This window comes from Candoia aspera, chromosome 16 (genome assembly GCF_035149785.1).
Source record: "Candoia aspera isolate rCanAsp1 chromosome 16, rCanAsp1.hap2, whole genome shotgun sequence".
NCBI lineage: Eukaryota > Metazoa > Chordata > Lepidosauria > Squamata > Boidae > Candoia > Candoia aspera.
The window spans coordinates 5,282,369-5,398,356 of NC_086168.1; the positions used below are offsets into that span (position 1 = coordinate 5,282,369).

At 46.0% G+C, this 115,988-nt stretch overlaps 3 protein-coding genes across 6 annotated transcripts; 1 reads left to right on the forward strand and 2 right to left on the reverse strand.

Moving 5' to 3' along the window:
• Window positions 1-2,589: 2,589 nt before the first annotated feature.
• On the reverse strand, window positions 2,590-67,885 carry AK8 (adenylate kinase 8). The gene is made up of 13 exons (XM_063316190.1): window positions 67,787-67,885; window positions 62,977-63,061; window positions 56,774-56,823; window positions 55,171-55,284; window positions 50,098-50,166; window positions 45,017-45,098; window positions 44,225-44,296; window positions 42,696-42,896; window positions 40,514-40,645; window positions 36,970-37,059; window positions 27,279-27,420; window positions 4,926-5,006; window positions 2,590-3,362 (listed from the first exon to the last, which is right to left on the reverse strand). The coding sequence occupies exons 1-13, from the start codon at window positions 67,868-67,870 to the stop codon at window positions 3,116-3,118; spliced, it is 1,449 nt and encodes a 482-aa protein (XP_063172260.1). The 5' UTR covers window positions 67,871-67,885; the 3' UTR covers window positions 2,590-3,115.
• Window positions 67,886-70,192: 2,307 nt separating this feature from the next.
• On the forward strand, window positions 70,193-78,665 carry SPACA9 (sperm acrosome associated 9). Its single transcript, XM_063316127.1, has 3 exons — window positions 70,193-70,340; window positions 76,761-76,963; window positions 78,068-78,665. The coding sequence occupies exons 1-3, from the start codon at window positions 70,197-70,199 to the stop codon at window positions 78,462-78,464; spliced, it is 744 nt and encodes a 247-aa protein (XP_063172197.1). The 5' UTR covers window positions 70,193-70,196; the 3' UTR covers window positions 78,465-78,665.
• Window positions 78,666-82,061: 3,396 nt separating this feature from the next.
• On the reverse strand, window positions 82,062-114,981 carry TSC1 (TSC complex subunit 1). Of its 4 annotated transcripts, none has more exons than XM_063316423.1 (24): window positions 114,890-114,981; window positions 109,492-109,560; window positions 108,903-108,935; window positions 107,057-107,250; window positions 106,149-106,252; window positions 104,827-104,979; window positions 103,529-103,673; window positions 102,724-102,878; window positions 101,543-101,616; window positions 101,207-101,385; window positions 100,378-100,493; window positions 98,927-99,047; window positions 98,391-98,443; window positions 97,754-97,820; window positions 97,245-97,349; window positions 95,723-96,293; window positions 94,806-94,849; window positions 92,362-92,528; window positions 91,586-91,768; window positions 89,451-89,561; window positions 87,833-87,955; window positions 86,919-87,106; window positions 86,410-86,571; window positions 82,062-85,607 (listed from the first exon to the last, which is right to left on the reverse strand). In XM_063316423.1, the coding sequence occupies exons 4-24, from the start codon at window positions 107,160-107,162 to the stop codon at window positions 85,085-85,087; spliced, it is 3,450 nt and encodes a 1,149-aa protein (XP_063172493.1). In that variant the 5' UTR covers window positions 107,163-107,250; window positions 108,903-108,935; window positions 109,492-109,560; window positions 114,890-114,981; the 3' UTR covers window positions 82,062-85,084. The 4 variants fall into 4 exon arrangements, with proteins under 4 accessions (XP_063172493.1, XP_063172495.1, XP_063172494.1 ...); XM_063316425.1 differs by lacking the exon at window positions 114,890-114,981 and adding an exon at window positions 109,779-109,906; XM_063316424.1 differs by lacking the exon at window positions 108,903-108,935.
• Between the last annotated feature and the right edge of the window lie 1,007 nt (window positions 114,982-115,988).

Here is a 115,988-nt window from a genome sequence, read left to right on the forward strand (position 1 = left end):
TGCTGTTTCAAGGCCAACGCAGAAAAAAATTGCGACCCCTGGAGACCCCCACTCCAATCCCCCCTCATTCCCAATGCCCACGGGGAGGTCTGCTTGTGTGCTCTGCCCTTCCAGTTCTCCAAAAATTGGAAATTCCACCTTTGAGGAAGAGGGAAGCGTGAGGGCCAAGTGCGTATGCCAGTCTGTTGCCCCTTCTTGTTTATCCTGCTGATCTCCTTGCCCAATGCTTATTTGGCTGGAATCAGATGCTAATCAAATCCATCCCAGGTCCCAAATTGGTTTGGAAAGGTCGTTGTCCAATTATAAAAACCTAATTCCTTTTCTTGCCTGCTGAACCTTTTCTAACGTTAACGGGGACCTTCTTACTATGCAAACTGGATGCAAAGGCCTTGCTCGTTTCCTAGTAATTAAATGAATGTCAATTGTTTTAGCGCTTTCCGAGGGAGAGTCCTACAAGACTATTAGCATGGTCTTCTAACCCAGACGGCCTACACTTCAGGCTCAGCGGATGCCTTTGGGGGGGTCAACCATTGACCCGAAACCCTCTGGGTGGACACACCGGCTGCATTTCAATGAGACTGGGTTGTTTGGCTCGGTTTCCGTGCAGTCGGCTGAGCGGAACTAATATTGTGGGCGCATATAGATGAAAGAAGGGGGGGGAGCAGGGCTTTACGGCTAAATTAATTAAGCAGATGTACCTGTCTAATTAAAAAACCGTTGTCCTCCCTTGTACCCTCGCTTGCACACCGCAAACAGTATTTAAATGCGTGGCCGAGCCGTTTTGCCTATCAATATTTAGTAGGATGGCTCTGATGCAGGTGATATTAGCAAGATGTACTCCTTATTTATTATTAATGGCCAGCCTTCCAATTTACGCACGGGAGTGTATCTTTACAACCATCTGGGGGTAGGGGGAAGAGAAAACAGATGCTCACGTTACAAACCCTTCAGGACTGAGCTGAGGGGCCCTTTTTCAGGGGATACACTGATGTCATGCACCAAAGTCATGAGGAAGCGCCTTAGGGGGACGTCCGCTGAGGGATTCCTGAGTGCGTGGGTCAGCCTTCCCAGGTAGACCAGACAGGAAACGCAACCAGGTGAGCTAATTCTACTTTATTGTAAGGCTACGTTAACAGAATCCTGCAAATCTGAAAGGACAATTCTCCCCCCATCTCCTTTACAGCCAAAAAACTAGGGAGGGTCCCTTCTGAGCCTCTTTCTCCACCCATTATGCAGCTGGGGGCTGTGCCCTCCTTTATCTGACTGTTCCCTAGGCATAGGCTGACCACACGTCCCATTTTGAACGGGACAGTCCCGTTTTTTTAATATTTCTAGACCGACCTGTTGTTTTAATATAAATGTCCATTTTGTCCTGTTTTCTTAAAAACCTTACTTAACGTAAAAGCACAGCCAGAGGAGGAGTGGCTGGTCGGGGACAACCGTTCACTAGACTCTCCAGCCCAGCCTTGCCTCTTGCAAACGAAGCAATCCGACAATTCCCAACCTGAGAAAACCGGAGAAGTTCCTGCCTGCCGATCCAGCCCGTCGCCCAGCCCTGCCCCGTTTTGCCATCCCAATGTCCCGTTTTTGTCTCAGGGAAATACGGTCAGCCTACCTAGGCAGCATTTCTTTGCCCGGTCTCTCAAGGTCTTTCTCACATACCATGACATTGTGAATGGAAAGGCAGCCCACTGTTAGGCAGGCAGAGACCCGCTGGGCCTCCTTGTCGGAAATGTGCAACAGTGTGCATAGAAACTGACTGCATGGGAAGCCTGTAGCTCTACTTCATTGAGCAAGGCTATAGCAAAGAATCTTGCAAGTCAATCTGTGTTTTCTCTTCCCTCCCTCTTACATCCAGGGAGTTGGGGAGAGCCAGTGTGAGTCTCTTTCTAATGTTCCCCACCTCCCTGGGCTTAAGCCCTGCTTCCACACCTGTTATTGTCTTGATGGCTTCTCCAAGGTCATCTCCATTGTCAACCTTCTACCAAGAACTCAACTCACAGACCTCTGCACTTCAGTTCTAGGAGATTTAGACCATCTACTGGGAATTGAAATCATGGACCTCTGCATTTCAGTTCTGCTGTTTGAATTTTAAGCTCTGCTCTAAGAGCTTAAAGGACGGTGGACTGTATATACCATTTTGATAGTAGGAGAGATGGATAAACCACAGGTTGGATCGACGAGAGGAATAAGGCCAGACCTGAAGGCAGAACCAAGACAGTTCTTGGTCAGGGGAAGATTTTTTTTTGTTTTTTTGTTCTTCCCCCAACCAAGAAGCTCATATAACATCACACTCAACTGTGCTGGCTTATCAGAAAAATATTTTTCGGATTAGGGAGGTGATTCTTGAGTCCACGTTCCTTTGGCCAGAACTGTGGTTCTAGGAATGAGCTAAAAATGCACCACCTGAATTCCCAGGGCTGCATGCAATCCCTCAGAGAACTCTAAAAAACAATCCCCAAATGAAAATTTCCAACGAGATAGGAGGCAAAGCTATGAAAACCCTTGAATGGGAATTCATCCCATCGACTTTCCTTTTTTCCTGGTGCAATTTAGCAGGCGCCACTAAGAATTTAGCTGAAAGGCTGGAACAGTTCAAAAAGCTTTTAATAGTGTTATCTGCACAGTTTAAACCAAACAAAGGAATCGGGTGGAAGGGAATCAGATTTTCAGCAATCACAGGGGAGGGCAAAGTAGAAGTTAACAGTTTCCTCCCACCCAAACAGTTTGGGCTCATCCAAATTTCTGCCTACATAACAATCCAAATATTAACTTTTAAAATTTCCCTTGGGAAGAACAAAGGGATAAACAGATCATAAATTATTTGGGGAAAGGGACACATCATCTGCCCTTCAAAAGGTGTACCTCTCCTCCAAATATCATTTTTTAAGCAGGATCACATGAGGGTTTCGTGAAAAGGAGCTAGCTGGTCTTTTCACACAGGAAGGGAAAGAAAATCAACTTTCTATTTGCAAAGTTTTGAGAACTTCCCGCTATTTTTATGGCTTTGCTTGACTTCCCTACTTAGGAAAGCTCAAGTTACTCATTTTTTTTTCTTTCAGCTGTTCTTAGATGGAGAGTTTGCTTCAGCTTCCTTACTAGGGAGGCTGAGATACTACAGGTTCCAGATCTCTTTGACTGGGAGCGTATTGATCACATAACTCTCTATGTACTCAAAGACCGTCTGGGGGTCTTGATCGCCGTTGATAAAAATCGCGTCTTCGAAGGATTCTTCCAGGCCTTTGGAAAGCCGGAAATACATTTCCACTTTGCTCTTGATGGTTTCCTCCATATCTTTTGGATTAATCAGGAGACGGTCGTTGACCTCCCTGGTAATGGCAGGCTTATACAGGGAGTGATACCTGGAGAAGAAGTGCCGACAGCAGAAAACTCAGGAAGGAGGAAGATGTGACACGAGTGCCCAGCAGAGCCCGTGTCATGCATAAGCTTTAAACAAATCATTTCATACACAACCCCAAAACCACTTCCTTAGGCAGACCTCTGCTCTACCATTCTTAACTATTATACTCTTTTAAAGATTCTACATTTTTTCCCCCAAGGCCATTGAAAGGGTCTTCTGCAAGCTCTTGTTTTATGTTATGGACAGTTTAGCTAAATAACAGGGGTGCTCCCAGCCTGAGCATCAGGAAAGCTGCAATCTTCTCACCAAGGGGAAGATGGAACATTCCGTTCCAAGGGTCTTTCTACATCTCCAATGGGTTTTTAGGAAGACGTCAGGCAGAAAACGATGTTCTAAGCAAGGAATCACCAAGGAGGAAACCACGCTCCCACCAAAACTGGCCAGGCGAGCTACTACATATGAACATGCAGCAGACCCCATGCTCACTTGCACTGATGATGGGGAGTTGGGTAATGAAACGTCTGCAAGCGAACAACCAAGCTCAGAGAGCACCAAGGACTCCATGATGTCATGTCTTTTCACTGGAAAGAGGGCTGTCTTCCAGAACCAGGGGACTGATTGATTGATTGATTGATTGATTGATTGATTGATTCCCTTCACTCTCTCCAAGGATGGCTGCTCAAAACAGATCCACTAATATATTCTGGCGCTGAGAACTTTTTCCACCTGGATCAACCAATATTGACCTACTCTTTCTGGTTACCTTCTGCTTAGAGGGAGCAGTTAGATAACTCTAGAGCCTGTCTGAAATGCTGAAGGAAACACAAGAGAGGCTCCTGTCATCAAGACTACAGTGTTCTTTTGTTGAGGTCTGGAAAAACCAGTAATGTGGGTGATGACCAAGCACTGAAGAAACCTTTTCCCCTAATCCTGACATTTATTTGGAGTTGGCGATCTCCTCCCAGTTAGAACCTACCAGATGAGCGCAGACCACAACTTCTATCAATCCCCAACCAACTGGTCACCCTGCCTGGGAATTCCTGGTGTCCCCATAGGCCTGGAAGATACCAGGTTGAGAAAGGTTAGTCTAAAACAGTGTTTCTCAACCTTAGCAACTTTAAGATGTGTAGACGTCAACTCCCAGAATTCCCCAGCCAGCTAGCTGGCTGGAGAATTCTGGGAGTTGACGTCCACACATCTTAAAGTTGCTAAGGTTGAGAAAAACTGATCCAAAAAGTTGTGCGACTTGACTCCTGGAATTTGCAGCCTCAAGGAATGATGGTGTTACCTTCAGTGGCTTTAAAAAGGAATTGGCCAGCCATTTATGCCAGAAGAATGGCTTATCATCAGCTAATAACTGTTACAGTTCAGAGGAAGCTCCGTGCATGAATACAGCAAGGATAAAAGAAGGGGTGACTGTTTCCAGCCTGTGGGCTCCAATGATGCTGACCCTGTTGGTGTTTCCTCCTGCTTTCCACCCAAATGTTGCCGCTCCCCATCTTACAAATTGTCGTTCTTCCATGCACACCCTCACACACTAGCAATATCAAGCAATACCACTAACCTTTCACCGCTGATCGGATCCAACATGTGGTAGGAAAGGCGCTCCAGAATAATTTCAGCTGAGACGGTCAGGAAAAAAACCCTGTGATGGAGATGCAGAACAGTTTCAGTCATCAACTCTGGAGCAAGCCGAGGTTGCTTCCAAGGACAACCCAGTTCTTCAGAGTCATTTTGCTACATAAATGTTGTTGAAAGCAGGTTTAGACCAGGCCCAGCTCAGCTTTTCATTCATTCCGCCCTGCTCTACTCTGGTGGAAGACCATCAAAAACTACTGCTTCATACAGACCTACTAGGAGCATCTCTCCAGCAGTTTCAGCATCTCTCCATCTTCTGTGGTCTGGACCTCTTCATTTTCGGCACTCAGAGACATGGTGCATCAGTGAGATCTCTCTAGGGCTGGCTCTGGATTTTATTGTCAGTTTGATTACTCTAGCCATCACTTTAACGTCCCCGTGGCTGGGTTGGCATGAAATGTTTAACCCAGTACTTCTCAACCTTGGCAGCTTTAAGATAGGTAGACTTTTTTTTTTTTGGCAGTGATCAATCAGAAACAGAATCCTGGAGCCCCGTCTGTAAACCGATTCTGGGAGTTGAAGTCCGCCTATCGTAAAGTTGCCAAGGTTGAGAAACGCTGGTTTAACCCAATGACTGAATAAACCCATTGTCCGAGTCTATACACATGGAACCCTAAACTAAGCATATGAATGAGTCAAGTCATTAAAAAAACACTCAGCAAGATCAACTCTAACCAAGTTTCTTCCATTCTGCCTGTTCAAGAGCGTCTGAATGGAGCGGGGGAGTTTTAAGACAGCAACAGAGTTGGTTAAAAAGGATTTTCTTGAGGCAGGTTTGAGAAGAAGAGGTAAGAGTGGTACTGTTGTAGGGACCAAGTATTGCAAGCAACGTTAGGAGAAAGGTGCATGCAGATATCAACAGAGAGCTAAGGAAAGGCAAGATCTAATATTGCAAAAGAGAAATCTGTTATACGGTGGTAGAGTTCACACAATATATTCAACCAGACCTAGGTCCTAGCAGTCATATTCACGTCACATCCTAACCACAGGGTTAAAGTCTTGTGCAAAACAGTTTATGGGTTGGATCGTGTGAATCCAGCCATGTGGGTTTATCTGGCCAACAGGTCGTGCTTGTTGTAAGAATGCAGACAGTGCTCTGATTGTTTTTGAACTCGTGCCCAATTCATGGGAATCAATTTATATTTGGAGCGGGAGGGGGAGGAGACAGGGGGGAGCTATCTCGGAATGTGAGCTGTCTTCCCACTCCATTTTCTCTGCTTCGCTTTTATTCTGTGGTTTTTATTTTTTACTCTGGCGCTATGCCTCTCAGACTGGTTAGCATAAGCAATAGACATTCACCAAAGGAAACATTTTACATCTGCTGGAGAGGATCCAGCCAGATGAAAGAGGGAGGTTTTTTTTTACTGTGCCAAGCATATAAGAGACGACGATGCGCCTTTGTAGAACTTAAAGTTACGAAAATCATCCTGTTTGCTCTTCAAATGTTTACAGATAATGACTTCCATTCCCATTGCAGGTGTTGGTTTTTGTTTTTTTTTTAAAAAAAACCAAAACGAAACAGTAACAGCCTGGCATGAAAACGCTGAGGAATCCAATGATTTCTAAAGACAGGAGGAGAATATACACTCTCCAACTGTCTTTTATCCCTTACACTCCAAACATTTTGTTTCTGCTTTGTTTCTGTTGCCCAACAACTATAAGGAAACACGATTGTCAGAATGAATAACTTGTGACGATGTGTCTGGAGATGGATATTCTAGCAGAGGCAGAGAAAGGGAAGGAAAGGGGGGAGATGCCTGCTTATACAGCCCTGATAATTGATACTCTTTCCCCATTATATCTCCAAATAAACAAAACAAAACACAAAAAGTGGAAAAGGCATATCAAGCAGGCTTGTCGGGAATGTGAGAAAAGGGGAGGGGGGAAATGTAGCAGAAAACAGTGAGGGAAGAGCTTGAAAACACGCTCTCCGCTTTGCAAAGCCACCAACAAAACGCATCTTGGACGCGTCTTGTCAGAAACCTCCTTTTTTTCTTCCAGTATGTTTATATTTTGGTGTCTGTCTTATTATCCAGTGTGGTGTCAGCATTCAAGGCAAGCAGGTGGAGAGATGTCGCACAACAGCAAAGGGGTATTCCATACTCTGTCTGAAATGACAAGGACCAGATTGTCTTCTCTCCCGGCACCACCCACCACCAGATGAAAGCACGCCAAGGGAAAAACAACAGGTCACCCTCCTTTCTGTTTCCAAGGCAGATCATGTTTGTGAAGGGGGTTGCAAATTTGGTGATGAACTGGGCCTCTTGGGGGAATAGCTTTGGTTTATTTTAAAGATGTTCCTCACCGTTCTTTAGAGGAGAAGACGGTAGAGAGGAACGAGAATCAGAATTTTAAACACGCCAGCAGGGTACTCTGGTTGCAGAAGAAGACATTGTGTCCTTACTCATGACACATTGTCCTGGAAAGCCAAAATGAAAAAAAAATGGGGCAATCACTGGGGAAGAGAAAGAGAGACAGAGGGAGCAAGGAAGAGCAGGAACATGTTGGTGGTCAACAACATGTATGAGCTAATTGGTTTTTTTAAAAACTAGGTAAATAACAAAGAATAGTCAACCACGACATCAGGCTCAGGTGACAAGCCGGTTGGCCAGTTCCTGCCGCAACCAACGGATCAACGTTTGATTGATCCAAAAAGCAGACCCTGCACTCACGGGAAAACGCTAGGAAGGAAAAAAAGCTCAGTCACCAGGCTGCAACCAGAATGAAATCCGATCTCAACCGACTGCCTCTGATCCTTGTAGGCTCCCAAGGCCCATCACCCAACCCAACGTGACTTCAGTTGAGAGCATGGATCAAGGAGAACGTCAACTTTTTAAGTATGCAGCTCTTCAGTTTTACCTGCACCTAATTTATTGTTTTATACGCATAACCGATCCCAGTTTTAGCAGACTCTGGGTGTCTGCTACATACAGGAAATAACAAGAAGAAGAAGCAGCAATGATAGATATTTAAATTATCCAAAGCCTAAGCATTGTAGATGCCCATAAAACTAAACTAGTAATCTCATGGCTGAACGCACCCCATTATAAGATCTGGAATTGTCCAGAAATAAAGAGGTGACAGTTTCAGATGGCTTAATGTTGGGAACAAGGGACACAAACATATAGTCACAATGTAAAAAACAATAAATCTGAGCTGGGGATTACATCTCAAGGCCTCTTAATCTCTACACCAAAATGGTGGCAGATCCAGATGCACATGGTCCCAGCAATTTGCAAGAGAGAATGGTGTAGGATCAAAACCATGAAAATCCAGTCAAGGGAACTAAGTTAGGCACAGCTATCTAACAAAATGAAGGTGAAGAAAACAGGAATTTGGAAACAGGACCTTGGATAGCGCCTTGTAGGCCCCACTGGTGAACATTTGTCCATTTGTGGCTTTATTTGCACAGCATGCTCAGTTGTAAACTTGGTTTAAGAGCAGCCCTGTTCACATAGCATGGTAAACCAAAACAATCAACCCATATTGTGACTTAGTGTGATCTCTCCAACTTGGGTGAAGGGGTCTCAAAAATGAAGTTCCAGCTACACAAAAGAAGGTCACCTCTACGTTAATGGGATCTGAACTGGCAGTGATCGATCAGGAAGAGAATCCTGGAGTCAAGTTTGTAAACTAGTGTTTCCCAAAGCTGGCTAAATTACCCAAATTTGGGTAAAAGTGGTTTGTCTTTGGGGAAAGACACATGAACCCATCAAGCTGACTTAAAGTGTTTTACCTACGTTGGGTAAAAAGGACTTTCCAATAAGCGGTTTTGGGTAACAAGGGAAAAGGTTTAGGAGGCATTGCTGTAAACTGTTGTTTAAAAAAAGAAAAGAAAAATGGGGTTATACTAAAGAGGATTCATTTCATACAGGGCAGATTAGTTCACTTCACCTGCCGGCTGGAAAAACACCAAGGGTCTTCTTCCCATTTGGGAACTAAGAGCAAACTGGAGAACATGATTTGAAGCAGAAGTCCAAGTCTCTTCCAGAAACTATTGCCCATCTAGCAAAACTTGTCAAAAAGGGGTCTCAGGAGGAGGATTTTCAAGTAAAGGGAGTGTAGTTGGCATTCACACAAGATGTGTATCCTCATTTTTGAATAAATATATTTTTTGAACTTGCAGTCATTCAGTTCACTTAATGAACATGACAAAGTGATTCCACTTTGAAGGACTGACATCCAGAAAACCATCAGATCATTCCTGGAAAGGTCAGGTCATCACCATGCTCCAGAAGAGAACTTTGTTCTAAAAGTTTTGGGAATAACAGGTTTTCTAGAGAGCTACCCTGAATCACAAACATACAGGCTGGGTTCTCATGAACCCCCAAAGAAGAAAGAAACCCTGAGTTAAAAATAAGCAAGCATAGCATGTTAATCAAATGCAATGGCTGGGTTAACTGAGCTGGTTAAGTGTGTTGTGTGAATCCAGCCAAACAGAACCAGACAGGAGTTCCAAGCAAAAGCAAATCACTGGCAAAGGGATTTGAACTAGCAGCTAACAATAGAGCCAAGATTGTAGGGAGATCATATTAGGAGGCAGCTGATATGTTGTGGAGATACTCTGCGTATGGACCTAACATCTTGATGTTGTTGTTTATTCGTTCAGTCGCTTCCGACTCTTCGTGACTTCGTGGACCAGCCCACGCCAGAGCTTCCTGTTGGTCGTCAACACCCCCAGCTCCCCCAGGGACGAGTCCGTCACTTCTAGAATATCATCCATCCACCTTGCCCTTGGTCGGCCCCTCTTCCTTTTGCCTTCCACTCTCCCTAGCATCAGCATCTTCTCCAGGGTGTCCTGTCTTCTCATTATGTGGCCAAAGTATTTCAGTTTTGCCTTTAAGTCTGGCTTTATTTCCTGGAGTACGGACTGGTTTGATCTTCTTGCAGTCCAAGGCACTCTCAGAATTTTCCTCCAACACCACAGTTCAAAAGCATCGATCTTCCTTCTCTCAGCCTTCCTTATGGTCCAGCTCTCACAGCCATATGTTACTACGGGGAACACCATTGCTTTAACCATGCGGACCTTTGTTGTCAGTGTGATGTCTCTGCTCTTAACTATTTTATTGAGATTGGTCATTGCTCTTATACACATATATACACAGAGAGAGAGTCTTTCCCTAGATCCGTTCGTTGAAGCTAGATCACCCTCTCTTGGGGATGTGGATATATTATTGTGGATTCCTGGGCTTAGAAAGGGGGTTCAAAGACCCCAAAGCTTCTGATACTTAGTGAATGAGGGTCAGCTCTGGGGATTAAAGGAAGATTTGTCATAGCAGCCTCTAATGCCCCAAGACACCCTAGTTGACGTACCTGGCAGTGGCAATAACTGCATTTCCCAAAATGCCTTGCCACATTCCCTAACCTGGTACTCATGGGGGGCATTATGGGAAGAGGCAGCAAATTGATATGATAGCTCGAAGCAGCCTCAGAGTTCTGGAAACTGGAAAGAGGTGGAACAAGCAGTGAGCAGCCCTGATTCCAGGAATGTTAAAAGCCACTTTCCACTCACTGCTTCTTTTCTTTTTTTACAAGAAGATGACAATGCATATTTTACAACGAATGGCAATGCAATAGAAAAGCCATTCGTCGGATGCTCCCTTTGCTTAAAAACACAAAACAAAACTTTGGTTTCCATGGACCTGTTTCCCACTCGTAACTCTTCTGCTCCACGTTCTTTGCAAGAGAGGCCAACCCTGGTGTAAAATCTAATGTGTAAATTGATCATTCTGTAGCTTCTCTCGGCTGGGCTTAAGCTTTCTTCAGAGGCACATCTGGTTGGAACAGATCTCCTGGTCTTAACTCCTTGACGGCCAAGTGATACTTCCTGCAGAACATCCATGGGTCTGAGAAGAAGATTCAAGAGAGAGAGTTGGGTTCTAGTCTTTCTCCTTGGAATACCAGCACTTGGTTGGTATCCCAAGACAGTGGGCAGCTTCTTTTAGCCCCCAGAATTATGCTGCTTAACTCCCCCCTTATTTTTGCCCTAAATATAAGCCTTTGGGATGTTTTTAAGCCCCCTGGCCCAGTGAAGGGAAGTGTCAAAGAGAAGGAAAGCTCACAAGATTTCAAAAACTGGGAGGAAAGAGTGATGGTGGGTCTGGTTAAGGTGGCGCCAACCTGTCCAAAAGTGGGGTGACCAATCTGTTTTTTCTGGGAAGTGGCTTGATCTAAAGAGAAAATAAAATCTGCACCTTGGTAGCAACCAGGACAATGAGGTTTCCCCCAAGCTCAGCCAGGTTAGCCAAAAACCTAGCAACACCACATCCTGGTTTTAATTTGGTTAGTTTTTTTGTAGCTTCGTGCACTCTCTCCTTTAGACCTTTACGGTGCACGGTATTGTGTCAACACAGCGAAAGCTTCAACTCCGTCGTCAGGTTAACGGCGTTTTTGACCTCAGCCAATATATTTAGCAGGGGCCGAAGTACCACAACAGCTACATCCTGGAAGATTGGTGTTCTTTCTAAAATGGAGTCTAACTTCAGCACGACGTGATGGGAAAGGTGGGAAGTGTTGCAAGGCTAGTCACCAACACCCAAAGCGCAAGGCCACAGAGGACACAGGCAGGAAGAGTGGATGAGCCTAAACAGGAAGGAAAGAGACCTGGTGGTCCCCAAATGAAGAAGGATTGGGATTTTTCAAATCTTCCACCACCACCACCCTTGCTTGATCCGAGAAAACTTGGAAGCTTATCCCCAGTAGGAACATCACCAACACAAGCCAAGGGGGAAGCTCTCCCCCCTTATTCCAGATTCACGCAGAGCAAATATTTTAAGGGCCTTGAAAGGCCTCTGCTGAGAATACCTTTCCAGGCATTGCTTGTGACCCCGTCTCTCTCCTCCTTTTTTCAACTTGGCGAGCTAGCTCCACCAGCTTCGGAGACGGGCGTCACACTGCCCTCTCTCATTTTTATTCACGGCTCGCTCTCCTCACACTCGTTTGTTATTCCATCATTGGCAAACTCACCTGGGAGGTTGTTCTGATGGCACTTCAGGGGCACGGAAGAAGGAAGCCACAGCTGGAGCTGTTTCGGAGGCTGTTTAGTCCCCTCCTCCCCAAAACCCCCCTTCCTTCCACTGCAAGTTTCATCACAGGCGCAGCCTTGGAGAGGCTCAACCCCACGTGGCTGGAGAGACCAAGAAGCAGAACTTGATGGAGCCCTCTTGCTTTGATGGGCTAGCCCAAGGCATCGCGCTGTTCCCAATGGCCAGGCCGTGACGACGGAAAATGGGATGTTGGGATCCTTGGGGGCCACAGAAGGCCTACCCAGCCATATTGAAAATGGGTGGCGTTGCTGCAAAGGACGGGAGATACACCTGTCTCTCTTTGTGTGGGTGTGCCCAAAGCTTCCCTTTGCTTTGCTTTTCCAGCAGAAAGGGGAAATGGATGGCTCCACCATGAAGCTCAACAAACTTCTTGTCCCAGGTGGCAGATCGGGAAGGGTAGGAGGATGAGCTTAAGGCACATCCTGCTCCAGGTCACAGCGGGGCTGGGCTCACCTAACATTCACACAATATGTGATACTCCAATAAATAAACTCTATCCTGGCTTAATGCGGTGGCCTGGAGCTAAGTGGATGGCTGGGTTTCCAGAATCACAAACTATCCAGCTGCATTTCAGCAGAGAGTAGCATGTTGGGTGAAGCTAGTCCCTGTGTCATGTCTTGGGGGGAAAACTCCCCTTGCACATGAAGAAGTAAGAGAACAACCAACTCTTGATCACCTTTGCTATTTATAAGCCATGTTTGTGGACTGTTTTGGTTTTCCTCTAAAGGAAGAATTCCTGTATGCAAAATATTTGGTCTTTGCACTGATTGTCAATCGGTTTCTGGGTCCAATTCGACATCAGGGCTGATGTGACCCTACATGGCTTGGCTCCTGTGTACCTTTAGGACGATTTCTTCTGACTTTTATCCCAAGGCTTCCCATTCCTCGGAAGGTGGAAAGGATGGTGGGCTGGAGCTGGTTCTCCCTGGTGGTTTATGAGCTCCTCAACTTGCTAGCCTTTTGTAAGGGTGTTAAGACCATCCTGCCCCATAAGGACTTGACTTATAATGTCAGTTCTGGACTTCGATACAATACAATTGTATTAGACCGTAGATTTACTGACTGTATGTTTTGTTGACCTTCTTTGATCGTTTGGGGATTGTTTCATAAGCTGAAACAAGATGTTCCCGGGCTCAAATCCACTTTCCAGAAAGAGAAACCAAAACAAGCATCCAGGTTGGGCCCTTATATATCATATATCATATATCATATATCATATATCATATATCATATATCATATATCATATATCATATATCATATATCATATATCATATATCATATATCATATATCAGCCAGAGATGGAGGAACTGTTGACAGGCAGCTTTACCTCCAAATCTGGAAGAACTTCCATGAGTACATTGTAGCTGTTTTACCCAACTTGCTGAACTGTGGTTGAATTTACCCATTTTTCTGATACAGAAGCCTAAAGCCACCAAACCTAGAATGCCAAGCCAAAAGCTAATCATGGCTAGCATTGTCAACCTCAGCATGTTGTATATATGGACCCATCCAAATCTTGATCTGCGTAAACTTAGCCAGGGCCTGCCCAAGATAAATTGTTCCTCTCTACCCTGAGACTTTCCCTTTTGCTGGAACTGTCTTGTTCTTAATTGTTGTCAACTACTCCAGAATATATTTTCAGCTAAAGAACTGCTTCAGACACATTTTGCCACTTCCACCCAGTCAGCCTGGGTAAAAGTGGCCTATTAGATGGCTCAAATAAACTGGACACTGTACAGGTTTTATTTCCTTGAACCTTCTCTAGGAAGGCAGAGGAACTGCAAGAAAAAATGGAATGTAATCCTATCTGTCATTCTGAAACAAAAGCAGTCCTGTGCTGCACCCCTAACAATCGGGTACAGAAACTTTCATAAGGGCAAGATCTATGTCCTTGAATAATACATTTTTTAGAGGAAAAAAAGACACACCAAAATCCAGGGAGGGGAAAAAAGAATCAATGATATGTCATTTTACATGCATGTCAGAAGTAACCAGTTTCTTAATAGAGAATAAATTCCCACTATTTAAATACTGTCAAATTGAACCTTTCCAGTTTAATAGGGTTCGCTTCTGGGGAAACGCAAAATAAATCTGATTAAATATTTATATTTCAGAGTATTAATTAAGAGGATGGAGGGAAACAGAGACTCGTGCGGGCTGGTGGAGGGGCGGCACGAAACAGTCCATCAAGAGAACCCCAATATGTTCAGCGTGTCCCCTGGAAGCTAGGAAAGAAATTCCACAATCAAGTGTGTAAATGTTCCAAAAAAGGATACTGAATATTTTATGAATATTTGTCATAAGACAGAAATAATAACCACTGTGCACAGCTATTAGAATTAATATTTATGCAACCTAGCATGAAATATTCATGGGGACAGAGAAAGGGGAGCCCCCCCACCCCCAGTAAGACAAGAAATAATTTACATTGGGTTCGGTTTACCCGCCAGCTTGATGTTTAAAGATGGGTTGACAAGGCTGCGTATGAATACGTCAGTCACTTTCCACAGTGGGTGGGGTGAAGGGAAGGAACGAAAAAGAAAAATGGGTGGGTGGGTGGGTGGGAAGAAAGGGTCCAAGCAGTTGACAGCTCGCAGATTGAGTTTCTGACAGCCCTTTTTTAAAAAAAAAGCCTAAATGTCCCTCCCCACCACTTTCTCCTTTTTCCATTGCTAGGGGCAATTCTGTCTTGCCAACCGTTCACTGGCGCGCCCCTTCCATCTGCTGAAATTAACGAATTAATGAGCGCCGTTACATTTTGCAGCGGGGGCCCCAGGAATGTTTACTGGTGATTAAATTATAATGTGGCCGAGCTGTATAATTCATGAGCCAATTAAAGGAAGTGTTAGTTGATTTGATGGGAAGCACAAATACAAAAAGCATTTAACTAATAGGGAACCCCATCCCGCCGGCCCACTTCGGCTTTCTCACATTACGCACCTAATTGCTCAACTTTATAGGGCTGTGACTGATAGCCATGCATATTTCATTGTTCCCAAATACTTCGGTTGTTCGCATCCATGTCTCTGCTGTAATATGTCAGAGCCTGGCCAAACTTCCATGTCGCTAAGGAGTTTCCCCTTGAAGGACCAGAAGGTTGGAGGTTGGATCCACCAGACAGAAAGAATGGGGTACCCAACTGGATGACATTGAGTTCAAAATTTTGGGATTAGTAAACATGGCGCACAGCCATCTTCCCCACAATTGGGTTTTGCTGCCACTTCCCCGCACAGCGTACGCTCAGACAAATTGCAGTCCACTAAAATTTTCTACATTCTATGCAGCCAGAACAGAACACAATCAAGCATCATGGTTCAGAGCGCCAAACAGTCAGGGCTGGACTCAGAGCCTGCGTTAAGCCACTGGGGGATGAACCAGGATCTGTTGATCAAAGCTGGGCTGAGTCAACACGCTAACGCCAAACCCAAAGAGGTCCTATTACGGTTTAGCATGGGGAATTCGAGTTGAAGTTCAAGGCCACCAGCTTCTACCAAGAGAACACGCAGATAGGTGGGTTGCCAAGAATGGGCAATCCAGAAAGTGTGCGTGCCCACACACACACTCCCTGTTGGCAGATTGCTGCACCCATTAAATGCCACTCCTGACCATCTCCAAGGCTAATCAACGAAGACAAATCTCAACAGAAAGCAGATATAATTTTGTAAGGGCAAGAAGAAGAGGGTATTTCGGAATGGGCCTGCCCATTTCAAGGGAAGAGACCCTTCTCATGAATGCTGAGAACCTCTTCTCTGCCTCTTTGATCCTGTTCTCAAAAGGGTAGAACTAAAAATATAAGCGCTCCCGAGGAAAGTATCTGCCCCCCAGCCGTTTTTTGCTGTTTTCTTACATCTTCTGGAATTCAGTGTTCCTTAGTAGAAGGGCTCCAAATTTCATCCTTTTCCTTTTTTTTTTACTACTACGAAATTCCTTCCCTTCCATTTCCCCCTCCTTCCTTCCTTCCTTCCTTCCTTTTCCTCCAGGGAGGAAAAAAATGCAAATATTTGCTTTTTCTTGATGACCCTCTTGCTTATCTTCTGCTTCTTGGGTACCATTCCCTCCTGAAGCCATTGAGTGTTTGTGTAACAAACAGAATGAAACCAGGACATCATCTGACATGATAATGGCTTTGAAAATCAAAGCCCCACAGCCAATTAGCTTTGCCTCTGAAAAAGAAATCACTGGGAACAAACGAGAGCTCATTTTGACACTCCATTCAACAAATCTGACCATTCTATGCAAGGAATGCTGAGAATGCCCAGAAGGATGGGCTGATTTTTTTTTTAAACACTGTTGACCATTTTGGGTGGGGTGAGGAGGAAGGGAGGACAATTTTTCTTTATTTTCCTAACACCATTGGCAATTTTGGTTTGCCCTGTCCTTTTCTTGGCTGTTTCTAGATACTGCCTTCCTTCTTTTGAAACAGATGGAAACGAAATGTTTGCACTTGCAAATGTTTTTGGCTTGCAAGCAGAGAAACTTCAGGAGTTGGAAGAATGGAAAAGCCCTCCGCAGGACTTTTGGACCAAACGTAGCCAGCTGGTTAAGAAATAGCAAGGCAAGGCAAGGAGACATTGTCCGTGAAACAGAAAACTTGCCAAGAGCCATCGCACCAAAATCTAGAAGGGAATTTGTCTTCAGGATGTTAAATATCCTGAAGACAATATTCTTATTGGGCTGTGGGGGATGACAGCACCAGATTTTTAAAGTTTTGGGGGTTTTAAAGACTTTACTATTTGGATTTTATGGAGTTTTTAATATACCACTGACAGCTGCATAATCATGTGAGCAGGCAACATACGGACAATTGTAAATTTATTATTATTTCTTATCATTCCTAAATGCTCCTTACTTACTCCTTCCAAAAGATTGGTGAACTAGGATAATATTCTCTCTATATTAGTTTGTTCAAGGCATACATAGCTCTAACAGTTTCAGAACTGTGGATCTAGTTTGGAAACACCTTTTGTCATATTCCTGTCAAAAAAATCTTCTCTCCCCTTCCTTAGGGTAGGAAGGATCCATCTTTTTACAACATAGTCCTTCCAGTTTAGCAAAGGGAAGAATCTGGCTGTAAACTGCACAATCGGCTCATGTTTTCCTGAGATCCTCATGTTACCAGCACACTCTTTGCCCCTAAAATAAATGAATAACCAGGAAGGGGTGGGGGGGACATGGCTCAGACTAGAGGATGCATTTAGAGAAGACCCTCAGAAGATCACCATCTCTGGCAAACCACCACCACCCCGCATTTATTTCTTGCACAGGTTCTGAAAATTCCACAAATGCACTGAAGCTTCTCCCATCTCTGTGTCAGGTTAGCAAGGAAGTGGCAGTTTATGGCTAAGTCTCTGTGACTTAGCCTCTAAATTAGCATCATCATACATAAAAAGAAAGGAACACTGAAGGGCGAAGCAGCAGCCATCATTTCTCTATGAAAAAAACAAAAAACAAAAAACCAATGGATGATTCAGTGCGGACCTTTCAGATGGAATTGGCTTGGCTGTGCTGATGGTGTCCCCCCCTCCCCTTTGAATGACTAGCTCTTCAAAATGAGATCCGTTGGGATACCAAGCATGACAAAAGGGACTGAGACATCTCCTCCAGCTGATGGGAAGGAAAGTCATGAAAAGGTCCTCAGTGGGTGAAGATAGTGGGTTTTCTTCCTCCCCATTGTATGCATTTTCTAAAAGGCCCATCACAGAGGTCAAACTTTCAACCCCTTCACTCTGGCTGATTATATTTTCTCTTCATGGTTTCTGATGCCACCTTGGGACAAGGACTGGATGGAGGTCTTAACGATGCTACACATAACCACGTGGTTGCCACACTTGCCAGGATCAGTAGCGACTTAGCCCTGGGTGTGCAACCCTTCTCAGCCCATGTTGACTAAAGGCCTCACATTCTCACAACATGCTAAGCTTGGCTACACTTAGTTAGGTTTTCTCTGGCTTAGCTGTTCGTAATGGTTGCCTATTCTAAAACACTATCAGACTCATGAACAGGAATTCAAAGATATCTGATTTATTAAAGAATAGTATGCAGGATCACAGAGAAAGCTGAGAATGATAAAAGCGCGCCAAATTCAAACTAAAAACCCTCGGTGCAAATGAGATCCCTCCCCCCGTAGAACCTTCCCAAGCTCACAATCCCAGGCGCTCCTAACGGCTTCTGATGGTCTGCGGGAAAAGGCCTTGAACAGAGAACATAACCCAAACACATTCCATTGTACTGATTTCACATACAGAGCTTGGTACAAGGTCTCACAGCAGCTCCTTCCCAAACAGAAACACGCATCAGCGCCATGGCATGTGAAACGTTACGATGTATAAACTACATTGGATCAGTGAACATGACACTGTTGGGTTAAACTAGGTGATGGACCAACATTTTCTACAAATCCAGACAAGGGATCAATCCAGTCACTGGACCGAGGATGTTGTATGAATGCATACATGCCTACACGCACATTTCTGGTTCCTGTAACATCTTTGTAGCCCACAGAGCTCATGCCTAATCTGATGACAGATTTCTTTGAAGACAGACTTCCCAAAGGGCTGTAAATCGAGCTACATCATGTTTCATGACACCTGCTGGATGTCAGATAGAAGGAAAAATCCTGCTTCTTGGTGTGGCCAGTTGGCTAAACAGCAACTTAAGAATCTTGAAACTGAAGGAAGGTTCACAACCTGTCATCGCTCTGGGGAGAGAAGTTGGGGGGAAACACCCAGAAGCCCTTTTGTACTACGGTAAGTGTTGCAAATTCTTGGTGTGGTTAACGGAGTAGCAGGGTGTGCTCGAATGAAATCTGGGCTGGTGCAGATCTCTGTCCCAACCGGCTGCTAGGACAGAGGCTCACTGCTCCCAGAGAAGAAGAACATGGTGGGAATCTTATTTGCAACCTGGTGCCGCTTCTGTTGGCTCAAGAGCTGCACCAGATTTTGAGGGCTGCATTCCAAAAATGGGGCCATTTGGGGAGGGGGCCCCAGGAGTGTAAAGGGGTGGACCTGGGTGCCTTAAGCATCTGCAAGACATAAAACCACCAGAAGGCTTTTAAAAAGAGGGTTGTTTTTTTAAAAAAAGTACATCTCTCCCCCATCGCCTTTGCAGTTCAAGAAACAAGGGAGGGTCCCTTCTGAGACATTTGCCAGGTCCCCATTCCTTCTGTGGGTTCAGCTGCATGCTGTCCAACTGTTTCCCTGACTGTGACTCTTCCCATGTCTCCCAAGGTCATTCCCACATACCATTACATTCCCAGTGGCCAACCAGATGCCTTGAGGTACTCCCAACCAGATGGAGAATTCCCTCATGGAATTCTTCTGGATTTTTGGGTGGGCGGGGGCCTCTACCAAAGCCCTCCATCCATCCCTTTCTGTTATGCATTTATGTTCTTAACCAAAGGCACTTGGACCTCTGAAGTATTAAAGCTCTTCAACAGAGAAAAACCAGCTATTCTTCAGGCATTTCGGCATTTCCAGTGTTTCAGCATGCTCCCTTATTTGCATTCTTGACTGAGACTCACTGGCCACTGTAGAACCCACAGCTAAACTGCTGAGAAATGGGAGTTGTAGGTGAACCCGGAGAGATTTAGCCCCTCATGTGGAACCCCTTGAATTCTTCTACGCGAGTGAGCATACTTGGGACAGTTGGCCATGATCAACTACCCAATTCTGGAACCGTGCTGGACGATGGATTCTAAACACAGCCCGCAAACATCCAAAACAAAACCTTCAAAAATCCACAGAATCGGGTTATAAAGACCGGTTTGCCTTCTCCGGCAAAATACCAGTGCTGAAAATCCACCGGGTGCAAGACGAACCGTTTGCAAACCAAACCATCCCATTCCTTGCCCCACAATTGACCATTAATCTGATTGGGAATGAAGCAGGCCTGCTTGCTCATTCTCTTTCTCTCTTTGCCAAACGCTATTCCTTCTAGGTAATCAGATCGCCGTTAATTAATAAAACTGTCAGGTTAATTGTCCCAGTCTGGACATCCTTATCCAGTCTGTAATACTAACCCCCCAGCATTTTCTCTCCCCCTCCCCCCCCCGCAGCCCCACCACCCTCCGCCCTATAGCTTCCAGCTCAATTAACTTAATGCTATGCAAATGAGAGGCTCTCCTCACCGTTAGCTTCTAGCCCGCGAATGTTAATAGCATAATTGGGCCTTCAGTAAGGTAATTAGACACGATTTCTTCCATTAGTCTTACAAGCCTAATTATTGTTGATGGGAGAGAGGGGACTTCATCCCGCCACCGCAGGCAAGGCAGGGCATCTGGGTTAAAGCAAATATAGACAAAACATTGACAACTCAAAACAACTGCCAAGATCTATAGCAGGGTCAGACCGGTGGAGGGGATGGGGGGTGGGGGGGAAGGAAGCATTGCTAAAAGCAGCATGAACCACCTCCTAGGAGCTGTGAGACCAGGGATGGTGGACACAGGGAATTCGGCAGTCCCTACCAATGGCGGGAAAGGATACTCATTTTACTGCACACCAATCCAGACATGAATGGGACCTGCAAGGATGCTTTTCTGCATTTGTTCTCCTGCTTTTTTAAGGGCCCGCAAGGTCAACAGTGAGGGTGGGATCCTCAGAGACTAGCAGCTGGCACAAAAGACGGAGGCTCAAAATTCAAGGCCAAAGGTTCCTTGTGAGCAACAGGAGAGAAAGGCCTTGGACTCATGCAGAACAAAGGCATTCCTGGTTGGCTTTGTTTCAAGGTGGTCACTTAAGGGTGAAGGAAGAATTCTTTCCTCGGGGCGGTTGCGCAACAGGCAGGGACTGGAGAATTTTCCCTATCTCTTGGAAAGCACGGTGATGTATAAATCCAGAATCACCTTCTGCCCAAATCTGAGCATTTTATAGATATATGGATTTGGGGGGTGAGGAAAGAAAAGAGGGAGAAGTCATCTTTTCTCCTCTACTTCTCCTGAAGCATCCGAAGTCATGCAAGAGATGAACTTCAACCTTACCACATCCTCATCCGTCGGTCCTAATTCCCCCTTTTCGAGAATGATGTAGTTTTCTCTCCCAACGTCAGTTCCTTCTCAGTCAGGACTAGAACGGCCTCATCTGTCCAATACTTTGGTTTCTTCTGAGATTATAAGCTTGTTGACTTGCCACTGCATGTTCTTAACAAGATATTTCTCCAGGAAAGTGGGTAAGTGTTGCCAAATTTGGCTAGCTCAGGAACTCACAGCTGGTCTCTCTGCCAATCCTCAAACCTCCATATCTGCTTCCAGTGTCTGGAATAGGGCATTTGCTATGGCATTGTGGGTTGTAGGCATTTTAATGCATACATTCTCCATCTCGTTCCTCCGTGATCAGCACCTGCAGACTGTCTTTTGCAAAGGAAAGCTACTTCATGAAAGGACAATCTGATGTTTTTACATACAACAACGGCAGCAAGACTATTATATGCTCAAAAGTGGAAAGGTTCGACACTACCCCCAATGGAGGAATGGCTGGTGAAGATGATGGAACTTGCTGAGATGGCCAGATTGACTTCCTTGATCAGAGAAAAGACAATATCTACCTTTATAGTCGACTGGAAACCCCTTATGAAATGGAAAAAATGCACTGAAGACTTGTGGTTTTGACGATCAGGAAAAAAAAAAGGATAATAGAAAAAAGTGAGCTTTTTTGGTAATCATAGAGTAGGAGATAATTTTGTAATCATCCTTATATTTGCTGCAGAGAAAATCAGAAGCTTCTTCTTTCTATTTCTTTTTATTTTTTCTCATTGCATTTTTGTGTTTTGTTTTTTTTCCTTCCTTCCTTCCTTCCTTCCTTCCTTCCTTCCTTCCTTCCTTCCTTCCTTCCTTCCTTCCTTCCCTCCCTCCCTCCCTCCCTCCCTCGCTCCCTCCCTCTATTTTGTATTAATTTGTGTTAGCTTTTACATTCTCTTTAAAACTTTTAATAACATTTGTTTTTTAAAAATGGGACAATCTGATGTTAATTAATCCAGCCACCCAAAGACTGTCTAGGGTATCCTCTTCTCCTTTTTAACCCCCTCACCTACAGCCCTTCCACAGCCTTTCAACAACCTCCTGAGCACCGTGGACTTCAGAACTTCCCACATCTAACCAGAAAGGATTTTAATTAAGTCACGTACTTTCATTTCCACATTTCTTTCAATTGGTCACAGAAGAGAGCAGGTAAATGTTAAGAGGAGGAAGGGACGGAGGATTTGAAGTTAGGTGATCTTTAACCAAAATCTTTCTCCCCACACAAACCAGAACATCTGCGGAATATATATGCGGCAATAAGTATGCCAGCCCACGTCTGGCAAACTCACATATAATGGCACCCTGCGAAGGTCACCAAGGTTCTATTAGCTCAATTAATGGAGGAGTAAGATAAGGCTAATGCCTAGCTCTTCAAATGGCTAAAGAAAAGAGCTGGTAGTAATAGAGTTATTAACCTCTCCCAACCGTTGAATTTTGCTGCTGGTTCATACTCCATCTCCTAGTTCAGGTCTCCATTAATAGGCAGCTGATTATCTTTAATCCACCCTGAAAACTAGCAGCGGAGATAAGAAAGCCCAAATAATATCCAAGCGGGAGAAAATAAAATCCCCCATTTTCATTCTTGAATTGCAGCTCTCCAGCCACCCACCCCCCACTTTGATTTTCTTTTTCTTTTTCTTGTTTTTTTTGGGGGGTGCCTTGATATTTAAACATCCATCCTGGACCCAAGTGCAGGAAAAGAAAGGGGTCTTTCCTGGAAAACCCGGAAAACACTGGCCACAGGTAGCTTCCTTTTAATACGGATTCCAAAAGCTCGTTTTTTGTGAACTAAGTATACGTTTCAAAACTTACTGGAATTTTCTCACCTGAAAAACCTAGAGTGCGGGCTCTTTTTCAAAAGAACCTTATAGCCCTGATCAGCCAATGCTGATTCGGATGTTAAGCACGGGTAAGGAGAAAACGCATCTCACCAGTGTTACTCAGAAGCAAAGCCACCCACATTTGCACTGAAAGCTGCAGTGAATATTTGCCTCCCCGCTCCCCACGTAGGTGAGTTACTACTGGCATCAAATTAGCTGGTGGAATTCGCAAGGCTGGGGTGATGTCAACTCTTTGCCCAAAGGGCTATTTTTCTTTTTTAAAGAGAAGACTTAGTCAAAATTATGGCAGACACGTTGGAGGACCAGGAGCGCCAACAGGAACATCCATCAATGGAGACTTGACGTGGAGGGTTGCCAAGAGGGACCTGGTTGGTCAGTATGGGAAACTGAAGGTTGGAATCAATGAACGTTTTGGTATGAGCCAACTCTTACATCCATACTGAAAGAAGACTAAGCTCCATCTCTCTTTATATTCCAAGCAAGATGCTTACACAGTAAGATGCTCATAATTAGGAACTGACTGGGAAATGCTATACTTATTAACCCAGTGCATCAGTGATGGGCAAAGCAGATATCCAAGAGTATCTATCTCAGTCATGGAATAATGCCACCACCCCACAGGTCCTCTTCCATGACGAAGGGTGAACCAAGACTGGGTTTGCATGGAAGGATTTTAAGCGCCCTTCCAATTCTGGCATTTCTACTTTTTTGAGCTCAGAACACTTTCATGCCAAGCACACACCTTTTGCATCCCACCACGAGGCCTGACTTCCATACTTCTAATAGAAACATTCAGTAGATCAGGCAAACCTGAAAAATCCCCACCAAGGAACAATTTTCTGGAGGCCTTCTCAGAAGTTCCTGGTAATTTCCACAGGGCCTGTTCCCGAGGTGGTGTGCATAGCACTGCAGTCTAGATCGAACTAGGATGCCCTGGACTGATTCCTACGAATAGGTTCTTAGACACCATCATTTATGTAGACCGGAAGGAGACATTTTTGGTTCTGACTGTTGGCGACCAGCGGAAGTCAAAAAGCCCTCTGAATCTGGGCCCTAAAAGGCAAGACTATCGCCAAGCCAACAGCCTTTCTTTCCTTTATTATTTCTTTCCAAGACCTTGAAGCTGGAAGAAAGAGCTCCCCAAGTATTGCCCCATTTACATCCAGTCTCCAACTTCTTAGGAGCAGCATATTTCTTCTGGTTATGGCAGATCTTCTGCCTGGACTACAATCGGTAGGCAGAAAAGGGTGTTTCAAGTGGGTATGAATCCCACAATTACCCCATGTTTCCAGTGGTGTTTGCAGGTGTTTAAGAAGTCAGCACAGGCCTTTCTTTAAACCAGATTGCTTCCATCAGCTGGCTCCAGGATTTCACACACATACAACAGGGTATGCTAAGCTAGGCTCAAATAGGTTGGGACAGTTCGGGGTTCCATGTTCTTCATACGAAGTCAATGATCACAATAAAAGATTTGAGTTGAGATGAGCTGATGCATTCAGACCAGAGATTCTAGCACAGCTTCCTCCCACCCCAAATGCATTAGACTGAAGTCCATTTTTCCCTAAGCATTGGAACAGCAGACTGGAGACTATGGGAATTGTGGACCAACCTGTCTGCAGACTGCAACCTCAAGAAAGGGAAGCATCCAGGCATTTACACCCCACGCAACTTCACTGCTCTTCAAATGAACACCTATCTCATCAGCACTATCCTTTTTGCAAATACACCCATCTTTCATTGGGATGCTTATTGTCTTATAATTGCCTTTTCTATGTGTTGAACCGATCCAACTGCCTGAACTGGCGGTCATAAATGCTGCTGATTACGGCTGAACTGAATTAAAGAGAAACTAATCCATTTTTTCAGGAAAAGTCAACCAGCGGACATTTTCCCCATCTTTTTTCAGCATGGATGTAAGAGTTGGTTCATAGCAAAAGGTTCACTGATTCCAACTTTCAGTTTCCCATACTGACCAACCAGGTCCCTCTTGGCAACCCTCCATGTCAAGTCTCCATTGATGGATGTTCCTGTTGGCGCTCCTGGTCCACCAACGTGTCTGCCATAATTTTGACTAAGTCTTCTCTTTAAAAAAGAAAAATAGCCCTTTAGGCAGGGAGTTGACATCACCCCAGCACTGCGAATTCCACCAGCTAATTTGATGCCACGTGAAACCAGAAAAGGGACTACTTTTTTGCTGTTCCGAATATTCTTGCCTTGCTTTGTGACCCATGCCAAATCTAATACCTTTTCTGGGGCAGCAGGAAATAAATTATTCTCATCTTTGCCTGAGGCAGATTGCAGGATGCTAGAGCTGAAGCTAGATCTCACTCTCTTTCTCTCTTTTTTATGATTACATATTAAGAAATTTTATAGCCCAATTTGTTTCTTCTGGTTGGCGGAATATCCCCCACCCACTTCACTCAAATAACTTGATTTTTCATTCTTCCTTGCTATCAATTACTGGTTTGTTTTCTCTTCCTTTCCATAAATTGAAGGAGCCCAGAGACTGATACTGTTCAATGCTATATAATTTAGTAGTATTTGCAGCAGCTTTATGGGATGGAAGTCAGATAAAACACAGTATTTGAACACGAAACCATTTATTACTTCTAAGAAACAGACATGCGGGTTGATGTCCTGACAGTAATTCTGCTTTTTGATCAACTAGAGAGGCCAACGTGCAGATCCCAGTACAGAATAAGCAGACCTTTTCACCAATAACTTTGTTTAGGGATGTGACGGGATTTTAATACACTTGATATATATGTAAATTTATTTTAATCTAATTTCAGCAACCTGAGCTCACCTAAAAATGAGAAAAAGGCGCAGCTGCAATTGGTTTGATATATACCCCTCTGCTTCTGTTCCCGGATTGATTTCTAAGCACTAATTCTATTTCAAGGGGTTGGTTGTTTTTTTCCCCTCTTGGTGTTAGAAACACACTTCACTGCAGGCTGAATGTTTTGTAACTTGTGCCAGGAACAAGTGATTTACAGCACAAGCTTCTATCGTGCAGCTACGTGTGATTCTGCAGACTGTTCCTTTCTCATCTCTTTTCATGGAAGGGCTGGTACGTACCAACCTCATCAGTCCCCCCACTCTCTTGGAGGCCAGATCTGGCCCTGAGATAAACACCTGCACCTCTCATTAGAATCAACTGGAATTTCCAAATTTGCCTCTCTAGGTGGACCAAATTTAACAGAGATAAAGCCTTTCCTCACATGCCCCAAAATCTCTGGGTTTAATACCCAGCCAGGAAAGACAACTGGGCCACTTTTGATTGTATTGGTCAGACCCTGCCTCAGCTCTCGCTTCTAGTTTTGGGCACCACATTTAGCAGAAGATCCAGGAAAATTAAAAACAGGTGCAAAGACGAGGAATGAGGATGATCAGGGGACTAGAAGCAAAACCCTCCAAAGACAGAGGGAGCAGTGGGGTCTGGTTCGCTGCAAGAAAAGTCAACTGAAAGAGGGATCACACAGTAGAAGGTCAGTATTTTTTTTTTCTTGAGAAACCAGGAGGGAGGAAAAAGAATAACAGGCTCAAGTTACAGGAAGTCAGGTTGGGAATGAATGGTAGGACAAACTGCTAAAAGCAGCTTAACAGGGAAACCAATGCTGAGGAACATGGTAGGTTCCTTTTCAGTACATGTGTTCATGCCTTCTATTAGGAAAGCTTTAATCAAGGTCCTTGCACCAACCAGAAAATTAGACCAGATGATCTCAAGGCTCCTTTCCAACTCTATGGTTCTATAGATTCCATGCTAGCTATGGGATTCTGGGAACTGGAGTCCTAATCCATCTGGCAGGTTCCCAGGTGGAGATGGCCTACCAAGATAGGTAGGTAGGTAGGTAGGTAGATATAAATGATACACAACCAAGTCAATGGATGATTTTCATCCATTTAAGAAATCCTCTTGCTTTAAATTGACCATACCTTGAGCTGACTGGTGTTCTCCAGACATGGAGGACGTCAACTTCCATCATTACCACAAAGCCCCAGCATCCCCCCAGGCCATGCTGAGATAAATGGGGATGATGGCTGCTGTAGCCCAACACAACAGTATTTCATAGGTAGCTGCATCTTAGATATGTATAGGAAATTTAATTTTTTTTTATTCCCCCTGCCCCAAACATGACATTTGCCTATTTTTCACAGTGGCTGACCTTTTAATTAGCCCTAGGGTGAAAACAAAAGAGGTAAACCATTGCCTGAAAGCTGTTCAGGGGCAGAGATTGGAAAGAGCAAAGGTCTGTTTGCGTGATTCATCCTTGTCCCCTAGCTGATTCATAGCAGCCTGCAAAGGAAAGGTTGGCCGGCCACCCGTTGCAAGGGTCAAGGCTCTAATCCTTCATATGTAGAAGAAAGGGGATCTGTTACCTGTTTGGAAAAATACCAGCATCTGGCATGAGTTTCGCTTGGTCTTCATCCCTTGGGAAACCATGGAGCACCCATCCTCGGATGTAGCAATCCAGCCTGTTCATCCGTTTCGACAGGAGTTTTATGACAATTTTGTCAGGCACTAGAGCAGGAAACAAAAGATTTTGACAATGAGCACTGTCAGTTGATAACAGGAAGCTAAGCAGTGGGAAGCAACGAACTACATCAACTAAGCAGGGAAGGCCTCTGATCCTAATTTGACATCTTAGCATAACGCACAAATGCACTGGTTTAGAATGCAGGAATCTTGGATCAGGCCATAACATTAGGCTGGCCATGTTTCCCGGAGACAAAAACGGGACATTGGGAGGGCAGAACGGGGCAGGGCTGGGCGACGGGCTGGGTCGGCAGGCAGGAACGTCTCCGGTTTTCTCGGGCTGGGAATCGTCGGATTGCTTCGTTTGCAAGAGGCAAGGCTGGGCTGGAGAGTCTAGCAAACGGTTGTCCTGACAAGCCACTCCTCCTCTGGCCGTGCTTTTACGTTCTTTTCTTCCTGCCCTTTCAAGGCAGGAGCCGATGGGCTCACCCTTTGATCACCGCCTATCGGCCGATCCCGTTTTTTCCTTTTTAGGTTTCCCGCCAGGTTGAGCTCTGCGGCTTTTTTCCCGCCGTTTCTGCTGAGCTCCCCCTCCTTCCACCCAAAGTCAGACCGCATCCTAACAGGTTCGCGGGAACTTTCAAATTTTTAAGTAAGGTTTTTAAGGAAATGGGACAAAACAGACATTTATATTAAAATGACAGGACGGTCTGGAAATGTTAAAAAAAAACGAGACTGTCCCGTTCAAAACGGGACATATGGTCAGCCTACATAACATTCCCTTCTCCCACCATTGTTCCCCTGCAGTTGGGATTTGCAGCCAGGCTGCCCCTGACTCAGAGGTAGCATGGAGACCTCAAGACTGATGCTCCATGTTAGCCCTCCACGTGTGGACCTATTCCCCTTGGGATACAAGCTGTCCTTGAAGAAAGCGATCACCATGACTCAGAGCAGCCACATTAAAGCTGTAATGTCTCAGGAGGTGGTCTAAACTAGGCAGAAAACTGCTTGCCTTCCATTTCTGGTGCTAGAAGCAAATAAGCAAGGCACAATGCGCAGTCAATGGCCTCCTTGTTCACAGGCGACTTCCATGAGGTTGTCAGGAACACCGGCCGGCCACCACTGTCATTGCCACAAGGGAAAACAAAACATCTTACCCTGAATTGTTTGGCCTCAAGCAAACAACAAGGGTAAGGAGTTAAACTTGGAACATTCTGATGAAGTTGTCAACTGGCATGCTTTCAGGGGATTACGACGTGCCCAAATTTCAAGCCATTGGTCTCCTTTTATCCCAAACATGGTCAAGTTTCAACCTGTATCTCAGAACTAGGGGTACCGTCCCTAAAAGAACCTGCATTGCTAGCAGAAAGACCCATAATTGGGGAGGTTGGGGTACATGAAAATAAAATTAAACAGCTTTTATGGCTGTTTTGCCTGGGCAGTCAAGTTTTCAAATTATGCCCTTGAAATATTGTAAGCTTCCCAGTCTTTTGGGAGTCAGCTGGCCTTCAAAACCCCATAAGAAAGGGAAGGGAAGGGAAGGGAAGGGAAGGGAAGGGAAGGGAAGGGAAGGGGAGAAAGAAAGAGGGAAGGGAAGGGAAGGGAAGGGAAGGGAAGGGAAGGGAAGGGAAGGGAAGGGAAGGGAAGGGAAGGGAAGGGGAGGGGAGGGGAGGGGAGGGGAGGGGGAGGGGAGAAAGAGAGGGAAGGGGAGGGAAAGGGAGGGGAGGGGAGAAAGAAGGAAGGGGAGGGAAGGGAGAAAGAAAGAGGGAAGGGGAGGGGAGGGGAGGGGAGGGAATGGGGAGTACTGCACTTAGAGTCATATCTTGGGGAATTAAATCCTCCAGAGTTTCAGATTTACTATGCTGAGGAGCTGACTCTTGAAACTGTGAGAATTTCTTTTAAAACGATGCAACATCCACCTACATTCTTTCCCAACGTTCTCCACTACGTGAGGTTATTATCACGAACTGAATCTTGCAAATGACAGAGGCAGAAGAGGAGAGAGAGAGAGAGAGAGAAACCCTTCAAAAGCCGTGGGAGAAATTTATGGCAGGTGCAAGATCTCCAGGAAGAGTTCCAAACCAGCCCTCCAAAACCTGTTTCCTTTTGGAAATGCATTGTCTGCAAGAGCCAGGCTGGCCTGGAAAGTGGAGCAGAGATATCCCAAGGCATGATGCATTCCAGCAGAGGATATATTTCAAAACACTGGAATACAATACCTCTGCTTTCTTATTGACTTCCTTACTTATTAATTCCCTTTCCAAGTAGGGAATTTTTTCTTTGTTTTTGCAGTCCCCAGGCGTTGGCCCTTGCCTGTAAGATGATACTAAAGGCTAGAAACCTGGCCTTACAAGAAAATTAAGGAAAACTGAAAGTTGACCATCTCAGTATACTGAATTATGCATCTCTTCTACCAATTCCTCCACTTCCTTGCCTTGGCGTGGCCATTAAATGCACGCAGTGTTGCCAAAACCACGCCGATGACACCTAAGAATCTAAAATAGCCTTCCAGCTTCTCAAACTTCTCCTCAAATTCAGCTCTGCATGGGAAGCCGGGGAGATACTTTTACCCCCTCGCTCTTTCAAAAGGCTCAATGTCTGAAAGCCAAAAGATGGATCCATAATGGATGCCTGAGCAAAACTTCAAAAACATAGACACTGAAAGCCAAAAGTACAATCTATAATGAGTACCAGAGCAAAACACCCCACAAATGCATCCTCCGATTTGAAGCTTTTTGTTCAATATCCTCGCTTTCTACAAAGACGAAGCAGCTTTTGACATGTATTGACCTAACTTCTAAACCTATAAATCCTTGATATTCACGACCCCCACAATGGGCTTCTTGGGACAAGTTTGGAAGGTGCTGTCCGTTCCTTGTTGCCAGAAGTTGGAGGTTTCTTTGATACCATGGCCAACTTTGCTTTTCTCCTCCTCTTAGATATTTTCCCCCTCCTTCCCCCAGTAGGTCTAAAGCCTTCCATCATTAATTCAGATGCCTGAGGGTTGATCTCAGGGTTTGACAGTTAACATCTTGCCCTGATTATCAGCTACTGCCAAGGGCTACTTCCACTGGCTTGGCGTGTCATCCCTAAATTCAGCAAAGCGCAAGAGCAGAATACCTGATTATTCCACAAAGGTCCAATTCATTTAATGTTATTTGAGTCCTCCGGGGAAAACCATCCGTCTTCCTGCTGACCACAAAGTTTGGAAGAGTTATTTCTTTCATAAAACATGTTGGAAAATAGATTGCGAGGATATAGCCTATTGGTTACGGTAGACTTTTTCCTAAAGCTAGATGGGACGTCTGGAAGTTGTCGCTTCAACGCATCTGGATGGAACCAACCTGGGTCAAGGGGGATCATTGGAATCAGTCCAGCGGGGGAAACTAGCAAAGAATTTGACTCTTTGCTGGAGCAACAACTCTACTTAAGGAGCTCTCCCAGGTGCTGAATGTGACTTCTGCTCTGAACCTTTTGGATTCCCTGTCCGTTGCACTTTTCCAATTCTACCTCTTCAGATCTTGCCTAGAATCCTAAAGCTATTTGGCTCAATCCAAACAAAATACAGAATGATGTGTAGCTGACCAACTGTAAGACTCTTTCAGTGCCAACCACAAGTGGTTCAGTTTTAAAATGCTATCAAAAATGCTCAAAAAGCAAAAAATATTGACAGCATGGCAGTAGCTGGGCTTTGTATACATTAATGTATAACATCCAGGTGCATAATTAAACTTCAGATTGTACAGGATGGCCATTGGGGAGAGGAGAAAAATGCTTTTCCCTTAGTTTGTTGACTTGCTGTCTCTGGTCAAGAGAAGGTAATTTACAGCAACTGTTTTTTATTGAATTAATCAATGTATACATTAGTACCATGTCTGAAAACATCTCAGTAGTTGTTACTAACAAATCCCTAATAGCCATCAATAACCAAATCTTCTGCAGCTCCATCTTCACCCATCCTATTGATTCATGTTTTGTTTTGTTTTCTTTCTTAGAACAATGGTTTTGAGATCAGCCATAGTGACCAGATTCATACATTACACTAAGCCCATATCAAACAAACCAGCACTGGGGATCTCCAGGAAATGTCTTTCATTTCTCCGTAAGCATGCTGGCCTTAAATGTTCAGAGGGGGTAAAAGATCCAGAACTGATTTTAATTCTAATTTGCTTCAGGGTACATCTATCCCAAGGCCAATGGATCATCTGTAGAACACACATGTGATAGCAATAAATTGCCATTTTGCTTCTCTTTACAAGCCAGTTTGAGCAACCCAAAGCTGCCCAAAGGCTACGAGAGGCCCAAATCATTGCCCATGGCCTCTTTCTGTTTGAGAGAGAATTTGGGTGGAAACACTGAGGATCTACAACTGGGTTTGGAACATCTTTCCACCAGTGACGGTCTCAACGGCATGTCCTCTCCAACCCCTTCACCAAGATCACCCTGATTTCATTTCACCTTAGTGAAGGCGACGGGCCTGCTTCAGTCTACAAGAGTGATTTTCCTTCGTACTTTTTCTAAGCTGCCTTTTTTTCCTGCCTTTTTTTTTTGGTCTCTCCGTGGGTGGCTTTATCTTATTTTTTTGTGTGCGTGGACTGAGAATTCTAGAAGACTCCAGCTTTGAAGAGCACTTCTGAAGCAACCCAGAGACCAGAGACTTCGTGACAGGGATGCATGCGAACTACAGTTTCCACTGGAAACCACAGTTCAGAACTTGCAAACTGTGGTCAACATAATAAGGACAGGCGATATCTAAGGCCATCATTATTTTCTTAACACCACTGCTGTTTTTCCGGCTTTTGAATCCAGCCAACTGCAGCTTTGCTATGCAGCTTGCTAACGCACCGCCTGTGATGTACCGATAATAAACACAACATCAGGAAACAGCCTGGTGGAGCAGCTTTTATCGATTATGTAGCACCACCTACTGACAATATAAACTCCCTACAAGGCAAGGCGAAAGATCACCAGCTTCAAAATCTTGGCTCCTCCTGGTGACTCTGTGGGCATTTCCATAGTTTTTGCTGGCAGCAGTATGGAAGTGGTTTGATCTCTACAGTATAAGGATTTCCTAGTGATCTTCCCCACGGATACTAACCAGGACCAAGATCAGCTAGGTGTTGCCACTTAGAGAGGCTCCCAATTCCTTGGAGTCCAACTTCATTACACATCTGTGCAGTTTTCTTGGTAGCATTCTAGAAGGGGAATGCCATTGCCTTCTTCCAGGATATTTCTGACTTCCCAGTAGGGCCTTCAGCCCTGGTGCATGGCCTCCACCCACATGGCCCTTCTTAGCTTCTTGAGATTGGCCAAGGCTGGCTAGGTAAGAGGGGACTTAAAAAGGGAAATATTGGAAAAGTAATGAAAGAGCAGGAATGGGTTGGGAAGAATATTGAAATAGATTTCTCGAGTGGCTAGGCTAGATTCTGATTCTCCGCTTACCATCTTATCATTGCCAATTTCTAGGACCAACAGAAGAACCTACTCTTTTCTTTTACAGATCTCTTCATGATTTTCAATTGCAAGTTGGGTTGGAGTTTTATTATTGTTGGTGTTTATTGGCTGTCTTGATTCTTGCTGTTTCATTATTGTATGGCAGTGTTTCTCAACCTGGCTGGCTGGGGAATTCTGGGAGTTGAAGTCCAACCATCTTAAAGTTGCTAAGGTTGAGAAACACTGCTGTATGAGCTGCTATAACTCAGCAATGAGTGGTGGCCTAGAACTGTTTTCAATATATAAGCATTTTTAAATATATACACTATTTTGTGATTCAAAAAAAACAAAACCAGTGGTCCATGGGAATGCTCTTATCTCTTACAAAAACACCCATCTAACCCTCAGTTTCTCCTAGAAGGTGAGCCTCTGAAAATATCTGTTTTCTGAACACCAGAAAAAGATCCAGAAAAGTCCATATAATTATTAATATAAATGTTCTCCTGACTATCAAGTTTTACCACTGGTAGGGAAAAGACTTTGGCTGTTCCTACTTCTCTTTCAGTGAAGAAAACTCCAACAATTCCCAAGCGGGGGAAAAAAAATGTCAAAAGTTTTGATGGGAAAAGGGCTTGGAAGCAGGAAGCCATCCCAAAAGATTTTTCAAAAGTATCGTCAGAGAGAAGCTTGAAAACGCATTCACAAAATGGGCGATTTTTAGAATCCAAACATAAATTGCCAAGCCATTTTTTTTCCCCTTCACTGGAGGCCCCCAAGGCAGGCTTGAAGGGAGAAGGACCCTCAATATACAGATGAACTGAACTTGGAGAAAAGAGAAAAATAATCTGTTTATTAGTTCTGATTTGGATTCTGCCTATGTGTGTATACGGGAGTGTGTGTTAAAAAAAGAGGGGGGAAAAATGAAGAGGGTTTTTTTCCTCCCCAGTCTACCATCTCACACACACACAAAATAAAATGAGGAAGGATGACTACACAGCCCTTACAGCTTGTGAAAAATTAAACTCGACGGATTCAAACTGTCCTATTTCCACATCAAAAGAGGAGGCGCGCTGAGCTCTTCCCAACTTATCTTCAAACGCCAGCACCCTAGAAAGTTTCATGAAAAAAGAAAGAGAAAAAGAGAGAGAGAGAGAGACAGGGAGAAAGCAGAGCCCAGAATTTCCCGTGAAGCCGCCGTCTCTCTTCCTTTCTCTTTCTCTCCTTCATCTAATTATACCCTTGTGAGTTTATTAATCAACTTGTAAATTATTTAGCAAGTAGCCATGCACTGTCTTCAGCTACTACAAACACACGGCATGGGAGGACGGGCTGAGAAAACTAGCAGACATCCCCAAGGATTTCTTAGCCATGTTCAGGCAGCGTGTGCCGAGCTGTGGTTTTAGTTCATTTTATTTTTCATAAAATAAAGAAGAAATAAAACCCAAGCTTACCTCTCAGACAGGAAGATTTACCTAGCCTTTCAACGCACAGAGAGGCTTGGTAAGTTGTGTCTTCCCAACCCCTTTATAAAAAAAAAAGCGATAATAAAATGAAGGACGGAAAGAAAAATATTTGCTCTCGTTAAAGACTTTTTAGAGATTGAGGGGATGGATGGGGAGGCCAGCCAAAATAGGTGATCCCAAACCTCCACGGTACCCCAAATTGTAGAGACCACACTCACCCCCTGCCCAAATGTCAAGTATAATAAAAGGAAATAAAATATGCCCTTGGATGAAAGGAATCGTCCCCGTTTCTTTCTTGTTGCTGTTTGTAGTAAAGTAGAGGTGGGAATTGGAAGATTCCCGAATCCCCTTCCTGTTCCTGCTCAATCTCTCCAGCCACCAGGTAAAAGAATCCCACGGGGAGAAATTCAAATGTTACTCTTTTTTAAAGGGAGGGCAAGCAGGACATTACCAGAAACGGGTGGTTGCCAGTTTTGAGTGCTCTCATTTTGATTTTAGGGCCAAAAGCATAAACTTCACGACAGCCAGAAGGATGCTTTTTCTTTCTCTGCCTGTTGCCACCAACAACAACAAAGCGCAAGGCATTAGGACATATTCTTGCACAAGTCTGCTCAATGAAATCTGTTCTGCTGATCTTTTTGTCCTACAAATTCACCCATCCTTTTAAGCCGTGCGTTGTTCAAGGCTCGCTCGCAAAACCCCAGTGCCTGGGTTCACAGATTATCCCACACAAATGAAGTGTGCTGTGTGAACCAGGATTAAGGTTTGTGTATTACTTTCACCCTTCACATCTTCTCTTCAGTGGTACTTTGGGGGCAAAATTCAGCCTCGGTGGGATCAGAGCAGAGGAGAAGACAGGGACAGCCGAAAGGATGAATGGAGTTCAAGAGTTATTTTGATTTGGTTTTGTGGACCCACAAAAGACACACAAGGTGACTAGATTCACCTACTATGGTAAGGTAAGGACGTGTGTGTGTGTGCGTGTGCGCGTTCAAGTCAGTCTTGACTCTTGGCGACCGCCTGGACAAGTCCCTGCAGTTTTCTTGGCAATGTTTTTGGAAGTGGTTCACCATTGTCTTCTTCCTAGGGCTGAGAGACTGGCCCAAAGTCACCTTCATGCCTAAGGCAGGACTAGAACTCACAATCTCCCAGTTTTTAGCCTGGTGCCTGAAGGACTGCTCCTAAGGCATGGTCTGCTTAACCATAATTTGCTAAGCTGCCTTCACACATTGCCTCAAGACATAAAGCAGGAGATTTTAAGCAAGGGACACAAATCCCCTTGGGTGGGACTCTCTGTGGGCTACGAACAAATCCTTGCTGGAAATACGATGGCCTGGGTGCAGCCCTTGGCTTCTCAGAAGGAACAACATACCCCAGGACTTCTATGGTTTCATAGTGGCTGAGATGCCTTCAAAGGCAACTCCGCCCTTTCATCCCTTGAATTTTTAGGCAGCTGAGGTTGCCACCACAATAGCTGAAAAGGCCCTCACTCCTTCCCTGGAGCCTTCCTGTTAGGAATCAAGGTCAGGGAGAAGACATCTCAGTCAAAGCTCCATAAAGGCTGCACAGAAATTTAAGGCATGTTTTAAAGACACGGAGGAGCAGTCTTCGACAGCATCAGAAAGTTAATAATCAGAATTAACTCCAGAAAGAACTTTTGCTCAGCTGGAAGGCTTTCTGCTAGGACAGGAATACGTAAATCTCTGAGCTCTTTATCCGCACACCTCAGAGCCTCATCCAGTGACAAATGCCAAAAAGCCACAGCTATTTTGAGACAGAACTACATGAAAGTAGTACTCTTCGCGTCAAAATGGGTTTAAGTGCAGTTTTTTTAAAAGTCTAGATTCCCCTCCACACACCAGAAAATAATTGGAAGGTCCTGGCCCCACCCAGGGAGGACATGGCTCCACCCATCTAATTTGCATCAGAACTACCCCACCTACTACAGCTCCAAAGAGTAGCCCCACCTCTCTTTTTGGCCATCAGCCCCCTGCAAAAGCTGGAAGCCAGACGGGCTAGGGCATTATTGTGCAGACTACCAAGTTGAATAACTTCACCTGCCAACCTTGATCATTCTCAGAGAATACAGGTAGTCCTTGCTTAACAATCACAATTGGGCCCAGAATTTTGGTTGCTAAGTGAAGCAGTCATTAAGCGAATCCAACCCGATTTTACGACTTTTGCAGTGGTTGTTAAGCAGATTACCGCGCATTAAGCAAACCTCATGGTCGTTAGGCAAATCGCCCGGCTCCCCATTGATTTTGCTTGCCAGAAGCTGGCCGGGAAGGTTGGAAATGGTGACCATGGGATGCTGCGACGGTCATAAATGCGAACTGGTTGCCAAGCGCCCACATTGTGATCACGTGACCGTGGGGACACTGCGATGGTTGTAAGCGCGAGGACTGGTTGCAAGTCGGTTTTTTCAACACCTTCCATCACTAAACGAATGGTTGTTAAGCAAGGACTACCTATATTTTCTTCCTGCCCATTGCTGGTGCCATTTTGGCTAAATCTCCCCACTTGGAGAATTAAGCTCAGGATTAATAGAGACATTTATTGACCCTGATATTAATTGGATTAGTCTCATGGGGACGTGTCCCCAGGGATGAACACGGCATGGTGATTTTCCTTCCTTTCTTCCTCTCCCCAGAAAGCCCAAGGTTATTTCATTCCAGAAATTTGTCACCCCTCTCCCTACCTGGCCATCCGCTGTCAGTGTACGACTTAATTAATTCTCCGAGTCGGGTACCACTGGCTACAGCTTCCTTAAACATTCGCCCGCAGCAAACTGAGAAGAGGAGAAACAGAAAGAGGCAAGGTTAATTTTTAAAAAGGAAGGGGGGAAAAAAAGGAGAGAGAAAGAGAGAGAGTAAGGGAAAGGGGAGCCGGAACCAAACAGATGGAAGGGAGAACAGAATGACAAAAAAGCAACAAAAAAAAAAGCTGGATATCAAAAAGGGTCACTGAATAAAATAAAAGCCATGGGGTTTCAGATGCTTTTTCCATCACGTACCTCTTCCTCTCTCTGTCCTGGTGTACCAAACAAAAGCAGGAGAGAATACAGAATAAAAAAGAATACATTTGGCAGGGAAGGGTTTTTTTTCCCCCCCTTTTTCTCTTTTTCATTGTGTAAGGCTGGGGGAGAAAAATACTAATCAAAACAGGGCACAGAAATACGTAGCCAGCAGAGAGCTGATGGGTCGCTCACGGGCCATAAACTTATAATTACTGAAGGAACCTGTTTAGAAGCAGAACTGGGATTTGCTGGCTGAAAAGTTGTCTCCAGCACACCAACTCATGGAGTGTTACTTTAATTTCCTTCTCCAGCCTTTGCCCTGCATATCTCCAGGAAAGACCCCCTTTTTGTGGGGGGAGATGGGCGGTGATAGAAATTGGAATAATAAATAAATAAATGAATGAATAAATAAATAAAATAAAAGACATTTGAACGGTCCACAGTAGGGTGAAATCACCTCTGAGCTTGAGTTTGACTCTGGGGATTTTATGAACCCAACCATATAATGTTCTTGGCAGAAGAGATTTGTTATTGCCTTTATTTTATTTATTTATTTATTTATTTGATTTCTACAGCCGCCCCTCTCAGCAAGTGACTCTGGGCGGCTTACAACAATAAAACTGTAAAACAGTTAAAACAATTACAATGAAAACAGTTAAAACATAAAATAAATACAAAATAAATACACATGGCTGCCACGCGAGCAGTGTATGGATGTTAATACAGCCAAGAGGTGGGACCATCCACACGGTTGAGGCCCCAGGCCTGGGCACAAAGCCAGGTCTTCACGGCCTTATGAAAGGCCAACAGGGTCGGAGACATCCTAATTTCTGGAGGGAGACATTAAGATTTCTCCCTCCAGAAATTAGAAATTGTATGATTTCCCAGGCTAGCTTATAACCGTGGGAACACTTGGCAGCTCTCCAACCAAGTATTAACCAGGCACGGATATCTAAAGCAGGAGGAAAATAGAACTAACATACGTGGTCATTGCATCAACATGGCAATCATGCTACCTGAGTCCTTGTGACAGACAATTATTATTATTATTATTATTATTATTATTATTATTATTATTAATTTGAATTTATGAGCCGCCCAACTCCAACAGACATAACTGCATCCTTTGTGTGATGATGATCATGATGCAAGAGTCATAATTTTGACATCATCATGGCTTGTAACAGATGCCTGTGGTTGCCTTTTCAAGCTCAATCAAGCTCAGTTAGATCCCACCATCTGGCTTAAAGGAAACTTGTTTTAATCTGCAGGTCGCATTCCAACTCATGTTCAGACATGCAGTTAATTTTTCAAAAGCTGCACCTGTCTTTATTTTGGGATGAAATTTTAAAACGTGGGTCCCAGATTTTTGAGAAAGTCTGTTCCTTTTAGACTCTAGAGAGGTGTTTCTCAAACTTGGCAACTTTAAGATGTCTGACTTCAACTCCCAGAATTCCCCAGAGAGCATGCTGGCTGGAGAATTCTGGGAGTTGAAGTCCACACATCTTAAAGCTTCCAAGATTGGGAAACACTGCTCTAGAGCACCCTTTCCCAACCTGAGATCCCCGGATATGTTGGAATTTAAGTCCTGTGTTTTCCCAGTAACACTTGAGGTGTACACAGGTTGGAGAAAGCTACTGCAGGGTGTCCCCGAGGCTAATCTTATTTATTTAAAAGCCCAACTTTCTACTCCCATTCTGAATGGAATTACCTGGATGCGCCAGGTTATATTGGAGACCAGCAAGTTGAATGGTGGGGCCAAATCTCAGGAGATTAACCACACCTACCACTACAGCTGTCAGCATGTTAGCAGGCCCAAGCAAAAGTGTCCATAATTATCTTAAGAATCCTAGTTGATTTCTATCCAGATATTTTAGGGATTCCTTCTTTCTACTATCTGCCTTCTTCCTAAGATCTGGAATGACAGACTGATCGATTGATTCAATTTCCATCCCATCCTTATGTTGTACAACTCCAACCAGTATACATAAAGCTCCTACCTCCTATTTTCCTATTTGGGTTGGGCTGAGAGGAAGGGACTGGCCCAAAGGATCTTATCTGGTCCTCTCAAGTGTGCGAAGCCCCATTCCCTGCAAGTTTACTCAGAAGAAAATCCTCCTTTGGTGAACGGGGTTTTCTACCCCTTGAGCACACATAGGCTTGCCCTGTCGCGTTGGCGATCCTTTGCATGCCTGCTCAGGAGGAAGAAAAGGAGGCCAAGATGGAACCCAAGATCTTCTGAAGGTAGAAGAGATCCTTACTGCTAAGCTACAGCTCTTTTAGAAAAGCCAGACGTTGTTTCTAAGGATCGTGATGATGCTGATGATATTTATATCTCAACCTTATTTTGGACATCTGGGGGTGGTGCATATAATGCTCCTGCCTCCTATTTTCCCTACAACAATCATCCTGTAAGGTGGGTTGGGCTGAGAGAGAGAGACTGACCCAAGGTCACCCAGCAAACTTCTCACAATCTCCTGGTTTCTAGTCCAGAATCTTCACCATGATCCCAAGCTGGCTCTCAGAATAAAATTCTATATTTATGTGTGCAATGGTTGGATCACAGAAAAGGCTTTTTCAATGGCTGTACCCAAGCCGTGGAACTCTCTGCCTCATGAGGCTGGCCCATCCTCATGTTAGTCTTTACTTAGATGGAAAAAGATCTCTGCATTTTGCCAGGTTTTTGCTCCCTAGGATAAATATCAAATCCTGTCTGAGATTGGGCTATCACTATCAACGCAATCTATTCCTGTTTGCATTCTCCTGTTTTAGAGAGTTTATTTGGCCAAAGAGGAATGAATTTTCAAGAGGTCATATTAAATTGTTGTCAGCTGCCTGCTGTGGTATATATGCATTAGAAAGATTTGCTTAAAACAAGCAAAAAGAATCTCTCGCGGACAAAGATACCCATACCTCTTTCCGTTAATTTAGCAGGTATCTTTCCAGATTTTTGCAAAGGAGAGTTATGTGAAGGGGCAAAGATTTATCGTGACTTAAGGGCATACCACAGCAAAGAATTCAGATAGTTGAAAATGTCCTTATGGTATATAACACAAGAAATCCTGCCAGTGGCAAAAATATACCAAGTGATGACTTTATCATATTGGTACCCTCTGGGTCCAAGTCAGAAGTTTCCCTATACTTGCTTTCACTGCTAAAGGGGCACTAGAAGGTTACAGAGGAAAACGCCCAAGGGGACAAAGAAGAATATTTATTGAGAACAAACCATTGATGAGGCCGTATTTCTGAGCTATTAAGGCTGCCTGCAAACTTTTTCCAGATCCTGGAGGTCCACAGAGAAGAATCCGGGGTGAAAATGGGGCATTGCTTCGAGGTGGAAGTCGGACATGTGACAGAACTATTAAAAAAAGAAAGGAAGAGGCAGAAAGTGACACCAGCACAACGTAAGTGCAAAAAATTTCCACTGTGATTTTTGAACACGTGGACAGATCTTGGCTCTCATGTGGCTAGAGGGAATATCACATTGAGCCCTCCTACACATCTGGAATTGTAACTCTTTCTCAGAGTGATATAAACAGAATTACAAATTGGTCTTTTCTTTCTGCTGGATCCCATTTCATAGGGGTCATACAACATGCAAAGCCCTAAACCATGTTAACCACAGATAATTCTTACAGTGATCCAACAGGCAGTGCCTCAACAAATATACCAGGCCCTGATGTCCTGGTTCACACAAGACACCAAGAATAAAGTTGGGTCCCCATAACACACTGAACCACGGACTTCCACCTGAACTGTAGCCTAGTTTAAGAAGTTTGGCAGCCCAGATTTACTGTTCCATAATTAAAAAATAATGGTCCTATGCATATTTATGGAGAATGGAGATCACTTTGAAGAAGGAACTCAATGGCCGCTCAATAAACAGTAGCTTCGCCCTGAAAGGGAGGAGGAAGTGAGAAAGAAACTCAAGACTTCCCTACGTTGATTCTCTTAGGTATAAGAGGGAGGGAGAGAATCCTTGACAGTCTTTCAAGGTTCTGTTATTATACCCTTTAAGAATAAAGTAAAGTTCCAGTAAAGTTCTTGCGGTATCTTTTTCCTGACCTGGCCCACCACAGAGGGCTGACATGATGTAAGAGTGAACTCTCCTGAGACTGACACTGAGTAGACCTTCAAATCTTCCATCGCCACCATAACTGAGTCCCTCAACCTTGCTGCTGGTCATCCTCTTCTTCTCTTTCCTTCCGCCTTTCCCAGCACTGGGGCCACAAAATGGCAGCTGTGATGGGCCCACTCAATTGCCATACACCCATTTAGCAGGATGCTCTCTAGCATCAGGACCCTGGTGGGCCTAAAGTCATTGCTGCAAGTAACCAGGATGCTAAAGGCTGGCATTCTGTTTCCATCAGGACAGTGAGCCAGGGTTGGGAGCCTAGTAGGGCACAGTAGGGCATGGAGGCAAGCTGATACATATCAGGAACGTCTTCCCTATCCCTTCTCTCCACTTGCATGAATTATCTCTGCAGGGGTCCCTGGGGCTCTGTTTACACACTGCATCCCTTACTGGTTAAAGAAACTTGCAGATGTTTTCACACTTACCGATCTTCCAAATCCTGATGCCAAGATGCTCCCAGTTTGTTAGCACAAGTTGATCCCCAAGTAAATATCAGCTAACCAGACCCAGCTTATCTCTGTTCTCCCCAAGCCGGCATATCCACGATACAAACATCTCCGGCTAACCAGCCTGCTTACAAACGATGCTTAATTTGCAGTAAATAACCAAGTTAATTAGGAATAATGATCCCCCAGACTCCACATCTAATTATTCTTAAAAAAGAAAGAAAGAAAGAAAGCATCTAGATGCTTGATGCATCAACTGAAAAAGGGAGGATTTTTTTTTAATTCCAATTTTCAATTTCTCTCACTGCATTATTAATTAATAATAATTAATATTCAGGCTGCGCACATGCATTTGCAATCCGAGGCATGAATTGTTTATGAATGATGATGTGAACTTTTAAATTTAATTAAGTAATTTAGAGGTAATTAATTTGCAAATTCCAAATATAAACTTCTGGCTTGTTTACTTTAAAAAATAGGGGCCTTGAAATTAGCAAGAGGCCTTTTTCAAAATGAAAAAACACAGAGTGAAGTTATATAAAGAGGCTATCAGCAGCAGACAGTTGGGAATGGAGCAATTATTTAAAAAAAAAAAAGACCTTAAAGAAGTGATTTCTCCGTTTTCCTACTTAAGAGCCTAAACAAAAATAACAAGCAACGTTCAAAGCTAAATCAACAGACCAAAGCGAATGAGACAATGTTCCTTGCAAGGATACCATAATGTTCTTTGACTCACAGGACCAGGGTTTGTTGATTAATACCATTCCATTCAAATGTAGTCCTTTAAGGATGATTCGTACATGAAGGTGCCCCCCACCTGTTCCTACCTTGGGAGAAGACATCCGCACACGGCTGGTCTGCATTGATTAACTTCATGGATTTCCCAAAGGACTGGATTATTCCTGGGAGGTTTCGATGATATTCCAGCAACCTCTGCAAGGTCTCTTTTTCAGATATGCCTTCGGGTGCCTTCAAACGCCAACGTATGGTCTCATCCGTGGGCCAATCAAAGGTCGTATGATACACCTCTGGGATAAGACCATGCGTTAGTTAGACTTGACTTAAATTCTGAAACAGTATTTCATTCATACGCTGAGCTTATCCTCAGAAAACATTTGGAAGAGGAGCTCAGCTGCAACATCTAAGACATAAGAATGCAGATGTTTCTCCATACTAGTCCCTCTAGAAGAGAGGCAGACACGGTTGTCTCTTGGTGTTCTGGATGATTAATTCCATCTTCTCCAGTCGGTAGGTCTAATCACCAGGGACTATACAAGCTGTAGTGGATAACATCTGGAGGGCATCAGGCTGCCTATTCCAGTTCTAGAATCATCCTCAGTCTCACCAACTGCTACTAGGAAACAGGACGTAGACCTTTGCAGTTGCCCAAAAGTCAAGTTTTCCTTTATCTGAAATGTGTGGTGGGAGCAAACCTTGAGCACAGTAGGTGTCCCACACAGTTGGGAAGGTCTGTCCTGTTCTGTGATGGAACCATCAAAGAGGAAGAATGGGAATTGTTCTGCAGCAGCAGGAACATCTAAAGCTTCCTCCTTGGTGTTCTTCAGCTATTCCGCACTTGATCCCCCATAATTCCTAGCTTCTTTGCCCACTCTCAGGTTGGTGTGTCTTCCTATACCCAAGATGGAAGAGAGTGTGCAGATCACCAAATCACTGCGCTAATTCCTCATGCAGGCAAAATATTGCTTTAGATCTTACAAGGAAAAGCCAAGTCAGACACGGAGCGAGAAATGCCAAACGGAAAGTGGGGAGCACACGATCACCTAGCTAACATGAGACAACAGCAGAGAAAGCAAGAAAATTAAAAGTTTACGTTTGCTTTATTGGTGACAGCAAGGGCTTTGTTAGTTTAAATCATGCCAGAATATGGAATATGTTAAGGCTTGTAGACATCCCCAAAGATCTGACTATTCTGTTGAGGACGCTTTAAGTGAACAAGGATGGAGAAACAGAGCTGAATCGGAAGGGATGAAACGTGGGTGCACAGACTCAGATGCTTGCTCCTTTTATGGTTTCAGCTGGTCCTGGTAAAAATACCACCCAGCTGTGGATTTTGAACTATAGCAAAAATTCAAGATCTCAGCCATCTCATTGGGTCCACGGGGGAGATGGGAGGGCAGGGCTACGTGATGGTATCAGAGAAGGGGATATTGACGAGATCTGTGGTCCAATACATCCGACAGGGAGCGGGCTGAAATGTTATTGTTTCCAAGTAAAGATTATGGCGCTTTGCCCCAAAGACCAAAGATTTTTCTTTCGCCACGGCTGGTCTCCAATTCCCCATCTTTGCAGAACCGCAACGACATCCACCATGGAAACCACCCACAGCAAGATGTACCTCCTGTGGTCTCATCCACTCTCTTCCCTAGATTCCGTTCAATCAGCACGATGTCGGGAGCGTGGAGCACCACTGGAAAAATAATCGAGGGAAACATTACTCGGCCGGGCCTGAACATGGTTTTTTCCTGTACATTGGGGCGGGCGGGGTGGTGAGCAGTTCTTCCAGATCGAATCACATTGAGGTTCTCCTTTGTCTTGTCCTGGGCAGGCTGAAAGCTATTTTAAAATTTATTTTGCAGATGTTTGGGGTTTTACTGCTAGAAAGGGGAGGAGTGATACACTTACTCCAAAGCTTTTGGGAAAGTAGTAGGAGAAAGGCAAGATGAGAGCCTCCCCCATTATACTAGCTGGGTGTTATACCTACTCCCTCCTTGTCTGGACTCAGAAGCTAAACGCAGTTGGCTTCAGCCAGTATTTGGACAGGAGACACTAGAACAGCCCAAGGCTGTAAGCTAACATTGGGGAGGAGACATTCTGAAGGAAGGCAGAGGCAAATCTCTTCTATACCATTGCCAAGAAAACTTCATGGCTTGCTCTCTACACTAACAGTCAAGCTCCGCTTAATGGCATCTTTACTTTGCCTTTTCTCAGGGCTCAACCCTCCTTACCAGATAGACTGGGACCCAGCCAGGTTTTTGCAATATTAAATCAGTTCACCTTTACAGGGTGAACAGGCTCTTGGTGGCTTGCAAAAACTGAAACCTTCTTGGAGCTTCCTCCCTCTGATATCTCTGGAACTGGGTAGGACATAGAAAGCATTAAAAGAAAATCTGATAAGGCGAGTCCATACCGACGTGTCTAGGAAGGATGCCCATCACTTGCAAGGACCTGGAGAGTTCCCGGGTGTCCGGAAGGCCTTCAAGAATCCAACCCTGGGGGATAAGATACATAAAATTAATCTATCGCGCTGAAGAACATCTTCAGGACATGAATGGAGGACAAAACAGAGGACCATGGAGGCTTTCCTGTTTTCCAAAGAGAAAAGGGTGGCGCCTAGCTGAATCCTGCAGAGGGAAGCTGAGCTCCAGCCAGTGGATGAGTCAACTGAAGATGCTCTGTTAATCTGCAGAAGCTCAAAAATTATTTGAGGGGGGAAAAAACCTAGGAAGATGGCCTTCAAAACAGTTCAATAATTGCAAACACATTCAGACAAGGACTCTGAGTGGCTATCCAGAAGGGAAGGAAATACAGGTAGTTCTCATCTAGCAACCGCAATTGGGACCAGCAACTTGGTCACTAAGTGAAGCGGTGGCTAAGTGAAACTTTACGATTTTACGGCCTTACTTCAGCTTTTCTTTAAAGCAAGGAAAAGCTGAAGTAAGGCTATAAAATTGTAAAGTTTCACTTAGCCACCGCTTCACCTAATGACCGAGTTGCTGGTCCCAATTGTCAGTAAAGCAGACCTGCAAAGGTCATAAATGTGAGGACTGGTCGCAAAGTTACTTTTCCATCACCGTCGTAACTGCGAACAGTCACTAAACGAGGCAGTCGCTAAGCAAGGACTACCTGTAGACCAGTTAGCAGCATGCTGCAACATTTCACTGCAGGTCCTAGTTGCAGGTCCTACTCATACCCATAACCCATTCACATAGATGCATTAGGAATGCCGGAGAGCATCCGGCAATGGACTGTGGCGCTCGGCTGCAAGGATGTAGACCCATGCAGCAATGTTTCCCCTGAAGATCACAGCCCGGCCATCCCACTTAGAGCGGAGACATGCCGCTCCAGTTTAAGAGTGTCTGGCTTTGCAGCAATGCAATCGTGGTACTAGAAGGGGGGAAAAAAAAACAAGAAAGAGGTGGGGGGAGTAGCTTGACAAACAAGTTGCCTATAATTAAGCCTATTTCAAAGTGGAGGGGTAATGCATTATAAATAAGCCCCACTAAAACAGATATATGGGTCATCCTCTCCCTCCCCCAGCTCACAAAGGGTCTTCCTTTCCAACAGCCCAGCCAATCCCTAATTAGAATACATTATCCACCGGCTTGACACTTCAGTGAAACGTCTAGTCCACGCGAAGGTGCAGCTCCGCTTGGCGCAGGCTTATTCGTATTCCGCTGGGCTCCCTTTGCCAAGCCCCTGGTGGCTCGGTTCTGTTTTATCACACATCAAAAGGGCTGTATGCTCAGGGCACTCCCCGCCGCCCCCGCCCCTGCCTGGCTCAGAGCCGGAGGTCTGAAACAGCTGTGAGTAGAATGATATCACAGGAGGCCAAGCTCCAAACAGATGTCAGAGATGGGGGGGGGGAGAAAAGGAGGAAGACAAGGAGGAGGATAAAGGAGAAGAGGAAGGGGGGAGAGGGATGGAACCACGTGGTGTGGAAGAAGGCAACCCAAGTTACATATTGATTTTTGTCCCCCACGGGCTACCATTAAAGGCTAATTAATATGGTCTTCACACACTCAAGACTGGACCGGAGTTTCCTTCCCAGGCAAATAAACCCAGCTGTTCGGCGGGCCACTCTGCCATGCACAAATGGAATTAAAGATGGGCACAGCACTTTCCCATCTCCCTCTTCCTCCTTCGTTTGATCCGCTTTGAAACAGGTCAGCATGGATTATACCCAATCAAGCAGGAGGGCACCAGCATATACTGCACTGCCCAGGCTGGGCATCGCTGGTCGAATGCGAAGCGTTGAGCTGACTGCTTGGGGAAGAGGCGATTAAAACTCTCCACTCAGCATCCCAAACCAGAAGGGCTCTTGAGTTAGCTCAGAAACTAATTTTAATTAGTTTAATTAGTCTGAGACTAATTTCGTCTGAGAAACTCAATTTCTGAAATAAATTTTCAGAAACATGTATTTCCCTCCACCACCACCACATCACATTGCCCCCACCCAATCTTTTGAAGAAACAAAATCTGGGCGATTGTCTTGATGACCTTCAGGCTTCTCCTGACCCTCATTCTCAAAATTTCAAAAAATAAACTATCGGCAGCTAGGAACTTCCTTGTATATTTTCTCACGTTCCAAGATATGTCCTGGTTTTCTCATCCAAACCAGAAATATCTAGAGTGACTAGTATCCGTTAAAATCGATTAAATACAGTGGATTGATTTAGACATTACGTTAGGCCTTGATTTGATGGTGGTTTGTTGAATAAGCCATCATTGGCTAGGTTCACACATTATGGTAAGTCACAAACTGGGTTCTATCACATGGTGATACAATCACTCAAAACCGACCCAAACACATTATAGCTCAACACACTGTGTGAGCCAATGCAATGAATCCTAAGAACTGATGGATATTATTAGTCTGAGATCTTCACATAACATGCAAAGCTGATTTGCTTGGTTTCTGGCTTAGCATGTGATCTCAGCCCAGCCATTGTGGCTTATTTATTTACTGATTGTGTTTCTTCGCCACCCATCTCGTGTGTGTTTGCTTATTTATTTATTTACTTATTCGTCAAACTTCATCACCGCCCACCTCCCCCACACGATGCGGGGGGACGGATGGACGGACGGACTCTGGGTGGTTTACAAGTGAATAAAAGAATAAAAAAGAAAAGATTCATTATACAATATAAATGTACACAAATATAAAAACATAAAGTGTAAAATACAGAGGATAAAATCCAAGATGGTCTTAGTGAAATTTTCCAGGGCCACAAGGTACCAGCCACCCCCATGATGGACTATCCCCGCCTCACCCCAAGCAAGGTGGCATAGCCAGGTTTTCACTCTCTTTCTGAAGGCTGGGAGAGTGGGGGCCTGCCTCACCTCTGGGGGTAAATTATTCCAGAGGGTGAGGGCCACAGCAGAGAAGGCCCTTTTCCCCTGCCAATCGACAATCTCTCATGGACAGGGACCCTATAAACTCATGGCATAGTTTGATATGTGAACCAGGAAACCAGGTTTGACGTGACATGGCCTAGGGTAATGTGTGAACCCAGTCACTGACGTAAAAGGTTTCAACCCCAGCTTCTCAAAACTAGCTGAGGTTCCCTTCTTTCTTTCCGAATGAGAGTGTGGAAGACCAAGCCTCCTGCCTTAAGCAGAGCCGTTCCTTTGATCTCTGCATGAGTTCCTGATATGGATGCTTCTTCTAAGAAAAAATGCCCAGCGCGGTGATTCAAATACAGATGCAATGGTCCTCCGCAGAATTTTGCTGCTGCTGGGAAGCAAGGCTGGACTGAGCCCCAAATCACGCAGAGACACGGCTGCCTCCCTCTAAGTTCAGAGAGTTTTCAGCTATTTAATATATTCTGCATAGCCTACTATTTGGAATCAGCTCCCTGGGCAAAAGGTTGGCTTTGAAGTGGCTTCCAGCCAGGCAGTTTTCTCGGCCTCTATAAATTCGTTGTACTGCCCTGAGAATCCAGCATCAGCCCGTGAAGGAGGAAGACCGAGTCGATAACCCATAATGCACCGAAATGCTGAAACCCCTTGCCCCGCCAGCTGCTGGATGTAGAACTTAGCGCTAGCGGTTCTTTTGCTCAGAGGGCTGCAAGACACACACACACACACACACACATACCCAGATGCGACCACTCACAATTCTAATGGCATTTGTATTAGGGGAACAAGCCCTCCAGGGTCCTGGCAGCCCCATCGATCAATAAGAACGTGCTCCTTGGAGGTTCCAAGTGACAGCTATAAACCCAAGAGCGTCAAAACAATGGCACACAAAACCCAACACACCTGCTATAGGTGGGATGGAAGCTGCGCAATTAATGCCGGCCGAACGGCACCACGGGGAGAAATAAAACAAAGAACAAGGGTACTGTAGCCTGAAGGCCCAGTTCACACAATCTATTGACATTTTTCTTCCAGCATAATATACTGACCTGCCTTGCAAGCCACAGACTGTAAATCTGGCTTGAGGAGCAAAACCTACAATCTTTGCAAGATTTCCTTCCCCACTCCGCCCTTTAAGTTACTTCGCTGCTCCAAAGGGAGAGCCACAAGGCGGGGGGGGGGGTGCCTAACACGGGGCCGCTCCGGGAACAGACCTGCTGCTAATTATGCAGCTAATTGTCAGGATCTATGAGATTATTTCCCTGGCAGAATGGATCCTGCAAAGGTTGTAATACCCCCTGGAGTGTCATGGTTGTTCTGACATTGCTAAGGGCTAGTGGTTAAGGTGCTGGGCTAGAAACAGGGAGATGGTGAGTTCTAGTCCTGCCTTAGGCATAAGAGCCGGCTGGGTGCCCTTGGGCCAGTCCCTCCCTCTCAGCCCAAGAGCCAATCAGGTGAGGAAGGAGAGTTCTAGTCCCACCTCAGGCATGAAAGCCGGCTGGGTGACCTTGGGCCAGTCGCTCTCTCTCAGCCCAAGAGCCAATCAGGTGAGGAAGGAGAGTTCTAGTCCCGCCTTGGCATGAAAGCCGGCTGGGTGACCTTGGGCCAGTCGCGCTCTCTCAGCCCAAGAGCCAATCAGGCGTGGTAGGAGAGTTCTAGTCCCACCTCAGGCATGAAAGCCGGCTGGGTGACCTTGGGCCAGTTGCTCTCTCTCAGCCCAACCCACCTCACAGGGTGGTTGTTGTGGGGAAAAGACAAGGAGGAAGGAGTATTAGGGATGTTTGCAGCCTTGAATTATTTATAAAAATAATAAAGGCGGGATAGAAAATAAATTAAATAAATAAATATCCCCTCTGTGTGACAGGATGGAGGTTGGCAGGGGTTGGGTTTTGCCTATATCTCTTTTTTTGGTCTCACATGCATTTCCTACCTTCAAATGGCAGAAAACTCATGGGCCACAAGTCACCCACCCATGCTCTAAGCCATGGTTTAACCTTGGCTTTACAGATTCTGTAATGTTATGAGGGAAAGACCTTGGGAGATTCCCTGTGTTAATATTTGTGGGTTCACTCCTATCCCCTCTCCACCGCCTCCCCAGCCCTCCCTTGGCAAGCTATCGGCCATACGTACACTGCAGAGACAGTCTTCAAGCTGCAGGCGTTCCTCAATCAGTTTGGCCCACAGAACTTCAGGGATTGCCTAAATAATTGTTAAAAAACAGAGAGGGAACAGGTGAGTGAAACAGAATTTGATCCAAACCAAATGCTAACACTTGATTAGAACGGACTCAAAGGGCTGGGTGGTTTAAAATCTGTTGTAAATGTGGGACAAAACCCACAATGGAAACAGCTGATGCTTCCCCAGTTTGACTCCTTAATGTTTTAGAAGTAACACAATTTTCAGAATGGGGACACCTCTAGATTAATAAGAGGGCGCCAACGGAAAGGGGGCACCCAAGATTTTTCCCCTAGCTATCATGCCCTTAATTCTTTCACTGCTACACTCGACTTAATCAGATTTTTTATAATCGTCCTTTGGTCATCACTTGCCATGTTTGACTTTAATCTGCACTGCTGAAAAACAAAAGGTCCTTTGGTATGGGGAGTGACTAAAGGTTAAAAGTTTGGTCTGAAGGTGTTGTCAGAGATCCCATTGGCTTCCACCTCATGGCATAAGAGTTTTGCTTCTGTCGAGGGGTGCCATGGCTGGGCTGTGCTTAAGCATCCTCCATTGGCCTTAATCCGACTGTGAACAGGGGCCACTGTTTTGAGAGAGGGAAAGACTACAGTCGATGGGATAATGGAAGGGGGGGTTGTTATCCCCATAGGTGGGATTTTCTCAATTTTCCAGAGCTTTGGGTTTGCTTGTTTTTATTTTTTTAATCCACACCAAGTGGATTTCCAGGCCCATACTCTAGTTTTTGTATGATCCGGCCTCGATATGACGGGAGGGCCATGCTCCCAAGTTCCAGCCGTTTTCGTCATAAGAGACCCATCTATGATAAATCAGATACAGCAGGCAACTGAAAGATTCAGTTGATCAGCCTAAGTCTATCAACAGAGGAAAGCTTCTCCATTGGTTGGGTAAAATAGTCAAGTTTCCTCTGAGCTGAGCTAAATGACAATTTCACAGACATCTCCAAGTGGTTTACTTAGCAACCAATGCAGCCTCTGCAGGCTTGGCCTCAATCCTTTTTTATTTCTTTCTTTGAACCCTTTTATTCTTTTTTCCTTTCTTCCTTTTAAACATTTCAAGCTGCTTCCCATTTAAAAAATAATAATCTCAAAGCAGTTTACAATGAAATTCAAATGGAAACATTTCCCACAGCCCAAATTCCTGGAAGCCAACCGCAGTTCCTCCAGATTAGCAGCCGCAACAGAACCAGCAGTTGGTGGACCAGAGTGACAAATAACTCTCAGGAACTTTTCTACTCTTTGCCAGCAACAGGGAGCAGGGGCAGCCTTCCTTCAAAGGAGACGGGATGCAAACCATCCAGGATCGAGTGCCGAGAGTGGATTCATGGCAGACAGGTGAAGGATGGACTAAGTGACCCAATTAGGCCTTCTCCTGGGTCCCCAATGACTCAAACCAGGCTCCAAAGCATCTATGGCATTCAGAGAGGCAAAGGGAGAGCAAGAAGGGAAGGGAACAGCCCGTGTTTCTTGGAAGTCTGAGAGTCCCCCTGGGCGGCGCATCAAAGCTTCCCGCAGCCTCTCCCGGCTGGAGCCAGCATCAGCAGCTTTGAGGCTGTCACTTTACAAAGGTGCCTAGCACTGCTTTCAGAAACAGCCAGTCTCTCTCGTCCTTCTTTGATGTGTCATTTCAAGAGATTGTGGGACGGCCGGGGGTCTGCCCAGCAAAGGCTTGTGAATCCAATTTAAGCCCCCTCCCCATTCCTCCTCAACTCCTCCAGCTCAATGGAGTGTTCTCATCCTCTCTGCTTGACCAGCATCAGCTGATGGGAAAGAACAACCAAGGGGACTTTGGGAGACAAGGTGGAACAGCTGGACAGAGCTGCTGTTTCAAAATGAGAAAGTCTCCTCCCAGCCTCTGGCTAGTTCTCTTCAGCATAGGAGGTGATTTTCCCCTATATTGGGCAGAGGAGAACATTTTGGAAAATCTCTCTGAAGAAACCATGGGCCTGAAAGAATCTGGGACAGGTGTGAAGGTCCTGAAAAAAGCTTCTGAATGAGGCCTTCACAATGTCTTTACCAATAGAACATCACATCAGCACCACGGACAGCACCAAGGATGAGGCTTAGGTCTGTCCCACCATATGGTTCAAAAGGCCAGTCTCTTCTGCTTGTGAAATCTGGGATTTATCTTGGATTTCCAGTGGGAATCCAGCCTTAATAATATCATGTTCAGGAGCAACATGTACATACCTTCTCTCAAAGAAAAGGCCTGAATGTCTTCAACCCTCTTGGCCAAAGTTAAGACCACTAAGGGAGGTTGTCTTCCATGTGAAGGGGTTGATAGGAATCTCTCCTGGGGGGGCAACCATCAGGGCTCTGAAGAGAGAGATCTCCCATGGGGGGGAACGGCATATGACACAAAGTCGAAAAATATTCCTGCTTTCAAGTTCTGTGCAGGAACCAGGATGGGCAAGGGAGAACACTGGCGCCCTTCTCTCACCATCCTCAATACAACAAGGCATCCTGAAGTTGAAATCCAATGAAGTCCTTGGGCACTGAGTTAGAGGTAGATTAAAAAGGTTTGGCCCAGCCTTTTCACACCATAGTATTCCCTTCCCCAGGATGAAAGGTGATGTTCTGGCCACCTCCTGCTTTGCTTCTTTCTCCTCAAAGCTGCCCCCCACCCCACCCCACATTTGTTTCAGCTCCTTTAGCCCTTCCTCTGCCTCCAACTTGATCCAGGGCAGGGTACAAAATGCTTGCCGAAGACAGGTGGGTGGGTCTGTTCCCTATTTAGAATTCCAGGAAAGTTGTTGGTACCCCAGAGAAGATGGGGGGGGGGACCTACACTCCTCTCCAAAAAAAAAAATAACAACAACAACAACACAACCTCAGCATCTCTCCAAAATTTGCTACTGAAGGAGCGAGTTGCAGAAATCATTTAGAGAAACCTTGTCTGGCCTAGCTATGGGCACCAACCAGAGGAGGCCCAGATATTTTATTATTTATTTTTATTATTCAAATTTTGCTACCGCCCATCTCCCCCAAAAGAGGGATATCTTCTTTTCTAGCGTGCCGTTCCAATAGAAGTAGAACGTCGGCACCTCGGACAGCACCTGGAGATGAGGCTTAAAAGCCTGTCCTGCCATATGGTTCAGAAGTTGGAGCGTGCGGACTCGCCATCTGAAGGGTGAGTTGGGGGAAACCGATCTTCACAGATGCCAGCTGAGCACCGCGTTGATTTCATTAGCCGTTCCCTACTCTGCCACGCGATTTTTGCCAGGTCTCTTTGCCTTTCATGTCCTACCCTGTAATAATCAAGGAAACCCTACAGGGCATCCTTGAGACCGCCACTGATTAGCCTGGAATATGCTAATAATGAGGGTAATTAAACCAAAGGGGATTTTTTTTTCCTTGCTCAAAAACGTGTGTGTGTGCGTGTGTGTGTGTGTATGCGCATCCCTTCAAATCAACTGAGGTTTTATTGTGAATGGAATGAAAATCCATCTTGGGCCTCCGGAAAAAGTGCTCTGGATTGTTGCTTTTGTTCACGCTGAATAAAAAAGAGGGGAAAGATCAGGCTGGGGGCACGGTGACTGAACTAGCAAGAGCCAGGAAGCCAAAAGGAAAAGTTGGATTAGCAGCCACACAACTTTCCCTCTGCTCTTAGAAACTGAGATTTGAAGTGAATGAGTTCCCCGGCTCCATTGATTCTACAGGTAAAGCATCCTTCGAAAGTTTTTTAAAAAAAAAAGCAGATTGGTGGTACCTTTTCCAGATTAAACACATTTTATTAAAAGATGTGAGCAACAGCTCACAAAATAACACTGTGATGCCTTTTAATTAAATGTGTCAGTCTGGAAAGATGGTAACGGACTTCTGGTTTTTGACCACCAGAAATCCTCCTGCGATGTCCTCAAAACGTAGAGTCTTACAAGACTTGGTGGGGTAGCCAAGATATTGCCACCCATCACTTGAGAGGGAAATTACTCTTACTTGACCACACTAGGGTGGAAACTATTTTCTTTTCTTTTCTTATTATTTTATTGACTTGTATGGCCACCCATCTTCGAACCACCGCTCTGGACGGCTCACAACAAGGGTAGAAAATCAACGTCATGCAAAAAAATAAAAGCAGAAAACCCTAAGAATAAAACCAAAGGCATCTGGTGCCACAACTGCCTTGACAGAGCCAACGGCCCAGTCTTCCAGCTCCAACTTCACCCTATCCCAGCACTTGGGGGAAGAGGTTTTTTTATGGTTTTGGAGAAGGCTAAGTGGGGGCTGGCAGGTCTCAAGTGGAAGGGGGTTCCACAAGATAGCGGCTGCCATGGAAAAGCCACGTTTCCTTGGTCCTGCAAGGTGCGCACTTTTAAGGGAAGGGGCCTGGAGCACCCATACTCTATCCAATCGAGTGGGACAGGCTGTGAAAAGAGAAACAATTTCATTCCACCAGGAGAAGAGGCAGAAGACCTATTTTAACTCCACACCGCTCATACACTTCGCCAAAAGCAAACCGGCCCTGGGCTTCAGCATCCCCTCTTTCCTTTCTAACTTGCTAACTCAGCTGCGTAAAATTCCCGCAATTGCCCCTCTGCATCTCCTGAGTTCCGAGAGAGAAAACGCTTCCCTCGGATTCCAGCATGACCCCAGGATTTGGGAAGCATGGAGGCTCCCCTCCCCAGCCCTCTTCCTTACCCTCTTCAAATTGCCATACGTAGTTAATTAAAATAACGGGGGGGAAAACCTACACATGGATCCCTATTGGGGTGGTAGAGCCCTGGTATTTGAGGCTCTCTTTCCCAACAATTACCCTCTTTCAACTCACAGGGTCTTGGCAGGCCGTGAATCCAGAAAGGAAACACCAACCACCAATCTCTGCTGTTCCTATCCCGGCCCACAAGCCTGTTATCGGGGGCTCAGAAGGGCGCACTGGAGCCGTCCTTGATGCAAACGAAAGGCCAATAATTGGACCCCTTGTCGTGCGCCTGCCGGAAAAACCCAACAAACGCCACAATTTATTTTTCCCTTGCATGCCGAGACAGCCTTGTTACTTCCAGTAACATACCTCTTTTCTCTCCTGATGGTGTTGCACTTCGCTTGCTAGTGCTGACCACTCATTGGTTAACAAATTCTCCCGGGATATCCGGGGGATTATCAATTGTTTACTCAGCCACATTGCCTGCAGGGAGAAACAAGGTGGGAGAAGGGAAAGGGAGGGGGAAAAAATGTGTCTCTCCAAAGTATATTTGAAGAAAATAAAAACTCTGCGTTGCCGGAGTTTTTCATTTGCAGGGACCACTTGGAACAGTTCCTGGCAGGAAAAGACACCCACGGTGCTCACACAAAAGCCAAAAGCTGCTTCAAAAGAGAGAGGGAGAAACTACTGTTAAATTTGACACAATGGGAATTTGGGACGGTGACATTTATGGGCTCTGAAAATATATCCTCCTGCTCCTCCGTTCAGAAGCTTTTTCTTCCTGGGATGTTTCAAGCAGAGGCTGGCTAGATATTTATCCAGGATGCTTTAATGCGAATTAGCACAATGGGAAGAGAGTGAGGGCCAATGGCCTTTTCCGGTGTTAGAATACTATGTAGCATTAAGCAACTTCCCCCCAACCAAGAGCCCTCCAGCTATCAATCAATCAATAAAAGACCGTGTCGTTAATTAACAAAGATCTGGAGAGATCATCAGAACAGAGCAATGGAACTGAAAACCTTACACAGCCCTGTGAGATAATACCTGAAATTACAGGTGGCATAACGCTTACAGTGTTGATCCGGGGAGCACAGCCCCTTCTACCGCTTTTAAGTGATCTTTAGGACAGCCAAGAGGATGGTCTTCTTGTCATAATTCAAGGAGGGCACTTGCTTCCTCCAAATGTGATGAAAAGGGGCTTCAGAAGGAGGAGGAGGAGGAGGAGGAGAGATGGGGAAGGACAGAAGGAGAAGGAGAGACAGAGAGGAGAAGGAGAGATGGGGAAGGACAGAAGGAGAAGGAGAGACGGAGAGGAGAAGGAGAAGGAGGAGGAGAGATGGGGAAGGACAGAAGGAGAAGGAGAGATGGAGAGGAGGAGAAGGAGAAGGAGAGATGGGGAAGGACAGAAGGAGAAGGAGAGACGGAGAGGAGAAGGAGAAGGAGGGGGAGAGATGGGGAAGGACAGAAGGAGAAGGAGAGATGGAGAGGAGAAGGAGAAGGACAGATGGGGAAGGACAGAAGGAGAAGGAGAGACGGAGAGGAGAAGGAGAAGGAGGAGGAGAGATGGGGAAGGACAGAAGGAGAAGGAGAGATGGAGAGATGGGGAAGGACAGGAGGAGAAGGAGAGACGGAGAGGAGAAGGAGAAGGAGGGGGAGAGATGGGGAAGGACAGAAGGAGAAGGAGAGACGGAGAGGAAAAGGAGAAGGAGGGGGAGAGATGGGGAAGGACAGAAGGAGAAGGAGAGAAGGAGAGGAGAAGGAGAAGGAGGGGGAGAGATGGGGAAGGACAGAAGGAGAAGGAGAGATGGAGAGGAGAAGGAGAAGGAGGGGGAGAGATGGGGAAGGACAGAAGGAGAAGGAGAGACGGAGAGGAGAAGGAGAAGGAGAGATGGGGAAGGACAGGAGGAGAAGGAGGAGGAGAGACATGGGTAGAGGAGGAAGAGGAGAAGGAGGGGGAGGGGGAGATACTCACAATCGTAGTTTTCCCAGCGGCTGGAGGACCAAGCAAAAAGATCCTTGGAGCTATGGATTAAAGAAAAACACGTGACTGTCAAGCTTCACAGTTCTTATGGAGCCGGGTCCTTTCCTAATTACAGTGCACATTATGAGAGTCTACCTCCCTCGTGTTCAGCTTTGTGCTTCTGAGGAGTCTTGGCCACCTCAACATGGACCTCCAGTTTGGAGGGGTGGGGGCTGAGGTTCGAAGAAAATTGAACGGTAGAAAGAGAAGGTCCTCTACCTTGGAGGCCCTCCAGACATTTTGGACTTCAACTCCCATGAGGCCTTGCTACTATGGCCAGGGGCAAGGGATTATGGCAGCAGGAGTATTTTTTAGGTGGCCTGTTTCTATCCTCCCTTTGATGCATTGGTGCTGAAGAGCACGTGTGTGTGTGGGTGTGCATTAACAAGAGCATTCCAAAGGCAACCAGATAAAGCATGGAAGACTTTTTGGTCCTCAGCAATAAGCAAAGACTTCATCATACAACGTGTAGGTTGTGTTTTGGGAAGCAAGCGTCCCCAAACACCCAGTCTTGCCGGACCCTTGTTTACTTCACTACGGTTTATCCAGCAAGCCACCACGGGCTAGGCTCGCACACCCACGCTCAGTCTTGAACAACTGGTCCACCACGACGTCTACATCCACACAACACCCTACACGGAAGCCAACCCAATGGGGTGTTGGTTCAAGGTTGGATGCGGAGCTCGACACCCGCTCCTTCCACACAGCGCCTTCCTACACCTGCCGGCCTGGCAGATATTTTTGCAGGTCGGGAAGGCGAATGGGGGAGTTTATCTTTCTTCTCATGTCTTGCGGTTGTAACTAGCTACCTCCCAGGCAGAGCCAGAAAGAGAAGAACCTGCGCATTTTCAAGGTACTTCTGGAGCCGGCAGAGAAAAAGAGAAAGAAAAAAACTTTTCTCCCAGCCACTGGAGAAAAGCCCGTTATTCTGCATTTTTCCTCAGTTCTTTCTGCCCTTGCTCAACGTTCATATCCAATTCTCCCTGATCTTGTTTCCTTTGTGTGTTGGTGTGTGTGGGAGGGTGTTGTCGACGGCCGACCTTTTTGGTTCCGAGCACAATTAAAAGCAAGAGGAAGGAAACATCCTGATGTGTCTGTTCCCTTTGTCCTTCGTGCCAATGAATTTTTGTTTCCTTGCAGATGGGGCGGGGGGAATCTTCAGTCTTCTCTCTTGAGCATCGTTGCTAACGTGGGGATTAAACTATGGAGAAGGCCCGAGACATTGAGGCAGAGGCCCTCCAGCCATCAAGCCAGGATTACAGGGAATGTCTGAATTAAGAAAGAAATGGAATTTAAGCAGGCTTTGGGGAGGGGAGGAATGTTACTAAGGTGGAGTGCCATTTAAAGATAGCAAATTTGTGTGGGGAGGGGAGGAAATCCCGCTTTCTTTTCTCCCCCACGCAGGGCTGGGTTCACACAACCCAGCTACAATGGAGTTGGGTACTTTTTAGTTGTGGGAACCCAGCCGTTGGTCCCCCACATTGTAGAATCCAAGTAACCTGGTTAAGCCCTAATGTGGCTTAGGGTGTGACATGAACCAAAGTGTTGCAGCTCTTCCAGAGGGCTTTTACATTCACTAATTAATCCAGCAACATTCAAACTGCTCACTGACATTGCGATACTGTTTTTTAAAACAAATGTAGGATTTTCTAAAAGGGTTTTACTGCTTTCATTCACATGCTTTGAGGAGGTTTTCTGTTTTCTCCAAACAGCCAAGAGGCAAAAGACTGTGGTGGCCTAAAAATCTAAAATAAAAATAAAAGAAAGTAATAAGGATGAGGATGAGGATGAGGATGAGGATAAGGATAAGGATAAGGATAAGGATAAGGATAAAGATAAGGATAAAGATAAGGATAAAGATAAAGATAAAGATAAAGATAAAGATAAAGATAAAGATAAAGATAAAGATAAAGATAAAGATAAAGATAAAGATAAAGATAAAGATAAAGATAATAAAGATAAAGATAAAATAAAATAAAAACTACAAGATAGCTAAGAGAGAGGAATGATGGTGAGCATTTTATTCCCCCAAAAGCTTTGCAAGCACTTTTGACACAGAGCTGGACAATGACAACTTTTGAATCACGTTCAAATCCCCAGATTGCAAATTTGTCTTAACAAAGCTCTTTTGACTTGAGAGGTTTAAGGAAATGTTCCTTCGCTTATTGGTTTTGAAAAGTGTAACAAAAAGAATTCACAATGCCAGGAAAAGAATACCTTAAAAGAGTACATTAAGCTGTTTCACCGCCTAATTTCTTTCAAACTCCAATATGATTAAAACGTACAGCCTTTTCCTCTCCCTTTTTTCTCTCCCCTTCTTTTTCTTTCTCTCTTTTTTTTTTAGAATTTTAACACCTTGAAATTCCAGCGTGGTAATGAGGAATTATTTATAAACAGAGTCATTGAAATGTGCTTTGGTGCCAGCCCTAATCAACTTCTTCAACCCGCTTCAAAGCAAACTAGAAAAAAGAAAAAATTAAAAAGAAGCTTTCTAGCTGCAGATCCTTTTGAGGTTTAAGTAGGAGCATGATTTAAAATTCAGACGAAAACCCCGAGGTGCTGAAGCTTTAATACACAGCTTTCTTGGACAAACGTCTGATAAAAAACGAAATGTATCATTATACACACCATCTCACACTTTAATATTGCCCAGGGCTACCATAAATGCTCACTTTGTACTAAATCTGGTTTTCCTTCTGCTTAGGAGCAGGCAGCAGACGTAGCAAATGCACTGATTTACTCATTTGCACGCTGGTAAGAATCTTCCATGGTCCCTAAACATATGCCATGGATGGGGGGGGGATGCAAAGCTAATCCTCCCAGGGTAACTACATATGTTCTGCTTAAACCTCCCCAGCTGCAAACACACAATTAACACAAAACAGCAAACAGCAAAGAGTTAAACAGACGGTGACCCAGCGCTGTCTAACACACCGAAGCATCCGGACTCATCCTGGATCACGGCAGAGGGATGAACCACCTAGGTAACGTCTTGTTCCAAAAGCCGAGTTCTAGAACAGGATTTTAAAAATGTCAGGAATGCTACTTTGTGGAGTGATCCTTATTTATAGAGAAGAGGTGTGGTTCAAAACCCCCCTTTTTAAAAATGGTTTAATCGTTCTCTTGTTTTTAATTTTATTTCTTTTTGCCTTTTTTTTTTTTTTTTTGCTTTTTCGGTTTTTAACTCTGGAAGCTGCCCAGAGTCGCAGCAGCGAGATGGGCCGCTAGATATGTAACTATATATTTAATAAATAGGTAATAAATACAGGTAGCCCTTGCTTAATGACCACAATTGAGACCAAAATTTCAGTTGCTAGGCAAAATGGTCATTAAGCGAATCCAACCGTATTTTACGACCTTTTTGGCAGCTGTCATTAAGTGAATCACTGCAGTCACTAAGCGAACCACATGGTAGTTAAGCAGATTACATGGTTCCCCATTAATTTTGCTTGTCAGAAGCTGGCTGGGAAAGTAAAAAATGGCGATCACGTGACCACAGGATGCTGCAATGGTCATAAATGTGAACTGGTTGCCAAGCGCCCAAATCATGATCACGTGACCAAGGAATGCTGCAACGGTCATAAGCGTGAGCATCAGTTGTAAGTTGTTTTTTCCAGCACTGTCATAAGTCTGAACCATTGCTAAACAAATGGTCATTAAGTGAGGACTACCTGTAAACTTTCAGCCATCCAACTGATCAGCAGAACTAGAATTTAGCTTCTCCCAAATTTGTGCCATTTCGGAAATTAAGACCCAGCTTCATGAATGCTAAGAATGTAGTAGTTGGAAAGCATATGCCCGTTTAAGGGCAGATCAGAATATTTTTAGTATCCCTGAAAAGAAATCTGTTATGGGAAATAGTAGAAATAACTCACTTTCTGCTTTGCTCCTTATTCCTTTCATGGAAGCTGGATAAACCAGGATAGAATTTGGGTTTGTCCAAACCCTGGCATAACATGATGGGCCAGCATGAAACTCTAGAGAACTGCTGAACAAAACAATTGCAACTCTGGTTTGTTCTTGGATTGTTCAGCAACCCAGAGTTTCTTAAACTGTAATTCTGGCCTACATGAAACAAGCCAAGCTACATGCAATCCTGGTTTGTTCTCTGGTTTGGCAGCCCAGACAGAGGAGTTGGAAAGGCTCATGAGCGCTTTTACTTTGTGCAAACAGCTTCTTGCTTGTCTGTGGAAAGTCAGTCCTACGGGAAGTATTGGGCGATTAAGAATATTAATCGCCCAACACTTATAAATAATCAATTTATAAATTATTAGAATTTTTCAACTTGTATGCTGACCGACTCCTAGTGACTCTGGGCAGCTCGCAACAATCAAAGAAATTGCAAAAAAATCAACGAAAGATAAAGATAAAATATGGTGAGCACAATGAAGTGTGGGATCTCCCTCTCCCTTGCTGAAGGTCTGGGTGAAGAGCCAGCTCTTCATGGTTCTTCTGAACAACAGCAGAGTGGGGCCATCTGGATCTTGGTGGGAGCCTCTTTCCAGATTCCAGCCAACCGTGGTTCAACAAACTTGGCTTAGTTGGTGTATGAACCAAGTCATCCCCAAGGGTTGGGGGACGAAAAGAGGACACCAGCGCAACTTCCTAAAAGTTGATTAGGTCAATAAAATTTTCATATTAGCTATCAGCGGACCTCTCCATTTCCACAAATGTATCTAGTCCTCTTTTAAAGCCGTATCTTGCAGGGATCACACTGCATCTTGCAGCGATGAATGCCATAAATTAATCATACAGCGTCTGAAGAAACAATGTAGCCTCCCTCCACAAATACAAATTTAATTTTTTAAAAATTCATGGAAAGGAAAAATTCTGCATACCTGTCATCAACAGGGATTGGTCCCGATAAAGCTACAAGCTGGTTTTCTCAATGATTTCAGCCCCTGCTTTTAAATCTTCACCAGCTCTATCCTTGTCAATGAATTTCAATATAAATTATTATTGCTTTTCTGAAGTATGTGGGGAGGTGGTGGTGGGGCATCTCCCTGTTCTACAGGATTACTTTAGAATTTATTACTAATTAAAATCACTTCTGGCTTCACAACTGGAATAGATACTTCCTTCTTTTCTTTTTTGCCTCCACATCTCTGCTTGAAATCTTCTCTGGGGTGAAAACTGACTTGCAAGCAGAGATCATGAAAATTCATAACTTTACTGATGACTTTAATAAAGTGAAGGGCTTTTTTCCCCCCTTCTTCCCAAACAGTCAGCACCTCCTCCAAGATCAAGACAAAAAAAAAATGCTACTAAACCAGAATTAATTCCTCTTCTGCTATTATTCCTTCCTCATCAGCTCTTAATTTTTATTTGAGGTTGGTCCTGCCTTCACCTATTTATCAAGGACATTCTAAACCAGCGTTTTTCAAACTTGGCAACATTAAGAGGTGTGGACTTCAACTCCCAGAATTCCCCAGCCAGCAATTGTGGGAGTCGAAGTCCATGCATCTTAAAGCACGTTGAATGGGGAATTCTGGGAGTTGAAGTCCATGCATCTTAAAGCACGTTGAATGGGGAATTCTGGGAGTTGAAGTCCATGCATCTTAAAACACGTTGAATGGGGAATTCTGGGAGTTGAAGTCCACACATCTTAAAAGTTGCCAGGTTCGAGAAATGTTCTAAAGTCTTCTTCTGAACCTGGAATCCTACAGATGTTTGGGAATTAGACAACTTCCAAAATCCCCAGGTTACATGATCAATTCTGGAAGATGTAATCATTCGCCCCAGTTTGGGAAAGCTGCTCAGAATTTCAGCAGATCGCCATACCTCCTCGTTAAAAAAAAAAATGCAGACTGGATTAATACCTTTTCCAACCACTGGGTTTGCTTAACTTTAGAGGAACTGGGGCGCTGTAGTTACATTTTGGACCATCAATGTTCCCTGGGTGACTTTGGGCCAGTCGTTCTTTCTCAACCCAACCAACCTGAAAGAGTTGTTGCAAGCAAATTGGATAAAGAAGCAGATGGCCAGAAAAAAAAGGGAAGAAGACAGGAAAAAAAGAGTCTGGACAGATTTGGCAGCATGCATATTTAAATTATTATCACTATGATAACTTAACAAATTGCACTCCACAAAACAAACCCCTTTCGGATATTGCTAGCCGCCTGATCACAAGCCAACAATCACCTTCCCTTACTCACCATCACAGTTGCTGAATTTTAACTGCCTTATCAAGAAGTCAAGCGGGTTCTCTGGCCGGTGGATTAACAAACCTCCCAGCAAATCCTAGAAATGAATAAATGAACTAAGTAACAAGGAAGCGATTCCTGGTCACCAGCCCAAATCTTTTCCACAGATTGAAAGCTTTGCAAAGCCACAATTAACTAACAAAAGCCCTCCCTTATGAACCCGTTTTTAGAAACTGGTGCGATGCCACTTAGAAAATCTAGAAAATAAATGATTGATTAATCAATTAAATGTTTACAACATCCGACTCTGGGCGGCTGTTACAGCAATTTGGTGACCGGTTTTTCTCCCCCCCACCCCATTAACTGACACTAACTAATGAAGGTTTAACCTAGAGCAGCTTTGCTTAACCCTTTTGCTCTCAGGACCCCTCCCCACTTTTAAAAATCACGGAGGACACCAAAAGAGCTTTTGTTTGTATGGGTTATATTTATCAGCATTGATCGTATTAAAAATTAAAACCGACGCATTCGTAGAACCTTTACTTATTGAACCACATGAAAATGACAATACTAAACCCATTAGATATTACCAGAAGTAACGTATTTTTCATGGAAAAAACCCTGTAATTTTTTTAACAAGTAAAAAATGATGAGAAGAGTGCAATTGCTTTAAATTTTTGCAAGATCTCTTCTTAAATTTTTGCAAGGTATTGACGATATCGTCAATATCTGGCAAATAATTTTGATTTCATAGACCCCTGAGAGGGTCTCGGGGGACCCCCAAGGGTCCTCAGGCCATATTTTAAGATACACTGACCTAGAGAAACTGAGATCAAATCCCAGGTCACTACAGATGTTGCAACAGCTCTGATTCAATAGAAAAATGGAACAGTTGCAACAAGAAACTCAGACGGATAGATCCAATCATTCGCTCTCAGCCCAGCTAACAAAATAGCTGTGAGAAACGGGGCAGAAGTGTGTGTGTCTGATGCCTCAAACGAATGAGTGAATGAATGAATGAATGAATGAATGAATGAATGAAAGAAAAATGATCCGCTTCTTGGCCTCATCCTGAATCTGTCGCCACTGGAGATCTCTGCTAGGAAGAGGGGGAAACGTGTGAAATAAGAAGTGATTATTAAAAAATAAAAAAATAAATAAAGATAGGGCCACATTACTTCGCTGGTTTTGCATTTCCAACTGCCTGCCTTATATCCTTTCTTCTTGCTTCTTTAATTAGCATCAATCCACCAGCATTTTATCTGACATTGATCAGAATGTGGCTACAATACTGCACCCAGTTCTGGATGGCGCATTTTAGAACAACCAACCTGGATCGTGTCCAGAGGAGAGCCACCAAGACAATAAGGTATCCGGAAGGGCTACCTTATGAGTACATGTAGTCCTCACTTAATGACCATTTGTTTAGTGATGGTTCAGACTTACGATGGTGCTGAAAAAACTGGCTTACAACCAGTGCTCATACTTAACGACCATTGCAGCATCCTTGTGGTCACGTGATCACAATCTGGGCGCTGGGCAACCAGTTTGCATTTATGACCATCGCAGCATCCTGTGGTCACATGATCGCCATTTTCAACCTTCCCAGCCGGCTTCTGGCAAGCAAAATCAATCGGGAACTGCATTATTTGCTTAACGACCACATGGTTTGCTTAATGACTGCCACAAAAACAGGTTGTATAATTGGGTCGGATTCACTTAGCAACTAAAATTCTGGTCTCAATTGTGGTCGTTAAGCGAGGACTACCTGTAACGGTCAGAGATTTCCAACAGAGAAGTTAGGACAGATTTGTTCTGAGATGTTTCGAAAGCCGGGATATGTCAAAATGGGTTTACAGTACAAGGAAGGAGTATTCAACTGGGCATCAGGAAAAATGTTCTAAGCATAAGAGCTACTCAACAATAAAATAAACCATCTTGGGAGGTGGTAGATCTATAACCGGCAGGTTCACACATTAAACCAGGCCAGACCCCTAACCAATCACATTGTGGCCTAGCATGACAGGTGAATCAGTCATATACCTGCTTTTTGGTTTCTGTTACGTGTCTAGCTATTTTCTTATTTATTGTTCTACTGATGCTTTGACTGCACTGCCTTGGAGAGATGAACGGCAATATAAATCAAATACAATAAATAAATTACCATTAGGGTATGGATAAGCCTCTGGGGGCGATTAAGACTGTAGAGATTTGACAGGGGGAAAAAACAATGAAAGTGATTGGGATGCGTATGTTCCGATGCGTGACATCGGCAGGAAAACCACCAAGCTCAGAGAATGCCAAGAGCCCAACTGTTCAACCTGGAGCTGCATAGCTTTTCCACAGTTGAATACGTTCCACAGCTTGGGAACAGATCCCAAATCGGAAGAAAAGTGTGTCCATTTTGGCCAAGAATTAGGGGAGAAATACTCTGCCCTTCTCACCATGTACGGCTGCATATATATGATTTATATGCAATAGCTCTTACTTGCCACAAGAGGTTACTGTGACCTTTCCCAAATCAAGTTGAATTTCGTACAGTTCTCCTGATTTTCTTGCTGGTTGCGTTCCACTGCCTAGAGAACAGAGTCATAGAGTATTTGTCTGTGTTGCAATCACTTGGTTAGTGCTAAACTTGCTTTTTGGTTTTTGCAGCTTAGCAAGCAACCCATTTGCTTCACTTAAGGTTCAAGGTGCGGTGTAAATCCAGAAGGGAAAACTGCTAAGTGTGTTGTCTGAACAGTGTTACGGTGTGAAACAAAGCTTGAAGGTCCTGTCATCCCACACACTGGGGTTTGAAGCAGGACAAAAAGAAGATCATCCTGTCAGTCCCCCAAAGGAAGCTCTGAATGTCCAGCTTTGCAAAAGAAAGCAATTCTCTCTTCCCTGTCTACAAGGCAAAATCTGTAGACGTGATCCTATCCGTTAATTTCCTGAGAAATTTATGTGCTGTTCACTGAATCTTCTCAACAAACAATTAGCAATTCCAGTCGTAGAGAAAAAAAAATCCTGGTTTATTACACAGGGACTGCTAAGAGTAAAAAATAGTTCAGAAGCCTAGGAATGTAGCAGATCTGTAATTGGGAAGCATTCTATCTAACAACAACACAAACTGCAACAAAAACAGATTACCTTTCTAGCTCACTCTTTACAGCAGGGTTTCTCAGCCAGGGTTCTCTGGCACCCTCGGGTTCCGTGAGAGCTCTCTAGGGGTTCCCTGGGAGATCACGATTTGTCTAAAAAATTATTTCAAATTCAGGCAAGTGCCATTCTTTATTTTTAGTTTAAGAACACAGTTCAGGCATCTATACAGGCCTACCCATGAAATGAATACAATAATTTTGTAATTATATTTGAACCTGAATGTGCAGGGGTTCCCCCAGGCCTGAAAAATATTTCAAGGGTTCCTCCGGGGTCAAAAGGTTGAGAAAGGCTGCTTTAAAATATTACTTCTTTCCCCCCACTTCCAAATTTGTAAACACTCTGAAAAACCGCCTAGCAGTGCCAGATAATGTCTTTATTGGACTTTTACCAGTCAGCAAAAGAACCCAGAATTATTGTACTGGGAGGTGGCATGCATATGACAGCTTTGTACTGTAATCTGGCTCAGTGTTGTGATCCCATTTCCATGGTCTGACAATTGTCTTGACAGAAACGCTGAAGGGGAGATTGTAGCAACAGTACGTGGCTTATAAAAAGAAGTATCCTGATCCACGCACGGCCAATAAAGGTAAGTTATGGATATCTAGTACTTATACCTTATGGAAGGCAGGGCAGAAAGGAGAAATTCAGAGAGGCTGATGGCTTTTCTCCACTGGCGACTCATAGCATCACCCAACCATTGTTGAAGTGATACAAAGCTTGTCCTCATTGTTATTATTTTGGTACAATAGCAACACTAAATAAACAAGCAGGGAAACTATCCTGATCAGGAGAGGCTGGAGTTGGAAAAACTGGTTGTTGCAATAGAAACTTCTGCCAGATTTTTTAAGATTCCTGTGTTTGTTTCAGATTTTCAAGCAGGAGAGAACTCAAGCGCCGTTGCCGTTTATTAAATGCAATTAAGGAGCTGGATAGGAATGCATCTTAGCCACACAGAAAGTCGTTTCCCACTTTTGCAATCATTTTTCCACCCCTCTTCCTCTTATGACTGAGATAATCATATTTGAACAGAATATTTGGAGCACTGAAGATGTTGCCTAGCCTGGCAATGAAACGTCTGCAAGAAAACAACAAGGCTCAGAGAGCACCCAGGACTCCACATAATATTTATCTCAATCCATTTTCAATCCATCCATTTAAAAAAAAATCAATTTTTATTTTCAATATTGATCAATAAAATCAATAAAATCCACTCTCAATAAAATCACCTGGAGAAAGAAGTAATTCCCCCGCATTCATCCGTGCCTTTAAATTGCATCAAATTGCAACCCTGCAGAAATCATGCATTTTTTTCCAATCTGGTGTCCCCCAACTTCAAGCCCCATAATCCTCAGCCTGCCTAAGAAAGACGCCCCCCGGACTTCTCCATACTGGTGCCCGCTATATTCCAATGTCCCTCATCCCCATCCCGCATGGGTATTGGAGTCCAGCAAATTTGCAAAAGCAGCGTTTGCACGCTCTGCTAGGGACTGGGAAGCCTCGCCAGCCTAGAGCATGCTGGGAAATGTAGTTTTCGAGCAAGCCGCCAGCTCGCAGCGGTGGCTGCCGGGAGTTCTCACCCGTTCCCGTTCCTGCCCAGAAGAACTTATCAGTTCTCCGCGCAGCGAAGGGAGGTGGCCGTTCTTCGCTAACGAGACGGCGGGGCCTCGCTTCCCCTCACCTGCATTATTTCGAAAAGACGGTGCTTTTCCGCGTACAGCCCCATCTGCGGAGGGATATAGAGAGGCCTCTTGGTAGCGTCCATGGCGTCCCTAGCAACCGCGCGTCGCTAAGCGTCGACGTAAATGGGAGGAGACGAACGCCGCCGCGGTCCCAAGTCCGCATTGCGTCATCAAATAGCGACAGGACTTCCACCGCCGCTCGATACTTAAAAGAGACAGAGCCTGGGCTGCGGCAATGGGGGTGGCCGCTAGAGGGCGGCCAAGAGACAGAAAGCGCGTTCGCTCGCGGCTTGGCACGGGGTTGCTTTAGCACTCGCTTTTCCCGTGAATGCGCGAGCAAATCCTGGGTTGTGTGAACACAGTCACATTTCAGCTTGCCATGGAGGGGCTCCCCCAGCCTCTATTCCACCTCCCCCCCCCCATTAAAACCTTTTGCACGAGCAGGTGGCAGGAGCAACCGACTACATGCCTCGGGGGAGCCCCCGAGCAAGGCGGGGGCAGCAAAAGAAGGAGTGTCCGGAGATGCTCGGGCAGCAAAGAGATGCCTAAGCCGCCGACCTTCTGCTTTCTCGCTCGGGCTCCAACAGCGGCAAAAGCCCGAGCCTGTTGGCGGATAGACTGCTCCTGTGGTTGGAGGCTCCGCGGAGCTTTTTGCGGGATGCCGGGCGCCCTTTTCTCGCCTCCCCCGCCCGGACTTTCCCCCGGTCAAGGGGGGGGGCGTGGCGGCTCACCAGGGCTCCCGCCCCTCGGTTGCCCGGGGCGACGCTTGTAACAATTGCTTTGCTCGCCTTTGGCTTGCAAAGGGGCGGCGGGAGGGTCGAGGAGCCGCAGCGTTCATCCGGGAGGCTTCGAGCAGCAGCTACTCCAGGACATGCAGAAGAATCGGGGGAAAGAATAAAGGTGAGCGGGGCGAAAAGCGGGCGCTGCAGAGAATCGGCCCGGCCGCCCAGCCTACCTGGCAGGGGTCTTAGGGGGATGCCGAGCGGCGTAGGAACGCTGGGAGGCGCCCTTTCCGCGGGGCGAAGGGCTCCAGCCCCAGGGTGGATTCCGGGGTCTCCATGCAGACGATTTTGAGTCCCGATCCCGCGAACCACTCAAATGGCGTGGGTTCACACGTGCAGGGAAAGAAAGGAGGTGGGGGGAAAACAATCCCAATTTAACCTGTGATGCAAATGCTGTATTCTCACCTGTCCTGCTTAAAGGGCTCTGCTACCAGGTGAGCTCAGCCTTCCTCATTCTATGCATGGAGTTAACCCTGGTCCATCAAACCTGGCTTTGCAGGATGTGGGAAATCACTAGGAGTTGGTTCCCCCATCCCCTGCAGAAACATTGGGGAAGCTGTTTCCCTAACAACCGGATTTCTTGCCCAACAGTTCCTTATTTCAAGCACATCCCACCACCAAGCCAGCATTTTCGGGCCTGAAATTGACCTGGTTTATGGATTGCACAAAGCACCACCATTGTCGGCTTGGTGTAGCCAGCTAAACCATAAACCACAATGTGCCACCCAGTATGACTGAATCCATGCAGTGGACCAATGCTGCAAACCAACCATATTCGTCTACTTCTCTCCATATAAACCAGATCAATTTCTACAGCAGGAACGGTTGGACAGTTGAGGAAGGATGTGGCAGAAGATCTTGGTCCAGGAAAAAAATTAATGTCATGAAAACTTGAAGGAAAGTGATTAAAGGCAGTGTGTGTTTACCCCCAAAGGCAACAGCACCTAACCAGTTGATTTCAGAAGCTAAGATTTAATAGTTGTTGAATGGGAGACCACCAGGAGATTTCCAGTCGTTGAGCAAAACATGCCTGTATCATGGGCTTTGATTTACTTACCCTTAATATATGTTTGCAATTGGGTTTGCCCCTCAGGGGATTGACTTAGCTATGCTTTGCTGAAATACACCACTCAGAACCATGGCTTAAGATCAAGGGCTGGACTAGATGGTCTCTGAGGTGCCTCCCCACACTTACATTCTATGGGATACGAACTCCATCTCGTCCAAAGAGCAAGTAGGAAGGCTCCATTCTTCACTGGCCAAATTTTGCATCCCATCTTGTAAACACCAGGGAATGTCCCCCACCCCAACTGGTGTTCGAACTAAAAAGTCTGTCAATTAAACAGTCATTGAAAAGGCACTGGGGCAGGGCCAGTCAGTTGGCAATGTCTGTCTAGGAGTCCAGTCTTTTTTGTTGGGGGGGGGGGCTGGGAGCCACCAATAACATTTTGGGAAGAACAAAACGGTCTGGTTTTAAACTAATCAGGTCTTGCAAGTTTGGTTAATACGGCTGCTGGGCCTGGTTAAACTCCTGACCCAGAGGCTTTTTCCCGAAGAACATCAGGAGCTGTTTCAGCTTTGTATTAAAACTAATTCCCGCCTTCCAAATTCCCAGGAGGGGCGGAAAATGAATGAAATCAAGGAGAGCCTACGGAACATTGAACAGACGTACAAAATCTTCCAGCAGCAGCAATTCACCTTCATTGCTGCCCTGGAGCATGTCCGGGAGAATGCCCATGATAAAATTAAGCCTGTGTCTAGCATCGGGCAGGTAAGGGAGCCCGCGTGCCCCCATATTGGGGCCAAGGCTTGGGATGGTTGTGGGAACTGAGCGGGAGATGGGGAGACGAGCAGGGTCTACCTTAAACCAGGAACGGGTGAAGCCCCACGGGAGGGTTGTCCGAGGGCTGGCTCTACTGTTGGGTGCAGAGACAGGAAGGGCTCGGAGGTGGACACAGGCTGGATTTTCTCCATGGGGGTGGGGGGTGGGGGGAGACCTTGAGAGACTGGGCCAAGAGACACTGCCGAGGGAACAGTCAGATAAGAGAGGGCTTAGCCCGCAGCTGTATAATGGGTGGGGGAATAGAATAGAATAGAATAGAATAGAATAGAATAGAATAGAATAGAATAGAACAGAATAGAATAGAATAGAATAGAATAGAATAACAGAATAGAATAGAATAGAATAGAATAGAATAGAATAGAATAGAATAGAATAGAATAGAATACTGTATTGGCCAAGTATGATTAGACATACAAGGAATTTGACTTTGGTGCAAGAGCTCTCAATATATTTTCATAACATCAAAAAATAAACAAAAGTAAAGTAATAATGTTATTTACTAAAACTATACAATCAAGAAAGAAAGAAAAAGAGGCTCAGAAGGGACCCGCCCTAGTTTCTTGGGCTGTAAAGGAGACGGGGCGGGGGGGGAGGAATTGTACTTTCATTCTTGCAAGATTCTATCAGTGTAACTGCTGGGTTTTCTTCATGGAGGGGGCAAGTGTAGTGAATGGGAAGAGCCCATTCCAGTTGGATGAACTACAATTCCCAGAATTCCCAAGACAGCATGGCCACCACTGAGAATTCTGGGGTTCCTCCAGCCATGCAGGTTTCAACCCTGACTGTTGCTAAGGATTCCGGGTCTTGCAGTCCAGACATGGGGAAGGTGGCTGTTTGGGGGCAGCTGAACTAGCTACTTGGATGCAGATTGAGCCAGGCAACTAGCTGAAGCCTTCTCTAGTAAACAAGTGGGAGTGTATGAAATGCAAAGCCAGGGATCGGGCGAGGGTCTAGACCCTGTGGGTCTGCAGTGGTAGGTGGGAGAGACCTTGAGAGACGGGGCAAAGAGATGCTGCCCAGGGAACAGCCAGATAAGAGAGGGCACAGCCCACAGCTGCATAATGGGTGGAGAAAGAGGCTCAGGAGGGGCCCTCCCTATTTTTGGGGCTGTAAAGGAGATCGGGTGGTGTTGGGGGGAATTGTACTTTCAGACTTGCAAGATTCGGTTAATGTAGCTTTGCAATAAAGTAGAATTATCTCATCTGGTCATGTTTCTTGTCTGGTCCACCTCGCAAGGCTGACATCAATCTTGCAAGTCCGAAAGTGCAATTCTCCCACCGTCACCTCAGTAGAAAAAGCATTCTAGTAGCCCCTTTCTCTCCTCCACCCTCTTTTCCCCCAACTGCTAATTTCTACTTAAACATTTTTATACTATGCTTTGGACATCTGTGATTATTGCTCGTTTCTATTCAAGTCATTTCAATTTTTTTTTTTTTTTACCAGCTTGTCTTTTTCTTCAAAAAACATATTCTCAGTGTCTTAGCTTGCCTTGCGGTCTACTCTGTTTCCTGCTGTTCCCCCCGCCCCCCCCCCCCGTTTTGGGTTTGTTTTGTCCTTTTTTAAAAAAGAAAAAAGAAAATGAACCCTTTTTAATAACCGTTTTCATTTCAGCCTTTGTTCTTGTGCAACATTTCAATCAATCAAACCATTATTAGGGTCACAGGCCAGCATAAGTGTAAAGTTTATTTGAGGTACATATACGTGTCCCTTTCTCTTTTCTTTGCTTTCGATTTGTCGTTGTGTGTTTTACCTAATTAATAAAAAACAAAACCAGAAAAACGACCAGAAAACAAACAAACAAACAAAAAGGCAGGCGACGGCTGGACCCATCTCCTTCCCGTGAATTACTGAAAACTTTCTCCACCTTCTGTCTCACCCAAAGCTGAAACGCAGAACACGGCCGCATTCCCCCCTCCTCTCCATTTTCCCTCCCCGCTACAATGCATTCCCACATGTAACGATGGCATTCGGACATGCCTATTAAAAGTAATGGCTCTCTGGCCGCCCGGCCGTGATGAATGGAGAGGTGTCTGCCAAAGCAGTATGATGAATGGAGGCAGGTGGATTTTCCCCCCCCCCCCATAGGCTGTCGGGGCTCGTGTTAAAAAAATGTCAACTCTTAAGTGAATCAGAATTAGATTCCCTCTCTTGAGGAGGAGGAGGAGGAGAAGGAGGTGGTGGTTTTTCAGGCCACCAAATCAAAACTCAAAGAGGAGGAAGATTAGTTATCAGGTCACAGAAGAAGAAGAAGATTATTATTATATTATTATTATTATTATTATTATTATTAATCAGGCCACCAAACAAGGAGGAGGAGAAAGATTAGTTATCAGGTCACAGAAGAAGAAGGAGGAGGAGGAGGAGGAAGAGGAAGAGGAAGAAGAAGAGTATTATTATTATTATTATTATTATTATTATTAATCAGGCCACCAAACGAGGAGGAGGAGGAGGAAGATTAGTTATCAGGCCACCAAATCAAAACTCAAGGAGGAGGAGGAGGAAACAAGATCTGACCTTCTCATTCTTCTGCCAATGGTTTGCAACCCCACTTAGACCTGAAAAAGTCACCTTATAAGGGCCATCTTTGAAGTAATTATTTAAAAAGAAGAAAAAAGAAAACGGGGATGTCTGATTTAGCCAGCTTTCTCCAGCTAGGCCTGGCCTGGGCTATCAGGCAACCAGTCGTTTTCCAAACATGGGCTGTGCAGTTCCTTTAGGAAATCTCCCAAGCCAAGCATCTTACTTTACCTCCAGAAAGTGCCAGTTCACTGGATCCCATCTCCAGATCCAAATAGGCTTTCTGGCTTTCTTACAGAGCGAGGATCAAAATGCAGCGTTTGCATGATCCCCACCATGTCCCCAAAGTCCACAAAAATTAACACACCCACACCCACCCACACCAATGATCTTTAGCAGCCAAGCCCTATGAAGTCTTGCAACAACTTGATTCACAACAGTTGTTGATTCACAACAACAACTCAACAGAACCCGGCCAGGTATAAAGCCCCCACTGCCTGAAAAATGTCCAGCAAAATGAACAAAGCATTGAGGAATAGGAATCTCCGGTTGCATCACTCGGCAATTTAACCAGGTTACTTACAAACTCAGCATCAACATACTGACCTTGTTTCGTTTTGTTTTGAATTTTAAACATGGCTACTTTTTAAAAATGTGGCTCCACGTGCTACTCAAGTCCAGCCCATTGGATGTCTTTATGATTTAGAACTTTTGACAGTCTCCAGAATAATTTATAAATATTTATTGTAAGCCGCCCAGAGTCCCCCTGTTGGGGAGAGATGGGCGGTGAATAAATTTATAAATAAATAAAATAAGTAACTGAGTTAAGCTTGTTGTTTGAGCAGACACACGTGTGTATCTGAAAGGCTGGGCATTTTCAAATTATGCATGTCTGTGTGTGAAAGGGGCCACTGTGGGGAGGTGGAGTTGATAATAACTCCATGATAACGATGATGATAATTGGAGCTCATTTATTCACTCGGGACCATTCACTCCATTTCAAGATGAACCCTGAGAATAAAATTGCTGTATTGCGGATCCTCCAGTTGCCTCTCTTCGAGGCAAGGGGCAATCTAAATTTGCCAGCTCTGCAAAGCGTCCTCCTTGTAGAAAGTTCAAATATGGGGATTAGAGAGATTACAGAATTCCGACTTTAAATGTTCGGGGTTAGGGACCATAAGCCTGATGCAGAGTTACCCCGTCCCCATCCCATAACTACTGATCTGGCTTAAACTGAGATCTGGGAAATCTCCAGTTCGACTTTTGCATCCGATGATGATCCAGGGGTCGCTTGGCTTTCGACGTGAACTCTCTTTTGCCTTCAACCTTGCAGTTCTAGGGGGCGGGGAGGGAGTGAAAACCATCTCTCTTAATGAACCGGAATGAGTAAAGTACTTCTGTTTTGTTACTAAGAACACTACAGGGATGCGTCCTTGAATTCTTAGGCGTCTGTTTACTCCACACACACACACACACACAAAGTAGGGAGTATATAAGCTAGCATGTGCGGTCCAAATATCTAAGTTAAGGGATTCTTGGTGATTAAAATGCTTCTCCAAGTAGGGAAATCTTCAGATCAGGAAATGAGCATACTTCCAAGCTTTGTATTATCGGTCTGTCTGTCCATTTATCCATCCATCCAGCCCCTCTCTATCTCTATCTCTATCTAATCTGTATCTATCATCCATACACCCCCTTATCTATCTACCTGTCTGTCTGTCTGTCTCCCTCCCCATTTATCTATCTATCCATCCATCCTCTCCCTCTGTTTACAAACGCTGGCACCAAACTCCAAGAATCACCCATCCAGAGCCTTCCAAAGGAAAACTATTCTGTGAAACAACTTTTACCCCAAAGGGAACCCCTTTATATGAATTAGGGCTAAATTCTGAGTGCTGGATCCGCAGCCACGTGAAAAAGAGGCCCAGGTGAAAAAGAGGCGCCGAGTAATAATTGCAGTGGTTGAATTCATCACAACACGGGCTCGACAACCGGGCGATATGCCAAGCCGTTAGACCCAGCTGAGGGGCCAGGTCCAAGTCACCCCCTTCCACCTTTCTGCAAGGAAGCTAAAACCTCGGAGGGGGATGTACCAGCACAGCCCTCTCTTCTTATCCCAAAGAGACACACAGAGACACATTTTGTTTTGATCTACCCTATTCCCCCCATCAGGGATGGTGCAGGAAGAAGAGTTTGAAATCTGGTGGGGCCACTTAAAAGGGAGGTCTCTCTCTCTCTCTCTCTCTGTTTTTTCCTGCTGAGCTGGTCACCCCGGGATCCAATTATGCTCAACCACGGCCGCGTGCAGGGAACCCTCCTTCTGCTAACAGCTGACCCGAGACCCATCTAGCAGCCAACTGAGGATAGCGGCTTGCAGCAGAATGCCGTCCGGTGTCGAATCGGAGTTGGCAACCTCTGGACCCCATTATCTTTCCCCGAAACTTTCTCTGCTCATAACTTCTTGCCAGGGGTGGGGTGGGGTGGGGTGGGGGGGAGAGAGCAGCATAAGAGAGACTGAATTTGCTAGATAATTACCGCCTTCACTTTTTCCCTGTTTCGCAAGTCTAGTCTTTCGCAGCTGGCTCTGCCGAAGCGCAGACCGCAGGGCCAGCCGGAGAGAGGCTGCCTTCATTCACTACGCTTAACCTGGTAAATGAATTTACCTTTGGCTCTGGGTCAGGAAGTGACGAAGAAGGTGGGGTTTGCATGTTTAGCAAACTCCCCCCACACCCGCATCAACAGGAGCAAGGCTCAGCATGACTTGTGTGGTCTGCCAGATTGTTACTTGACCTGTTTAAGCATACTGTTGAAATATAGCCAAAAAGGTTTGCTTGTTTTCCACCTTCGGGCTTCTCCCACTTCAGAATTTCAAAATACAGGTAATCCTCGTTTAGCAACCGTTCGCAGTTACGATGGTGAAAACAAATTAACTTTGCAACTGGTCCTCACATTTACGACCTTCGCAGGGCTGGAAAAGCAAAGGAAAGCTGAAGTCAGATCATAAGCACCATCGCGGTTTCACTTAGGAACTGCTTCGCTTAATGACCAAGTTGCCAGTCCCCATTGTGGTTGCTAAATGAGGACTACCTGTACAATCAAAACATACCAAACAGGAAAAATCAAGCAGGGGTTGATTGTGCTGTTCTGACCAACAGGTTTTTTTTTTCTTTTCTAATTTGTCTTTGAGGGAGATGCCAGGAACTTCAGCTTTCAAAGTAGGATGGCCTTTGCGATTATTTCCCTTCAAATCCACTACTTCCCATCCTTTTAAAATTATTATTAATAATAATTTTTATTGAAGAATTTTATATAGTAATAAAAGCAATACAAGTTTCAGAAAAAGAAAAAAATTAAAGTGGTAAATAAAAAAAGAAAAAAGAAAAGTGGTGAATAGGTAAAGGAGAGGGAGGAAGGAAGGAAGGAAGGAAGGAAGGAAATCACAAAGAGCAGCTTCCAATCTTAACAGCAGTTACAAATACATTTACCAATCCTCCCTCTTTAAGGTTACATCATGATTCCCTTCTTCCCATATTCCACCCTTCCTAATCATCAAATCCATAAATCACCAGTTCCTTTTTTTTTTTTCCATTTTCAGCAAAAAGCCCATAAGGGGTTTCCGCTCACAAATAAATGTACTTCTTGTCTTTCCCCCTAACCACGCAAGTCAATTTTGCCATCTTTGCAAACTCCGTCACCTTCCCCGGCCGTTCCTCCGTGGTGGGTATGTCGGAAGCGTTCTGTCTTTGCGCGCCCAGTAGCCTCGCTTCAGTCACCAGGCGCAACACCAACTGTCCGCGAGTCTTTCCTAGCTGAGCGTGTACTTCCCAACAGGTGCAGACTTACATGGAGCACTACTGCAACAATTTGACCGACAAGCGGATCCTCATGATGTTTCTGAACATCTGCTGTGAATTGAACAAGCTTTGCAGCAGGTTGGAGTCCCTGCATCCTGGAAACAGCACAACCAATGCGCTTCTGGAGAAATGCAAGATGTATGTCAGCCAGAGCAACGACCTCAGCGGCCTCCGAGCCAAGTAAGTCTTTGGTCTCGCTGGGTCACCTTCAAGCCCAGCCTTGCAGCGAACATCTGCCCAGCCACAAGCCTGTTTCTTTCTAGATTTCACTGCATTGGTACGGCTGCCCGTCTCAAATATATGACTCCGGGCAGCTTAAGAATATGAAAAACAGTAAAAATAGTTAAAAAGAAGAGAAATCACAAAACATCAACCCGCACAGCCAAGAAATGGGCTCCGTCACACCCCCAGGGGCCCCAGGCTTGAGCGCCGTTCTTTCCCTGTTTGGCTTAACCTGGTAGGTTGACCCAGACATTGTGGCTTGTAAGCCACAGTTCCTGGGTCTCTGTTTTGCATTGACCCAGCTGACTGTGGCTTGTGGAGGACTGATTGATCAATTGGGTGCCATCAAGTCGTTTTCAACTCCTAGCGACCACATAGATTTTCTCCAGGAGGTCTGTCCCGAGCCTGGTCCTTCGGCTCTTCCAATGGTCCACCCCTCACCACCGTAACTGAGTCCCTCCACCTTGCTGCTGCCTGTCCTCTTCTAATTCCTTCCACCGTTCCCAGCATCAGAGCCTTCTGCAGAGAGCTGGATCTCTGCATAATGTGTCAAAAGTAGGATAAATTGAGCCTGATCATTCATGTCTCAATTGAGACCTCTGGGTTGATTTGTTCAGTGACCCATCAGTTTTTCTTGGCTGTCCACGTATTCTCAGGGGTCTTCTCCAACCCTAAAGTTCAGAGGCCTCAATTCTTCCTCTCCTGCTTCTTCAAAGTCCAACTTCCACTTCCATAGAGTGTCCCAGGGAGTGGCGTGGCTTGCACGATTCGGATCTCTGGAGGTATAGACGCATCGTAGCATTTGATGTGTCTATGCCTACAAAGCCTGCTCTACTGTACCAAGGGCTGGTCTGTGGCGTATTTCTTGACTGCTGGTTCCTTTACTGTTGGTGGTTGATCCTAAAAGGCAGAAGCTCTCCACCACTTTGATAACTTGTGGAAGAATCCCGTGTTAAAAGGTGCCAGAGCATAGCATGGTGTGCAAACGTTGGATCAGCTGATTGGAAAGTTGTAGTTCACCATTCCTCTCCTTCTCCCCCATTCCTCCTCCTCGTGCAACAGATATCCGCACGATGTGGTGAACCATCTCAGCTGTGACGAAGCCAGAAACCATTATGGTGGTGTGGTGAGCCTCATCCCCATCGTCCTGGACTGCATGAAGGAGTGGGTGGCCCACACAGAAAAACTCCCACGGAACATGTTGCAGAGCGTGAGTGCCCGCAAAGCGGCCATCCTCCAGCAGATAAACTTGCCAACTCGGATCAGGAAGGGCTTCGACCTCTCAGGCCGGCCCACCTTCGTCACTGAGGCCTGCCAGACCTCGCTTAGTTTGATGGATAAGGCTCAGGAGCGGGAGAATAGGCAGGCGGCTAAAATAAAGGAGATGGGTGGCCTTGGGCGAGCCATTCACAAATTCCTCGACAGGCCCTGGAAACCACCTGGTAAAAATGCTTTTTGAAAAAAACAAAACAAAACAGAACAAAAAAATGAGAGAGAGCTGGCAGGGGGAAGGAAACAGCACCACCCACACTTGCATGGCATCTAGAAATTAAAATAGTCTCCCTGGATTTGCTTCAGCGATGGCCTTTTCTGAGAATGGTGCAGAAAAGACCATGCTTGGTTGTATCAATCAGCTGTGACCCTTCCCTTTTTAGCCAGCCCCGGCTGTAGAGAGGTCGGGCGAGACCAGGGGATGACCTCCCAAGCCATGTTGGCTGGCTGTATATCACAGCCCACCTCCAATTTGCATTTATCTAAAACCCAGGTCAGGAGCCAGTGCAGCGTTTCACGGGATCCCCGCTTAGCCAACTGGCTTGAATTCCACTTGAACAGCTGGAGATTTCGTTGGCCAATGGGCCGACAGAGGCTTCTTACCTAAGTTGAGGAGTAAGGAAGACCTGTTTCTACAGATGCTTTTTTTTTGTGGGATGGAAAATCGGGTTTCCCCAGTCAGTAAAAAAAGCTGTTGGACTTTGCACTCTGATTCGGTTCAGATCTGCAGGTGACATCGTTGGGTCCCCTCAAGTCGAACTGTTGACATCGTTGAGTCCAGTCAAGTCAAACCGTTGACGTTATCAGCACATCCATACCTGGGGAAATTGATCAGGCCAACTGGATCAGGCAATCCAGCCGGATCGATGCCAAGGGCGACTAGATCGAATCCTGCCTTCCAGCTGAATCGCCCCCCCCCCACCCAAAACCACGTGCAGCCCTAGAGCGAATCTCCCTTGTAGGTCCCCACTGGTTTTCCAAAACTGATCTAGAGTTGGAGCACTACAATCAAGACTTCGGTGGTCAGGGAGGGGCAGAAACTCCAGAAACGAGAATTTTTTTTTAAATTTAAAAAGCAAGGTCATAACCAGACAGGGCCACGTGCATTTTGAAGCCAAACCTGCCCTTTTGGAAAACTCTATTCTCTCACAGGGGCAAAAAACTGAAAAACAAAAAAAATGGAGCGTGCAATATTCAATCTCGTCAGCCCAATTCTGCTCTTTTGGTCTGATTGTGTCTTTTTCTCCCCCCCTTCTCACAGGCTTAACTTCTGCCTTTTTTTGCCTCCAACCAGAAGACGCTTCTGAATAAAGCCATTTCCCTTGCACATAACGCTCTTTGCTAGAATGTTCACCAAAGAGAGTCCGTGGTTGTGGTCCCAGTAGATAGGCCACTGAAGGAACCCCACATTTTGCATTCGTGTGAGATGCTGAACCATCAACTAACCACGTGGGTGCGTTGGCTTGAGTAATTCATGGTTCGGTTGACCAAGGGCCAGAGGAATAGATCTGAACAGTGTTTCTCAACCTTGGCACCTTGAAGATGGGTGGACTTCAACTCCCAGAATTTTTTAAGCTGCCAAGGTTGAGAAATACTGGATTAGAAGCAACGTTGGGAACGTATTGGAGAAATCCAGGCCTTTCTTCCAGTGAAGTCCCCCCTTTGCAAACATGGTGCCCAACATGCTGTTTTTAGCCTTCTCTGGAGGAGAGAAAACCTGGCAGCTGGGAGTCTTCCATTGGCTTCCTCCTGCTTCCTTATAGCTTGGATCACAATACATTTTTGCTGCTTAGAGGCTTTCAAATTCACCCACTTGGCTGCCTTGGGTAGAAAAGGAAGTTGGAGGCACGGTGCTCATTTCCAAATCCCTGCCAGGGCCACGTTGAGGCGTATTTTTAACCGTATAGATTCAGCCCACTGAGGAAATTGCTGGCACTTGTTGGGGATGGGAGGAACTCAAAGCTGTTCCCCATCTTCTATGGAAAGATCTGGAGGGTCATTAGGTTGAGAACTAACAGTGGGACCGATGTCTCTGCAGGTGGACTCACCTTTACAAGAGCTGTATTAACAGAGGTTAGGTGGCCATCCATCAGGGATGCTGTAGGCCAGCGTTTCTCGACTTGGCAACTTTAAGATGGGTGGCCTTCAAGTCCCATAGTTGGCTGGGGAATTCGGGGAGTTGAAGTCCACCCGTCCTGAAGTTGCCAAGGTTGAGAATGCTGCTGTAGGCACGGGGCAAGGATTTAGACTAGACTGTCTTCACGATCCCTTTCAACCCCGGCATGTTATAATCCTGAGATGAAGTACCCAAGGTCAGATGTTCCCAGCAGCAGTGGACCTTTTCCTGCAGAACTGCAGCCCCCAAAAGGCCTTGGAATTCATTGTTTGCAGAAGCTGAAGCTTTTTGGATCGCTTTTTGGAAAGTCGTATCAGTTTTAAAGATTCCCCTTAAAAAAAAAAAAGCTTTCCCCTTTCTACTGACACCATGATGAGTAAGCCAGTACACACCGAGCAGCTGTTTCTTCCCTTTGCTCTTGAAATAAATGAATAATTGAGCCCTTTCAACCAACACCCACAGCTCCTATGGCATAAAATGTTTATTATTTATGGACATGTTTACAGAACTACCAAGCTATTCTGCTTAGCACAAGAAAGCAGGGATAGTAATTTATTTTTCCCTTTTTATATCTTGCTGGCTTCGCATCTCCTACATAATACATATTTAATCAGTTTGATCCAGGTGAGGAGGCATCTTTGAATATTAAACTAGCATTGAGCCTTTATTTTTTTTTAAAAAGGGGGGGGGTTAAGTGTCAGATTTCTTCAGTATCCTATAAACAACTCATCTACTCTTTATGCAAGAAGTCCAGTATTAAATGGGATCTTTTACCAACCTGGTTTAAGGTTTGCAAACCATAATCGTTGGCATCAATTTTAATTCCTCTAAAGGCTGATCTTAAGACCGTTCCACGTTGTTATTTGCACAGCAAAATGGAATCTGCATTTGCTTTCAAAGGATTGCTTTTATGCAATAACCGCCCCCCCCCAAAAATCAGGGTTCATGTTCTAAAAATCCAGCAGCCTCAAGAAAAAAAATGGTGAACTGGGTGCTGACATTAGGGAGAAGTTATCTGAAGGTGCTTTAGAACAGAGGGTTTCAATTTTTTTTCAGGGCACAGAACCTTTTAAGTTAAAAAGGTAAATCCCGGAGTCCTTGATCAAGAGGCCAACCTCTAGCGATAGAAAATTGGCTGTGCTCAAGTGAATCTTTTCTTTTAATCTCTCATAGACCCCCAGTGTTCTGCAGAGCCGGGTTTGAAAAACCCTGATTTTGCACTCCATTCCTGTGTTACGAGTCAGGTTCAATACCGTTAACAGCCGGCATGTACTTTGAGAAGCTAGAAAGAAGCAAGCAGCAAAATGAATGAATGAACGAACGAACGAATGGAGCCAGAGAAAAATAATTCTATTTCCGTCCAGCATAACCACAGGCCTGCTGTGGTTTTCATTTTGGTAACCATCTAAAGGTTTTGTGATGGATCTTGTGAACGGGCCCCGAGCCTCGTTTCGTACCCAAGTGTGTCCTCCTAATTTTGAAGCCCTTTTTGCAGAGTCTTTCCAGTTGGTAAGTCTGGAACAGAAATTATCATCCTCCCCCACATACGTCTCTGCCAACCCTGCAGTTATCAATCCAGCTTAGTTTTTCCAAAATGGTTATTTACACAAGCCAACCAAGACGGCTTCCAACTAGCAAGATCTGACCTGCGCAAAAAACCCCCTAAGATGAATGAAAAACAGTATGTTTTTTTTTATTTGTTCACAGTTAAACACAAGCAACCGCCTTGATGTATTAGAACATTGTAGTGAAGAAAGCAAAACACCCTCCATTTGGTTTTGCTTGTGAAATTTCTTGTTTAGTTTCGATTGTACCATTTCATAGCATCGTCTTGGTGGCATTTTTTTTTTCTCCGTTTAAAAAGAAAAAAAAAAAAAGCCAAGTACTTTTTAAAAAAAAAAAAAAATCATGCTTACAGAGAGCAAGGCAGGAAAATATTAACCCTTTGACAGCTTGGTTTCTGGTTTTAGATTTAACTGAAAGCAGTCGGTTTTTCTTTACGAAGAAAAAGAAAAGGATTACTTCCAGCTTCACTAATGAGAACTTTCCCCCAGCAAATGGCAAAACAGAAACGGAAACAAGAAGTTCATTACGTATGCTACATCCATGATTCAGAGTTGCTTGATAAAGGCAATAGATCTGTTCCTCCATCATTTCTGTGGTCCGCAGGGAAAAAACGGGGCAGGGTAATCTCACTAATTCATTGCCAAGGTCACTCGTATCCTTTCTGCGAGCGGACAAAGGACCGGTTCTAACCCCAGGGAAAGATGGATATTTTGACCACCAAAAACGAGAGAGGCCCGCTCAGTAAGTATAGGACAGTCCGCACAGAAAAAGCAAAACGGGTCTAATCTTCATTCCTGATAGAGACCTGCAAAGACGAGGTATTTCCGGACTACGCCAAATCATCCGGACCGCTAAAACGGGAAACGAGACACCAAGGGGACCGGGGAGCAAACCCCGACCTCCACCAGTGGCACTGATGGGATCTCCAATCTGTCTGTGCACCGGAAGGAGAGGGTGGGGCAGACTGGACCCCTGTACGTGTGGGCGGGGGGCTATTCTGGTTAGAACACCCCTGTACAATAGAGGCTCCAATCAAGGGGTTGGAAATCTCTGATCCTGTCGGCATCACTTTACAAACAGTGAACTGCAGTTCCACTGCGTGGGGAGGACCAATTTTAGCTAATTTCAGGAGTAGAATGGGGAGAAATGAGACTAGCCTGTAGCGTGCTTGTTAAATTTCAACCATAGAGACAACAGCATTTCCTACAGCGACTTCCATTTAACTCGCCGAGATCACACAGCCCATCCTGGGACACCACAGCCCTCATCAGCCACATGCCTTCAGCCCCTCTGCAAAAGAGCTCAGAAAGGCTGGCGCGGGCAGCTGGCAACTATTTTGCCTTTCCTGACACGCCACCACCCTCGCCTCACCCGAACACACCACCAAGAATTCCCAGTGCCCGCTTGCCACGTTTTTCAGCTTGAGCAGCAGCTATCCAAACCCACCCTTCCTTTAGAGAAACCTTGAGTGAGGGTCGAGATTTTTTTTTTTTTTTTTTTAAAGGGTTTGTTTTAGAAATGTGCAAAGGACCACTGGAGGAGAAGTATAAAAGGTGGCGATTTTGGGCATGGGTTATCTTAGCAGCTTTCTCTGATTAGAAAGGGGCCCAAAGGCTGACTTTGTGGCAAAAGAACCCAAGGGTAGAAAACATTTGAAGAGGCAGAGAGGACACCTTGTGGGGTTTTAAGAACAATGCATTCCCCCCTTGACGGCAGGCAAGCTCTCAGCCGTGTCCACTCGAAGTTTCCACCGCAGGAGAGACTTTTTAAGTATCCAATTGCAAAACGACCACTCTGGTATCAAAACACACTACGCCGGGACGCCAGGTGCCTCCTTCCAAGATTTTCTGAACAGAGGGGGGCAACTGTCACAGATCCAACCCACGTGCACGCACGCGCTCGCTCCCGATGGAGGTTCAGCCCTGCTTTGCTCTCCAAAGACACCACAAATGCTTCAGAGTGATGGATTTCAGGTTTCTGGCCCGGAGCCTGGGATGCTAGGCAGCTACCAGCAAGAGATCCTAAGCAGCTTAGACTTGGTTACCAAAGAAACCAGAGACTGGATAAAAAAAGGATAAGCCTCATTTTCTGTTCAGGTGGAACACAAAACCAGCAAAGGGGATCCTTCCCAGAGAGAGACAGGTGCGGGATGGATGGTGGGGAGAGAGCTAACTTTCCCATGGTTTTTGCTGGAAATCTCTACGCGCTTCGCTGTAAAAGCCTTGCCACCCAAGGCTGCGTTTTCATTTACGAAGGGCTACACAAGCTCAGATTAGGTCAGTGTCAGCTTATAAAAACAGATAAAGGGAATAGGGGTGAAGAGAAATAGTGTTTTGAGAACATTTGGGGACTCTGCAGGACAGCCTCCAAAGCTTCCCAGAGGACCAGCTGCAAAAAAAAAATCTACCCATTCGCAGAAACGTGGAGAGCGGGAGGGGGGAATAAACCACTTTTTTTTTTTTTTTGCTTTTTTTAAAGGAAGGAGAAGGCAGCAGATCGGAATCCTCATGGGCATGATCCAAACCACATCGTCGTCAGAGCTAAGTCCAGCCTACTCAGGATGAGCAGGGTTGAGGGAAGGCGCCAGGAGACTCAAAAGCAGAGGTTGAAAATTACGATCAGACCCTTTAAAATCTTGCTTTGGATGAGAAGTGCCACCCAAATCACCTGCAAAGGGGGGGGGGGGGACAAGGTGGCTGCCAACCCTGAATGAGGACTGGTGGGGTACAGTTCTTCAGCTAAGTGCCCCCCCTCGGTTCGCTCGGTCTGCTAACCTCCTATTGCACAGAAGTACGTCGATGAGGCCTCTTGAGAAAGAGGCAATAGGGAAGATCCCGGCCATCACAACCCCGGTTGGAGGAAAAAGTGGGGGGGGGGTGTCAAAGACAGCGAAGGGGGAGGGACAAGGGTGCTCTTTGGCCCTTCCGGATCCGACACTCATCCCGCATTTGCTCAGCCAAGGCCACCCGCCCCAAACAAATCAAACCGGCCCGGCTTCAGCAGCCCAGGCTGATGGGCCCGGAACAAAACGTGAAAGCTTTTAGTTAAAACACGTGCACGCCGATCCTCTCCCTGTCCCATGCTGAGATCACAAAAAGTAACACTGACTTCCCCACGCTCCTGGCTTAGCTGTGACCGTGATGCGATTCGTTGTAGTCCATTATGTGAAGCGAGTCAACGCTGCTTTCCTGATTCTGGGGAGGGGGAGCGGGCTCCACGGGACGCGACGGGGGGCCCCCAGCCTCTGGGCCGGGCCCTTTGCACAATTCAGTCTTTAACGTGTCGCAGAGGCTGTTGATGGCCACCCCGTCTTCGTCGCACTGGCTTTCGCTCTTGTTGCGGAACAGTTCGCGGGCTTTCATGCCCAGGAAGCTCTCCGAGCTTGGGAAGGAGCCCACGGTCAGCCGGCTGCGGCTGGAAGAAGGCTCCTGCTGTGCCGAGGCTTCCCAGCAGCTGTTGAACTGTCCGGCTCTTTCGCTGCCAAGGGTCTTTTCCGGGCTGGACCCACCGCTGTTGCCTTTGCTGCTGCTGCTGCTGCTGCTGCTGTGCCCCTGGACACCAGGAGTGTTGGCCTCCCCGTTCCTGCCCAGCATTTCTTCGCCGCATCTGGCGACAGAGTGAGCAGCACCTTCATTTGCCCCCAAGAGCCTGTTGGGAAGGACAAGCAACATGGGAGCGGGCAGGAGGAATGGTCTGACCCCAAGCGAAGCTGCTTGCTCGTTGCCCAGGAAACAGGCAGGACCCTTGGTCCCCACTTTCCGACATCTCACGGAGAAAGTTACTTTAATCCCCTACCCACAGGCACAGTAAGAGCACCAAAGGGTTACCCCAGCCCTGAATTTAAGATAATCCCCTCCCAAAAAAAACGCAGAAAGATTTGGCAGAAGAACACATATGGCTCCATTAGGATCTTCTCAGGTCCTATTTATATTCATCTGAAAGGAAAGGGGGTGTTCTTCAATATTTTAACTTTAATTGTTTCACTAAGAAACACCCCCTTTCCTTTCAAATAAATATTTATTTATTCATTCGATTTCTATAGCCACCCATCTCAGCAAGTGACCCTGAACTTGATGCTTTAGAACAGCCTTTCTCGACCTTTTGACCCTGGAGGAACCCTTGAAATATTTTTCAGGCCTGGGGGAACCCCTGCGCATTCAGGATCAAATATAGGCCAGAAGTTACAAAATTATTATGTTTGTTTCATGGGTAGGCCTGTCTGTATGCATTCACAGTGTTCTTAAACTGAAAATAAAGAAGGAAACTTACAGCCTGAATGTCAAGTTGCCCAAACTTGAAATAATTTTTTTAATAAATCAGGATCTCCCAGAATTGAACAAACCCTCCGGGGCAAATTCAAGGTATCTCAATGTGGCTTGCTCTGGAATTGAGGATGTTTCGGGCTTGTTTTGATCGTAAGAAGCCAGAAAGCGAGGCCGCTTGCACTTACCTTTCGTCAGCCATTTCCGCCGTTTCCATTTTGTCCTCCTCTCGTTTCCTCTGCAACGGGTCGTTATCCAGGCGGCTGTACAAGTGCAGGATCTCCAGCTCAAACGTCTGCGTGATCCGCTTCTGCACTTTGTACTGGTTCTCCACCGCTTGGAGCTGGCCCCTGAGAATGGCAAGAAACCAGCATTGGTGGGGATTCCGTCCCTGCGTTTTCCCAGGAGGCAAGGGTGCCGTTTTGGGGGGGGGGGGAGACATCCCCCTCCAAGCTAGGTTCAAAGCCTATGAGCTAAAACCACCTAAAACAGCCCAAGAGAACCGCAGACTTTGCAGAAAGGCCAGCGCTGCCCTCAGCCCAAGCTGCTCAGAAGAAAAGGTGTATTTTGTGCAAGGAGAGATGGGGGTTAGGTTGTGTACACGGCTAAAAGATTCCAAATAATTAAACTATAGATTAGTTTTTGCTCCCCCCCCCATTGGTTTCCAAAACACTGTGACGGCTAAGGGGACACCGACCTGGCTTGAACTTTCACGTCCTCCAGATACTTCTTCTGCTCCAGCAAGAGGTGATCCCGTTTGGCGAGCTGAGATTCCAGTTCTGCAATCCGGTTCTGAGAGGCCTCCACCTGCTGGCTCTGCAGCAGGAGGCAAGATTTGGCTCTCTCCAGCTCTTTTCGGAAGGCCAGCTGCATGGTCTCCACTTCCTGGAGGGGGGAAGGAGGAGGAGGAGGAGGAGGGCGAAGGAAAAGGTAGAGAGAGGAGGTGAAGGAGGAGAAGGGATGATGGAGAAGGAGATGGGGAGGAGGGATATGGAAAGGGGAGGAAGAGGAGGAGGAGGAGGAGGATTGGGAAGGAAAGGGAGAAGGAAAAGGTAGAGAGGGGGATGGAGAAGGAAAGAGGAGGAGGAGAGAAGGAAAAGGTGGAGGATGGAGAAGAGGAGGAGGAGGAGGAGGATTGGGAAGGAAAGGGAGAAGGAAAAGGTAGAGAGGGGGATGGAGAAGGAAAGAGGAGGAGGAGAGAAGGAAAAGGTGGAGGATGGAGAAGAGGAGGAGGAGGAGGAGGATTGGGAAGGAAAGGGAGAAGGAAAAGGTAGAGAGGGGGATGGAGAAGGAAAGAGAGGAGGAGGAGAGAAGGAAAAGGTGGAGGATGGAGAAGAGGAGGAGGAGGATTGGGAAGGAAAGGGCGAAGGAAAAGATAGAGAGGGGGATGGAGAAGGAAAGAGGAGGAGGAGAGAAGGAAAAGGTGGAGGATGGAGAAGAGGAGGAGGAGGAGGACTACTCAGCATCTGAGGAACCTCCCAGCAGCTGGGTTCACAGAGCCACGGCTCTGCTGAAGGAACTGCAAACGGCTGAACGTTGCACCACGCGCCCAAGGAAAAGCAAATCAGCCGTGCTGCAGCAGCCCAGCACAAAACACGAATCGGACGTCACCTTTGTGGTGTCGGCGTGCTTGTTCTGCAGCTGCTCCAAGTAGAGCTCGTTCACCTCCCCCAGCACCAGCAGCTGCCTGTTCAAGAACTCCATCTGCTGTTGGACCGACTCGCTGTTAGAAAGCTGGAAGAGAAAATATTCGAGGCGCCCTTTAAAATCAAGGAGATTCACCGGCGTCGCTTACGCCCTGAGGTTGCCTGCCCTTGTAGGGATACAGCAGCAGAACCCTTATGCTCAAAACCACCTTCGTCTTTTGCAGAAAACGCTGACGCAGAGGCAAAACCAAAGGCACGGGCCATTTGTCAGCTCCCAGCAACCGCATTTCTCTCAGCATCGAGATCCTAATTGTCTGCCTTCCTTTCCGCAACAGTAACGCATTACTGCTGCGTTCATGGACCGAACGCGCCCTCCTTCCGCTTATGCTCTGAATTTTGGCGCGTTGGTTTGAAGACATGGGGTCGATGCAAAGGTCTGGCTGCCGTTTTTCCTCTCTCAGATTTCCAAGGAAGAGCAGCACACGGGTGTGCGTAAAGGCACAAGCACAAAACGAGTCTCACGCTAACCTCGCTTTGGGCAGTGACATGAAAAAAAAAAATGACGCTGCAGGGAACTTTGGCAGCAACGCTGCCAAAGGAAACTAAACTCTGGCCGTGCTTTTTAATCAAGATCTGCCCGGACATATCCTGGGGCCTGACTGGTTTAGCTAATCAGTGTGGCCCATCCTTTTCCACAAATCTATTTTCTGCACCAGGTTCGTGCGCTCTGGGGGCCAGACTGTGTCTAGAACACCACGAACCACTTCCTATTTTAGAGGACCTAGAAACAGACAAACCACCCAGAATGCTTGGATGGGCCTACAGGCAGTCCTCGCTTAACGACCACAACTGGGACAGGAATCCTGGTCGCTAAGCAAAGCGGTCATTAAGCAAATCCAACCCGATTTTACAACCTTTGTGGTGGTCATTAAGTGAATCACCACAAGTGCTAAGTGAACCAGGTGGTTAAGTGAAGGTTCCCCATTGATTTTGCTTGCCAGAAGTCGGCCGGGAAGGTCGAAAATGGTGATTGTGTGACCATGGGATGCTGTGACAATCATAAATGCGAACCAGTTGCCAAGCGCCCAAATCGTGATCATGCGACCGTGGGGACACTGCAATGGTCCTAAGTGTGAGGACCAGTCATAAGTCGGTTTTTCCAGCACCGTCATACGTCCAAATTGTCACTAAACAAATGGTTGTTAAGTGAGGACTACCTGTATTCTGGGGTGAAGCTGAAATTTTGGCAGGGAAACCATAGTGTGCCAGAACAAAACACAGGCATTCCTATTAGCTTAACGAGAAGGATGCATTTCTATTTTCAGATCAATCCTTAGAGGTGCCGATGCTCGCAAAAGAGAACCACCAGAATGCAGCAAGGAAATCCTGCTAAACCGCATCTCTAGTCACGGCTCCGTAAGCCACAAAATACAAGCTGGAGCACAGCTTCAGAGTCGTTCGTGTGTTTTTAAGGGTCTGCAAAGGGCAACTACCAACACTCTCCCCTCTGCCCCCTGGTAATTACGTTGCCTTGGGGTCCTGAGTAAAAAGAAGAAAACAAGCCGCTGTGCTGAGCTTCTTACCTTTTGAGAAACTTGGCTCAGCAGCAGCTCCGTATGGCACACCTTGTTGTTGGCTTTTTTTAACTCAGACCGCAGGTCTCTGATGACGTTGGAACAGTCTTCCAGTTTGGTCTATTTAAGAGAAACACGCTCATCCGGTTTCCACCGTGCTCCCAACCAAAGTGAGATGAGCCTCTGTTTTCTGAACAAACCGCGGATGGCTGGTTTGTTCAGTAAACCATGCTAGGCTGAGTTTGGAGGGGGCCGTTTGGGGCAACCCCAGTTTGCCACTCCAATTCTGGGGGCAGCCATCTGCTCTGCCAGCGCTTCAGACCATCCTTTCTTGCTGGTGCAAGCGCTCACATCTTGAGCATTACTGTGGGTTAATATGAGAACCACCACCTTTGGGACCACAGGGCAGTTTTTCTCAACCATGGCAACTGGAAGGTGTGTGGACTTCATCTCCCAGAATTCTGTTCTCCCGTGGGCTTTGAGGAAGGAGAACAGATGCACACACAGAAGAGATGCTCTGAAGCCTCCAGGCACTGAGCTTGCCAGCCAGAGAGGCAAAGTAATTCTAACGTCAGGTAAAGAACGAGGAACAATGGTTCAGATCCAGTCATAAGCTCACCGGGTTAGGGTTGACCTCAGGCCTTTTTAAATACTAGTTTGCTGAATGGACCTCGGCTGACCCATTCTTTAGCTCTGGCTTAGAGCCAACCCCAGTGTGGCTTAGTGCAATGAGTGAATCCTATCACCCTCTCTGCTTAAGGGGCCCCTACAGGATTCTTTGGGCAATGGGGGAAGCAGGAAGAGAGAAAGGCTATAACCGTAAACGTACTCAACCAGGTCAAGATCTCACAGCTGCATCTGCCCTACCAATAAAGCTCGCTTGGTATTAAGCAAAATTAAGAATGCAACTTATAGAACACGTTGGGGTGGCAGGTAAAGGTGATTAATTTATTTTATCTCACATCGTTTCTGTATTTTATTACTCATTATATCTTGCATTTTTATCTTACAATTTTATCTCTATTTTACCCTACTGTATTTTATCTCACCATAGCATATTTTAACTAATTTTACTGTATTTCAGCTGTTTTATGGCATCATATTTTATATCTTATAGTGGCTGACGCCCAACTTTCTGATACGGTCATTTGACTAATCAATAAAGTTATTCATTCATTCAACTAAGATTAGTTCTGGGCAGTTGAACCCAGCCTATTTGGTTACTTCTGGGCTCAGTCTGCTAATCTGGAGAAGGGATGGATTCAATCACCACATCAAGTGGGTTGGGTGAACGCAGGGAGCGAATCTTAAGCTGGAGGAAAAACTGAAGTGTAACAGGGTATATGTTAACAAGTTTAATGTTATGTAATGCAAATGTTTAAAATGTTTAAAAAATTAACGCAAATGTTAGTTTTATTGTAAACCGCCCAGGGTCCCTCTTTTCAGGGGAGATGGGCCGTGATAAAATTTGAAAAATGAACGAACAAACAGTATCTGCGCTATAAAGGAGAGTTTTGTGTGTGTAAAGGGTATTGACTGAGTTCACACACTGCACTCAGCTATAACTCGGTGTTTCTCCACCTTGGCCAGTCTCAGGCCTGGGGACTCCAACGCCCAGAATTTTGGGAGTTGAAGTTCACAGGTCTGAGTGCCATGAGTAAGGATGGCGAGCAGGGGGCTCCCATCCAGACTGTTAAGCGCATGCGTAGCACTGAGGAATTGGTCAGCCATTCCAAGAGACACAGATCAGGACCGCCTTAACCCTTGGGGGTTATATGTCTGGGTTTTCCCACGCTTCTTCAGTTTGTTAGGATTCCTGTTAAGTACTAGCAATAAATATTAGAGACCGGTTCCTTGTCTCAGCGTGTTTCCTGGCTGTTAGGACATCGAGAGTGGCCAAGGCGGAGAAACACTGCCCTAACTGGACCACGTCTGCTCTCCTCTTAGGGTGGTACGTGAACTTGGCCACTGCTTCAAAATATTAAAAACGCCCCTGAAGACTTCGGAGCCTGACATTGTCAGGGGAGAAGCTGGAAAAAAAGCGATGCCCGTCCACACTCAAGGGTGGCTTCTTTGGAGAATCCAGCCGCTCCTCTGAGAAAGCCGTCTTGGTTCCCCCGGGCGGGCCCAGCTGGATGAGCTACCTTCAGCTCCTGACTCTGGCTGTAATACTCCTCCCGTTCGTGCTGCAGCTGGCGGATCTGGCTGTGGAGCTGGGCCACCATGCCATCGTATTCTTCCCGGAACGTGCAGTGCTTGGCCTGCTCCTTCTGCAGGCTGAGCTTCAACGCCTGGACGTCCTTCTCCTGGAGACGCAGCTGGTCTTTCTGTCCGGAGGCAGAGATCAGAAGTCAAAGGCCGGGCCCCGCCTTCCCCGACTCTTTTTCTTATCAAAAGGGAAACGGGCTATTTGGCTACCCTGGGCAGGAGTCCAGCAAGACCTGGCTCTTCAGCCACCCCACCGAAAGGCTAAAGTTGCTTCCTGGCTCAGGAAGAAAAGAAATAAGGGACGCCCTGAGAACAAGCGGCTTGGAAAAGGCTGCCTTTTAAGTCATTCAATGAAAAATGCTGCGTTGAATCCTGTTTTTTTAATTGCGGTTTAATTTGTATTGTTTGGGACCCTGACAGCCCCCTGGTTTGTCCGGGGCCTTGTTCTGATTTGATTTCACTGTGTATGTTTTAACTCAGATCATATAGAGTTTTATTGCAAACCACCCAGAAAGTCCCAACTATAGGGTGGTTTCAATATTTTATAAAGGGGAGATAGATGGATGGATGGATGGATGGATGGATGGGACCTAAATCTTTCCACCTCCAGGGATTACACAGGGGAATGGCTGAGCCATGGGGGTCATCCGGGGAAGTGTGCCAAAGGCACATGTGGCACACCTCCTCTGCAGGATTTGCACGGCCTGCTCACCATGGCTGTGTTGTGCTCCTCCAGGGCAGCTGCTCTGATCACTTTCCGCAGGAGGCGCCTGTTCCGCAGAGCGTGCTGCTGCCTTTTGAAACGCTCGTACAGCAGCTGGTTATGCAGCAAGCGCAGCTGGTTCTGCAGGGTGTGGATCTCATCCGAAGGAGGAGAACCTGCAGGGAGACCCAGGCACTGAAGACGGGCCTCAGAACTCTGATTCCGCAGGGCGGGGGGCAAATTGGACACTCTTGCCTCCAGGCCTCGTACCAGAATCAAGCTAATAAGGGACCCCTTAAGGCCAAGCCATCTATCTTATGCCACAGAAGTTTATTGGTCTATGGCAATGTTTCTCAACCTTGGCAACTTCAAGATGTGTGGACTTCAGCTCCCAGAACCCCCCAGCGTGTTGGCTGGGGAATTCTGGGAGCTGAAGTCCACACATCTTAAAGCTGCCAAGGTTGAGAAACACTGGTCTATTGCATTTTCAATCTGTCCAGCATCGCAGTGGCGCTGCGGGTTAAACCGCTGAGCTGCTGAGCTTGCCGATTGGAAGGTCAGCAATTTGAATCCGCCTGACGGGGTGAGCTCCCGTTGCTAGTCCCAGCTCCTGCCAACCTAGCAGTTTGAAAACATGCAAATGTGAGTAGATTAATAGGTACCGCTTCGGCAGGCAGGTAATGGCATTCTGTTTAGTCATGCCGGCCACATGACCACAGAGGAAGTGTCTACGGACAAACGCCGGCTCTTCGGCTTTGAAACGGAGATGAGCACCGCCCCCTAGGGTTGGACACGACTGGACTTAATGTCAAGGGAAACCTTTACCTTTACTTGACCTTGGCCACGAATAGAGAACATTGGCTACCAATGGATGGTTGTCCATCTCAAAAGAATGCCTTGGAACATTTCTAAGACAGCCTTTGGAGATCAAGGGATACTAGGAATTCCTGCCCCTCCCTGTGGAATGGCGCATGGAACTTCAATCCTGCCACAGTGGCGGGGCCTGCCAGCGCCTCCCAAACCAGCTTAATTAGCAGCTCCCCCATGACAGCTTCCAACAACATGAGCTGAAATGTTGTTGGAAGCTATCATCTATTTCTATCTATCTGTATCTATTTCTATCTATCTATTTCTATCTATCTATCATCTATTTCTATCTATTTCTATCTATCTATCATCTATTTCTATTTCTCTTTTTATCTTCCTATCTATCATCTATTTCTATTTCTCTTTTTATCTTCCTATCTATCATCTATTTCTCTATCATCTATTTCTCTCTCTCTCTCTATCATCTATTTCTATCTATTTCTATCTATCCTGCCAACCTAGCAGTTTGAAAACATGCAAATGTGAGTCGATTAATAGGCACCGCTTCGGTGGGCAGGTAACGGCGTTCCGTGTAGTCAGGCCGGCCACATGACCATGGAGGAAGTGTCTTTGGACAAACGCCGGCTCTTCGGCTTTGAAACGGAGATGAGCACCACCCCCTGGAGTTGGACACGACTGGACTTAATGTCAAGGGAAACCTTTACCCTTTACCTACCAGCATCGGAAGTTCATCAGCAGGTTTATAATCTGGGGGTGAGGGCGGGACCAAAGCCCAACACGGGAAAAGCATTTAAAAATAAATCAATCTAGTCCCCCAAAAATCATAATACAAATGCCGGACAAATTTCCAAGAGGATCAGTTTTGCACTCTTTCCCTCCTATACCAGTAAAAACCTTAATTCAGGAACACATTCTACTTCATGTTTAATTATAGGCCTACCTCTCGGATTTTCTTCCAGAGGGGTGCAACTTTTCCCAAGTCCACCACACATGAAGGAAAGTACCCTTCTGTTAATCAGCTAAGCCGATTAATAAAGAACTTACATTTTTACTTCTAGCCGCCAAATTGGTAAACCATGAAAATTTTTAGATAGAAAAATAGCCTTCAAAGGCATGATCTATAGCTAGAGTCGGAAAAAAAAATAACGGACAGAATTTGAATTTTAAATACACAGAAGAATCACAATTTTATCAAACCTGGAATGATTTTATATTATATAGTAGTAAGGTGTAACAAATGTGTTATCTATTTCAAGTGTTGAAAACTGGTAATGTTGTTGCAGCAACAACTGATTAAAAAAAAAAAAAATCAGGGGAAGCAACAAGGATGCCCTGCCTGGGAAGAGCTGCTTCGCTGTAGCTACGTCACTAACAGCAAGATCTCCAAAGAAGATCTGAGACCTCAAAGCATGTATATTTGGGAAGAGAGATTCCTCCAAAAATGCTAGCTCCAAGACCTTCAAGGTTTTAATTGTCTCCTGGCCTGCTGGCAGGATTCACGCATTCTGCTGAGCCCTTGCTAAAAAAATTGCATTATGGTTTAACCCAGGAGGCAAAGCAACTTGAAGGCCCAGCAGGGCAAAGACCATCAACGGCAGAGGTCCTGGCTGGAAAAACCTGCTCACCTCCAAAGTGAGTCCAATCAGCAGATCTGCTTGGCAAGGACAATCTGGAAATGAGAAAACAAATTTCAGCCACTATCTCAAGTCTAACACGGTTGCTGGTAATTCACTAGAGATTTTACCTCGGCTGACAGACTGGTCAACAGACAGCTGTACGTTCACTATACGGCACAGGGCCTGGTTATTTGAGGGACCGCCTGTTCCCCACAGTATCTGCCTGGCCAGTTTGATCCTACACGGTTGATGTGCTCTGGGTTCCGTTGATTAAACAGGATCCTGGGAACACGCCTTCTCTGTAGATCTGAGATTTGAACGGCCCCCACCCTCATGGTATTTCAAAGTAACTTGAGATGTGGCTTTTTGCCCAGGCCTTTGGCAAGGACCACTGACAGGCGGCATATAAATTTAATGTCTTATTTTTCTTTTCCTAGAAGATGAGAAAAGAGTTTGAAGTGCAGCTTCCCAGCAGACCCTTTGGAGGCCCATCACAATTCCACCTGACGCAAGCTGCGCGTTCAAAGCCAGGGAAACTAAAACAGAGCATTTCCCCCAGGGCCCTGACTGAATGGAACAACGTGCCAATATTCAGACTTAGCTGTGTCTGAAGCAGTCCCTGGGGGCACTGTCAAAAGCCAAAACAGAATGGCTTTTGCCCCAAATCGTCACCATGGAGTTGCAAGTGCTCCGCTGCCAGCTGGATGGACCAGGAACAGGGAGACAGTCATAATTTGCCACGCAGTCAAAGTGGGAAATCCAGACCCCTTTTTCCTACCTTTCCATCTGTTCCCCCCGCCCCCTTTTGCAGCTTCCCTAGCACACTTCCTTGGCAGAAGATCAGCAACAAAGGAGGGAAGTTCAGGCTCAACGCGGCCGCCCTCCTCGTCATTTTGAGTGGCTCTAACGAGGGCATCTCCACTTACTTGTTCAGTTCTCTGCTGTGGGCGTCTGCCCCCTGTTCCAGGAGCTTGTCTAACACATCCAAAGGCGAAGCAGAAAGAAAGCCATCTTCCTCAGGTCCTCCCCTGCCTCTTTTCAGTAGCTTGTCAGTCTTCTGGCTGACGAACAGGTAGGCCGTCTTCGGCAACGCCACCTCAAACAGGTGCTCGTATCCCGGAGGCTGCTGACTCCGAGCGCCAGCCCTCTGGCGAGCAGGAATTTTACAAGGGCTGGGGGTGAAAATGCCCGGATCTGCTGAGGCCCAACTTTCCTGGGGCCCAGCAGGACTCTCCTCGGCATCACGGCAGGGCCGGTCGATGGGCGTGAAGGCTTGCTTCAGAGCGTCCCGCGGGCCTTCGAGCCCGGATTGGTCCGGAAAAGATGTCGAGGGCTCAGCACTCGGGAGCTGCCCCGGGGCAGTCGAAGCTACTGGCTGGGACTTCCGAGAGCTGGAGAGGCTCTCGCCGAACTGGTAGAACGGAGAATCAAACCCTCCCCGCACCACGGGCTCGGCATCTGCTGCTGTGATCTCAGAGATTTCATTGGAGATGGCGTCTGAAGAAAGGGAGGAAAAATTACATTAACCATGGCCTAAGCCCATCCGCAAACTTTCTGGGGCGGGTAGAATCGTTTTCAGAAAAGCAGGCCCTGGAAATGCACTTCTGCCTTTGACGCTCTGGGGAGCCTTATCGTTCAGCCGGACACTCAGGCCAGAATCACCTGAACAGAACAACTGTGGGTATTTCTCAGAATGACACCCTGCATCTAGGATGTGGGTAACAGATTTGAAGGACAGAAGCCTCTCTGGGCCAAGCTAAGAAGACACTCCTTGGATCTGGCGAGGGATATGGATTCATCCGGGTTCCCCAGATAGGAAAACCAGGGGCAGCCTCAACAGCTCTGACAGTTCTGCAGACGTGGGGCTGTCAAAAAACTGGAATAAGACAAGGGCAGGGTTCCTCAGCCAGGGTTCCATGGCATGCTTGGGTTCTGTGAGGGGTTCCCTGGGAGATCCCGGTTTATTTAAAAAATTATTTCAGATTGGGGCAACTTCACATTCGAGAGGTAAGTTCCATTCTTTATTTTTAGTTTAAGAACACGGTTAATGCATCTATACAGGCCTACCCATGAAACGAACAGAATAATTTTGCAACTTGTGGCCTATCTTGGAGCCTGAATGGGCAGGGGTTCCCCGAGGCCTGAGAAATATTTCAAGGGCTCCTCCAGGGTCAAAAGGTTGAGAAAGGCTGGGCTAGGGAGACCCAGGGGCAAGTCTATGGTTCACTGGGCAACTTTGCGCCAGCCACTCTCTCAAGCCCGACCCGTTTCTCAAGGCGGTGATTGGGCAATGAGGTTGAGAAGGGAGTGCGCCACATATACAACTTTGACCTCTTGAAAGAAAGGTGGAACGTACCAGTCAAACAAAATTGTTCCAAAAGACTCACAGCACAGACAGAGCGAAGCTGATTTTGTTCTCAGATGGTAAGAAAGCAGCCACGTGCTCACCTTCCTCTTTGTCCTTCTCTCCACTGTCTTCACAAGACGCCTCCAGGTCACCCAGGATGTTGGGAAGATCGCTTAAAGTTACAGAATTTTTACTGCCTTGGGAGTCTGGATAGCCAAAGCCAAAAAAATAAATAAAATAAAATATTACCTTAGTAACACAAATATGTTCCATCAGCCCTTTCCCCCTCCCCAAATTGTACTAGCTTGTCCCAAGCTTGCTATGGAGGACCGGATGAGCTTTGACAAGCAAGCTGAGAATTCTGGTTTGTTCTTCAAGGAACCCAACATTGAAAGCCAAGAAAAGGCTGGCCATATTTAACCTGAGCTTGTTAGGAAGGGAATGAGTCAAGAGTTCCTACTTCGAGCACCGCTGAAGGTTTTTAAGCCGCTCCACTTGACAGGAAGAGGCCCAAAGGAACAATCCAGTTCTGAAGAAGTTCGTTGTGCAAATTCAACAAATATAATTGGAAGAGATGAGGGAAGGGTGGTTATTTAGCAAGGAAGCTCACCCAAAGTTCTGTTTACGATATTTTGCTGTCGGGACAGGAAAGGCCTCCCGAAATCTGCTTTCTCCTCCTAGAAGAAAACGAGGACTCAGTTCAGACCTAATTGCAGAGGCACATTCTTCAACAGCCTTCTCCAACACTGGTTCCCTTCCAAAAGGTGGATTTCAACTCCCAGAAGCCCCCAGCCACTGTAGCCACCGCCAAGAATTCTGGGGTTGAGATCTGCCACACCTGGAAGATGTCCTTGCCGGGAAAAGCTGCTTTGGGGTCTGAACTGAAAGTGGAAACAGAGAGGTGGGAGGGGGAGAAGAATTATTGCTCCTAAAGGAACTGCCCCTGTATTTCCAAGATAGACAATGGGTTTTTTGGCGGGGGGGGGGGGGTCCTCTGGCTCTCTCTCGTAGAAGGCTCTGAACTGATGTCAAATACACCCCAGGGAATGGTACACGTTGACCCAGACCGCTTATCCTAAAGGCAAAGGATAAAGCAAAATTGCAACAGCACATCATGAAGAATTGACTAGTTGGCCCCACTCAACTCCACCCAGCCCATTTCACAACCGCGATCCTCTACCCACAGGCCGCAGACAGAGCTAGAACTAGTAAATTCTTTTGCCAACCCCGCAAACTCTCGTCTTTACCTTCTTCAAAGGCGCAGCAGCAGCTGAAGGAGCCGAACTCGAAACAAAATCATCTGAAATGCAGGAGAGAGGAGAGATGGCCGGCGCTGCCAGAGAAGTTCCTTTCCCAACTGCTAAGCAGTAGAGAACAGGTCATTCCCAAGGAAGTTTAGCAAACTTTAGCAAAAGAGGAACCAGTGCACACCCTTTTGCCTCACTGGCCTCGATTCCTTTTTTTTAAGAAAGAAAAAATGGCATAGGAAGCCAACAGTCACCAAAGCAAGGCACCAAACTCTAGAAAAGCACTTGGTTGCAAGCGATACCGTTGATCCATAACTGGAAGGCTCGCTTTCCTGCTAAGTGAGCACATTACCGCTGGGTATCCTGGCAGCCATTTTGTGAATGCACCCACTGCACCACCTCAACCTTCTGAATGGCACCCATCCATCCTCAAAACGGTACCCGGGGGGATATGTAATGGCTGGGGAGGGGCCCTCACAAATCCAAGACCGCAAATCTTTGGGGTGGGGGGGAAGGACTGGGAAAAGCAGACGTACCGGGTGTGCTGAAGAACTTGGAATAAGGCTGGGAAGAAGTCTGCGAAGACTCCAGAACGATGCCAGGGGAGGTTGGCGGGGTAGTCATGCCACAAACAGCGGAGGGACTCCAGAAAGGCGCCTGAAAAATAATGGCAAGAGCTTCTGCTACTCCAGAGGATGAGAAGAATGAGAAATCGGGCTTCTCGCAATTGCTTTTGGTCCGAGCTTCCCCACGCCCTCCCTGTCCAAGATTCAGCATGGAGGCCACACAGAGAGAATGTGCATGGACATCCATCTGTGTCAGTAATAAGTCTACAACTGCTCCTTAGTTTTTCCCAGCCTGCTTTCCTTCCACCACAGAGGCCATCATGGCATAGAGGAGTTCCCCAAAGGCCTTCCTGCTGCACCAGCTCAGCTTCAGCAGAATAAAGGATTTCTGGGAAGAGCCTCTACGGGTGGGAGGGTAAGGGAATTCAACGCAAAGAAGGCAGGGGGAGCATTAAAGCAGCGATGAACACACTTTACACACCGGGTCACTCAAGCAACCTGCTAGGTAGGCAGCAGGGTTTATACAAGCATTCTCCTGGATGCTGGCACCGGAAAACACCAACGCATTCCGGTCTCCGGGGTTGGCGTTAACAGAGTCTGGGGCTCTGCGGGGAGAACTTCATGGAGAGAGAATGGGCTGAAGCTGGGCTCTTCCCGTGGTAGGGTAAAAAAAAAAAAGTGGAGTTCTACGCTTCCAAACTGCACAGATCCCAGGGCCCCTGATGAACTGTGTCCTCTGCAAGAAAACCAACCTGGTGGGCTGATCTAGTGAAGGTGGAGGGGAAAGTATCAGCAGTAGCAGTGCTCCCTTATCCTGGCCAGCCACACCCAGCACACCTTTCCTTTCAGTATCTTAAATCCAGGGACTCCGCTGCAATGCTTGCTTACTTATCACTTAAGCCTCTAGTCCACATGACCCTCGCCTTCCTCCCAAGTCTTGTGGGGAAAAACAGATGTCCTCAAGTGCCTCAACTTAAAATACTTCCAAATCTCCTTTCCTGCTGATGTAACGCTGACACGTTCCCTACCCATGCTGACAAAATGCCAGGGTCCTTGCGCTGTTCAACTTAAACACACTAGCAGGCAGTGTCTGGCAGGGTTCTCCAAGCCAGGGTAGTTAAAAGACCCAGCAGCTACATTCCCACGATGTGGGAAACTTGGTTAATCGTTTGGGGGGGGGGGAGCTTTGGATGTTGCTGATCTCGGCCTATTTTAGTCCAGAAGCCATGTTGAGTGTTGTACAAATCATGAGCTGCTCCTTGCTGGCTATGCCACCACAAAGATGGCTTGGCAACGTCCACAAAAGTTGGGAAGGCATGCCAGGGCTTTATGAATGCCCTCCAAAGACCCCCCCCCAAAGCCATTCCAGCTGGATCCACAAAAGAAAGCTTTCGCGCTGTCCTCAGATCCCACCCCGTTACCTGCTGAGGCTCAGCTGACAAACTTGAGGACTGAGAGTTGAAAATCTGAGGTAGCTGTCCTGGTATCTGGGAGAGCGCTAGCCGAGAAGCAGAATAAGGAGTCGAAGTAGAGGCTCCTGCATTTAAAAGGACAGAAAACAAAACAAGGAAGTTTTACTTACTTGATTTCTGCCTCGCCTCTCATCCAGAAGGTCAAAGTGGACTACACATACAGGTAGTCCTCACTTAACCACAATAGGGACTGGAAAACTGGTTAGTGTGGTCGTTAAGTGAGTCACCACGGGACTGGACCCAATTTCAGAACCATTTTACAATGGTTGTCAAGTGAATCATGGGTCGTAAAGTGAATCACCACGTTGTTAAGCAAATCCAGCTTCCCCAATGGATGTCTTTTGCCAGAAATCAGCAAAAAAGGTCACAAATTGCGATTATGTAACCGCAGGATGCCGCAACTGATTGTAAACGTGAGCCAGCTGCAAAGTGACCAAATTGCGATCATGTGACTGTGGGGGTAGTCCAACATTTTGTGACAGTTGTTAATTAAGTATAGGTTGTAAAGCACTTTTTCCAAGGCTGTCATAACTTTGGACCATCATTGAACGAATGGTCATTAAGTGAGGACTACCTGTATGAAGGGCTTGATCCTATTTGGTTCTGTGAGGCTGGCTGAGAGAGAAAGAGACTGGCCTAGTGCAGGAAACATTCAGAGCTGAACTCACCGCGTTGTATTCCTAAAATTGATCTAACTGCTGGCCTGCTTTGGATGAGTTTCATTCCTACCTCTGGCAAAACCGCAGTTTATACATTTTGGGGGATTAAAGCATCTTACCCAGACTATTGTGGGGAATAATGTAAGGGCTGGCCTCGGGATCGGCGGGGAAATGTGACAGGTGTGCGCAGGCTTGCAGGGAGGTTGAGCAGTAGCCATCTTCATAGGACGCTTCTGCCGGGTCCAGGGAGATTTTGGCACATTCAATCACAACGTCGTGCGTTTCTAGCCTCTTCCACCTATTGGGGGCACAAGGACCCGTCACCTTCCACCTGTTCAAAGGCTGGCCGCTTCGCCTTTTGAAGTGGAAAGGTTTCTCCGGCAGCAGAACAGGCAACCAGAATGATAAGGCTGTTCATCTCCACCCTCCCGTATCAGAGAGGGGAGCATAGGTACCTCCGAGGGTCCAGTTCGTGATCCTTGGATCCAGTTACCAGCTCCGGATGGATACGCACGTGGCCCATCATTGGCTAAAAGGGCAACAAAGGGGTCTCGTAATTGGTACAAACGCAAGCGCATGGCTCAACACTACGAAACAAGGACAAGGCGACTGTTTGGTCTGAGAGACCATCTCATTCAGGGCTCAACAATCCGACCCAAGAGCAAGCGCCTGCCAAGCATTCGAGAAGCGATCAGGTTTCCAAATACTGTAGATTTGTTCCAAGCAGAACAATCGTTAAAACAAACTCTGCTCCAAACTGGCCCACTTCAGGGCTGGAACATTCCAAGCAGCAAACATTCTGGCCCATTTCCATGTTTTGTTTTGTTTTTTTGTTTTTTATGGTGGGAAGAGTCAAGTCTCAGGACAAAATCCTTTAGAGCCCATCTTTTGTTCTGTACTTCTTAAACTTCAAACAGTAGAGAATCTTTCAGCTGGTTTGTTGGAAGCTGGAATGGGTAGGAAAGATCAATTTCGGGAATGCAGAAGGCTATCCTAAGCAAGGCAGATGAATGGCCTTGCCAAAACAATATTCCCAATGTTGCCTGGAAGAATATTTCCCAGGTTTCAGACAGAGGATTTCCCATCTGTACTTGGAGATCCTGGGTATTGAAACAGCAGTATTATGTAGTTTCTATCATATGAAGCCATGGTTTAACATATCCATGGTTTATTAAGCCACCTTCGGCCAGTTTTGCACAACAGACTAAGTCAGACCGTGGCCGACAAAACACAATAGCTAAGTTTGCACAACATCCGAAGTCAAGTTCAAGAAAAGGAAATTGTAGCTTGGTGCCTGGCTACCAAGTTCATCATTGGCTCACTCTAGATGGTACACTCAACAATTCTTCAGGATTCCAAAACCGCATCCTTCCCTGCCCCACCTTGGAGAACTTTGGACGCAACATCTAAGGTTTCTCCCTGAAGTTTCCCTAAATTAATTTAATCTAACGGACGGGGTGGATTTCTGCTCTGTCTCTCCTTGCCACTTCTATTTTAAGAAGGGTCTCGTCCTATGCTAGTAGGTTTCAACCCAGCCGAGCCACTGTGGTAAATTACCAACCATCGCAAAGATCTAAGAGTCGCTTTGCTCTTCCAACAGCAAGATCACCAATCTGGTTCTGCAAATGTTGGTTACCTTGACCACCTCTTCAAAGGTCTCCAGGTTTTCCTTCATACTGTAGTGAGAGCGCAGAAAGGAGACGAAATTGCACGGGTACATTCCATAAAGGCGGTGAAAGAGGGCATACACACTAGCATGGAGATGGACCAGATAGATCTCTGCCACGTGGCCTGGGGAGAAAGCAACATGAAACATACCACATCATCACCCTGGCACACCTCCACACATGTTCCCTGGTCCTCTTTCACCATTACCCTCTCCCAGTCCCAGTTTTGGAAAAAAGACCTTCCCTGCCCAAAACGAAATCTGATGGGCCTCCTCAAAGTTCCTGAGACCCCCAAGGGTCTCCTTGAACTTCCTCCTTGTTGTATACAGCTACACAGAAATGCTGACTGCAGGTAAGATGCCACTTCAGCTTTCCCCCATGTAGCCACGTTGGCAGTACCTCAACCAACAGGACTAAGAGAAGCTGCAAATCCTATGTACCTGTAGAGCCATTACCTCAGAGTATGGTGCGCTAACCAGATGAGAAAGTGTGAAGGTGGGATTCAACAGAACCTCCATGTTCAGAGGCACCATAAACTCCAGATCAACCCTTAAGGCAAACTGGGCAGGTGACAGAGGCTAAACATACACGCCCTACCTGGAGAATACCCCAAGGATTTGATGACGCTCTGCTGGAAACAGACTGATGGGCTCGATGAAGCACACAGCCAATTTCAACCATGGCCAGCATTCTACCTAAAACCAGAGATTCCTTCCCCGACAGGAAGCAGCAGCAGCAGCAGCTTGTGGTTACCAGACCACCTGAGCATCTCACCTGGGTTCTTCAAGTACCAAGATGAAAGGCGGCCGAATATGCCGAAAAAGTCATGGAGGTACTGCTTCCCAGACTGAGGGATCATGGGCAGCAATGTTATTAACACTAGCACCCCTGTAGTGAGGACCACAACGTCGGTGTCAGTCTGCCAAAAAAAATAAATAAATAAAGGGCAAGGGAAGGAAAACAAGGTTGTGAGAGTTGGGCCATCTCTAGGGAAGACAGTCAGCTGATTGATAAAAGCTTGGTTGGATGAGCTGATTTCCCATTTAAACCTTCCGTGAAGAGCAAATTTTGGAAAGCTCATAAAACGCAGCTCCTGCTTGAATATCTGGAGTAGATATGCAGCTCTGACTCATCACAGGTGAGCAAAGGAGGAGGAGTTAGGGATAAGGTACTGTGCAAATATAACGGCACAACTTGGGACTCTAACGCTTGGCTAATGCGGAGACCCAGCTCTCTGGAGAAGCCTGTAATTTATTTATCTGTCAAATTTATCACCGCCCATCTCCCCCTCAAGGAGGGACTCTGGGCGGTTTACAATAAAAAAACAATTAACCACCGTGTAATAAATACTATACAACAATATGATACAAATAGACAATAAAATATAAATATACTAAAACGTAATAGAATCCAGATGGCAGAGCTCTCTCTCAATCCGTAAGCAAAACAGGGCAATTCTAGGGAGCTAGCCATCCCCAAGAGGAGCTGTTCTCCTTCCCGCCCCAGGCACGACGACAAAACCAGGTTTTTAAGTTTTTGCAAAAGTCCAGGAGCGATGGCGCCTGTCTCAACTCCGGGGGGAGAACGTTCCAAAGGGCAGGAGCTACTGCAGAGAAGGCCTGCTTCCATGACCCCACCAGATGGAACTCTCTAGCAGATGGGATCCCCAGCATGCCCTCTCTGCAGGCCCAGGTGGGACAGGTTGATGTAATGGGGATGGGACGGTCCCTCAGGTAGCCTGGCCCCATGCCATGTAATACTGGGAAAGGTGGAAGGAAAGAGAAGAGGACAGCCAGCAACCAAGTGGATGGACTCAATCAGAGCAGCACGGTTGGAAGACCTGAAGGCTGAGCACAGATCCTCCTCAAGAAAATCTATCTATGTGACATCTAAGAGTCAACATCAACTTAATGGTACATAATCAGTAAATCAAGCCCAGAGTTACAGAGGGGCACACACGAGACCCCCTCGGCCAAAGAACGTCTCACTTCCCGCTGTTATTGATCTGCTACAGCCCCTGCCCCCCAAAACAAATACAATAAGCCAGATTTACACCAGCGTCAAGCCCTTACCTTGAGACACTTGAGGAGGGACGGGAGAACGGGGGCCTGAGAAAGCTTGTGTTTCCAAGAAGGCTGACGTCGAATCACGTGACCAAGTAGCGAAAGAGTGGCGAGGCGGGTAGCGGGCTTGCCCATGTATTCATTGATTTTATCAAGAAGGTGCTGGGATAGATTTTAAAAGCAAAGAAACTGAGGAAGGAATTAAACGCTTTGACTACAGGCAGAAATAGGGGCACCAGAGGCGGCTAACAAGGGAGGAAAACTCCAAATCTTGTAGAAATGCAAAGGAATCTTTAGGATAAATGTATTTATTTAATTTATATCACCGCCCATCTCCCCGGACAGGGGACTCTGGGCGGTTTACGATAAAAGATAATAAAAACATATAAACCTAAAATTACAATCTAAGAATATGAATAAATAGGTATTTCCCAGAAGCATGGGGAAACCGATGGCCTGAATCCAAGGAGATGGAGCCCAACTTTTTGTGTGTGTTTGTGTCTTCGAGTCAGTTTTTCACTCCTGGTGACTGCCTAGACAAGTCCCTGCAGTTTTCTTGGCAAGGTTCAGAAGTGGCTTGCCATTGCCTCCTTCCTAGGGCTGAGAGAAAGGGACTGGCCCAAGGTCCCTCAGCTGGCTTTGTGCCTAAGGCTCCTGGTGCCTAGCCTGGTGCCTTAACCACCACACCAAACTGGCCCTCCCATGCCCAACCAGTATAATCATTTTTCCATAAATATCAACTCTTGGCTGAGCTTTTGAGAGTGTTAGATTTGGACAAAGGCATCCTCAAATCTGGTGCCACAACTGCAAGGGTATCTCTAGGAACGATCCCCTGAAATCCATTTCAATGGAATGAAGCCTAAAACATAGGCAGGGGTGCATCTGAGGGCCCTGCTGATCAAAGGACCAAAGTGCACACTCATAAACCCTGCCAGGCATTCTCTCCGTGGGACCAGACTAAACTGAACCAAGACCCATCACCAGACCCACACAGCCACGCCCCCACGGTGCAATCCCACAATGCACTGAGGAATACTAGAAAACAAAGCAGCTTGACCAGCCAACAAATCAGAGAGCTTTTTCTTCCCCTACGGCCCCAAGTGTGAAACATTCTAGCGCCCCTAGAATGTGGATCTAGACCTACCCGGAGAGGATTTTTCTTGTCCAGGATGTGATCGTCCCAGAACAGGAAATGGTTTGGGCTGGTATGGATGTGATCTGCCCCCAAGATGGCCTATCCCTTGTGGAATGTGGTGCTCTTGTGAAATCTCAGCCACTGCTGGGAACTAGTGGTTTAAATGCATTGATGTAAGTTACTGCTCTTGTTTTACCTTGTCATGTGGCTCTTGAAGAGTGGTCAGGATGTGCAAAGCTTGTTGCGAGCTGGTTTCCAAGTAGTAATCGACTAAAGAATTCACCAGCATAGGCCCACGATCTGTTCCGATTCGCCATCCAGACAGAACAAAAATACAAGTCAACTCGCACAAAATGACTTGGTTGTTTCAGCAGCACGGCAGAAGTTTAAATAAGGGATGGGGATCAGAAATGACAGCCACCTCTCTAAAAGGCAACAGTAGGCTGGAGATCTTAAACACAATCATGGTATTTGGCTTTAAGACTCTACATTATGTCATCAAAAGCACGCTCGGTGTATTCCACAGCATACTGTGCAAGATCATTATTTTTAAAAAAGGTTCTGTGCTTGCTCTGGTCCCAAAATAAATCTCTTAGCTTGTATAAAGGCAACAGCTCCTTCACAGCCTAATCAAGGAGAAAAAGAACACAGCCCGTTTCCCTAGCTCTGTTTAAAAGGTTCCTAAGCAAACTTCATTTGAGCCGAACTACACAGTACTCTTTATACAAAGAAGCATCTCATTTCTGGTTGTGTAACTTTGCGGAACCCACGTAAAGTTGAACCCAGATCGTCAGTAGAGACATCCTTCCCCTAATATTCCAGATGTGTTGGGCTTCAACTCATATAATCCCCGCCTGGCGTGTCCGAGAGTCCTGCTGGCTGGGGATCGTGTGACGTGTAGCCCAACACACCGGGAAGCCTCCAGTTGCAAGAGGCCAAGTTAAAAAGGCCCAATCTGCAATCGGAAAAGCTGCTTACACCTTGCAATTCACACCCTCCTTCAGAATTTGGGGGGAACCAGGGAGAGAAAGTCGGTAGTCCTCCCTTGCGGGGATTTAGGCCACTCGGAACAAAATGCAAGAGAGGCCCGCCGTAATAACCTACCTGAAGCGAGGTTCTCTCTGAATGCAGCCATTATATCTTCCAGGGCCACCAGGACTGGAGAAACCAGCATGGGGAGGAGATCCCCAATATTTGCTTGCTGAGACATCCTGTTTCACACTAGGCGCTCACGTGCATGACAGTGCGATCATGCAAGGCACAGCTGCTTCCAGTTCTACATGGGTGCTCCGGGCAAACTAGGCAAAGAGAAAACTATATGGATTTTGGAAACATTCCCTCTGCTTGCCAACCGACTACAGATCCAGAATTCCAGGCACCCCACAAAACCGACCGCCAATTTGCAACATTCCGTCATTTTCAGCACAGACATTTTGGAAGAAACTGGCTTTCTGGCGCACCTCACCAGGAATTCCCCAATTCTGCCTCCGAAGCTACCCAGTTAGAAGCGTTCACGCTTTGTCTCCATCAGAAAAGGACAGGGGCGGCCTTGTCACGTTAAAACAAAAAGTGTCTTCATCCAGAGGATGCTTCTTTAAAGACCCAGAAAGAGGGACCTTTGCAAGTCTCAACTAAAAATGGAGAGCTTGCTCAATGTGCAGAGCAGAATCCCCTGGATTTCTTATTTCCTCAAAGCAGGGCTCAGCTTGGAGGTGCCTCTAAGATCCACTCTAAGGTTCTGTTCAGAGCTAGCTTCTCCTGAAACACAAACTGAAGCAGACTGAATCCACTACGACAGATAGAAAAAAAAAATTAAGACCTGACTGACAACTCTGATCTGTAGAGCGTGCCACTTTCCCCAGTCAATGCATAAATCAATAGTTTTCTAAGTTGCCCTTTATTCCCACAAATCAATTGGATCAACTACGAGCCGTGTTACAGGACTGATAAAAGACATTTTATCCCTGGTTTTTGCACAGGCCTCCAGGCGCGTTGCGGGGTGATCAGAAAAGCAAACCAGGTTGCCATGGATTAGGAAAGCAGATAAAAGAAGACTGGCTTGTTCTGGCCCTTTTACAAGTGTGAGAGAATAGGGCATTTTTTGCTCGATACCCAAAGAAAAATGAACGTGGGACCAGACAGACATATCAAAGGCAAAGATTATAATGTGAGTATTATCAATAAAGAGACCCTCTACCCAGAAACTGCGGGGTGGGGACGTGGTGGCGCTGCGGGTTAAACCGCTGAGCTGCTGGGCTTGCCAATCAGAAGGTCGGCGGTTCGAATCCGCGTGACGGGGTGAGCTCCCGTTGCTAGTCCCAGCTCCTGCCAACCTAGCAGTTCGAAAACATGCCAATGTGAGTCGATTAATAGGTACTGCTTTGGCGGGCAGGTAACGGCGTTCCGTGTAGTCATGCCGGCCACATGACCACGGAGGAAGTGTCTTTGGACAAACGCCGGCTCTTCGGCTGTGAAACGGAGATGAGCACCGCCCCTAGAGTCGGATGCAGCTGGACTTAATGCCAAGGGAAACCTTTACCTTTACTTTACCCAGAAACTGCAGGAAATGGAGCACAGAAAACAGCCCCTGCAGCAAGTGCCAATTGCTGGGCAGGTTCAGAGAAGGAACCATGGTCCTTTAGATACCCAGCAGCTATTTGGAGCTGGTCAAGTGATCTGCCAGGGAAGCTTCTAATATTGACAGAACACGCACCCTGCCATCTGCCATAGGTGGGCTCTTCCACGTAACACCTATTGGATATTCAGATGCTACTCTCGCCTGAATACCTGCAGCATGGCCAAGGTAAGCCGTACCTTGACATCCCACAATAAAATAGGACCGACAATATTGGCAGTGGGAAATTCAGCAACATTCAGACAGGGAGGGAGACCACAAGTCCATGGACCTGATCACAAAGCAGTCACAGAGAACAGGAGGTAAAATACCTACAAATATGGGATTCTCCCCTTCTCCATTCTTCTTCTAAAAAGGGAAGGAGGCAGAAGAATGATTTAGGAGGGTTTTGAGAATTAATTGGATCCTTATCGATCAAACTAGATTGCTAAGACCGCCCCACCCTCCACCCCTTTGTATATATAAAACTTCTGAGCTCTCTTCTAATTCTGTGCCTGGAAGCACACCCCAGGCTGACATAGGCTTGTCTTGGATGGAAAAATACAGTGGCTGTGAAACAGCTGATGCGCTTTTAAGTTTTAAATTTACCACAGGCCCTGGTCTCCCACTGGAAATAACTGGGGGCTGAAAATGCTTTGCGACGAAAGAACGGACTGCCTACTGCAAAGCCACATCTTTAATATTTGCACCTGCATAGAAGGCTCTTTCCTGTAAGCAGAAAATTAGTAACACAGGAAAAGATTTAGAATCTTTCTTCCTGAAGAGTTCAGTGCTGATGAGCTACATAAAAATACACCATCTTCCATCTGCAGAGGTACAGTCCACCACCCCTCCTGTTTTTCGTCTGTGGATCAAGACAGAAAAGCTTCAGGTGATGCATAAAATACAGAAGATAGACATGTACCTGCTATGCTGCCAAGTAGATTCTTTCTTTCCACCACTATACAATCTGGTTTTTTTCATGATCACAGAACTGGGAAAAAGAAGCAAAAAAACAAACAAACAAACCCAGTGAGTGTATAACGGTATTTAGCACCCACATTAAACTCAAACCACAAACTTTGAGCCTTTTTGCAACGCTGCTGTTCCAAACCCAGGCACAGCTGGAAAAGCAGCAGGCAAACCAAACAACTCAGCAAATGTTGCGTGACAAGACGGGGCCAAAATCTGGCTTATATACCACGAACCTACTTGGCGGCTGATCCAGGCAAACCACCTGCTTGCCATTTGTTGGAAGAGGGCCCGTGCAATGAATTCTTCCAGTCAGAAGTAGTTAGAAAGGAAACTCCGTTTGACTTACGTGGATAGTTCCTTTCGGCTCTCCCAGTTGGAAGGAGCTGACATGCCAGGTTCCAGGAAACACCCTCTGAAACCAAACCACAATGGGTGGCTTGTACCAGCAGAGTACAGCTTAATTAGGAGCGTTCATGAGGATGCCAGATTTGCCTTTCGCCATGCTTGGGGTCTTTCACACCAGATTTTTAGTTTTATAGCTTGGCCAAGCTTGAGATTCCACACCAGGCATTCAGCCTCCAGAACTGAGCTTATGCCCATGCTCAACTTCCACAAATCAATGCTATGTGGGAGAAGCACTTAGAAAAACCCAAAATCATATCAGAAGAGGCTCTTTCAAAAGAAGGAAGGCATTACCAAGGAAAACCTATAATAACTTTAAAATTGGCACGTTCTAATCCCATCTTTACAATATATTGCTGAAACAATTAGGAATATCCAGGTGTTTGCTATGGCTTCAATTCACTAAGTTTGCCCAGGAGAAACACAAAAAAACCGCTCTCATAACCTACAAATTACGACCGTAGGTCAACTGTTTGTAGAACGCAGACCAAGTAACCAGAAAGACTCAATTAAAAAGCTCAGCATAAGGGAAAATTTTCTTTATAACAAACTTTGTCAGATGATACACTCCAGTCTTACCCTAATCAGCAGACAACTAAGAAAGAAGCAACATGCTGAAGAAAGCACATTTTCCTCTAACTATGCATCAACCTGAAATATTTTAAATTAGAGCGAAGCAGAAGACAAAGCAAAGGATATGGGAAGGTCAAACTTAACCATACTCATATGCTCGTATTTCCTCTTTAGAACAAAAAAGGAGATGCAAACAAGTAAGATACCACAAAGACCTATAAACAATCAGCACTTCTACCTTTACATACTACCCTTGGAGTCAGCAACGTGGCACCCAATGTGCCGACATGCCCATAACCATCTCCCTTGAACACTCTAGATTCTCTGCCCCACCTGATTCTTTGTATTTAACAAGCCAGAAGCTGGCATGCTCGAGGGCAGTGTTTCCAACCTTGGCAACTTGAAGATGTGTGGGCTTCAACTCCCACGCTGGCTGGGGAACCCGGGGAGTTGAAGTCCACACATCTTCAAGTTGCCAAGGTTCAGAAACAGCATTCTAAAGCGACAGCCTGGCCTCCCTCATTCTCTTTATTCTCAAGAATGCTTCTGGGCCTCAAAAGCTTTCTCAGATCATGAAGATGATAGGCAGCAACAATCTAGAACTTTGGAAGTGCAGGGGGGAAAAAGGCAAAAAGAACAGAAGCAAGCACTTAAGGGACAAAGAAAAACGAATCATGCAGCATCATCATAAACGGGTGCTTTGTGACTGATATGGGGAGCACGAGGAAAAACCAACGGAATAACCCAGATTGGGAAATTGAAAACAAAACAAAACAAAACACCATTCTGGACAAACATGTTGTCATACTTCCATACTGTTGTCCACATAGTTCCCCAAATACAAGAAAATTCTAGCTTGACTCAAGTAAATATTTATTTTTTGGACAAGACCTCCCTGAAAATAATTATTCTGCGTGCACCACGTGTCCTCAAAATTCTGTTTTCTTTTAGAACAAGCAAGGGTAAAAAAAATTAAATACTGCTTTACATGCTCTGCACTGTCACAAATGTTTTCTGACAGCTAAGTTAGTAACTTAGCAGATATGTACAACTCTTAAATCTCTCCTTCTGCAGCTTTTCAAAGGGAAGGGATGTTTGGAAGTCAACATCAAACCAATAAATATGATTTATTTTTATGATAAACTTGTGAAAGGGGTGCCCAGTTTGTTTCCATCTGCGCAACCTTCAGCTTTTAGAAATCCATGGAGATAAATGTGAAACTTCTGAAATTGTTTCTGCTTGGGGAACAGGTGGTGGTTTGCAGCACTGGTTTCTAAAAAAGAATCACATTGCAGATTTTTAGGATTTTAGCTTCTCAGTAAGCTTGCAGCAGGGAAAGTGTTTTTAAGTCCAAATAAAAACTTCCTTTGGACGATTACACAATGGACAAGTATCTATTTCCATGGCTGTTTGTTTTTCCTTCTCCCAACCTACAAACAGTTTAGATGCAGCAACTGGCTACTCTGTTGCTAAGACAAGGTGCGTCCATAAAGATGGCTTTTAAAACCCCCGCAAAAGTATCTTTTTTTGTAAACTTTATACCAAACAGGACAATCTTACAGGCAAAGCCGGCTATATTTCCATCGCATGCTTCACCAAACCACATTAGAATCCAGCAGCTGAACTCACACACACACACACACAAAATAAATGAGTGGAAGAGGATGCTAAGCTTGGTTAGCATTAACCTCGGTTAGGGTTGTTGGGTTTCTTTTTTTTTTGTGGTGAAGCATGTTGCGTAAATGCAGCTTGATTTGTTATCTGTTCAGGATTCTGAGTTCACACAGATTAATTTAGTAATCAAGTTAAGTATCTTCTCCCAGTCATCCTTTTTATTTTTTAATGTCTGGCACTAATCCTGAAAACTACAGACCAGTGCTTCTCAACCTTGGCAGCTTTAAGATGTTTGGACTTCAACTCCCAGTATTCCCCAGCCAGCCTGCTAGGGAATTCTGGGAGTTCTGTAACTAGCCTGCTGGGGAATTCTGGGAGTTGAAGTCCACGCATCTTAAAGTTGCCAAGGTTGAGAAACACTGCTACTGACTATGAAAGAAGCAATTGAACAATGCTGGCTAGGGATTCTGGAACTAGTATGCCAGCTCATCTGGAAATCACATGGGTAAAGAACAATATATGCAATGCTTGGATCTACTGCTTCACTATATACTATTTTTTGTTTTTCTACAGCTGACTTCTGTAAAAAGATAACAGGGCCAATTTCTGCCAACTTATTCAAATGGCCGGCATCCTAAAAGCAGGTCAAGGCTTTTAAAATTAGCTTGTTACCTATAGTATTGCCCATCATTTAAAATAAGATTAATCCTCAGATACCCACAGTTGTAGGATTGGGTTGGCTTAGACATAATGTAAACTAAATGAGTAACATAAATGGAGATCATTCCTCACATTGCCTTGAGCTTTGGCCTTTTTATGCTCTATATCTCAAGCTGGTTTACCCCACTATCAATATTGCTAGCTTATGTTTTAAAATTATTTCATGTTGCAGAGAAAGGTAATCCAAAACAACGATTTTTGGCCCCAAAATGAGTTACTACTCTGAGCAGCTTAAGAACTTAGAGAGCCTTCTAAGATCAAGGCTTTAGCGGTTTTCCTCTTGCATCTATATCAGACATGCATACAAACTGTAGACAATTTTACCTAGAAGCAGTGGCATGTGCTAAAAAAATAATTCAAATGAAAATTAAAAGAATACAACGGGCTTTTTTAAAGCCTCCATGAAGCCACCCTTCTGGGATCAGCCAACATAATTATTTTTTTAAAGGAAGACTTTTTTTTTAAAGGAAAAATGGTTCTATATTTAAAAACAGTTGATTAGTTCCTAAGCAGTGATTTAAATAAGTGCCAGATAGAAACCACACAGGGGGCAGGCAGGGAGAAATCAGGGTTGAAAAGGACCAGTAAGGCCACCAAATTAAAGCAATCCTGATAGAGGGGTATCCCTCCTTTGGTGATAGATGGAGGAGGGTGGAAGACCATATCAAAAAGAGGTATTGGACTTCCAGTGGCTTAAAGATGGCTACTAACACCTCTCCAGATTTAAAGCAAGAAAACATTTGAATACACAGAATGCTGAACCAGAAAAAAATAATAATCCCACTATTTGATGTTTTTGAGCACAGTTGGCCCTTTCTTCTGTCTCAGGATTAAAGAGTTCTTCCCCTTCTTTCCTATTCACCCCCCACCCCGCCATTTCACTTCCACTGCTGTTTACTGCCTCACAGAACTACAACAAAAATGAATTAAACAGTGCAGGGCTGTTGATGCTTACCTACTGCTTTTTTTTTTAGACAGATAGATCTCTCTATCACACCTACCGCGTTCTGCAACAGCCACAATCCAATTTATCTTAACTGCTTATTCTGCAACAGCCGGACAGCACCAGCTTGGGGGTCCGAGCAAGCCCAGAGCTTCAGAAAGCTAAAGCCACTCAGCTCCATTTGAATATGTTGCATTAAAAAAAAAAAACACCAACAAACACCTTTCTTTCTCCTTGCTTCCCCACCTTGATTACACACCACTCCTCCCTTTAGGGGACTGAGAGGGGTTAATGTCAAGGGCGTCCTACAGGAAGCCCTTTGAAGAGGGACTGTTCTGCCATTCATTGGTGGCCCTTTTCTTCCCCAGGTTCTGCTGCTCCTGCAGCCCCCAGCCACGTTGCCCCCTCCCCAAGCCTGCCCTTTTAATACTCCACCCCTTTCCCACTTTCTACCCAGCTCGTCCCAGCTGCCAGAAGCCACCTTCCTGGACTAGTTTCTTTCATTCTCTCTTTTAAAGGCTAATCAAGGCACCACCCTGCACACCAAGCCCACTCGCAGCTGCCTGAACACACGTTCTTCCTCGAGGGCAACCTCCTGCCCCCTATGACTTGGACCACAGCCCCCCTTTGCTGCTGGTTTCAGAGAGGAGGTCCAATCCTCCCCCCCCCCACCCAGCCCCTTGGATTAATTATACATATAACATAGGTACACGGTTGTATAAATAGAATTATACATACATACATAATATATAGATAGATATAAATAAAATTAACCCCAGGGGCTGAGTGGGGGGGTGGATTAGAGCACCAAGACTAATAAGTATTAATTAACAGGCGCCCCCCCCGGAGGCAGACCCAGCCGGCCCTTCCTGCAGGGGGGGGCCCTCCGCAACCACCCTGCGAGGGAGGCCGGGCCGAGCAGGCCCCAGGGCTCCCGGGGGGCGTCCCTGCCTGACGCTGAGCCCCGCAGCCAGGCCCCCCCGCCGCCCCTCCCCGGCCGCGCGGCCCTGCCCCGCGCCGACCCTCTCCCCGGCTCCTCCGCCGCGCCGGGGCCCTCCCCTCGCCCCCTTCCCGCTCTCCCGCCGCGGCGGCTCACCCCTTCCTCTTCCTTCGCCGCCGCTCGGCTGTTTACCGCTCAAGCCTCTTCTAACCCACAGGGCGCCGCCATCTTGGCCCTGCCACCCGCCTGGCGCCCGCGCGCGGATCCCTCCGCGCTCTTCCCTCCCCGCTCGGGAAAAAGTAGTCCCACCTCCCCGCCGGCTGAGCCCTCGCTACGGCCCTCCCCCGCCCGCGGCAGCCCGCGCTCGCCTCGCCCCGCCGCGTCCGCTTCTGCCGGCGCCCGAAAACGGGGTGACGGAGGCCCCGGGCTCGAGGCGCGGAAGGATCAGGCGGGGAAAAGAGTCTCGTGATGCCGAGGAGGGACGCGAAGAAGTCCCGGCGGAGAGGAGAGAGGCGGAGGAGGATCACGTGACGCCGAGGAGAGGCTGGCGAGGGCCTTGCGGGGTGGTAAACAAGGAGCGGGGCGGGGCTAGCGGGCTTCCGAGCCACGCCCACCTGGTTGCCCGGGCAACTGGAGTTGAGCCAGACTAATCTTTTCCATTGAAGCATCCACGGAGTTCGCTCCTGTGCTTTCCTTTCTAACCCAGCTTTGCTGAACCTGGTTTGTTGCAGAAGCCACAATTGGCTGGCTTGACCTAACATGCAAAGCTATCAACCATAGTTTACAGGCAACAGGGGCTCACCATCGCCCACCCTTCCAGCCCAGACCATCCAAACTCAGTCATGGCTTGTTCAGACCTAGCCAGGATCCCATGGCTTGCTTGCTTATTTATTTATATCCCGCCTATATTTAAAAAACTGGCCCACTTTGTACACCCCAGCCTGCGCCCTGTTTTTCTGCAGGTGTCCGTCTTCATCTGCTCAGCCGCACCCACCTTTCAGAGACTTTTTCCAACATTTTACAACTTGTAATCTTGGTTGTTACAGTCACCGAGCAGCACTTTGTATAATTATTATAAACGGTTACAAGGTTCAAAGGAAAAAGCATAAATGTTTCTAAAATCATTAAAAGACAGTTCCCTGGGATGCTCTAAGTGCAAATAATAAAAAACTATCCAAACCAAGAAACCCTAAATATTAAAAACTAATGGCAGGATTATAAAAGTATGAATTAAGTACTAAAATGCTTTTTAGTG

What these genes read in the sequence shown, in the direction of transcription:
- TSC1 (XM_063316424.1), bottom strand. Translation starts at nt 107,162, where the DNA reads ATGTCTCAGCAAGCAAATATTGGGGATCTCCTCCCCATGCTGGTTTCT. An exon ending in CAGAGAGAACCTCGCTTCAG is followed by an intron (nt 106,253 to 107,056) that starts GTAGGTTATTAC and finishes GAATCGGAACAG; the next exon opens with ATCGTGGGCCTATGCTGGTG. An exon ending in CACAGCAGAGAACTGAACAA is followed by an intron (nt 94,850 to 95,722) that starts GTAAGTGGAGAT and finishes TCTCATTTCCAG; the next exon opens with ATTGTCCTTGCCAAGCAGAT.
- AK8 (XM_063316190.1), bottom strand. Translation starts at nt 67,870, where the DNA reads ATGGACGCTACCAAGAGGCCTCTCTATATCCCTCCGCAGATGGGGCTG. An exon ending in ACCATCAGGAGAGAAAAGAG is followed by an intron (nt 50,167 to 55,170) that starts GTATGTTACTGG and finishes ACAATTATTTAG; the next exon opens with GCAATCCCTGAAGTTCTGTG. An exon ending in GATCCGATCAGCGGTGAAAG is followed by an intron (nt 3,363 to 4,925) that starts GTTAGTGGTATT and finishes CTTCTTCTCCAG; the next exon opens with GTATCACTCCCTGTATAAGC.
- SPACA9 (XM_063316127.1), top strand. Translation starts at nt 70,197, where the DNA reads ATGAATGAAATCAAGGAGAGCCTACGGAACATTGAACAGACGTACAAA. An exon ending in CTGTGTCTAGCATCGGGCAG is followed by an intron (nt 70,341 to 76,760) that starts GTAAGGGAGCCC and finishes ACTTCCCAACAG; the next exon opens with GTGCAGACTTACATGGAGCA. An exon ending in CTCAGCGGCCTCCGAGCCAA is followed by an intron (nt 76,964 to 78,067) that starts GTAAGTCTTTGG and finishes CTCGTGCAACAG; the next exon opens with ATATCCGCACGATGTGGTGA.